This window comes from Haematobia irritans, chromosome 2 (genome assembly GCF_050003625.1).
Source record: "Haematobia irritans isolate KBUSLIRL chromosome 2, ASM5000362v1, whole genome shotgun sequence".
Lineage (NCBI taxonomy): Eukaryota > Metazoa > Arthropoda > Insecta > Diptera > Muscidae > Haematobia > Haematobia irritans.
In genome coordinates, this window is record NC_134398.1 from 200,390,478 (window position 1) to 200,520,954 (window position 130,477).

The 130,477-nt window shown below is 27.7% G+C and overlaps 3 protein-coding genes across 4 annotated transcripts; 2 read left to right on the forward strand and 1 right to left on the reverse strand.

Annotated features, from left to right (window-relative positions):
* The first annotated feature begins 5,653 nt into the window (after nt 1–5,653).
* On the forward strand, nt 5,654–13,598 carry cbt (Kruppel like transcription factor cabut). The gene is made up of 3 exons (XM_075297148.1): nt 5,654–6,172; nt 10,038–11,160; nt 12,090–13,598. Exons 1-3 carry the CDS (start codon nt 6,107–6,109, stop codon nt 12,620–12,622), a joined length of 1,722 nt encoding a protein of 573 aa, XP_075153263.1. The 5' UTR covers nt 5,654–6,106; the 3' UTR covers nt 12,623–13,598.
* Nucleotides 13,599–17,707: 4,109 nt separating this feature from the next.
* On the reverse strand, nt 17,708–20,714 carry MED15 (mediator complex subunit 15). 2 transcript variants are annotated; one of them, XM_075297150.1, is made up of 6 exons: nt 20,492–20,714; nt 20,281–20,423; nt 19,404–20,210; nt 18,497–19,173; nt 18,090–18,426; nt 17,708–18,027 (listed from the first exon to the last, which is right to left on the reverse strand). In XM_075297150.1, exons 1-6 carry the CDS (start codon nt 20,542–20,544, stop codon nt 17,801–17,803), a joined length of 2,244 nt encoding a protein of 747 aa, XP_075153265.1. In that variant the 5' UTR covers nt 20,545–20,714; the 3' UTR covers nt 17,708–17,800. The 2 variants fall into 2 exon arrangements, with proteins under 2 accessions (XP_075153265.1, XP_075153264.1); XM_075297149.1 differs by having other exon boundaries at nt 20,278–20,423.
* A 4,655-nt stretch (nt 20,715–25,369) lies between these two features.
* LOC142226901 (uncharacterized) lies at nt 25,370–111,436 on the forward strand. Its single transcript, XM_075297151.1, has 3 exons — nt 25,370–26,591; nt 64,263–64,293; nt 98,720–111,436. The coding sequence occupies exon 3, from the start codon at nt 98,864–98,866 to the stop codon at nt 111,236–111,238; it is 12,375 nt and encodes a 4,124-aa protein (XP_075153266.1). The 5' UTR covers nt 25,370–26,591; nt 64,263–64,293; nt 98,720–98,863; the 3' UTR covers nt 111,239–111,436.
* Nucleotides 111,437–130,477: the final 19,041 nt, after the last annotated feature.

A 130,477-nucleotide genomic window follows, 5' to 3' on the forward strand; every position in this document is an offset into this window, starting at 1 on the left:
ACCGAAAACATATATTTTGGAGAATAACTGTTTTTTTTTTTGTATTTCTGAAACTGCATATGGAACATGGAGTACTCTATGAAGTTTTGTTCTCGCAACATACTCGACGTGATCACTCTGAGTACACTTCAATAAGAGAGAAAGAGGAATATGTGTTTGTTGGTAGTGAAGACATCAGAGTAGCAACAAGAAGTTACTCGTGGCTTTTGGTGTTTATCAAAATGTGTACCAATTATTTTGCGACTCTCTCAAATAGATGTACTCATGTAGCAAGTACACGTGTACTCTGCATTTACAAATGGAATTGTGCATACCTCTACTATACACAAATGACAACAAAGGCGCTAAATCATTTAACCGAAAACAAATTCCATCACTAATCAGTTTAGCACTCAACTCTCTTCTTAATGAATTGAGCGTTGTTTATGCGAATTTCACTCATAAAATTATTTCGGTTTTACGAGAGAGTAGGAGAGCTTCAATATTTGAATATGCCTAACTCCCTTGAAATAAAATTAAGTCGATATAACATACACTAGCAAAAAACAATTACAGTTCAAACCATATTGAAACATAAAATCAAAACGAATATTAATTCCTTTATAAATAATTTAATTTATATATAATAATAACCTAAATAATTATAAAATATAAATAAATAAATTCATAGGATAAATTCGGATGCAATTTGAATAACACCGTTAAACTGAATAGTCTAAAGCGGACCTTAGACGGTCGGATAAACACTACGACAGAGGTTCGCATATTTGTTGTGTGTTCGTTCAAGTTTTACCCTCACACTGTACGAACAATTATAATAACAACATGAAGAAATAAGAAGAAGCATAAACACAAACAATGAAGATGGACCAAAAGTTAGGTGTAAAGTCATTTTTTAGTAAAAATGGAAGAAACAATAAAAATTCCAAGCCGAATTAGCGATCCCTCATTAATTTCATCCCAGAAATGCTTGTTTTAATTATGAAAATAAATTTGTTTTTGCTAATGTTTGGCGAACATCCCCTTACACGTGAAGATTTGTGCCTCCCAACCGGAAAAAATCAAAGTTGTTTTGATTTTATACCAACACGTCCCCGCAACACGCGAACATGGCCTTATACTACCGGATTTGTCGCCGCAACGTGTTGTGTCGCAGGGTTTATCCGACCGTATAAGGTGCCCTTAAGTGAGCCTGATACATCGGGCTGCCACCTAACCTAACCTAACCTATACCGTTAAACTCAGAGAAAATATTATACCATGATTCCTTTTTTCATTTTAAAAAGGCATAACATTTGTTTAACAAATCCATAAAGAGAAAGTTTTCTATACAAAATGTAAAATAATATTTTTTATTTATTTTATATTGTTTTTTTTTATGAAATATTTACTTAATGTATTTATTATTGACAAAAAAAAAAAAACAAAATAATCTATTTTTCAATTTAATTTTTTAATAATTTTCAATAAAAATTTTAATTTTTCTATGAAAAAATTTAAAACAATATTTTTTATTCATATTTTATTCCTATAAAATAGTTATTAAAAAAAAGTTATTAATCAATTTTATTTATAGGTAATTCAAATAACTGTATAAAAATATAAATAAATTCATAAGTATGCAGATGCCACAATATACAATTTGAATACTACTGATAAGCAAGAAAAAAAAAATATCACCAAAATATTTCCACTTAAAAGGTTGATAGAAGTTAAAAAAATTGTTTCAATTAATAAACTAATTGATACAATTAACTTTTTAATAAAGATAGAAACATTAAGATAATTAAGTCAATGATTTAAAATTTAAAAATTTTAATTAAAAAAATATTTGATACAATTAACTTTTTAATCAAACTCGGAAGATTAAATCAATTAAAAGAGCGAACATTTTTTTATATTTTTAGCTAAAAATTAAATTAAAACAATAAATTTTTAATCAAACTAAAAACACTAACGGCCATTTTCATGTATCTCCGTTAGACTTTAACTCCCAGTTAACAGAAAATAAAATCGAAATATCTTCCCTCCGGTTAAATATAACTGAAAAATTTTCAGTTGTTAAGCTCCTATCTGCAATATGGAATATATAGGCAAGATGACAGATATGTCCATAGCACGGTTTAAAAGTTCGTTAGCTACACACAAAAAAAAATTCACGAACATTTTTCCAATTAAAATTTTAATTGAGTTTTAAAAAATATTCAATTAAAAATTTTATTGATTCAACAAATTTTTTAATTGAAACAAAAATCAATCACAAATATAATAGTATCAATTAATTTTTTAATTGGATCAATTAACTTTTTAATTGACCTTCAATTAATTTTTTAATTGATACTATCATTTCTGTGATTGACCCCATTTAAAATAAAAAATTATTGGATTAATTAATTTCGTGATTGAATCAGAAAAAATTTTTTTAGTGTGTAACGGGACACTAACGGAGCTTCATGAAAATGGGGGTAAGTCAGTTAATAAAGTATTTGAAAATAGTTACGTTTTTAATGAAAATATTAATTGAGTTTTGCAATTAAGATCAATTACATTTTTAACTGAATCAATTAAAAAATTAAATGAAATTTGCTAATGAAATCATTTAATTTTTTGATGAAGTATTTTTTGAATGTCCAATTAAAACTGTGATTGATACTATCATTTTCGTGATTGAAGACATTTCAATTAAAAAATTAATTGGATAACTTAATTTCGTGATTGAATAAGAAAGAATTTGTTTTGTGTGAACTCGGGGAAAATATTATAATATGGTTAATTTTTTTTTAACATTTGTTTGTTAACAAAACCATAAAGATTATATTTATTTATCAAAAATATGTTTTTATTTTTATTTATTTTATTTATTAAATAAATTTTTATTTTTATTTAATTTCCTTTTTTTAATAGTTTTCTACAAAAAGAAAGCAAACCAATATTTTTTATTGTTTTTTGTTTATGAAATTATTATTTTATTTATTTGTTATTGATAAAAAAATTAAATAATCTATTTTAGTTTAATTTTTTTTTTAAATAGTTTTCAATGAAAATTTTAATTTACGAGTTTTAATATTTTTTTTCTCCAATTAATTTTTTTTTAAGTTTTCTAAAAAATTTTAAAACAATATATTTTTATTTTTTTTTTTTTTTTTTTATGAAAAAATTATTTTTTTAATTATTATTGATAAAAGAATATAAAATAGTCTATTTTTTACTATAGTTTTTTAATAGTTTTCTATGAAAAAAATGTGAAATAGTACTATTTTTATATAGTTTTTATTGGTTTTCTATGAAATAATAATTTTATTGATTTGTTATTGATAAAAAAACATAAAAAAATCTATTTTTACTTTAATTTTTTAACAGATTTTTTTATTTATTTTTGATTAAAATAATTTTGTTTAATTATATATTATTATTTTTCAATAAAATTTGTTTAGTAGTTTTCTATGAAATATTTAAAACAATATTTTTTATTCATGTTTTATTGTTTTTTTTTATGAAACAATTATTTTATTTATGTGTTATTGATAAAATATAAAATAATATTATTTTTACTTTATTTTTTTAAATAGTGTTCTACAAAAAATATAAGATAATATTTTATATTTATTTTTGTTTGTTTTTTTATGAACTAATTATTTTATTTATTTGCTATTGATAAAAATAAGATAATCTATTTTTACTTTGATTTTAAAATAGTTTTCAATAAAAAATGTAATACGATATTTTTTATTAAAATCATTTTGTTTAATTATATATTATTAATATTGTCAATAACAATTTTTTTGTAGGTTTCTATGAAAACATTTAAAACAATATTTTTTATTCATGTTTTATTGTTTTTTTTATGAAACAATTATTATTATTTATGTGTTATTGATAAAAAATAAAATAATATTATTTTTACTTTATTTTTTTAAATAGTGTTCTACAAAAAATATAAGATAATATTTTCTATTTATTTTTGTTTGTTTGTTTTTTTTTTTTTATGAAATAATTATTTTATTTATTTGCTATTAATAAAAATAAAATAATTTATTTTTACTTTAATTTTTAAATAGTTTTCAATAAAAAATGTAATACGATATTTTTTATTAAAATCATTTTGTTTAATTATATGTTATTATTATTTTCAATAACAATTTTTTTATAGTTTTCTATGAAAACTACTAAAACATTATTTTTTATTCATGTTTTATTGGATTTGTATGAAATAATTATTTTATTTATTTGTTATTGATAAAAAATAATAAAATTATATTATCTTTACTTTATTTTATTTTTTTAATAGTTCTCAATAAACATTTTAATTTTTTTAATAATTTTCTACAAAAAATGTGAAACAATATTTTCTATTTATAATTTATTGTTTTTTTATTTATTTTTATTTTATATTTTTATTTTATTATTTTATTTATTTGATATTGATAAAAAATTTCAATAAAAAGTAAATACTATATTTTTTATTAATTACTTTATTTATTTAATTAATTTTGTTTAATTATATATTATTATTTTTGTTTTTCTCTCCAATGACAGTTTTGTATAAAAATCTAAAAAGTTCAAAAAGCAATGACTTAAGCGTCCACTATAAAGCGAAAAAGGCAATGAAACTATCAGGGTCATTTTAAAATGAATGAAAATACAACCAACAACAATCTCAATGGATTTAATCTTTTTCTGTAGAACAACCGATTTTTTTATAAACAGATTGTTCCATACTGTATATGCCTAAGCGACAATAAAAAAAGAAAACTATTTAATTATATTATATGACCTATTAAGAAAATAAATAAAACGATCATTAGAAAAATATCATCATTATAGGAATTTATTAAAAACATGTATTTACCTAATACATTTTTAAGGAATGTATATTAATGATAAATTTCAAAAAACAAAAACGAAATGTCTGGAAATTTTCTTTATTCCTAATAATACAACAATGGCTTGGCAAAATGATGTTTGGATGTGAACTACATGTGTGTAGGCCAGTATTAACAGGAAAAACTCATCGCCACCGGGTAAAAGCCTACGCCACCACTATGTTGAGGTAAGCGTGAGTAAGTAACGATGATGATGTCGCTAAGATCTAGCCCGTGGCAACCAGAGACATCGAGAAGATTTTTGTTTTTCAAACACCGTCTTGACCATTCTCGTAAAATTCCCCCAAACATTGGAGAAATATGAATATTATTGTACGCAAGCAACACACCCCAACACAAAGTCCGCAAAATGAAAACAGTTGGTGGTGGCAACACACATATACTCACTGACACACACACACACACAAATTGCTTGTTTGGGGCTAAACAGCAACAATACAGCAACGAGCGAGCCTTCTTTTTCAATGAGACATCATCGCTATAACAAAACCACCTCAACACTACTACCATTACTACTACATACTACTATTCTCAATACTCAAAGCGGCTGACGTCGTTGTTTGTGACTGAATACTACTCCTCTGCATACATGACAGCAAACATACTCTCGTAAATTCATCGCACACAATTCTACTCATATACACACACCCAAGTCTTACACTCCCCTTGCAAAATGAAAAAAAAAAAATAAAATCCCCACCACACAAAAAAAAACAGGGGCAACTTAACTTTTTGAAATGGAATTGTGATATGTTTTCATTCGTTTGTTGATTGTTCAACGGAACGGTTGTGTCTGAGTCAAACGCTGACTATGTACAGACCCTCTGTGTGAATTTTGTGTATTTTTGAAAATTTTAAAATTAGAAAGAAAAGTATTTTGCAATATAATAAAAGCAAAAAAAAAAAATATACCACAGAAGACAAAGAAAGTTTACTTAAGAAAATATTAATAATAAAAACGTATTAAATGGAAATTACTTGACAAAAAGTAAAATATAACCCAACAATAAATGTGAGAAGAGTGTAAGCCAAAAACGTTTAAAATAACTGATCAAAAAACAAGTGAAGTTGAAATATATCAAGAAAAAGTCTTCAAAGATTTGATAAGAAAATTATAAAAAGTGTATAAACTGAAAACAAAGATTTTGAATAGCCCCCTTTTTAAAAAAGGAAATATTGGATATTTTTTATAAAAATTCTTCAATTACCAACATCATAGAAAAATGGATTGTACTTTATTACCCTCACCACCGGCCACACCGCCCTTGTGTGAAAACAAAAATGAAAATGTAAGTAAAACAATTAAGTTTTTTTTTTAAATTAATATGAGGGAAATAAAAAAAACATAACCGGTGAAAATTACCTTGGAGAGGCCAAGAACTTTGGCCCAAGGCTAGAACTTTAAGATAGGCTTTTAATTAGTTTATTTTTTCTAATTGTTAAAGGAAAATTAATGGCTATTTCGTAAAGACAGACAATAAAATATTTTAGTTTTATTCTAAAATACTTTCAAAAATAACATTCCCTTATTTTTAAAAGTATTTGCAATACAAAACAAAAAGAGGTTTTCAAATAATTAAGATTTTCTAGATAAATTATTTTAATTGCTGTTGCAACTGAAACTTTAGATAAAATACAAAAAAAAATTATTTGTATGAAAATTTAATTATACAAATATATGTTTACGATGCCTTATTTAAAAGCCGTAAATTTATTATAAATTTTATATTATATTAAACAGATAAATGAAATAATTAATTTTGAATTATAAATTATATGTATTTAAGGGTTCTTGAACCTAATAAGTATTTTTATTTTTTATAGTTTTTTTTTTTTTTAGTAATTTAGTATTAAATCTACAATTAATTCTTATCAGTTTTTAATTATAGTCATCAAATTGAACTCAAAGCAAATATATATGTATAAAAAATTCAAGTGTTCACGTAATAATCGAAATTTAAATAAAAAATCAGAATTATCAAGTCATCGAAACAAACTATTAAAAATAAAAATATCTGTAATAAGTAAAAAATATTGATAGTGAAATTATTAGAAAAATACTGAAAATATATGATAATAAAAAATATATTTTTATAACAATAATATAAATACATTTTGTAATTTTTTTTAATATTTACATTTAAAATAATTTCAAAAAAAGTGTTACTTTTATTTTTTTTAATAATATTTATATTTAAAATAATTTCAAAAAAAGTGCTACTTTTATTTTTTTAAGAAATTCCTATATTTTTGGATGAAAATATTTTAAATCTATTAAAAACCAACAATTAAAATTTTTGGTTATAGTAAACAAATCTTATATCCACTAAAATTAATATTTTTTAAAATAATTTCAAAAAAAGTGTTACTTTTATTTTTTTAATAAATTCCTATCTTTTTGGATGAAAATATTGGTAAAATCTATTAAAAACCAACAATTGAAATTTTTGGTTATAATAAACAAATTTTATATCCACTAATATTAATATTTTGCAACTATATTGGCATTGACCTATTTTTTTAGTTTGTTGAAAAAATATATATACATTGTCGACATATGGAAAATTTCGCCTTTCCCATGTTCTTAATGTGGGTTTACCCGCTATAAAAATATCTAAAGCCATTAAAATATAAATATATTAATCTATTGCTTTCAAAGATTTATAATAGTATTTTTCATTTTGTACATATAAATTAAAAACATTTTATGAACATATTATCAAAAAAAAAATGTGCAAACTGATAAAAAAAACTTAGTATATAATTTATTATAAAAAAAATGAAAATAAAACCAATTAAAAGATTAAAAAAGCATTTAGACCTAAAACAATAATATATAATTTACATATGCTAATATTTATTATTAAAAAAATTCCCACCAGACACGTTCCAAACACCTATTTATTTGTTATTGTTGTTCTCCCACCAACGAAATAAAAAACAACTCATGACGAATCTCACACAAAAATACATTATAATTCCCATATATATTTAAATAATTTCATGATATGACATTATACTCGAAGTATAAGGTTATATATCAACCAATTTTTTTTTTCGTTGATTTTTTTATTATATTTTATTTCTTAGTATTACACATTAAATTATACCCAATATGTTTGTTGTGTAGCATTACCTATAAATATTTTACTCTTTCTCTGTTGCTCTAAGCAAAAATTTGAAAACAAATGTTTGCTTTCTCTTTCTAACACTTGCCAAGTATTTGATCACGCAGCAATCATTCGTCTATCAGCTGGTGTTCACGTGAACATCGAGTGAATAACCATGAAGTAGATGAGTGATACAATAGCAATAACAACAACACCAACAATGCACACGACACAGCAGACTGAATGTATGGGTGTGTGTGTATAAACATTCATACAAAACAACGACCTAAACCGTTTGTATGTACATTGGACTCTGGGGGAAAAAAAAAGATACAAATGTACGGCATGAACAACAACAATGACCAATATTAGAGTCATTCCAAAGCAAAGAAACAAAACCAGTAACTTAAGTTGGGTTATCGCTCTATTGTGACTGTGTTTGTGGGCATATAAGTTCTATGCTTGTGAATTGGGGGTATGGTTCGTTAGATTGCTCGTTAATATTACGGATGTTACCGAGACTAGGGATTTCAAATAACATTGAGCAAAAATCCCCCACTATATAGTGAGAATGTTAGATTGCTGTAGTATAGCATTAGTTGGTGTGTGTGTATGGGAGTGTTTTTTTTTTCTTGAACAGAATGTTGACGTAGTTAACTTGTTTTTTCTGTTTTTTTTTTTTTTTGCCGACCTCATCAGCTGCTGGGCGCCTGTTATTTTTAAAAAAGAGGGAGTGTTTTGTTGACTTGTTGTTGTTAGGTTTTTGTTTGTGTTTATTTATTATTCTTGTATCATATTTTATATTTATTGTGCCTTTACCAATTTGGCGCGCTGATTTTTTTTCTGCCCACTCAGAGCATAATCTCCTCTCTATCCATAATCTTACAAACCAAGCCCGTCGTTTTTTTTTCTTTCATTGGTTTGGTTGTTGATAAAAATTCCTCTACGCTTATTTGTTGTAAGATGAGGGGGGAGGGAGGTACATGTAAAATATTGGTGGTGAATGGCTAGCTGGCTGTTGCTCTACAAAGTTTAAAAATAAACCTTTCAAGTTGTTTTAGCCACCATGACGTATTAGACCTTTGAACAAACCCGCCACCATTAACATTAAAACGAAATCATGCATTCAACGCGTGCTAGACATTTCTTGTATAAGGTTCGGTTCGTTATACAAAATGTACCTAGGTTTGTATGGAGATGTTCACTGTGTTGTTGTGGTTATCAATGCTGTCATGTTATTGGGTTCAGTGTTTGTGTATAGGTAACAACACTAAATCAACTAAGACGAGGCAAGGCGATAACAAGTGAGTGTATGAGAGAAAGAGCAAGAGTTGCGAGAGAAATTACATTTAATAATTGTGAAAGAGCTTCGCATATAGAAATCAACCATTCTATTCTCTTTTATTCTGAGAGCCTGGTATTACGTGCATTTTGTACGTATTTGTCGTTTTGGCATTTCTAACTATGCCGACAACAAACACCATCATCATTCATCATCATTGCCCTCGTTTGCCGAACGAACTAAATTAGTTTTTAATGCTGTGAATGGTAACGATAGTTTATCAAATCAAAACCCGGCTAAAGCCCAAATAAAATCATTGGCATTGGTCGTCGGTACGAAAAGGAAAAGGAGTTGTGATAATGGCGCTATATGCTTCATTTTTAGCAATACTCGATTATATTATGCACTTTTAAGAAATTTAAAATTAACACCACCCCATAGCTATTGTGAATTGTCTTCTTTGAATGAAAAACAAATATGAGAGAATCAATTCACAAAGCAAAGACAACAACCGAATTTCAAATCAAGTCGAGACTTAAAAAAAATTTGAAGACACTGACAATGTTTAAAAAAAATTAAATGTTTAATTAATATCATATATGAGAAAAAAAATATATTTTAAACGAAATTAAAAAAGCTGTGTATTTGATTAGAAATTAATTGAAATAATTCAGTTTTAATTAAATTTTCATTATTTGTGGCGATTTTTTTGTAATTTTTTTTTTTTAATAAAAATTCTCATTTCTTTCCATCTCATTACAGAATTCCATATCGGTTTCCAATTCATTGGATGACAAACTTTTAAAAGCTAAACTACAATTACAATTGGATCATCAGCAATCCCATGTAAATAAAACTCCTGCAAATGGATCGACTAGCAGCATCATTACCCCTCAACCTTCGGATACAGAAGATGATCCGGAATGCAGTAGCAATAATCCACCAGCCATAAAAAAGCCAAAATTGGATATACCCACACCCGCCACAACTCCTATAAATATGGCTGCCCAACAACATCAGAGAGCCAGTGTTATAATGCATGTCAATAGTTCGGGTATTTGCTCGACCATTGATGAAAGTTCATGTTCCTCCATTATGTCCACAATATCACAAACACCATCGACAGTGTCATCAGTGTTCTCAAACTCCTCGTCGTCCTCCTCCTCATCATCATTGGTCGATGATGCTTGTAGCTCAGAGACAAATGTTTGGCGTATTTTCAAATACAAAATGAATCGTAAACGTACAGCTACTGAAACAACCAGTGAGCTAATGTCCGATTCTGAATCAACACAAGATACTAGAAGTATTGAAGTATTGAAAACAGATGACCAGACAGAGAAATCCTTAAAAGTATTAGAGACCAAAAATCAAGAAGAGAAGCCAGTAGAGGAAGATCCACAGATGATTCACTCGGTGGTTAGCCTAGAACCACAACCATTTGCATTCACTTTACCAAATTCCACTACAGCAGCGGTTATTCCTCAAGGAGAAATCGTCGTTCCCTCTATGCAATATCAGGTGTTGGCCCCAAAAACCAATTATTTGATTGCCGAAGATAACACTACAACTCCCGCCTCTCATCCAGCTTTAATGCCTTCACAATTTTTGCTACTCAATTCCAATGTTGTGTTGCAAAGCTATGGACCCAATGACATCCCCAACACCACCACCACCACTACTACCACCCGCCCTTTTAATGCCAACACTCCTCTTCAGGGTACTCAACAAGCTCCAGTTATAGCGTCTTCACCTGCACCTTCTAATGCTTCAGCAGCTTCTAATGCTGCCACTGAACGTAAACGCATTTATGAATGTAATCATCCAGATTGTGGCAAAAACTATTTCAAATCCAGTCATTTAAAGGCCCATCAACGTGTGCATAGTAAGTATCTACAGAATTAAATATAATCCCAGTAAAAACGGATTCAATATTCGAAATTCGAACTTCGTATACAAACATAGCAAGGAGGGCTTTAGGACCCACAGTTTCCAATCGAGCCAAAAATAATCTACCAAAATTTAGAAAAAATTTTACTAATGAACTACCAAACAAAAATATTATTTTGCTAAATTTTATTTCTATAGAAAATTTTTTCAAAATTTTATTTCTATTGAAAATATTGTCAAAATTTTATTTCTATTGAAAATATTTGCAAAATTTTATGTCTATAGAAAATTTTCTCAACATTTTATTTCTATAGAAAATATTTGCACAATTTTACTTCTATAGAAAATTTTTGCAAAATTTTATTTCTATAGAAAATTTTTGCAAAATTTTATTTCTATTGAAAATATTTGCAAAATTTTATGTCTATAGAAAATTTTCTCAAAATTTTATTTCTATAGAACATATTTGCACAATTTTATTTCTATAGAAAATTTTTGCAAAATTTTATTTCTATAGAAAATTTTTGCAAAATTTTATTTCTATAGAAATTTTTTGCACAATTTTATTTCTATAGAAAATTTTTGCAAAATTTTATTTCTATAAAAAATTTTTGCAAAATTTATTTCTATAGAAAATTTTTGCAAAATTTATTTCTATAGAAAATTTTTGCAAAATTTTATTTCTATAGAAAATTTTTGCAAAATTTTATTTCTATAGAAAATTTGTGCATAATTTTATTTCTATAGAAAATTTTGTCAAAATTTTATTTCTATAGAAAATTTTCTCAACATTTTATTCAAATAGAAAATTTTCTCAAAATTTTATTTCTATAGATAATTTTTTAAAAATTTTATTTATTTTCTATCGAAAAACAAAATCAATGAAATTATTAATGAATATTTTTTCCACTTATTCTTTTTCAGCTGGAGAAAGACCCTTCATTTGCAAATGGGAAAATTGCGATAAACGTTTCTCACGTTCCGATGAGCTATCGCGTCACAAACGTACCCATACAGGAGAGAAGAAATTCGTATGCCATGTTTGCGATAAGAAATTTATGCGTAGTGATCATTTATCCAAACATGTTAAGAGGCATGCCACCAAACGACAACATGAAGGTGGAGCCAGGGCCCTAAACGCTTGCAATTCATTAACTATGACTACGGCCTCTACGGTCCCCATTATGGAATCGGGGTCATCATCACCACCACAAATTATAAAACATTTAAGACCTATCGCACCAGCAACCACTTGCAACACTACCAATAACATACAACAATCATTAGCCAATACCAATACAGTACAAATTGCATCAACACCAACGGCTGCCTTACAGGTTCAAATCTGTAATGCCAGCGATTTATTGAGTTTACAACATCAGGTGGTCAATTTTAGTCAGATGGCTACACCACCACCAATAACAACCACACAGCATCCTGCTATACAACAGGAATAAACAAGCTCATTAATAATCCTTTACGAAAAAATCTCATTTGAATAGAATTTTAAGAAAAGAACTGGCAAAAAGGGTATTTTAAAATTTAAAAAACAAAATAACTTAACTTGAATTATTTAAAAAGTTAAAAATAATTTCCTTTAAAAAAAAAAACTTATTACATGTCATTCCAAAAATATAATAACCTTAAAATTACAAAAAAAAAGATCTTCAAAAAGTAAAATTTAAAAATTAATTGTAAAACATATTTAAAATTTCCTATGCTTCAAAAATATTCTATAACAAAGAAATTGGAACAAACTGGTAATAGCTTTCTTAATATTCTATAACAAACAAAATTGGAACAAATTTTTAATAGATTTCTCCTTAAATTTTGAAATTCAATTTTTGTAAACTTTTTAATAAAACTATGGCTGAGTATTTCCCATACTTTCATTGTTTCCTTTTCACAATTAGCCATTGTATTTTGAAAAAAATATTTTTTTGTATTAAGCTTATCTATAAATGTACATATATTTAAAAAAAATATATATATAAACTGTGATATTTAAGTTTTTTTTGTTTTGAATTTTGTTTATTAAAGGTTTTAAAGTTGTGTTTAATTAAAAGCGAAAAACAAAAACATGAAATATAAGAACACAAATCCATGTATAATGCTTATAGCAATTGTGTAAATATTGTGAAATTTAATTTATTTTATATATCTTTATCTATAATGCAATATATCAATACTTATAAATACACTACAATTTTTTCACCTATATATTGTTAACTATTATTAAAAGAAAATCAGTAAAAACAGAAATGTCTTACTGGAAATTTATATGAAAAGATAAGCATGTAATATTTGAAAAAAAAACAAACAAAAGAAAAAAGAACTATAATCCATAAAAAAAAACATGAACAAAATAATCAAATATTCAAGTTACAATCAATCATTAAATATATATTTTCCAATCTATTCTAAAGCATAAAACTTTACAAGTGTTTTTATTTAAAGTTACAAGAATGCCAGGGCTAAATAAAATTTTGACAAAACTTTCTATGGAAAAAAATGGAAAAATTTTCTATAAAAATAAAATTTTGACAAAATTCCTTCAGAAATAAAATTTAGACAAAATTTTCTATAGAAATAAAATTTTGAAAAAATTTTCTATAGAAATAAAATTTTGACAAAATTTTCTATAGAAATAAAATTTTGCAAAAATTTACTTCGAAATAAAATTGTGGCAAAATTTTCTATACAAATAAAATTTTCTATAGAAATAAAATTTGCAAAAATTTTCTATAGAAATAACATTTTGCAAAAATGTTCTATAGAAATAAAATTGAGGCAAAATTTTTATAGAAATAAAATTTTGACAAAACTTTTTTATTGAAATAAAATTTTGACATAATTTTCTATAAAAATAAAATTTTGACATAATTTTCTATACAAATAAAATTTTGACATTATTTTCTATAGAAAAAAAATTATAAAAAATTTTCTATACAAACATAATTCGACCAAAATAAAATTTTGACAAAATTTTCTATAGAAATAAAATTTTGACAAAATTTTCTATAGAAATAAAATTTTGACAAAATTTCCTATAGAAATAAAATTTTTACCAAATTTTCAATAAAAATAAAATTTTGACAAAATTTTCTATAGAAATAAAATTTTGACAAAATTTTCTATAGAAATAAAATTTTGACAAAATTTTCTATAGAAATAAAATTTTGACAAAATTTTCTATAGAAATAAAATTTTGACAAACTTTTCTATAGAAATAAAATTTTGACAAAATTTTCAATAGAAAAAAATTTTGGAAAAAAAATCTCTATAGAAACAAAATTTGGCAACAATTTTTTATAGAAATAGGTTAGGTGGCAGCCCGATCACTGAGTGCTGCCCGATTCCATGTTAAGCTCAATGACAAAGGACCTCCTTTTTATAGCCGAGTCCGAACGGCGTTCCAGATTGCAGTGAAACCAAAACCATTTAGAGAAGTTTTGAAACCCTCAGAAATGTCACCAGTATTACTGAGGTGGGATACTCCACCGCTGAAAAACTTTTTGGTGTTCGGTCGAAGCAGGAATCGAACCCACGACCTTGTGTATGCAAGGCGGGCATGCTAACCATTGCACTACGGTCGCTCCGATATAAAAAAATACAATCTTGCAAACATTTTCTGTAGAAATAAAATTGTGGCAAAATTTCTATAGAAATAAAATTTTGACAAAATTTTCTATAGCAATAAAATTTTGATAAACATTTTCTATAAAAATAAAATTTATGAAAAAAATTTCTATAAAAATTAAATTTTGACAAAATTTTCTATAGCAATAAAATTTTGATAAACATTTTCTATAGAAATAAAATTTATGAAAAAATTTTCTATAGAAATTACATTTTGACAAAATTTTCTATAGAAATAAAATGTTGACAAAATTTTCTATAGCAATAAAATGTTGAGAAACATTTTCTATAGAAATAAAATTTTGATAAACATTTTCTATAAAAATAAAATTTATAAAAAAATTTTCTATAGAAATTAAATTTTGACAAAATTTTCTATAGAAATAAAATTTTGCAAAAATTGTCTATGGAAATAAAAGTTTGCACCATTTTCTATAGAAATACAATTTTGACAAAATTTTCTATAGAAATAAAATTTTGACAAACTTTCCTATAAAAATAAAATTTGGCAAAAATTTTCTATAGAAATAAAATTTTGACAAAATTTTCTATAGCAATAAAATTTTTATAAACATTTTCTATAAAAATAAAATTTATGAAAAAAATTTCTATAGAAATTAAATTTATGAAAAACATTTCTATAGAAATTAAATTTTGACAAAATTTTCTATAGAAATAAAATTTTGCAAAAATTTTCTATGGAAATAAAATTTTGCAAAATTTTCTATAAAAATAAAATTTTGACAAAATTTTCTATAGAAATACAATTTTGACAAAATTTTCTATAGAAATAAAATTTTGACAAAATTTTCTATAGAAATAAAATTTTGACAAAATTTTCTATAGAAATAAAATTTTGATAAACATTTTCTGTAAAAATAAAATTTATGAAAACATTTTCTATAGAAATTAAATTTTGAGAAAATTTTCTATAGAAATTAAATTTTGACAAAATTTTCTATAGAAATAAAATTTTGACAAAATTTTCTATAGCAATAAAATTTTGATAAACATTTTCTATAGAAATAAAATTTATGAAAAAATTTTCTATAAAAATAAAATTTATGAAAAAAATTTCAATAGAAGTAAAATTTTGACAAAATTGTCTATAGCGATAAAATTTTGATAAACATTTTCTATAAAAATAAAATTTATGAAAAAATTTTTTAAAGTTTTGAGAAAATTTTCTATAGAAATACAATTTTGACAAAATTTTCAATAGAAATAAAATTTTGACAAAATTTCTATAGCAATAAATAGCAAAAAATAAAATTTTGATAAACATTTTCTATAAAAAAAAATATGAAAAAATTTTCTATAGAAATTTAATTTTGACAAAATTTTCTATAGAAATAAAATTTTGCAAAAATTTTCTATAGAAATAAAATTTGCTATAAAAATAAAATGTATAAAAATAAAATTTTGCCAAAATTTTCGATATTTGATTTTGACAAAATTTCCTATAGAAATAAAATTTTGACAAAATTTTCTATAGCAATAAATTTTTTGATAAACATTTTCTATAGAAATAAAATTTTGATAAACATTTTCTATAAAAATAAAATTTATGAAAAAATTTTCTATAGAAATAACATTTTGCAAAATTTTCTATAAAAATAAAAATTTGACAAAATTTTCTATAAAAATAATATTTTTCTATAGAAATAAAATTTTGCAAAAATTTTCTATAGAAATAAAATTTTGCAAAATTTTCTATAAAAATAAAATTTTGACAAAATGTTGTCGATTATCTCAAGAAAGTGCTTCGCCGGGAATGGATCAACATATCGCAGAGCCACTATCGTGAAGCGTGTGAAGGTTTTGGCGGCAGTTATGAAGTCCGAAATTTGTACCAAAATGCAGTTAATTCAAACAAATCTGAACTGATTTTTTTTTGCTTTTGAACATTAAAGTCAAAAAAAAGTTTTGCATTGCATATTAGCCACCCTGTATATGGGAAGACTGATTAGACAATTGCACACCTATAAGGCGGTTACACAAAATCTGGATTTATGGAATTCGATATAAAATTGAGATTTAATATAGTTTTTTTAGAAATAATTTCAACTTTTTTACCACCTAAACAATTACGACCTTTTTTATAATAAATGAGGCTGTTTTGCCACCATTTAGAAATTGTCACTGTAGTAAAATGCGATGCACATTGTCTTTGTATGATATCATGGGCCAATAATTAATTTCAAAATCGTTTTAAAATTTCACTTACCTGTATTTTAAATATATTCGCTCTAAATTGTTTATCTAGAAAATTGCTTATCTTGAATTATTGCTTTGAAATTTCTTAATATTGTATTTGAAAACATTGGAATTTTGATTTTCTTAAAATTATCTGAAAATTAAAAATAAGAAATGTGAAATATAATATTAATACCACAAATATAATTTAGATTATTTAGTAGTGATTTCTTTGCTGGAAAATATTTTTGCCAATAGAAACCCCGAAAAACTCACAATGCGAATGTTGAACATTTCAATATTCACTTAATATGGATTTGTAGTCATTTTTTTTTTTTGTAAATTTTGGAAAAACTACCATACGCCCCCCATGTTCCGATATTCGGTATAAATTTAAATTAAATAAAATTTTTTATAACTAATAAAACCGACTTCAATCCATTTGCAATATTTCATTAAACTTTTCATAAACCTTTTGCGATTCCGAATATCGGAACATGGGGAATAATTTTTGTAATGGTTGATTTTTCGACTTATTTTGAACTTTGAAAAAATCTATTTATGAATTTGGTCGTGGTTTCAAAAAGTTTGAAATGTTGATTGTTCCAAAACTTTAAAGAAATGTCTTATGAAAGCAGATAATATAAGAAACTTAAATTTTATCATTTTCATTTACCTCTTTTGGAAATTTCTTGTAATAATCGTAATTTTGGGAATGATTACATTTCTTGTTTATTACAAATGTTTTTGGGTTATATCTTAAAAATATGTAGGTGTAAAATCTATTTTTCGAACTGCTCCTACATGCCAAAAAGAGCAGTAAATTCACAAACAGGCTTGACAGCATTCGGTGAACAAGCCTGACGCACAGACATTTCCCAAGTATCCAATAAATGGGACAATGAATGTAGCTTCGGTAATTTTGCTATGCGGGCAACCAAAGCATTTTGTACAGCATTGAGAAATGGTGTAGCCGAATAGTCCTGTTCAATAAGAGAACATTCGGGTGAAGACCAAGGATAATCCTCTGAAAGATTATACTTTAGTTATAATTCATCAATGAATTAAGAGTAGAGTTGGTAATAATACCTGGTATATTAATGGTTACCGTGGGTACCCAAGGTAATTTTTCATCATCCAAACGACATATCAGTCTTATAGATTTTGCATTATTCTGTGAGGTGGTATCCAAACTTACTTTGAATTTTTGATCGAGGCGGGCTATTTCGCCTTGCAAGACATGGGGTATATCTAAGTCTCCCGTGCTAGGCTTTTCAGCTGGTTTGGGAATTTTTGCTGGAGGTGCACAAATATCGGTGCCAAATAATAATTCCAGACTAGGTCTAATTGTACGATACAATGTGTGATTAGCCAAGGGACTTTGTAGAGTAGCACTGATGACATCCATCAAGGGATTGGAAGATTTCTGTAATAAAAACAAAATTTATTAATTATTAAATTTATTTATCAACGCTTTCATGCTCCAAAATACCTACCCCAAATGTTTGTCCCGAATAGGAGTTAATGCCCATATTCTCTAGAACCTTTTCACATTTAAGCAATGTTTCCAAGGGTACCCTTTGTGAGGGATTTGTAAGAATTTCCAAAAGTTTATTCATTTTCCTATATCCCTCAGCATTGTTACCATCATTACTGAGTTTGTCCACCATTCTTTTGAGCGGTTCTATGTATTTTGTCAATTGTTTATATTTCTCCCTATACAATTGATCTTCTTGAGGATTGAAAGGACTATTTTGAGCCACCTGACCTGGCGTGTTTAGTGGTGCACTTGGCGATTGACGCATTTGTTGTCGTTGATTGGGATTTTGCATAAGACCCGACATTTGTGGGCTAGATGTGGGAACCAATGCTGGACTTGGTATCATTTGTGGATTGGGCAATGCGCCCTGGGGTCCTACATTTTGATTAGGTTGTTGTTGTTGTTGCATTTGCTGTTGTTGATTATTAACTACTTGTTGTTGCATTTGTTGCTGCTGTTGCACATTGAGATTACCAGCTGGTGAAGCTACCGTACTGGGTGATGGACTTTGTCGGAATTGTTGCTGACCCACAACACCACGATTTACATTAAACATTTGTTGGCCTTGCCCGAGGGCAATGTTGGGATTTTTTTGCATACCCGGAGCCATATTTAGCATTTGATTGAGATTTCCTAAAGGTGGGAGAGAGATATACAGGAATTATTATCAGTCTTAATGTTTAAGAGTTTTTGGATTTTTTAAGGAAAATATAAGAGATTTTAAATGTGGCCATCCTTAAAATCGCCCACATTGGATACCCATTTGGACTAAAAATTAATTACAAACACGTGCATATTTATGCCAATATCTAATTCTAGAACACTGAAGAAAGCAAATTTTATGACACAACCATCACACTTACCCTGAGGTCCTGGAGCATTAGCCATTCCACCTGGTCCCTGGCCTTGCGAAGCATTTCCCGGTCCCATATTGCCCATATGCATAGGACCACCCGTTCCCCCAACTCCAGGTTGATTTTGTTGCATATTCGGTGGCATTCCTTGCATACCTTGGTTGGGTCCTGCATGGCCTGGTACATTCATAGGTCCTCCAGGGCCACCTTGATTCATGCGAGCATTTATCATTTGATTCAATTGTGGATGTTGCATGCTCATCTGCATTTGATTTGGACCACTTGGACCAGTATTGGGACCCATGGGTCCAACATTACCAGGGCCACCCATTTGATTCATTTGTCCAGGCATACCTTGTGGCCCACCAGGACCAATTCCCACACCACCAGGTCCTCCTGCGGGACCACCCATTTGAGCATTTCCAACCATTTGCTGATTGGGACCACCACTTGGACCGCCCATAACATTCATTTGTACTCCCATTGGGCCGCCCATCATTTGTTGTTGACCCGGGCCTATGTTACCCTGTTGTTGGCCCGGTCCCACAGCACCCATAGCCATTTGTGGTCGTATACCTTGCATCTGTTGCATTTGTTGACCGGGGCGTTGTTGATTTAGTGTCTGCAAGAGATTAGAAGCCGGCACCGGTCCTCCTGGTCCAGCACCCTGTTGGGCATTTGGTCCACCAGGTATTGACATCATTTGGGGATTACGATTACCTTGACTGGCTAGATTTTGCAAGGCATTTAAGGGATCCTGCATCATATTCTGTTGAGATATTTCGGCATTTGGTGGTGGGGCCTGTTGTGGTCTTCCTAAAATATAACAAAGGAAAATTTGTATTTTTCAAATGAATTCAATTAACTCCTCTCAACACCCAACTACTTGACATATCCTTGAAATGCATGAACAGTTTTGCCACCAAACCCAAATATTCATCTTTAGTTTTGGATTTCTTAAATATATGATTTTCCATAACACTTGCATTTTTTGATCCATCTTGGCTGGTATTTTGTAGCATTTCATTACTGAAATTGGAAAATTAAAAGGTTTTTTTTTCAGTATGTATTCCAAAATATGGGAAATTTGTGCTTACATTTTGGCAATGACATTTTGTCGAAATTTTTGCGATTGCCAATCCTCTGCCATGTTCTTTTGTATAATTGGAGTCTAATTGTTTATTTAAATATAATTTGGTGTTTGTATTAAATGGCGATGTCCTTCACATCAAAAGCCTCAGATTAAATATAATACAAATAAATTAAATAAAGGGCAAGATTTCTTTTTTACAAAATTGTCTACTTTTTATGCCAACGAGTAACAGCTGTTAAAACAGAGTTACCACATTTGAAAAAATAATTGTTTTACCATATAAATGACCGGCTTTTTGTAATCGGTATTCAATCGTGTACTCGTTCAGTGTTGCCAATACTTGAACAGGGTACAAAAGTGCTACCATTTAGAAAGCAGTAACATTTTACTCCACATATTGAAAATGGGTCCATTTTTGTAAATAACAAATATAAAATGGCTCCCTTTTGCTCAATAGAGTACTCCCCATTTCAAAGGTATTTCTGTGTTTGCATAGTGTTTTTTCTCTTCAAAAATTGCTTATTTTACAAATTCTGCTGGCAAAATTCACACTCTACAATGACCAAATAGTACTGGTATAGACCTGTAAAATGGGTATATGTGGATCTCCTTTTGACTTTTTTTTTTCAATTTTACTTTTAAAAGGTGGGTATTAAGTTCGAGTTAGCCGCTAAAATCGCTAAAGTGAAAACTAAATCAGTAAGAAAAATGCATGGAATTATACGTATTTGTTGCAAATTTTATTATAAAGGGTGATTCTTTTGAGGTTAGGATTTTCATGCATTAGTATTTGACAGATCACGTGGGATTTCAGACATGGTGTCAAAGAGAAAGATGCTCAGTATGCTTTGACATTTCATCATGAATAGACTTACTAACGAGCAACGCTTGCAAATCATTGAATTTTATTACCAAAATCAGTGGCAGAAAATCCGCTTTTTTATCGACAAATTTTGTTCAGCGATGAGGCTCATTTCTGGTTGAATGGCTACGTAAATAAGCAAAATTGCCGCATTTGGAGTGAAGAGCAACCAGAAGCCGTTCAAGAACTGCCCATGCATCCCGAAAAATGCACTGTTTGGTGTGGTTTGTACGCTGGTGGAATCATTGGACCGTATTTTTTCAAAGATGCTGTTGGACGCAACGTTACGGTGAATGGCGATCGCTATCGTTCGATGCTAACAAACTTTTTGTTGCCAAAAATGGAAGAACTGAACTTGGTTGACATGTGGTTTCAACAAGATGGCGCTACATGCCACACAGCTCGCGATTCTATGGCCATTTTGAGGGAAAACTTCGGAGAACAATTCATCTCAAGAAATGGACCGGTAAGTTGGCCACCAAGATCATGCGATTTGACGCCTTTAGACTATTTTTTGTGGGGCTACGTCAAGTCTAAAGTCTACAGAAATAAGCCAGCAACTATTCCAGCTTTGGAAGACAACATTTCCGAAGAAATTCGGGCTATTCCGGCCGAAATGCTCGAAAAAGTTGCCCAAATTTGGACTTTCCGAATGGACCACCTAAGACGCAGCCGCGGTCAACATTTAAATGAAATTATCTTCAAAAAGTAAATGTCATGGACCAATCTAACGTTTCAAATAAAGAACCGATGAGATTTTGCAAATTTTATGCGTTTTTTTTTTTAAAAAAGTTATCAAGCTCTTAACAAATCACCCTTTAACTTTATGGGGAAAAGCCCAAAGCAAATGTTCACAAAGTTTGTATTCCTTAAAATGGATGATTAAAGAAAAGTAATCGTGAAAAAATTACGTTTTTAGCGGCTAAACTCGAACTTAATACCCACCTAAACGCGGTAAAAAGAAAAACATAAGAAAACTAAATTTGAGATACAAATGCATCATATTATAGACACGTCAAGCATGTTGTCAGAGAATTCAGAACAAATATAAAACACGAACCATATCACTTATGGTATTCAGAATGAAGTAGATTTTCCACTTTTTTCAAAATTTGGAAAAGTCGTTTTTTTCATTTCTATAGAAACTTTTGCCAAAATTTTATTTCTATAAACAATTTTGTCAATATTTTATTTCTATGGAAAATTTTGTCAAAATTTTATTTTATAAAAAATTTTGTCAACATTTTATTTCTATCGAAAATTTTGTCAACATTTTATTTCTATAGGTTAGGTTAGGTGGCAGCCCGCTGTATCAGGCTCACTTAGACTATTCAGTCTATTGTGATACCACATTGGTGAACTTCTCTCTTATCACTGAGTGCTGCCCGATTCCATGTTAAGCTCAATGACAAGGGACCTTCTTTTCATAGCCGAGTCCGAACGGCGTTCCACATTGCAGTGACACCACTTAGAGAAGCTTTGAAACTCTCAGAAATGCCACCAGCATTACTGAGGTGGGTTAATCCAGCGCTGAACAACTTTTTGGTGTTCGGTCGAAGTAGGAATCGAACCCACGACCTTGTGTATGCAAGGCGGGCATGCTAACCATTGCACCACGGTGGTTCCCTTTTATTTCTATAGCAAATTTTGTAAAAATTTTATTTCTATAGCAAATTTTGGCAACATTTTATTTCTATAGAAAATTTGGACAAAATTTTATCAATGGGGAAAAATGTAACTAAAATTGTTTTTATGTACATCAATGCGATAGGCCGTATTAGCGAAAGGAAGAATATCCAAAAAAAAAACATTTTATTTCTATAGAAAATTTTGTCAAAATTTTATTTCTATACAAAATGTTGTCAAAAGTTTTTTTCTATAGAAAATATTTGCAAAATTTTCTTTCTATAGAAAATTTTGTCAAAATTTTATTTCTATACATTTTTTTGTCAAAATTTTATTTCTATAAAAAATTTCGTCAAAATTTTATGGCTATTGAAAATTTTGTCAAAATTGTATATCCATAGTAAAAAATTTGTCATAAATTTTATACCCATAGTAGTTTTAGTAAAATTTTTATTTCTATAGAAAATTTTGTCAAAATTGTATTTCCATAGAAAATTTTCTCAAAATTTTATCTCTATAGAAAATATTTGTAAAATTTTCTTTCTATAGAAAACGATTATTTAGTCGTATCGATCCGACACACTGTAAGAAGATTCTTTACAAACACCGACATTCCGTCCGGAATAACTGATAGTCTGTAAAGCGCATGAAGCCGCCGAGTCGCGCCGCCGATTTCAGTCGCCGCCGACCAGTTTTTGCCAGTCGACGCCGCCGCCGAATATGTCGACTCATCTCGACTCAAATTAAGCCGCCAATTAATCAAAAATATCGATTTAAATCAGAAAAATATAATGATAATTGTAGTATTTTTGCCAAAATGTTGAACCTTCCATCCACAATCAATCAATTTCAATCTGCTATAACATTTTTGCAAATATTTAGCTCAGAAAATTTTAACTAAATATAAATTTGATTTTAAGATTGGTTGTACAACTAATCTCATTACCATTCGAATAACTTCAAATCAGAGAATGAAGCCGCCGAGTCGCGCCGCCTTTTTCAGTCGCCGCCGGCCATTTTTTTCCAGTCGACGCCGCCACCGAATATGTCGGCTCATCTCGACTCAAATTTAGACGCCAATTAATCAAAAATATTAGTTTAAATCAAAAAACTTTATTAATAATTGTGGTAATTTTAGTCAAAATTTTGAGCCTTTCACCCCCAATCAATCTATTTCAAAGTGTTATAATAATTTTGCAAAAATTTACCTCAGAAAATTTGAATGAAATGTAAATTTGATTGTAAGATTGGTTGTACAACTAATCTCATTACCATTCGAATACCTTCAAATTGATTTTATAATGGACAATTGTCCGCCGCCGAAGAGACAATCGGCTTAGCCGTCAAGCCGCCGCCGCCGGATGCAAAAATTTAATGTCAGCCGCCGCCGACAAAAATTTGTCGGCTTCATTTTCTGCTTCAAATTGATTTTATAATGGATGATTGTGCCCCGCCGAATGGACAAATTTATATCGGCTTAGCCGTCAAGCCGCCGCCGCCAGAGGTAAAATTTTAGTGTCAACCGCCGCCGACAAAAATGGGTCGGCTTCATTCTCTGGTAGGTTAATGTTTCATTTATCTCATTATATTACATTACATGTTTATTCCAATATCCGAAATATTTATTCATATGGATTGGGGTATTCTTTAGCTTTTTTAAATTGTTTATAACCAATTTTTTCTTTAACATTTTGTAGAATATTCGCGAAACATTTTAAGAAACTTGAACTTCTAATAAAATAAATTTCAATCTTCCCAAGAAGAAATTAATTTTGGAATATATTTTTTATTTATGTATTTTTGTCAAAACCTAGAATAAATTTTGTCCGAATTCCGTAAATAATTGTAAATATTTTTAAAGGTATACAATTTGACTGCAGCTGTACTGTCGATATCTTAATATTCTAATCGTATTCTAATATTTGATATCTGGCAACACTCTAAACAGGATATGAACCGGTATTTCCTGTATTGCATTAGGTGGCGTATTATAAATATGAATGATATAGTTTAAAATTAGTCATATATACAGGCGAGTGAACTACGTACATTTGTATTACCGTTACAAAATCAAATTTTTCTAAACTACTCTTTGCATTGATTAACGGATATTTAAATAAAAATCTCTTTCACTCTATTTCTCTGCTCATACTCTTTTACATATTTGGTGGACTCTTAAACTCTCTTCATTTAAAATTGATATAGTACCCTACTGGTGCTCCCTACTGTGTTTTTCCTTATATTTTTGCTTACCTAGCTTTCTTTACTCTCCCGTTCAAGCAAAGCACAATAAACAAAACCCCCCTAATAGAAAATATATGTATGTGTGTGTAGGTAACATATTATCTGTTATCGCTGAAACAATTTACGCTCATTCGCACAGAAACCGTTGTCTGAAGCGTATCGTACGGTTTTGAAAATAAGCAAATTAAAAAAAAATAAGAAACAGAAAAACACAAACTAAATTTAATAGAAAAGTAAACAAAATAGTAAATAATACAAAAAAAAAACACTTTAATATAGAATAAAAGCAGAAAACATAGAAAATAATAAAAACAAATATACGTACAAGCGCGTGTTTTGTTGTTGGGTGTTGTGTTGTTAAATTTCCGTTACCTTTTGAAGCTATCTTCTACTAAGAGGGGTCTCTTCTTCAGTTCAGTTTCGTGTGTGTTTTTGCTCTACTATTGAAAACAAATTTGTTATTAAAGTTTGATGGGTACGTAAGTGTGTCTGTGTGAGTGCTGCTGTTTTACGTGTATATAAATAAGAAATAAATAAATAAAAAAAGAAAACGAAACGAAAAAAACGCAAAAAACGAAATTTGAAATACGACAACGTCTGTTTTTTCCATACAGATACCCCATAACATACTACGTGTATTGTTATTAAGCTGTTATCGGTGTTTGAAAGAAGATGAAACAAAAAATCCTCACAATTTCAGTTCGATTTGAATAACAACAGAGAAGAAAATATTTATATTAATTTATGTTTCATATACATATATGCATAAATGTATATGTGTATATTAAGATTGCCTATTATAGCCGGGGGAAAAACGAGATCTTGAAATAAATAAAAATTATTAAGAAAATATATAGATTTAAAAATAATTATACGTTAGCTTTTTGAAAAAGAAAAATATTTATTAAAACGATAAGCTTTGGTTTGATATTTTCTGAGTGTCGCGCGTCAAGTGTATCATAATTGAAACGAAAGTGCCCTGTTAGTGGTTTAAGTAAAATTAAAAAAAAAAAACAAAAATAATTGCTGACGTTTTTGAAGAGAATTTCAAAAACTTATAACATTTGAAATGAAAATGGTGAAAACCTCCCCCAACCCCAACAAATTAATATAAGTTTAAAATATATATATACATGTGTACATATAATCTTCATATATGTATAATAAATAAATTGAAAAAGTGTCTTTTTTTAAATGCCTTGGTTTTAAACAAATTTACTGGCATACCAAAACCATACCTACGACGAAAACATATAAGAAATACAATAACAACACTACTACACCACTACCTTCTCCACTCAAGCATTTATCAACCAGCCAGGCATACCAACAATCTACCGACCCCGCCGCCATCAATAAAATCCCATAAAATGTAAGTATGCAAGCTTTGTATTTTGAAACATCGCTGTTATTTACCACATCACACTTCAACACTCACTTACTCGCTCTCTCTCTCTCCCTTTTACTGTCATTTCAAAACAAAAAAAGGTGTAAAAAACCCCCCCAAAAAAAAAAAACACAGAAAGTAGGTGCAAACATATTTTTATACAGAGATACTACACACATGCAAATGTATTGTCAACGACTATCTCTAAATAATATATATATGGTATGGAGATATATAATATACAAACAATTTCAAAATACTAAATACACATACATATTCACTCTCCAGCAAAAATAAAAATAAAAACAAAATCAATGTAATGTCAAAACAAAATATACAATGCATTTTACCTTGAAGAAAAGTGTTCTAAAGAAACAAAACACAGATCATAACAAAGCCCCACTCTCTTGCTTTTACTCTCTTATCAATTATTGCCCTGCAATCATAGACTATAGACTTTAGATAGATGATCCACTATTCTCTTTAAAAACAATGTGTCACAGTGTTGCCAATTTGGTGCTTTTAGCACCAAATTTAGTGCTTTTTGATTTCTAAATAGCACCAAATTGCCTTTTTGGTGCCTTTTCAAAAAAAGCACCAACTTGGTGCTTTCTGGCATTTTCATTTAGTGCTTTTGGTGCTTTTTTTTATTTTGAACAGTATTAAGTTTAGTTGATACAAAAATTTTATTAGACTTTCAAGAGCCGAAGAAACTCAAATTTATAATTTGATTGTTATGAAGTTGGTATTGATTATTTTTTAATTAATATTGTTATTTAGGGTATTCTGTAGGAAAGTCGAGCGATGAGTGTCGAATTTTTGAAGTTGGTAAAGATGTAATTAAAAACGTTTGTATTAAATTCACAAAAGCACGCACAACTGAAATAAGCAATAGACTCCTTCCATGTATTAATATTTTGAAAGTTGAAAAACATCACTGATCAAAATGAAATGGACGAAATCATTAAGACTGATCAAAGTGTATACTTGAATAGCGGTTCATAATGGTGAGTACTAAGTTCGAGTTTTGCCGCTAAAGTGAAAACTATATCAGTGAAAAAGGCATAAAATTATGCATAATTATGCAAATTTTATTATAACTTGATCTTAATACCCACCTTAACTTCTTAAAAGTTCTATAATACATCTTCGGAAGCTTTTTTTTGTTTTTTTTTTAGTAGAGCATTTAATTTTCGATTTTGTGGTGGAAGGTGGTAGGTTAGAATTTATAATATATTTTTGGTGCTTTTTGGCCTTGGGGAGTTGGCAACACTGATGTGTCAGTTCCAAAAATTAATTTTCTGACATTTCGTTTTGATTTTTTCGTAAAGAGTCAGTCCCAAACATTAATTTTCGTGCATTTGCTTTTGTGTTGATCGTAAAGAGCAATGCTGCTCAAAATTAAATTTCGTATTTTCGCTGTTTTGGTCACAATTTTTTGTTCAAATATGAACTTTTAATTTATTAATTTATTTATAAATCCTCTGTTGCATCAAACACGTTCTAATTTTGTGTAAAATTGGCAAACTACAAAAAGGAAAACGAAAGAGATTGCAAGCGTGCTCTTATTTTTCTCGTTTATTCTTAATCTTCGGAATTGTCAAAAATAGTTTGACACTCATGGCTCATCTATCTAAAGTCTATAGTCTATGCCTGCAATAACCATCGTTCAACCCAACCACCCATTTGTTCAAGAGTAACTGTTAACAGTGGAGTAAATCCCCTTTACATTAGCAACGACTACAAAAACAACCCAAAACAGAATAACCTCTTTATTAATCTACTTGTGTTTGGCTATGGCTAAATAAGCTTAATTAGAGCACAAAAATTTGAGAGAATAAAATTCTGATGATTATATTCTGAAATAAACAAAAGAGAGCGAGAACATTGAGAGAACATTTGTCACATACAAAATAAGAGTATAAAGTTCAGTACAAAACGAGCTTATGGGTGAAACCAAATAAATACGTAGGTGAACCTTCGCCCCCTCCTATTAAACTATTCAATTGATGGCATCACTCTGTGAATAGGGAAAGGCATTATTTTAATTGAGAAATTATGAAAACGAAAAACTGTTGTGCGTGTTATTATTTTATTTTAAATAAGCCTGTATTTACAGTGAATGAAATAAAAACTTTTGCCGTTTATTATAAATTCACAAATACAAAACAGATCTTTGATCCTATTTATTAATCGTAATCGATGTCGTTTCAAGTTTATAAAGCATAATCTAGCAAATATAAGCAAACCGGTCTAGATGTCTGAACTACAGGGTTTCAGTGGATACCACATCGGAATATGAATCTATATAAAGGGTAGTTAACACGTTGTGTTACTAAGTTCACACTTGTGTCTTGGTCATGCATGGATACCTGTGAAACCCCCCTGCTCAAGAGTCTATATGTTATGTTATTAAACAGACTAAAGTAATGTAACCCATATCTTCCAACTGTTCTTCTTTGAAATGTTGTTATAAACTACCTTCTGGTTTCCCTAGGAAAAGAAAGGATAAGAGTGTTGACATCACAGCCCATTCGATCTACGATATAACGAAATTTTGAGAACATTTTACCAAGAAACGACCAATAAAAAAACTGCAATTTGCAAAAATTTCAAAATTTTATTTCTATAGAATATTTTCTCAAAATTTTATATCTATAGAAAATTTTGTCAAAATTTTATTTCTATAGAAAATTTTGTCAAAATTTTATTTCTATAGAAAATTTTGTCAAAATTTTATTTCTATAGAAAATTTTGTCAAAATTTTATTTCTATAGAAAATTTTTTCAAAATTTTATTTCTATAGAAATTTTTGTCAAAATTTTATTTCTATAGAAAATTTTGTCACAATTTTGTTTTTGTAGAATATTTTGTCAAATTTTGTTTTTGTCTAGAAAATTTGGTCAACATTTTATTTCTCTAGAAAATGTTCTCAGAATGTTATTTCTCTAGTAAATTTTGTCAAAATTTTATTTCTATAGGAAATTTTGTCAATTTTTATACCCTGCGCCACACTGTGGAACAGGGTATTATAAGTTAGTGCATATGTTTGTAACACCCAGAAGGAGACGAGATAGACACATGGTGTCTTTGGCAATAATGCTCAGGGTGAGTCCCTGAGTCGATATAACCATGTCCGTCCGTCTGTCTGTGAACACATTTTTGTGATCAAAGTCTAGGTCGCAATTTAAGTCCAATCGCCTTCAAATTTGGCACATGTTCCTAATTTGGGTCAGTATAGAACCCTATTGATTTTGGAAGAAATCGGTTCAGATCTAGATATAGCTCTCATATATATCTTTCGCCCGATATGCACTAATATGGACCCAGCAGCCAGAGTTTTATACCGATTTGCTTGAAATTTTGTACAAACATAACACTTAGTCGTATAGTCAAGTGTGCAAAATTTGATTGAAATCGGTTCAGATTTAGATATAGCTCCCATATATATCTTTCGCCCGATATGGACTTATATGGTCCCAGAAGCCAGATTTTTGGCGTACAATTAGTAGTATATTCAAGTGTGCAAAATTTGATTGAAATCGGTTCAGATTTAGATATAGCTCCCATATATATCTTTCGCCCGATTTACACTCATATGACCACAGAGGCCAATTTTTTGCTCCGATGAAATTTTGCACAGGGAGTAGAATTAGCATTGTAGCTATGCGTGCCAAATTTGGTTGAAATCGGTTCAGATTTAGATATAGCTCCCATATATATGTTTTTCTGATTTTGACAAAAATGGTCAAAATACCAACATTTTCCTTGTAAAATCGCCACTGCTTAGTCGAAAAGTTGTAAAAATGACTCTAATTTTCCTAAACTTCTAATACATATATATCGAGCGATAAATCATAAATAAACTTTTGCGAAGTTTCCTTAAAATTGCTTCAGATTTAAATGTTTCCCATATTTTTGACTAACATTGTGTTCCACCCTAGTGCATTAGCCGACTTAAATTTTGAGTCTATGGATTTGGTAGAAGTCTATCAAATTCTGTCCAGATCGAGTGATATGTAAATGTATGTATTTGGAACAAACCTTTATATATAGCCCCCAACACATTTGACGGATGTGATATGGTATCGAAAATTTAGATCTACAAAGTGGTGCAGGTATAATATAGTCGACCCCGCCCGACTTTAAAATGTTGCTAAAATATTATTTCTATAGTAAATTTTGTCAAAATTTTATTTCTATAGAAAACTTTGTTATATAGATAATTTTGTCTATAGAAAATTTGGTCAGTTTTATTTCTATAGAAAATTTTGTCAAAATTTTATTTTTGTAGAACATTTTGTCAAAATTTTATTTCTATGGAAAATTTTTTCAAAATTTTTTTTTCATAGAAGATTTTGTCAAAATTTTATTGCTATAGAAAATTTTGTCAAAATTTTAATTCTGTAGAAAATGTTGTCAACATTTTATTTCTATGGAAAATTTTGTCAAACCGTAAAAAATCTACCTTTTTTGATAGAATTCTACCAAATGTGGCAACCGTGCCTGCGATCATAAAATAGTCCTTATAAACATTAAATGACTGCTGCGATCCAAACTAAACATGTTTTCGTTCTTCTTAGCTATTTATAAACACTCACTTGCTTTGAGTTTGCTTGGTCATGTCATGGTTCACTTGTTTACATGTTGTTTTTTGTGGACATTTTAAATGCCCCTATTTTAAAAGTGATTTCGACTTTGCCCTATGTTTTGATAGTAAATTTTCAACATTTACACAATTGTTTTTGATATTTCGTAATTACATAGCTGCTGACAGGTAGATATGGCATACAGCCTAGGTTAAGTAGGTAGCATTAAGATTCTATTAAGTATTTTTCAAGACCAACGACCTAATGATATGAGGTTAACCTACTTAAGTCTATAAAAACAAAACAAGCGGGAAATAAGTAAGAACAACTTAAACACTTTAAGATAACGCATTTAAAACAAACACAATGGGGGTAAGAAACAAAATAAAACATTGTTAACTTTGTCCGTAAAACAAAAACAAGAGCAAGGTGCATTCCCAGAGTGTCAATCCAAAACGCATACATTAACACTTATATCGAATCGCATGCTAAATTGCATGCCCTACTCATACATGGTCATATATAGTTTATGCTGGTGTATGTACATATATGTGAGGTAAATTGACAATTCTCTTAAGAGATAAAAATAAGCAAACACAAAACGCGAAGCCCCAACTTTGTAGCATGCAATAATCATATCTGTGAGTGAGTAACACCGCAGTAATTTGTGACTGACATTTTTATACGGGGGCGAGTGGAGATAAGTGTTGAATTAACTATGCCCGTTACCTACACCCCCACCAATTTTGTTGGGTGGTATGAGGTGGATATTTTCACACATGCTACTGTCTGTCTGACTTCATGCATATTAATAAATTGCTTGATATGTAAATCCATATGTATGTATGTGTGTGTGTTTCAGCGCATATGCATAGTCATTTCCATGTTGTTTTCATATGTAGATTAATGTAATTTGGAAATAAAAAAACTTTCTCTTTCTCTCTTACTTGTTTTATCTCTTGCACTATCGCTAACATGATTATCATTTTGATAAATCATAATTTTGTTTTATAAAACCGCTCTCTCTCTCTTTCTCTTCACCCACTCCCCACAAACCATTTAATAATAACATTAGAAAAACGATTCAAACCACCATAAATAGGATTGACAGCTATAAACATCGGTGGTGTATAGGGAGGGAAAGAAATTTCGCTTGAATGTTGGGATATTGGTGAGTTTACCTTCGCTTTAAATTGAGTGTCAATCATTTTTTTTTATAACTACGTATGTATGTCTGTGTTCTCAAAGGGTTATTTTCATTATGTGGGTTTAATGGGGATTTTCATTCGATATATTTCATAAGGGGGCTACTATAATTTCATTTGAAAGAATTTAATAAGCATGATTACATAATTATAACAAAAATTTACTATTTAAATTAACTATTTATGAATAACAAAATTAAAATTTTTACATACTTTAATACAAAATTTATTCCATTTAAATTTTTAATCAAATTAAATTAAATCTAAAATTGACAGAATAAACTGTTTTTATTGATCGTCAGATTAAAAAAAAGAACCAGCATCTTTGGATCGGAATTTATACTAAAAACCTTTAAGGAAGGTCAAAATCTTTAAATCCAAATAAACGTTTTTTAATTTAATACTTTATTTTCAATTTTGATAAATTTTAATGAATTTTACAGTTTGTATAAATTGAAATATATTTGTATCTATTATACCATTTTGTATGCCAACTTTTTTGTTGTCAAATGTTACCCCATGCATGGAATGATACCTGATGTATACCCATAGAGAATATTAAATACCGATTTAATTACTTGTTTATGATAATTTAATTAAAAATATTGTGAAGCTAAATTAATAAATAATCCTTAATAATTATCTTTATTACTATTAATGTACATGTGAATGTATGTATGTACAAATATGGATAATATGAATCGTCATCTACCATCTCTCATCAAAAATTCCAATATAAAAATAAATACGTTTTATATTTGGTTACGGTGGCTGGTCATGCCTGAGGCTATTTGTCATTATAATATTAATATTATTCATAATTGTAATGCCGATTGATGTACGAGTGCCTTAACCACATTGACCAATAGAAGTTTTTTTTTATTTTCTTTATCATAGATGAGTCAATTAAATGGCAATATGGAATGGAAAAGAACGGATTTTTAGAGATAAAATAAAACACAAGTTAACCAAAATGTTTTTTTTTTATTAAAAAAAAAATGTTATGTCTTTTCTAAATCATAGAACATAGCGATGGTCACGGTAACATGTACATAAATTATAAACACATATATAAATACATGTATGTTATTTTATTCACCTAATGTTTCTCAACATATTGAGATTTTTCATGTTCATGACATTAAGGCTGTTATTAACATTTTCAAGTACAATTGTGATTTATAATATATTGTTATTGTTGTAATACTAGTTATGTTACGTGTGACCCATTGTACACATCTGACCCAGAGTAGATAATAAAACAGCACTCTTTATTATTATCGATAGTCTCTATATTTTGTATGAATGAATTAACTCTTGCTTGTTAACATACATACGTATGATCGAGAGGGAGGGGGAGGGGGTGGAGACTAATGCAATTCACTTCACTGCTCATATCATCCTCGATTGCGTGTCGTGTGCGTTTTATTGACTTGGTTTTGGGTTATTTTAATTTCGTATTATTTGTTGTTGCTGTTGTTTGAAAACACACAGAATGTATTTGTATGTCTGGCTACCTTTGATGTTGTTGTTGTTTTGCTTTTGTTATCACTTATTGTCAATTTGTCTTTTTATTGTTGACGTTTTTTCTTTGTCATTACATTTCATTACAAATGTATGTGTTTTTTTTTTGTTGTGTATATAAAGTACACATACACTGTACTTTAGTACGAATATAATTAATAATTATATTTAATATTAAGTATACAGTGGTCGCTCATTTCGTTTATACAAAACAACCAACAACCTTTGTATAATTTTTAAAAGATATTAAAATAAAGTAACTTTTGTTTAACCACTCCCCTATTCCACTCCATTCCATCGAGTTATTGCCACAATTACAACAGATTAATATTATTAAGCATACATTAGACATCCGATTCTCGTTGTAGATCGGAATTTTATTTCGAAAGAAAATTTTGTTAAAATTTTATTTTATAGCTAATTTTATCCAAATTTTATTTCCATAGAAAATTTTACCAAATTTTATTTCTATAGAAGATTTTGTCAAAATTTTATTGCTATAGAAAATTTTGTCAAACTCTATTTCTATAGAAAATTTTGTCAAAATTTTATTTCTATAGATAATTTTATCTATAGAACATTTTGTCAAAATTTTATTTCTGTAGAAAATTTTGTTAAAATTTTATTTCTGTAGAAAATTTTGTTAAAATTTTATTTTTATAGCTAATTTTATCAAAATTTTATTTCTACAGCTATTTTTATAAAAATTTTATTTCTATAGAAAATTTTGTCAAAATTTTATTGCTTTCGAAAATTTTGTCAAAATTTTATTTCTTTAGAAAATTTTGTCAAAATTTTTTTTATAGAACATTTTGCCAAGATTTTATTTCTATGTAAAACTTGTCAAAATTTTATTTTTCTAGAAAATTTATCAAAATTTTCTTGCTATAGAAAATTTTGTCAAAAATGTTATTAATTTTCTTTCTATGAAAAATTTTTCAAAAATTTTTTTTTTATAGAATATTTATAAAAATTTTCTTGCTATAGAAAATTTTGTTAAAATTTTATTTCTATAGAAAATTTATCAAAATTTTAGTTTTATAGGAAATTTTATTTATAGAAAATTTTACCAAATTTTATTTCTATAGAAGATTTTGTCAAAATTTTATTGCTATAGAAAATTTTGTCAAACTTTATTTCTATAGAAAATTTTTCAAAATTTTATTTCTATAGATAATTTTATCTATAAATATTTTGTCAAAATTTTATTTCTATAGAAAATTTTGTTAAAATTTTATTTTTATAACTAATTTTATCAAAATGTTATTTCTATCGCTATTTTTATTAAAATTTTATTTCTATAGAACATTTTGTCAAAATTTTATTGCTTTCGAAAATTTTGTCAAAATTTTATTTATAGAACATTTTGCCAAGATTTTATTTCTATGCAAAATTTGTCAAAATTTTATTTGTCTAGAAAATTTATCAAAATTTTAGTTTTATAGAAAATTTTGTTAAAATTTTACTTATATAGAAAATTTTATTTATAGAACATTTATAGCCAAAATTTTCTTTCTATGGAAAATTTTTCAAAATTTTATTTTTATAGAAAATTTATCAAAATTTTCTTGCTATAGAAAATTTCGTCAAAAATTCTCGTTGTAAATCGGAATTTTATTTCTAAAGAAAATTTTGTTAAAATTTTATTTTTATAGCTAATTTTATCCAAATTTTATTTCCATAGAAAATTTTACCAAATTTTATTTCTATAGAAGATTTTGTCAAAATTTTATTGCTATAGAAAATTTTGTCAAACTCTATTTCTATAGAAAATTTTGTCAAAATTTTATTTCTATAGATAATTTTATCTATAGAAAATTTTGTCAAAATTTTATTTCAGTAGAAAATTTTGTTAAAATTTTATTTTTATAGCTAATTTTATCAAAATTTTATTTCTATAGCTATTTTTATCAAAATTTTATTTCTATAGAAAATTTTGTCAACATTTTATTGCTTTCGAAAATTTTGTCAAAATTTTATTTATAGAACATTTTGCCAAGATTTTTTTTCTATGCAAAACTTGTCAAAATTTTATTTTTCTAGAAAATTTATCAAAATTTTCTTGCTATAGAAAATTTTGTCAAAAATGTTATTAATTTTCTTTCTATGGAAAATTTTTCAAAATTTTATTTTTATAGAAAATTTATCAAAATGTTCTTGCTATAGAAAATTTTGTTAAAGTTTTATTTCTATAGAAAATTTATCAAAATTTTATTTTTATAGGAAATTTTATTTATAGAAAATTTTACCAAATTTTATTTCTATAGAAGATTTTGTCAAAATTTTATTGCTATAGAAAATTTTGTCAAACTTTATTTCTATAGAAAATTTTATCTATAGAAAATTTTGTTAAAATTTTATTTCTGTAGAAAATTTTGTTAAAATTTTATTTTTATAGCTAATTTTATCAAAATTTTATTTCTATAGCTATTTTTATAAAAATTTTATTTCTATAGAAAATTTTGTCAAAATTTTATTGCTTTCGAAAATTTTGTCAAAATTTTATTTCTTTAGAAAATTTTGTCAAAATTTTTTTTATAGAACATTTTGCCAAGATTTTATTTCTATGTAAAACTTGTCAAAATTTTATTTTTCTAGAAAATTTATCAAAATTTTCTTGCTATAGAAAATTTTGTCAAAAATGTTATTAATTTTCTTTCTATGGAAAATTTTTCAAAAATTTTTTTTTTATAGAATATTTATAAAAATTTTCTTGCTATAGAAAATTTTGTTAAAATTTTATTTCTATAGAAAATTTATCAAAATTTTAGTTTTATAGGAAATTTTATTTATAGAAAATTTTACCAAATTTTATTTCTATAGAAGATTTTGTCAAAATTTTATTGCTATAGAAAATTTTGTCAAACTTTATTTCTATAGAAAATTTTTCAAAATTTTATTTCTATAGATAATTTTATCTATAAATATTTTGTCAAAATTTTATTTCTATAGAAAATTTTGTCAAAATTTTATTTCTATAGGAAATTTTGTTAAAATTTTATTTTTATAACTAATTTTATCAAAATGTTATTTCTATAGCTATTTTTATTAAAATTTTATTTCTATAGAACATTTTGTCAAAATTTTATTGCTTTCGAAAATTTTGTCAAAATTTTATTTATAGAACATTTTGCCAAGATTTTATTTCTATGCAAAATTTGTCAAAATTTTATTTGTCTAGAAAATTTATCAAAATTTTAGTTTTATAGAAAATTTTGTTAAAATTTTACTTATATAGAAAATTTTATTTATAGAACATTTATAGCCAAAATTTTCTTTCTATGGAAAATTTTTCAAAATTTTATTTTTATAGAAAATTTATCAAAATTTTCTTGCTATAGAAAATTTCGTCAAAAATTCTCGTTGTAAATCGGAATTTTATTTCTAAAGAAAATTTTGTTAAAATTTTATTTTTATAGCTAATTTTATCCAAATTTTATTTCCATAGAAAATTTTACCAAATTTTATTTCTATAGAAGATTTTGTCAAAATTTTATTGCTATAGAAAATTTTGTCAAACTCTATTTCTATAGAAAATTTTGTCAAAATTTTATTTCTATAGATAATTTTATCTATAGAAAATTTTGTCAAAATTTTATTTCAGTAGATAATTTTGTTAAAATTTTATTTTTATAGCTAATTTTATCAAAATTTTATTTCTATAGCTATTTTTATCAAAATTTTATTTCTATAGAAAATTTTGTCAACATTTTATTGCTTTCGAAAATTTTGTCAAAATTTTATTTATAGAACATTTTGCCAAGATTTTATTTCTATGCAAAACTTGTCAAAATTTTATTTTTCTAGAAAATTTATCAAAATTTTCTTGCTATAGAAAATTTTGTCAAAAATGTTATTAATTTTCTTTCTATGGAAAATTTTTCAAAATTTTATTTTTATAGAAAATTTATCAAAATGTTCTTGCTATAGAAAATTTTGTTAAAGTTTTATTTCTATAGAAAATTTATCAAAATTTTATTTTTATAGGAAATTTTATTTATAGAAAATTTTACCAAATTTTATTTCTATAGAAGATTTTGTCAAAATTTTATTGCTATAGAAAATTTTGTCAAACTTTATTTCTATAGAAAATTTTTCAAAATTTTATTTCTATAGATAATTTTATCTATAGAACATTTTGTCAAAATTTTATTTTTATAACTAATTTTATCAAAATGTTATTTCTATAGCTATTTTGATTAAAATTTTATTTCTATAGACCATTTTGTCAAAATTTTATTGCTTTCGAAAATTTTGTCAAAATTTTATTTCTATGGAAAATTTTGTCAAAATTTTGTTTATAGAACAGTTTGCCAAGATTTTATTTCTATGCAAAATTTGTCAAAATTTTATTTTTCTAGAAAATTTATCAAAATTTTCTTTTTATAGAAAATTTTGTCAAAAATGTTATTTTTATAGAATATTGTATCAAAATTTTAGTTTTATAGAAAATTTTGTCAAAATTTTACTTATACAGAAAATTTTATTTATGGAACATTTATAGCCAAAATTTTCTTTCTATGGAAAATTTTTCAAAAATTTTATTTTTATAGAAAATTTAACAAAATTTTCTTGCTATAGAAAATTTTGTTCAAATTTTATTTCTATAGAAAATTTATCAAAATTTTATTTTCATAGAAAATTTTATTTATAGAATATTTTGCCAAAATTTTATTTCTATAGAAAATTTTATCAAAATTTTATTTCTATAGAAAATTTGTCAAAGATTTATTTGTAAAGAAAATTTTATCAAAATTTCATTTCTACAGAAAATTTTGTCAAAATTTTATTTCTAAGAAAATCTTGTCAAAATTTTATTTATATAGAAAATTTTATATGAAGAACATTTTCTCAAAATTTTATTTCTATATGAATATTTTTCAAAGCTTTATTTCTATAGAAAATTATGTCAAAATTTTATTTCTAAAGAAAATTTTATCAAAATTTTATTTCTATAAAAAATTTTGTCAAAAATTTCATTTCTATAGAACATTTTATCAAAATTTTATTTCTATAGAAAATGTTATCAAGTTTTTATTTCTATAGAAAATTTTCTCAATTTTTTTTTCTTTGTTAGGTAACTCTTAATTGGAGAGGAATATTTTGCGAAATTTAACAAAACATCAAGAATTCTACCAATCTACCAACTACCAACTGTGGCTACCGTGAAATTAATCCACTGCGCATGGTTCGACAAAGCATTGATAAACCATCAATTCAATTTTACTGAATACACTTCTCCATGGGAAAACCTTAATTCGGTCTGGCTGAGTCGAGTTTCTATAGGATAACGTTAATTAAGCCTGGCTGAATAGAGATTTCTATCGGAAAAATTTAATTCAACTAACCGAATAGAATTTTCTATAGGTAAACTTTAATTCAGCCGGGCTGAATAGAGTTTCCCACAGGAAAATTTTAATTCAATCTGGCTAAATAGATCTTACCTGTAGGAAAATTTCAATTCAGCATGGCTGAATAGAGTTTTATATAGGAAAACTTTAACTCAGACTGGCTAAATACAGTTTTCTATATGAATACTTTAACTCAGCCTGGCTGAATAGAAATTTCTATAGGAAAACTTTAATTCAGCCTGGCTGAATAGAGGTTTATATAGGAAAACTTTAATTCAGCCTGGCTGAATAGAGTTCTCTATAGGAAAACTTTAATTCAGCCTGGCTGAATAGAGTTTTCTTTAGGAAAACTTTAATTCAGCCTGGCTGAATAGAGTTTTCTATAGGAAAACTTTAAATTATAATGTCTGAATAGAGTTTTCCATAGGAAAATGTTAATTCAGACTGGCTGAATAGAGTTTTATATGGGAAAACGTTAATTTAGCATGCCTTAATAGAGTTATCTATAGGAAAATTTTAATTCAGCCTGGCTGAATAGAATTTTTCATAGGAAAATTTTAATTGAGACAAGCTGAATAAAATTTGCCAATAGGAAAACGTTAATTTTGCCTGGCTGAATAGTGTTTGTTATAGGAAAACTTTAATTCATCCTGGCCGAATAAAATTTTCCGAAGGAATATTTTAATTCAGCCTGGCTGAATAGAGTTTTCTCTATGAAATCTTTAACTTCCATTGGTTCTCTTTATTCGTTGTTCATTTTGATGTTTTGTTTCGGTAAATGGGGCTGTATGTGCGCATATGTATGGTAACTTTTCCTTCATATAAGTAAAACAAATTATCTACATGAAAAACTGTCAACCGGTACTTCACGCTTGGGTTCACTGTTTTGGTAGTTACTGCAATTATAACAATTAACAAAAACAACTACAACTGCGACAAGAAAAGGCATTGATTACTTTCTGCTCCAGTTTGTTTTGTTGTTGCCGTTTGTGTGTTGTTGTTTTTTTTTGTCATATTGCATGGTATTGCTTCTGCTTAGTGTGTGCTTGCTATTGTCATTGCTTACAATTTTTCTTCTTCTTGTTTTTCGCTGTTGCATTTATGGCTTATACCTCCACACGTTGACTGACAGACAGGCTAAACTAACTGACAGAGTGGCTCTTTGACATTTTATTCGATACAGCACTTGCACACGCATTCATTTAACAATTCATCCATTCTCTGTTGTTTTCTTTTTGTCTGTGTGTATTTTGTTCCATTTACCTCAAAATCAAAAACCAAAATCACACTGCACAGTGGGTTGATTGAATAATTGAATCATATGAAAAATTTTCGTTTTGACTTTTAATTTAAAAACGTTTAATTTTTTAATCATTACAAAATGTAACCAAAGACATTGAATACATAACTTCGACCTCTGATTAATATAATCTATCGAGAAAAGTTAATAGCGTTATTGTACATTATTAAAAATTGATTTTGAAAATCTATAAAATCCATATTTTTCTACGTAGGTGGTAGTCTTATGAAGTGTAGATTTTACAATTGTGTGCAATTTCTGTGAATAAACTTAAAGAAATTATACATATATTCGTTTTTTATAATTTATATTTTAACGAAAAAAGCTTAAACCTTTCACATAAATTATTAAAAATTGATTTTGAAAATCTGTAAAAGCCACATTGCCTTACGAAGCTTTTAGTTGTAGGAAATGTATATTTTACAATTGTGTGCAACTTCTTTGGATTAATAATTTTTAAATATTACATATGTATTTATGGAATACCTGTGAATTAATATTATAATCGTTCCAACATAATTTTAAAAATTGATTTTGAAAATCTGTAAAAGCTACATTGCATTACGAAACTTTTAGTTGTATGAAATGTATATTTTACAATTGTGTGCAATTTCTTTAGATTAATAATTTTTAAATATTACATATGTATGGATGGAATATCTGTGAATTAATATTATAATCGTTCCAACATAATTTTAAAAATTGATTTTGAAAATCTGCAAAATCCATATATTTCCGTATACATTTTTGAGTCTTACGAAGTATATCAAAAATTGATCAAAAATGTATATCAAAAATTTCAAAATCCGGTTATAACTGTTATAACATTATTTCTATTCAATTATTCTATTCATATTCTCTTTAATTGGCTATATTTTATTGAAGAAGGTGATTAGTATTGGGATATCTATTCGCTGGGTATTAGCTTCATCATTAATTTTTATACCCACCCATTTTAACCAGTTAGATAAACTGGTTTCTTATTGAGATATTAATTTTAAGAGTTATCTTCATCAGAAACTGGTATATCCTTCCACGACGATTTGTGGCTCTATAGGAGCCAATATTTGACTTTCATATAAATGGTCTTTTTTCTAAAAACGGCATAAACTGATTTTTGATTCTAAAATTGGATGAGGTTTGTTTTTTCTCTAGACCTGGACCTGGTGAAGAATTTTTAGTTTTATCTCAAGTATTATTGCATTTCATTTTTTGGTAAAAATTGTGGCTGATACTATGGCTTTTTGGATTTTGCGACGGATTTCACGACGATGAAAAAGTATTTTTTTTGTTTATATTCCATACTTGATTTTACAAATAGTTAAAAAGTTGAGCTTTTTTACTAACAGTATACCAGTATAACATTTTACCTAATATGAAAATAGAACCCTTATGATTACTTATTTTTAAAATCTTGATTTCTGATTTCTGTTTACGAAAAGGCATAATTGAATATTTACTTTTCTCTAGACCGGAATAATGCGACCGGTATAGAATTATAGGTTCGATATCTAAAAGTATTACAATTTTTTGTCTAATATGTTTTGGTTACTTTGTTTTGTGTGTTTTTTGAATTTACAACCATGAAAAGGTACTTTTTCCTATTATCCATATTTGCTCATATTTCTATAGAAAATTTTGTCAAAATTTTATTTTTATAGAAAATTTTGTCAAAATTTTATTTCTAAAGAAAATTTTGTCAAAATTTTATTTCTATAGAAAATTTTGTCAAAATGTTATTTCTATAGAAAATTTTGACAAAATTTTATTTCTAAAGATAATTTTGTAAAAATTTTAATTCTATAGAAAATTTTGTTAAAATTTTATTTCTATAGAAAATTTTGTCAAAATTTTATTTCTATAGAAAATTTTGTCAAAATTTTATTTCTATAGAAAATTTTGTCAAAATTTTATTTCTATAGAAAATTTTGTCAAAATTTTATTTCTATAGAAAATTTTGTCAAAATTTTATTTCTATAGAAAATTTTGTCAAAATGTTATTTCTATAGAAAATTTTGTCAAAATTTTATTTCTTCCATTTGTTTTGTTTTGTTATTGTTAGTTTTGTTCTTTAAGCATTGTTGTTATTTTTTTTTTATTTCAGCTTAAAACCATACATTGACTAAACTACAAGAGTAGCTTAACCAACAGAGGAAAAGAATGTTTGTCAAATTTATTTGGGCAAAGCCCTATAGACTGCAAGATGGTTGGATGGACGCACGTTTCGGAATTACCACATTCCTCATCAGCATCCTCTACTTGCAGCAAAACTATCAACCAATTATCAGAATAAATTCAGGCAGTTTATTAAACCCAACAAAAACCACACTTGAACCCTCCGAAAAGAGATATGTTTGTTTCGAATTTATTTCGGCATAAGCCGGCTATCAATGTAAAACCTTTTTTCGGAGGGTTCAAGTGTGGTTTTTGTTGGGTTTAATAAACTGCCTGAATTTATTCTGATAATTGGTTGATAGTTTTGCTGCAAGTAGAGGATGCTGATGAGGAATGTGGTAGTTCCGAAACGTGCGTCCATCCAACCATCTTGCAGTCTATAGGGCTTTGCCCAAATAAATTTGACAAACATTCTTTTCCTCTGTTGGTTAAGCTACTCTTGTAGTTTAGTCAATGTATGGTTTTAAGCTGAAATAAAAAAAAAAAAAATAAAATAAAATAACAACAAAATTTTATTTCTGTAGAAAGTTTTGCACAAAATTTTATATCTACAGAAAATTATGTCAAAACTCTATTTCTATAGAAATTTTTGGTCAAAATTTTATTCCTATAGAAAATTTTGTTAAAATTTTATTTCTATAGAAAATTTTGTTACAATTTTATTTCTATAGAAAATTTTGTTAAAATTTTATTTCTATAGAAAATTTTGTCAATATTTTATTTATATGGAAAATTTTGTCAAAATTTTATTACTATAGAAAATTTTGTCAAAATTTTATTTCTATAGAAAATTTTGTTAAATTTTTATTTCTATAGAAAATTTTGTCAAAATTTTATTTCTATAGCAAATTTTGTCAAAATTTTATTTCTAAAGATAATTTTGTCAAAATTTTAATTCTATAGAAAATTTTGTTAAAATTTTATTTCCATAGAAAACTTTGTCAAAATTTTATTTCTATAGAAAATGTTGACAAAATTTTATTTCTATAGAAAATTTTGTTAAAATTTTATTTTTATAGAAAATTTTGTCAAAATTTTATTTCTATAGAAAATTTTGTCAAAATTTTATTTCTATACAAAATTTTGTCAAAATTTTATTTTTATAGAAAATTTTGTCAAAATTTTTTTTTCTATAGAAAATTTTGTCAAAATTTTATTTCTATAGAAAATTTTGTCAAAATTTTATTTCTATAGAAAATTTTGTCAAAATGTTATTTCTATAGAAAATTTTGTCAAAATTTTATTTCTGTAGAAAGTTTTGCCAAAATTTTATATCTATAGAAAATTATGTCAAAACTCTATTTCTATAGAAAATTTTGTTAAAATTTTATTTCTATAGAAAATTTTGTTACAATTTTATTTCTATAGAAAATTTTGTTAAAATTTTATTTCTATAGAAAATTTTGTCAATATTTTATTTATATGGAAAATTTTGTCAAAATTTTATTACCATAGAAAATTTTGTCAAAATTTTATTTCTATAGAAAATTTTGTTAAATTTTTATTTCTATTGAAAATTTTGTCAAAACCACCTTTTCGCACTAGAAAATTTTGGCCAAAATTTTATTTCTGTTTAAAATTTTGTCAAAATTTGATTTGTATAGGAAATTTTGTTAAAAATTATTTTTATAGAACATTTTGTTTAAATTTTATTTGTATAGAAAATTTTGTTAAAATTTTATTTCTAGTGAAAATTTTGTGAAAATCTAATTATATATAGAAAATTTTGTCCAAATTTTATTTGTATAGAAAATTTTGTTAAAATTTTATTTCTATAGAACATTTTGTTAACATTTTATTTCTATAGAAAATGTTTTTAAATTTCTATTTCTATAGAAAATTTTGTTAAAATTTTACTTCTATAGAAGTTTTGTTAAAATTTTATTTCTATAGAAAATTTTGTCAAAACCACCTTTTCGCTATAGAAAAATTTGGCCAAAATTTTATTTCTGTACAAAATTTTGTCAAAATTTGATTTGTATAGGAAATTTTGTTAAAATTTTATTTTTATAGAACATTTTGTTAAAATTTTATTTGTATAGAAAATTTTTTAAAATTTTATTTCTATTGAAAATTTTGTGAAAATCTTATTTATATAGAAAATTTTGTCAAAATTTTATTTGTATAGAAAATTTTGTTAAAATTTTATTTCTATAGAACATTTTGTTAACATTTTATTTCTATAGAAAACGTTTTTAAATTTTTATTTCTATAGAAAATTTTGTTAAAATTTTACTTCTATAGAAATTTTGTTAAAATTTTATTTCTATAGAAAATTTTGTTAAAATTTTATTTCTTAGAAAATTTTGTTAAAATTTTATTTCTATAGAAAATTTTGTCAAAATTTTATTTCCATAGAAAATTTTGTTAAAATGTTATTACTATAGAAAATTTTGTCAAAATTTTATTTCTATAGAAAATTTTGTCAAAATTTTATTTCTATAGAAAATTTTGTCAAAATTTTATTTCTATAGAAAATTTTGTCAAATTTTTATTTCTATAGAAAAATTTGTCAAAATTTTATTTCTATAGAAAATTTTGTCAATATTTTATTTCTATAAAAAATTTTGTCAACATTTTATTTCTATAGAAAATTTTGTCAAATTTTTATTTCTATAGAAAATTTTGTCAAAATTTTATTTCTATTGAAAATTTTGTCAAAATTTTATTTCTATAGAAAATTTTGTCAAAATTTTATTTCTGTAGAAAATTTTGTCAAAATTTTATTTCTATAGAAAATTTTGTCAAAATTTTATTTCTATAGAAAATTTTGTTAAAATTTTACTTCTATAGAAATATTGTAAAAATTTTATTTCTATAGAAAATTTTGTTAAAATTTTATTTTTATAGAAAATTTTGTCAAAATGTTATTTCCATAGAAAATTTTGTTAAAATTTTATTTCTATAGAAAATTTTGCTAAAATTTTATTTCTATAGAAAATTATGCCTTGAAATGGTTTTTCTGTTTTGAAATGGTTTTCTTCATAAATAGCTAATGAATTTCCAAAAACGATTTTTTATGACAAAGACCATTCAGGGGGGAACAGTATTGATAAATTCAAATTGAAAAAAGAAATGAATGCCATGGCACCAACCTAAACCAACAACAAAACAACAGCTGACAAAGGTTAGAAAGCCAAGCTTTTTATTTCTCTCTATATATCATTCGTTTGTTTTTGTTTTCTTTCGCCGCATAAATTACCAGCTCACATGTCAAAGTGTGAGTGAATTTTTATTTGTGATTGGTTTTGATTTAGAAATTTTAAATTGAAATGCAAATATATACTGATCCATATATAGAAAAAATATCACTCATATGCCTACGTGTATGAGTGTGTGTGTGTCTATGTGTTAAGTCATTCATCATAAAAGTTTAATTAACACTTTTTAGCAGCAGTTCTCTATGTTGGTATTGTGTCTTTAGATTTTAGGGTCTTTAACCTTTTAGGCTGAAATCGAAGTGGTCACCACCACCTTCTAATATCGTAATATACTGACTTTGAATGTTTGTTGGCTGAATAGTTAATCCAATGTATTTTTTTTTTTTTTTGAGGAAACAAACAAGAAGAACACGACTAAAACCTCTTCTTTCTGTTAAAATAAACATAGTTAAATTGCTACAGCGATTTGTATTGTGGTGGCAAAGAATTGTCTACACATATATTTAGAGTTGGAAAGCAGTGTATCTTAAGGTAGGTCAAAATCAAGCGACTTACACAGTGTAGTATTCAGATTTTGTAGGGATTGATATTAATTTTATCTATTTTTACAAGCAAAAACACGAAAACAAAACGATATTCCTATAAAGTTTTTATGTTTTGTATACACTTTTTAGAGAATATCGAACTATATTTTCTAGTGACTAAAATCAATTCAAAGTTTTTAGACTTCCTATAGGATTTCTTAAATTTTTGTGCATGTGTGCACTTTCTAGTTAATTTTATTGATTAATTGATTTTTCCCCTAAAAAATTAAATATTGATTTTTAAAATGTAAAAAAATTAGCATAGGGGTAGTCAAAAAATCGAAATTTCGATAACAATCCTCAAAAAATCACAAATGTTATATGAAAAATTTATTTTGATCATATCTACACCCAAAGAAATTTGTTAGTAGGGACAGCAGAAAAGTCTGCTAAAACAGCAGAAAGTCTGCTGAAAAAGGGACAGCTGAAATAGCAAACATTTCCTGCTATTTTTGAAGCTCGATTACACTAAAACGTGTTTTATTTTGACTAAAACAAAAAAAAATGTCAACTTAGGAGCTATCCTAACATAATTAAAACAATATTTTATGAATATCTATAGTATTTGACCAAAAATCTGAATATTTATCGAAGTGAGGCATAACAGCTAACAAAATGTTTGCTGATAGTATTTAGGAGCTTGTAAGTATATAACAGTGCAAAAATATACCAAAACTTCTTTTGGTTCATAAATATGCTTTGGGGAAAAATTTATAACCTAAAAATTTTATAAATTGTTGTTCATTTGGCCCTGAAGTACAAAAATATAACAACAGACATCGACTGCTGTTTTTAGCAGACTTTTTTCTATGAGTGTACTTTAATATGTTTCCGAAAGAGCGGAAAAGACGTTAATTGGTAACTACCTACAAAGAATCAAAATTTCAATGAAATGAAATCTTCAAAAAATCTAAAATTCTATATAAAAAATTTATTAGGCCATGTCACCTTAAATGTACATCATAGAGCGAAAAGGTCGTTAATTTGTAACCATGAAAATCCTCGAAAAATTAATATATTTGTATCCAAAACTTAGTTGACCCTATCTCCTTAAATATGCTTCCCAGAGTGGAATGGACGTCAATTTGGGATCACCGCCAAAAAATGTAGATGAAAATCTTCTAAAAATCGGAAATTTTATTTGAAAAAATTATTTTGGTAATATCTCCAAAAATAGGCTTCACGAAAAATTCGTAACCACTCTCAAAATTTTGATGAAAATCCTCAAAAAATCAAAAATTTAATATGAACAATTTATTTTAACCATATCTCCTTAAATATTCTTTCCTCAAAAAAATTAAAGTTTCGATGAAAATTTTCAAAACATCATATTTTTATTATGAAAAACTTATATTCTTATTTTGACCGTATCTCCTTAAATATGCATCCGAAAGAGCGAAAATAATGATAATTTATAACCACTCAACAAAATCTAAATTTCGATGAAAATTCTCAAAAAATCAAAAATTTTTAGGAAAAGAATTATTTTGACCATTTCTCCAAAAATATGATTCACGAAAAATTCAAAATCTTGATGAAAATCCCCAAAAAATCAAAAAATGAACAATATATTTTAATCATATCTCCTTAAATTAGCTTCCCTCAAAAAATCAAAACTTCGATGAAAATCCTCAAAAAATCAAATTTTTAATATGAAAAGCTTATTTTGACGATATCTCCTTAAATATGCGCCCTAGAGCGAAAAGGTGGTTAATTCGTGACCACCCCCAACAAATCAAAATTTTAATTAAAATCCTCAAAAATCAAACATGTGTATATGAAAAAATTAATTTTGGCCATATCTCCTTAAATATGCCCTCTAGAGCGAAAAGGTGGTTAATTCGTAACCACCCCCAAAAAATCAAAACTTCCATGAAAATCCTCAAAAAATCAAATTTTTAATATGAAAAACTTATTTTGACGATATCTCCTTAAATATGCGTCCTAGAGCGAAAAGGTGGTTAATTCGTGACCACCCCAACAAATCAAAATTTTAATGGAAATCCTCAAAAATCAAAAATGTGTATATGAAAAAAACTAATTTTGGCCATATTTCCTTAAATATGCCCCCTAGAGCGAAAAGGTGGTTAATTCGTAACCACCCCCAAAAATCGAAATTTTGAATTTTTGTTAGAATAAAACGAACTACGTCACAATTTCTATTCAATGCAAACCCTACTTTTCGATTATGTTGTACAATTTATGAAATTAAAAAAAATAAATTCTTTCAATTATTTTATGTGATTGGTTTCTTAATTTATAGCTTAACAGAATCAATTAAAGTGTGGAGGGCAATTTTTGCTGGTATTTTTCCCGTGTAGCCGTTTAGAATCTTGGGTATTGCAATGGAAACAATAGGTGCATGTTTCTCTATATTTTCATAATTTATTAAAGTAAAATTAGATTATCCCTTTAAACCCGGTAACTGGCATAATTTGTTTTAAGAAACACCGTTCGGCGATTTTAAAAAATAGTCTAGTTACACGTAAATTGCACTTAAATATACGTTGCCTTGCTCTCTCATAAGCTCTTTGCTAGAACAGAGCCCTGTTAGCTGTCAAGAGAACTATGTTATCTCTTACAAGAAGCTCTAACAGAGTTATGTTAATGAAATGACTTTATACATCTCCATTAACTCTGCTAAATAAACCGGAAGCCATTGTGGTGTAATATTCGTTGATTTGCTCTCTCATAGACTCTTTGCTAGAATAGAGCCATGTTAGCTCTCTAGATAACTCTGTTATCTCTTACAAGAAGCTCTAACAATGTTATGTTAATGAAATGCTATTATACATCTCCATTAACTGTGCTAAATAAACGGAGATTTTGTGTTACCCATTGTGGTGTAATGGTTAGCATGTTGGCTTTCTATACAAGAGGTTAATGGTTCAATCCCAGATTCGACTAAATACGAACATGTTTTATGCTGGTGACATTTTTGAGGTGTTTAAATTTTCTCTTAATAATTTTACTGTAATGTGAAACGCCTCAAAAATAAATGGGTTTCCCTATGACCCCTTCTAATGTACATCCGAATATTCTTATATAAATGTTAATGAAATAGATAAATATCATAGATGGTATACCGGTATAACATGCTAAATCATCGATATTATGACTTTGAGGACCATGGTAACCTAGAATAGTAACGCAAAAGCCATGTCTTACCTTTGAAATGCCAACAATGAATTTTTTTAAAGCATTCATTCACACTGATAAGAAGTCGCAATTTGACCATACCAACTTACCTAGTGGCTTAAGTCAAGACTAAGAATATTTTTAACATTTGTGTTTATTTATTAGAATATATGACGCAGTTTTGGGGGAGCTGCAATCGGAAAGTAACAAAACAATCAAAAAGTTTTTTGTATTCATGTGATGTATGAATATTTGTCTATAGGTAGTAAGTAATATGGATAATAAGTCATATATCTTTTTTTAATTAAGTCAAATACAAAATGCATGCAATTATCAAATTTTGGAAATGCAAAAAATACTCATGGAAATTGACAAAAAAACACAATGGCGCCTGGAACATGTTTGAAATTAATATTAATATACAACCTGTTTGGAATACTTTGAGTTAAACTTCTATAAACATACAAGTATTATGGGTTTTTTGAGAACCAAAAAAAAAAAAATATATTTGTTAAGCAATAAAGGGAGATGTGGAGTGGACGAGAAAAAATTTCGAAAATTCTACAGCCCGTCTACATTGACCCAGACATTACGAGCTGATGTCGTTATAAGAATTTTTTTGCGGGTGACGTTGTAGGGTTTTGGCCCTGTTGAATTTACTTGTTTTATTGTTTTCGTTTTTTTTTACCACAACAAAATTTTATTTTTCGATTTCAATTTAAAACTGGAGATAGCGAACAGGTTTCTAATGGGTTCAATAAATACATAGTCAGAAAATAATTAGGTTATAAAGTAATCGACGCTAAATTACCTCGTTTAACATCTCTTTATTGTTGGATAATTATCTACGCGAGACATTTTTTATGTTCGCCGAATTGCCAAAACGAAGTAAATAAAAATATATGTTTAAATACTTGAGGTATTAAAAAGAAAGGTGTAAAAATTTTATTTCTATAGAAAATGTTGTCAATATTTTATTTCTATAGAAAATTTAGTCAAAATTTTATTTCTATAGAAAATTTTCTCAAAATTTTATTTCTATAGAAAATCTTGTCAAAATTTTATTTCCATAGAAAATTTTGTAAAAATTTTATTTCTATAGAAAATTTTGTCAAAATTTTATTTCTATAGAAAATTTTGTTAAAATTTTATTTCTATAAAAAGTTTTGTTAAAATTTTATTTCTATAGAAAATTTTGTCAAAATTTTATTTCTATAGAAAATTTTGTCAAAATTTTAATTCTTTAGAAATTTTGTCAAAATTTTATTTCTATAGAAAATTTTGTCAAAATTTTATTTCTATAGAAATATTTGTCCAAATTTGATTTCTATAGAACATTGTGTCATCATTTTATTTCTATAGAAAATTTTGTTAAAATTTTATTTCTTTAGAAAATTTTGTGAAAATTTTAGTTTCTATAGAAAATTTTGTCCAAATTTTATTTCTATAGAAAATTTTGTCAAAATTTTATTTCTATAAAAAATTTTGTTAAAATTTTATTTCTATAGAAAATTTTGTTAAAATTTTATTTATATAGAAAATTTTGCTAAAATTTAATTTTTATAGAAAATTTTGTCAAAATTTTATTTCTATAGAAAATTTTGTCAAAATTTTATTTCTATAGAAAATTTTGTCAAAATTTTATTTCTATAGAAAATTTTGTCAAAATTTTATTTCTATAGAAAATTTTGTCAAAATTTTATTTCTATAGAAAATTTTGTCAAAATTTTATTTCTATAGAAAATTTTGTCAAAATTTTATTTCTATAGAAAATTTTGTCAAAATTTTATTTCTATAGAAATTTTGTCAAAATTGTATTTCTATAGAAAATTTTGTCAAAATTTTATGTCTATAGAAAATTTTGTCAAAATTTTAATTTCTATAGAAAATTTTGTCAAAATTTAATTCCTATAGAAAATTTTGTCAAAATTTAATTTTTATAGAAAATTTTGTCAACATTTTATTTCTATAGAAAATTTTGTCAAAATTTTATTTCTATAGAAAATATTGTCAAATTTTTAATTCTATAGAAATTTTATCAAATTGTATTTCTATAGAAAATTTTGTCAAAATTTTATGTCTATAGAAATTTTTGTTCAAATTTTATTTCTATAGAAAATTTTGTCAAAATTTTATTTCTATAGAAAATTTTGTCAAAATTGTATTTCTATTGAAAATTTTGTCAAAATTTTATTTCTATACAAAATTTTGTCAAAATTTTATTTCTATAGAAAATTTTGTCAAAATTTTATTTCTATAGAAAATTTTGTCAAAATTTTATTTCTATAGAAAATTTTGTCAAAATTTTATTTCTATAGAAAATTTTGTCAAAATGTTATGTCTATAGAAAATTTTGTCAAAATTTTATTTCTATAGAAAATTTTCTCAAAATTTTATTTCTATAGGAAATTTTGTTAAAATTTTATTTCTATAGAAAATCTTGTCAAAATTTTATTTCTATAACTAAAAAATTTTGTAAAAATTTTATTTCAACAGAAATTTTTGGTAAAATTTTATTTTTATAGAAAATTTTGTTAAAATGTTATTTCTATAGAAAATTTTGTCAAAATTTTATTTCTATAGAAAATTTTTCCAAATTTTTAATTCTATAGAAATTTTGTCAAAATTGTATTTCTATAGAAAATTTTGTCAAAATTTTATGTCTATAGAAATTTATGTCCAAATGTTATTTCTATAGAAAATTTGGCAAAATTTTATTTCTATAGAACATTTTGTTAAAATTTTATTTCTATAGAAAATTTTGTCAAAATTTTAATATCTATAGGACGTTTTGTCAAAATTTTATTTCTATAGAAAATTTTCTTAAAATTTTAATTTCTATAAAAAATTTTGTCAACATTTAATTTTTATAGAAAATTTTGTCAAAATTTTATTTCAATAGACAATTTTGTCAAAATTTTATTTCTATAGAAAATTTTCTCAAAATTTCATTTCTGTAGGAAATTTTGTCAAAATTTCATTTCTATAGAAACTATTGTGAATATTTTATTTCTATAGAAAATTTTGTCACCATTTTATTTCTATAGAAAAATTTGTTAAAATTTTATTTCTATAGAAAATTTTCTTAAAATGTTAATTTCTATAGATTAGAAATAATATCAAAATATTATTTCTGTAGAAAATTTTGTGAATATTTTATTTCCATAAAGTATTTTATCAAAATTTTATTTCTCTACAACATTTTGTCAAAAATTGTATTTCTATAGAAAATTTTGTCAACATTTTATTTCTATAGAAAATTTTGTCAAAAATTGTATTTTTATAGAAAAGTTTGTCAAAATTTTATTTCTATAGAAAAGTTTGTCAAAATCTTATTTCTATAGAAAATTTGATGTATATACTTAATATAAATTCATAAAGGCATAATATTATTCATGCGTATATAATGCTAACGTGTAAAGTCATAGCGATTGAGTACGTCTGTCTGACCTTTTTTCCTTATAAAACTTTATATTAGCGAAAAACCTCCAAAAAGGTGTTATAACCCCAGAAAAAATACAACGATTTTTGTTATAACCGATTCGACTTTATTTTAGTTCAGGAAAATTAGTTGATTTTAGGTCATTTTTGCCTAAAGTAAAAAAAGAGTTTCTTTTTTAATTTTTTTAAATTATTTTTTGCTTACTTTGATACCGTTAACTAAAAAAAGTTTTATACAAATTAAGTATACAATTTTACTAAATATGAAAATAGTTCATATTTTCATAAAATAGCTGAAGTTTGCTGAAATTGATTTCATAAGTTTTTTAAATTAGTAAATTTTACTTAAAATTCATATAGCGCTAAATTTTTTCTTCCAAAATATGAAGTTCTATTAAACAACAGAAAAACATTTTTTTTATTTTTAATAAATTTTCTTCAATTCGACAAAAATTATTAACTTATTTGTATCATATTCAAATTACTAAAATAGTTTAGTTAACATTTTCTAATATAAATCTGGATTTTGTTTCATGGTAGGTTCACTTGTTTCTGGGTGTTTTATTTCATATTACGTTTCTATTTCCACTGCTTCCTTAACTTGAAAGTTTGAATGATTTTTTTTTCAATTTTAAATTCTCAGAAAATATCGTCCTCAACTGGCATAAGCTTCATATAAGCCATTTAAAATTTAGAGTTTCTTGTTTGAACAAAACGTCTTGATTTGTTTCCTGTGTTTGGATAGAATAACGTGATAACAGTCAATATTTAGTTAGACGTTCTATGACATACTCCACTTGGAAGTAATTTTAAAATAGTTTTTGCAATTAATATTTGATTTTTATTACAAATATTATCTCTCACAATATCTCAAGCATGTGTAACTCTTTAAATTTTTCGAAAAAAAAATTCAATTTTATCTAAGTACTTAAGCACGTTTAATATTTCGCGACATGTTGTCTTTTTCTTGTCATTATTAGAATTCAAAATATTGCACCCTATTAATTCTGAAAATAACTCTTCCATCTTCATGCTTCACAGACTTATTAAATTCCAAGTGACTTGGCATATTTTTCTAGACAACACCTGATTATTACTTGAAGATGATGAGAGATGTTGTTGGCCCTCTTCAAATGTCTAACTGAATAAATTTAACACCTTAGAAAATGCTTAGATAAACAAGTACATTCATTCACTTCGATGTGAGTTGCATACATTCAGATTTTCGTCCGTCCGTATATTTACATTTTTTTGTAAATATTGTTGTATGTTAATGTATAATGGCATAATGTAATAAATCGACTTGGGATATTATAGGAATAATTAAGTTTCATTCAATTAAAATATTACAATATATTTTAAAATTAAAACATAAAATTAGAATACAGGCTTTGTATAATAATCTTTGTTTTTTTTGTAATTTCGACAATTTTTAGCATTTATTTGTTTCGAATAAAAATTATATCCAGAGATGTATATATTATTAACATAATATTAATATCCAAAGACTAACAATGTTATGATGAGCATTAATAGTCATTTTTACCATTGGATGTTAAGAAAAATTATTACAGTGAGAATATAGCTTTAAAATGAGATATCTCTTTCGATTGAGATGCATGAAATTATCATTGTGTTTGTGAGATAACAATGATAGTCATTTTAAGATATTGCATCTTATCTTATGTTAACATTGGAAATAACATAAAGACATAACAGTTAATGAAAATCGTACATGGGTAATACAAAGCATGATTATGAAGTTGGTGATTATGACTTTCATTAGCACTGTTACAAATTATTTAAAATTAAATTTTGAATACGAATTAAAATTAATTGAAAAGCTTGAAATAAATGTGTAAATTTAAATTAATATTTAAATTCAAATTGAAGTCACAGCATACAATGAGATGTCTCTCAATGTGAGAGTAAAAATGAGATTCGTGCATCTCATTGTGTTTGTGAGATAACAATTGAGCATGGAAAACTATGAAAGTAATGTATCTTATCTTATGTTAACATTGGAAATAACATAAATACATAACAGTTAATGAAAATCGTGCATGTTTAATATAAAGCATGATAACGAATTTGACGAGTACGGCATTCATTCATTTTCGTAGACAAATTGAATTTATTTGTACTTTCATAGAAAGTTTGAATTTATATGAATTTTCGGAGAAAATTTTAATTTATTCCATATTTCTAACAGATTTTAATTTATTCGAATTTTCATGGACAATTTCAATTTATTCGAATTTTATAAAAAATTTGTATAGAAAATTTTAATTTATTCGAATTTTCGCAGAAATTTTGAATTTATTCGAATTTGCATAGAAAATTTGAATTTATTCTAATTTTCATAGAAAATTTGAATTTATTCTAATTTTCATAGAAAATTTGAATTTATTCTAATTTTCATAGAAAATTTGATTTTTTTCTAATTTTCATAGAAAAAAATTTGAATTTATTCGAATTTTCATAGAAAAAATTTTAAATTTATTCGAATTTTCATAGAAAATTTGAATTTGTTCGAATCTTCATAGAAAATTTGAATTTATTCGAATTTTCATAGAAAATTTGAATTTATTCTAATTTTCATAGAAAATTTGAATTTATTCTAATTTTCATAGAAAATTTGAATCTATGTGAATACGAATAAATTAAATAGCTAAAGAAAGTCATTCTCATCAAATTAATGATCATGCTTTCATAGAAAATTTTATTTTTTATACCCTGCGCCACACTGTGGAACAGGGTATTATAAGTTAGTGCATATGTTTGCAACATCCAGAAGGAGACGAGATAGACACATGGTGTCTTTGGCAAAAATGCTCAAGGTGGGCTCCAGAGTCGATATAGCCATGTCCGTCTGTCCGTGAATACATTTTTGTAATCAAAGTCTAGGTCGCAGTTTTAGTCCAATCGACTTCAAATTTGGCACAAGTATGTATTTTGGCTCAGAATAGAACCCTATTAATTTTGGAAGAAATCGGTTCATATTTATATATAGCTCCCATATATAAATATTTCGGACGATACGGACTTATATGGCCCCAGAAGCCAGAGTTTTACCCTAATTTGCCTAAAATTTTGCACAACAAGAACTATTAGTACTATAGTCAAGTGTGGCAAATTTTATTGAAATCGGTTCAGATTTAGATATAGCTCCCATATATATCTTTCGCCCGATATGGACTAATACGGTCCCAGAAGCCTGAGTTTTACCCCAATTTGGTTGAAATTTTGCACTAGGAGTAAAATTAGTAGTGTAGTCAAGCATGCCAAATTTTATTAAAATCGGTTCAGATTTAGATATATCTCCCATATATATCGTTCGCCCGATTTACACTCATATGACCACAGTGGCCAATCTTTTACCCCGATTAATTGAAATTTTGCACAGGGAGTATAATTAGCATTGTAGCTATGCGTGCCGACTTAAATTTTAGTCTATAGACTTTGTAGAAGTCTATCAAATTCTGTCCAGATCGAGTGACATTTAAATGTATGTATTTGGGACAAACCTTTATATATAGGCCCCAACACATTTGACGGATGTGATAAAGGGTGATACGGTCAAAATTTGGTCAATATAAACTTGACGTATTTCTTTCAATTTTGCATTTAAAAAACCTGAACACCCCTCATTTTGAAGGTGTGTGTGTAGAATGTTGCTCCTATTTTGATTTTGGAATTTACTCTTCAGTTGTCAAAATGCCGTCCAAGCAAGAAGAGCAGCGTATCAAAATTTTGCTCGCGCAAAATCCGAGCTACTCGCACGCAAAGCTGGCAAAATCGCTAAAAGTTGCCAAATCAACCGTTACAAATGTAATTAAAGTGTTTGGGGAACGTTTGTCGACAGCCAGGAAGTCTGGATCGGGGGGAAATCCAAAACCGGAAGCCGCTGAGACGACAAAGAGAGTTGCCGGTGGTTTCAAGCAAAACCCTAACCTCTCTCTCCGAGATGTCGCAAATAAGCTGGGTGTATCGTCTACAACCGTGCATCGAGCCAAAAAACGAGCCGGACTATCGACTTACAAGAAGGTAGTGACTCCAAATCGCGATGATAAACAAAATACGACGGCCAAAGCGCGATCCCGGAGGCTGTACACGACGATGCTGACGAAGTTTGACTGCGTGGTAATGGACGACGAAACCTACGTCAAAGCCGACTAGAAGCAGCTTCCGGGACAGGAGTTTTATACGGCAAAAGGAAGGGGAAAGGTAGCAGATATTTTCAAGCACATAAAACTGTCAAAGTTCGCAAAGAAATATCTGGTTTGGCAAGCCATCTGTACCTGTGGCTTGAAAAGCAGCATTTCCATAGCTTCCGGGACTGTCAACCAAGAAATTTACGTGAAAGAGTGTTTGAATAAACGTCTGCTGCCTTTCCTGAAGAAACACGGTTGTTCCGTACTGTTTTGGCCGGATTTGGCATCTTGCCATTACGGTAAAAAGACCATGGAGTGGTACGCCGCCAACAACGTGCAGGTGGTTCCCAAGGACAAGGACCCTCCCAACACGCCAGAGCTCCGTCCAATTGAGAAATACTGGGCTATTGTCAAGCGGAACCTAAAGAAGACCAAAAAACTGCTAAGCACGAGCAGCAATTCAAGGCAAACTGGCTTTCTGCGGCGAAGAAGGTGGACAAGGTGGCTGTACAAAATCTGATGGCAGGTGTCAAGCGTGAGGCCCGGCAATTCGGATTTGGAAAAGCGAAAGCCTAACTGAATATTTTTCCTGAATTTTATACTAATTGAACTTGAAAATGAAATTTAATTTGATTTTTTAAATAAACGATTTCACCGATTAACACGCGTTTTCCCTTGACCAAATTTTGACCGTATCACCCTTTATGGTATCGAAAATTTAGATCTACAAAGTGGTGCAGGGTATAATATAGTCGGGGCCGACCGACTTTAGACTTTCCTTACTTGTTTTTTTTTTATAGAAAATTTTAATTTATTCGAATTTTCATGGAAATTTGATAGAAAATTAAAATTCAAAAGCATTATAGACATATTTTAACGTATGCTTTCCCGGTTTGATTTTGAATAATTTCGTTAAAATATATTTAATGGGTATTATCGACTTAGGTTACTACTGTTGGTTTGCTCGTTCTTGGTAATCACTCTCATGTGTTTGTGCTTCCTTCTTTTTGTATACATTATAGTCAGATAGTCAGACAGACAAAACAAGAATTATTTTTTACTCTTGTTTCTGGTTGAATGATAAAATGTCACTGCAAAAAAAGTGTAAATATTGAAATAATAAAAAATAAAATTTATAATAACAATAACAATAGATGTAAATACAATCTATAGAACAATGACAAAATTGATATTTTTAAAACAAAAACAAAGTATATGTATGCATCTGTTTATATCCCTTTGAACTATAGGTTGGTTTTGATATAAGACAATATAAAGTAACTGGTTCTTATAAAGTAAGTAATACTTTCCTTTTTTAAATATTACTTTAAATACGTAATACTCTTCTTCTTTTCTCAGTGTATAAAACTAATGTTTTGTGTTTCCAATCTAATATTTTATGGGCAACATTGTAACCTTCAATTTTGACCAATTTAAAAAAAAAACCCTACTCTCATTAAAAAAATCTATTCCAAGAGATTAGAAATCAAGATATCAACAATTTTAATTGCCTACGAGTTGAGTAAAGTATTAATATTTAAAAGCAATTAAAATATGTTATCTCTACTACTGATTAGATTTGAATCTCAATTAATTTTCTCCAAATCGGTTGTATGTCAAGCTCTTCGTAATTCTTTATTCAAAAAAGAATCCCTATTACTAGTAAATAAATTGACCTAGGTCTGGTTTTGTGTGTGTTTTGAATTGGAAACTTTTTTTTTTGTTTATAATTACGATGTGATGGTGGTGATGATGGGCGATAATCATTAAAAACAATAAGCAAAGCAAACAAGACAGACATAATACTGTTTATTGCCATAATGAAAGTGAAAATCAAATATAAACAAATTGGTAAATGCAGAAATTCCATATTTATTCATTACACTTGGGTTTTTATTTCTGTGAGAAGTAATGTCGTTAAGTTTTTTTTTCTTTCGATGGGGATGTAGCCCCCAAAACAAATACAAATATACAGAGAGAGAGAGAGACCACAGTGACAATATAACAGTTATTCGTTTCGTACAGCAAACAGCAAACAAAAACAATAACCTAGAAACATACTTAATTCCATGTGATAATAGGCTGTATGTAATGCAAGTAAAAACAAAGAGCAAGAGATGATGAGTGCGAGAGAGAAATGGAGAGGGGAAAGACAAAATGTATTTTCCATTATTTTGGTGGGGACTTTCTGATCCACTTTATTATTGCTCATAGCCATCACTGCTAATCAACCATCATTACTATTATCAACGTCGTCAACGACTTTGACGTTAGTTGGATTTTGTTAGGTTTCTTTTAGTGCATTTCTGTTAGTCTTTTTATGCCCCCCATACCATGTGAGGGGTGTGTAAGTTGTCATTATTTTTGTAAACCAACGAAATATTGGTTTGAGACCAGTGTTGCCAATTATGACAGATAAATAAAGCAATTTATTGGAAAAATAATGGATTTCCTATCACTACACCGAATATGAATATGCCGGTATGGATGCGTTGATGAAAGCTATTACACGTGAATGGGCCAAAATACTGGCAGCTTACATTCATGTACGTTTCACCTGGCTCTCAAACAAAGTAAACCAGGACTTAAAAAAAGAATTAATTTTAAGTAAACTTTATCACAACCGCCGTTAAAAAAAATAAGAAATATTTTTGGCATATTCTAGAAAATTTTATTTGGCATAATTAATTTTTTTTTTACTTAAAGAAAATTTCGTAGTTTGAAAGAAAACATCATACGAAATTCAAGCTAATCCATTATGCTAAAATTTTCAGATTTTTGAAAACTCTAAACTATTTTTAGGCGGAGATGTGGATTTAGTAAATCTAAAATTTGTTTATAAGTTTCTTTCCATCTTGTTTAGTTCATTTAACATAAACAATTATTAAGGTCAAGGAAACTTTCTCATATTGGAAAAATATTAACTAGAACCTAATCATTTCCATTGGAGGGTAAGGAAACAGTATTTTTATGTTATGTGGAAGGAAACAGTATTTTTATGTTATTGAAAAGAAAATACCAATCAAAGACAATAAACTGTAGGAAGATAGGAAATTGGCTTGCGTCATAACAAATGTTGCATTTACCATGTTAGTTCCATACATGTTTGTATTTTTCTCTTATTTGTTTTTCGTTTTTATTTTTTAAATGAAAAACTTAATTTTCTTAATGAAACAATGTTAAATTTTAGGCAAGAACAAAAAAAATTACATTTTCCCCTTTATGAAAATTTATTTCGTGCACTTAATTTCTTTTTATTGGCATTTTAATGCTATGTCAATACTTGTCGTATACGCGTTTGGTTCGAGTATGAAACTAACACGGTAAATGGTTTGATCTCCTCAGTAGCCAATTTCCTATCTTCCTAAAGTTTATTGTCTTTGATACCAATATTCACAAGCTTAGCTATACATGGTTTATTGCCGGCTAGAGCGAATTTCCTCAGCCATCAGTATAGATCTGGCGGATTTTGAAATTCATATTGATTTTTTTTATCATTTCAATCAATAAAATATATTTTTACGCAAACGCGAATTTAGATAAAAAATTAGCTTTTATTCGAATTTTCAAAGAAAAATTTCATAGAAAATTGTAATTTATTTTAATTTTCATACATATTTTTATTTTATTCGAATTTTTATAGAAAATTTAAATTTATTCGAATTTTCATAGAAAATTGTAGTTTATTTGAATTTTCATAGAAAATTTGAATTTATTAGAATTTTCATAGAAGATTTTAATTTATTCGAATTTTTCATAGAAAATTATGAAAAAAAAATAATTTATTCGAATTTTCATAGATAACTTTAATTAATAGAAAATTTTAGTAATTCGAATTTTCACAGAATATTTTAGTTTCTACGAATTTTCATAGATAACTTTAATTTATTCGAATTTTCATAGAAAATTTTAATTTATTGGAAGTTTTCATAGAAAATTTGAATTTATTGGAACTTTCATACAAAACTTAATTTATTCGAATTTTCATAGGGAATTTTAATTTATTCAAATTTTCTTAGGAAATTTTAATTTATTAGAATTTTCAAAGAAAATTTAAATTTATTCGAATTTTACATAGAAAATTATTCTCGAATTTTCACAGAGAATTTTTCTTTATTCGATTTTTTATAGACAATTTTAATTTATACGAATTTTCATAAAATATTTAAATTTTTTCGAAAGTACATGGAAAATTTTAAATTAATCAAATTTTCATAGACAATTTTAATGTGTTTCAATTTATTAAAATATTCGAATTTTCAAAGAAAAATTTGGAAAATTCGAATTTCATTGGAATTTTCATAAAAAATTTAATTTTATATGATTCGAATAAAATTAAATTTTCTATGAAAATTCCAATGAAATTCGAAAATTTGATTTCATTTATTCCAATTCTCATAGAAAATTTTAGTTTATTACAATCTTTATAGAAAATGTGTCAGTCTTAAATGAACAAGTTCATTGTTTTTTTACTTCTAAATTAATTTCCTTGAGGATGAACATCGGATATGTCACAAAATATTGGATATTTGTAAATAAAATTACGACTCACAAAAAGCAACGTCTGTTTTGTCATTCCCATGACCACGTGCCACACTAAACAAACATAATAGAGAATGTAAATTTATTCGAATTTTCATAAAGTATTTGAATTTATTCGAATTTTCATAGAAAGTTTTATTTTCATCGAATTTTTTTTTCGAATTTTCCAAAAGAATTTTATAGGTTAGGTTAGGTTATGTGGCAGCCCAATGTATCAGGCTCACTTAGACTATTCAGTCCATTGTGATACCACATTGGTGAACTTCTCTCTTATCATTGAGTGCTGCCCGATTCCATGTTAAGCTCAATGACAAGGGACCTCCTTTTTATGGCCCAGTCCAAACGGCGTTCCACATTGCAGTGAAACCACTTAGAGAAGCTTTGAAACCCTAAGAAATGTCACCAGCATTACTGAGGTGGGATAATCCACCGCTGAAAAATTTTTGGTGTTCGGTCGAAGCAGGAATCGAACCCACAACCTTGTGTATGAAAGGCGGGCATGCTAACCATTGCACCACGGTGGCTCCCAAAAGAATTTTATAATATTTGAATTTCCAAAAGAAAAATTTATAATATACGAATTTTCATTGAAAGTTTGATTTTATTTGAATTTTCACAACAAATGTTTGAATTTATTAGAATTTTCATAGAAAATTTGAATTTTTTCTAATTTTCATAGAAAATTTTTATTTATTCCATTTTTCATAGAAAATTTTAATCAATTCGGATTCGGAAAATTTGATTTCATTCTATTTTAATTCATAGAAAATTTGAGTTTATTCGAATATTCATAGAAAATTTGAATTTATTCAAATTTTTATGGAAAATTTAAATGTATTCGAATATTCATAACAAATTTGTCTTTAATCGAATTTTCATGAAAAATATGAATTTATTCAAATTTTCATGCAAAATATGAATTTATTCGAATTTTCAGAGAATTTTTTTGAATATTCATCGAAAATTTTAATTTATTTGGTGTTTTATAAGAAACCTCCTTTTTATAGCCGAGTCCGAACGGCGTTCCACATTGCAGTGAAACCATTTAGAGAAGCTTTGAAACCCTAAGAAATGTCACCAGCATTACTGAGGTGGGATAATCCACCGCTGAAAAATTTTTGGTGTTCGGTCGAAGCAGGAATCGAACCCACAACCTTGTGTATGAAAGGCGGGCATGCTAACCATTGCACCACGGTGGCTCCCAAAAGAATTTTATAATACTTGAATTTCCAAAAGAAAAATTTATAATATACGAATTTTCATTGAAAGTTTGATTTTATTTGAATTTTCACAACAAATGTTTGAATTTATTAGAATTTTCATAAAAAATTTAATTTTTTCGACTTTTCATAGAAAATTTGAATTTTTTCTAATTTTCATAGAAAATTTTTATTTATTCCATTTTTCATAGAAAATTTTAATCAATTCGGATTCGGAAAATTTGATTTCATTCTATTTTAATTCATAGAAAATTTGAGTTTATTCGAATATTCATAGAAAATTTGAATTTATTCAAATTTTTATGGAAAATTTAAATGTATTCGAATATTCATAACAAATTTGTCTTTAATCGAATTTTCATGAAAAATATGAATTTATTCAAATTTTCATGCAAAATATGAATTTATTCGAATTTTCAGAGAATTTTTTTGAATATTCATCGAAAATTTTAATTTATTTGGTGTTTTATAAGAAATTTGACAATATTCAAATTTTCATAGAAAATTTTAATTTGTTCGAATCGAATTTTCATGAAAAATATGAATTTATTCAAATTTTCATGCAAAATATGAATTTATTCGAATTTTCAGAGAATTTTTTTGAATATTCATCGAAAATTTTAATTTATTTGGTGTTTTATAAGAAATTTGACAATATTCAAATTTTCATAGAAAATTTTAATTTGTTCGAATCTTTATAGAATTTTTTTTAGTTTTTCATAGAAAATTTGATTTGATCGAATTTTCATAGAAAGTTAGAATTTATGCGATTTTTGAATTGATAGAACTTCGTGTTCATAACGCTGTACATATAATGCAAAGCATTGTGAGTTATTATAAAATTTTTGTACTTCATAGAAAATTTTAAATTATTCGAATTTTAAATACAACATTTTGTGTCATTAGAATTTTCATAGAGAATTTGAATTTATTCGAATTCTCATAGAAAATTTTATTACATTAGAATTTTCATAGATAATTTAAATAATAAATTTATTTTTTTTAGAAACTATATTCTAAATTTCAGACAATTTAAATTTATTTAAATATTGAATTGATAAAACTTAGTGTCACTTACAGTACGGTCGCACTAGGCAAATAATTCCAAACACTGTATCCAGATATTTGGAAAATGCTTCTGGGAAAAAGTTTGACATTCATTTTGATCAAATATTTGCCTAGTGTGACCATCGCCTTACGCTTTAGATATAATGCAAATTATTACTTTAATAACTTCATAATAAACTATAGAATGTTCTCTTATCATTTCAGGTTTTAATATATCAAATATTTTTTCTACAATGTAAGTATAACTATCTTATATGACAAATTCTCAAAGATATTTTGTCATTCGATTCAAAAGTCAATTTCACAATGTTCAAGAGGCCAACACCGATTTAATATATTCCTCTAATAAGTCCATATTCTTATAGCTTAGGATTTCAATATTTTGCAAATAATGGAGAATATTTAAAAAAAGATAAATTGTCCGTATTCGATAATTATTTCCACATTTTTCCATAGTTTTGCCACACTGCCAATGGAAAACAAACTACACATATATTTATTTGTTTTAATGACGAATAAAATTTTGCAAATTACTCTTCAACGAAATTACTCAATTATTTTTCAACACGTTTATTTTCAAAAACAAATTAAAATTACAACCTTGGTTTAAAATTATTATTTAGAATTTAGTTTCAATGCTGCTTAATATACAAAACAGCATGTCTCGAAGATGATACGCTTTGCTTCTTAAAATAAATCTTTTAAAATATTTGCAACTCTATGCAAATAGTTTCATACGCTAAAACTTAAATCTACAGTTTATTGTAATTAAAAAAAATGCTTAAATAAGATCTCATTCATATGTGTTGATATCCGAAACTCATTAAATGTAGCGATAAAATTGCCAATGAAGCAGATTTTCTTGGTTTCCAAGACCAAAAACATTGCTCTCATAATACTCGTCGTCTTAATACTAGAGACAATAAGAAGAAGACGAAAACAGACAGAGAGACCAACAGACAGACGATATATACATGTATGTATGTATTTATGTATGATTAGCTCAAAGCAATTTACAAAAGCGAGAGTATCTAGCTACATATGCAATGTTGCTATAAATAGCCTTCTGGTTACTCTAGAAAAAGAAAGGATAAAAGTGGTGGCATACGCAGATGATGTGGCTCTGGCAGTCAGGGGAAAATTCTCATCCACAATCAGAGATATTATTCAGAGGGCCCTCCGGATGACTGAGAAATGGGCGAAAGACAATGGTCTTGGGGTAAATCCTGCAAAGACAGAATTAGTCATGTACTGCAACGATCGCAAAACTCCCACGGTTAGGCCTATTTCCTTAGGGGGTATTGAAATTCCCTTTGGTGAATGTGCAAAATACCTTGGCGTTATTTTGGACAGGAAGCTGAACTTTAAGCTTAATATTGAAGAAAGGGCGAGAAAGGCAACTGTAGCTTTGTACTCGTGCAAAAAGGCAATAGGAAAAAAGTGGGGACTGAAACCAAAAATTGTGCATTGGCTATACACGGCAGTGGTTAGACCTATAATGCTATATGGTGTTGTAGTCTGGTGGCCGGCACTTCAGAAACCGACTTGTTTAGATAAAGTTCAGCGTATGGCGAGTTTGTGTATTTCAGGCGCATTCAGCAAGACAGGAACAAATTCCCTTAATGTCGTGCTGCATCTATTGCCTTTAGACATTTTGGCCAAACAGTCAGCTGCAACAACGGCTGTGCGGTTGCGCGAACTATCGCTGTGGTCGGAAAAAAGTTACGGTCACAGTTCTGTCCTCAAAACAATGCCAGATGTGCCTAACGTAGTGGATTACACTTTGGCGAGTCCACTTTTCGACAAAAAGTTTGAGACTCTAATCCCCAACAGTGAGGCGTGGTGCACACAGACCCCGGGGAATAAAGAATATATAGATTTCTACACTGATGGCTCCAAATTGGATGGACAAGTGGGGTTCGGAGTATATTCTAATGATCTGGAACTTCGAATAGCGAAAAGATTACCTAATCACTGTAGTGTTTTTCAGGCTGAAATATTAGCAATAAGAGAGGTGGCGAATTGGCTGAGAAGTAATGTTCCAAAAAATGTGGGCATTAATATATACTCAGACAGTCAACCTGCAATAAAATCCTTGGACTCTGTGTTCCTCAACTCGAAAACGGCCATCGACTGCCGCAAATCTCTCAATGAGATGGCTGAGCAGTACAATATTCACCTAATATGGGTGCCTGGCCATAGGAACATACCGGGGAACTGCGAAGCGGATGAGTTGGCAAGGCTAGGGACTACCTTACATATTCCAGGGGAACTAGAATTTGTTGGTATGCCCCTAGCTACCTGCAAGCTCATGCTGCGTGAGAAGGCTGTTATGATGGCAAATGTTCGATGGGAGAATTGCAAGGGTTGTAACGACACCAAGCAAATATGGCCCCATTTCAACTTAAACCGCACACTAGATATGCTAATGTTCTCGAGACGTCAGATATCACTCCTGATATCTGCTATAACGGGTCGCTGCCTGATAGGCGATTTTGCAAAAACTATTGGCGCGAAGTATAATGACTATTGTATGAGCTGTCATGATGCGGAGGAAAAAGAATCAATTAAACACCTCTTGTGTGAGTGTCCTGCATTTTGTGTAAAGCGCAAGCAACTTTTAGGAGCATATAGCTTCAGATTACTGGCGGATCTGGAAAACGTTAACTTAAGCAGTCTGCTACTGTTTTTGGAACAATCTGGTTGGTTCAACAAAGAAAAATAATCAAGAAGGTTCAGCGGTTAAAACTAGAAGTGCCCATATGTAATAGGTACTTTTAGTTAATGTGGTATCACAATGGACTGAATAGTCTAAGTGAGCCTGAATCTTAATCGGGCTGCCACTTTAACCTAACCTAACCTAACCTAACCTACATATGCACGTGAGTATAATAGGATCATATCATCAATGTGTTTTGTTTACGAGAAAAGGGTCAGAGTATCGAAAGGGGAACTACAAAAGTAGCGGCTAACACGAGTATAGATTCGATTGGGATTTTAGTTGTAGACTGGGTCGCCGTATATTTTTTGTTTCTTCGTGCTGTATAAGCGCGTGCTTTTGTTTTTTCATTTGGTTTGTTTTTTTTTATTCGTATAGGTGGTATTCGATATTTTGTCAGTTTTGTTGTTGCTTGTCTATGATGACATTACCAAATGTTATTATGATGTTATTATTTGCTTTGTGCGTGTATTAGTGATGGTTACGGAGGTGGCGGATAGTGTTTGGGGAATTTTACTACGAATGTAAGTACGAATGTGTGTTATTTATTTACCTTTGATTCGGGTTTCTGTTAAGCACAGTGTCACAAACTTTCAAAAAAAAAAACAAAACAAGTATATACGGCCGTAAGTTCGGCCAGGCCGAATCTTATGTACCCTCCACCATGGATAGCGTAGAAACTTCTACGAAAGACTGTCATCCACAATCGAATTACTTGGGTTGTGGTATCTTAAAACTCCTTAACATCGTTTTCAAAATTGTGAGTTAGTACATACGTGGTATATGTTAGACAAAAAAGGTATGTGTAGGTAAATCTACAAATAATTACGAATCGATATGGACTTTTGCACGGTACTTAGGGAGCCAGAATTGAAATATGGGGGTCGCTTATATGGGGGCTATATACAATTATGAACTTGATATGGACCGATTTTTGTGCGATTGGGGATCGATTTATCTGAGGGCTATATATAACTATAGACCGATATGGACCTAGTTAGGAATGGTTGTTAACGGCCATATACTAGCAGAATGTACCAAGAGGCTCCAAAACCAAATCTCGGGATCGGTTTCTATGGGGGCTACATATAATTATGGACTGATATGGACCACTTTTGGCATGGTTGTTAAATATCATATACTAGCACCACGTACCAAATTTCAACTAGATCGGATGAATTTTGCTTCTCCAAAAGGCACCGGAGGTCAAATCTGGGGATCGGTTTATATGGGGGTTATATATAATTATGGACTGATATGAACCAATTCCTGCAGGGTTGTTGGATACCATATACTAACATCACGCACCAAATTTGAACCGAATCAGATGAATTTTGCTCTTCCAAGGGGCTCCGGAGGTCAAATCTGGGGATCGGTTTATATGGGGGCTATATATAATTATGGACCGATTTCGACCAATTTTTGCATGGGTGTTTGAGGCCATATATTAACACCACGTACCAAATATCAACTGAATCAGATGCATTTTGGTCTTCCAAGAGGCTCCGGAGGTCAAATCTGGTGATCGGTTTATATGGGGGCTTTATATAATTATGGACCGATGTGGACCAATTGTTGCATGGTTGTTAAAGACCATATACTAACACCATGTACCAAATTTCAGCCGGATCGGATGAAATTTGCTTCTCTAAGAGGCTCCGAAAGCCAAATCGAGGGATCGGTGTATATGGGGGCTATATATATTTATGGATCAATGTGGACCAATTTTTGCATGCTTGTTAGAGACCATATACTAACACCATGTACCAAATTTCAGCCGGATCGGATGAAATTTGCTCCTTTTAGAGGGTCTGCAAGCCTAATTTGGGGGTCAGTTTATATGGGGCTATACGTAAAAGTGGACCGATATGTCCCATTTGCAATAGCATCTGACCTACATCAATAACAACTACTTGTGCCAAGTTTCAAGTCGATATCTTGTTTCGTTCGGAAGTTAGCGTGATTTCAACAGTCGGACGGACATGCTCAGATCGACTCAGAATTTCACCACGTCTCAGAATATATACACTTTATGGGGTCTTAGAGCAATAATTCGATGTGTTACAAACGGAATGACAAAGTTAATATACCCTCATCCTGTGGTGGAGGGTATAAAAACATCTTACTAAAATAATTAATAATTAAATGAATGAGTTAAAGTTTTCTTATAGAAAACCCTATTCAGCAAGGCTGAATTAATGGTCCCCTATAGTAAACTCTATTCAGCCAGGCTGAATTAAAGTTTTCCTATAGAAAACTCTATTCGGCTATGATGAATTAAAGTTTTCCTGTAGAAAATTCTATTCAGTCTGGCTGTATTAATGGTTTCCTATAGAAAACTCTATTCAGCCATGCCGAATTAATGGTTTCCTATAAAAAATCTATTCAGCCTGGATGAATTAAAGTTTTCCTATAGAAAAATCGATTCAGCCTGGCTGAATAAAAGTTTTCCTTTGGAAAACTCTATTCAGCCAGGCTGAATTAAAGTTTTCCTATAGAAAACTCTATTCAGCCAGGCTGAATTAATGGTCCCCTATAGTAAACTCTATTCAGGCTGGCTGAATTACAGTTTCCCTATGGAAAACTCTATTCAGCCTGGCTGAATTAAAGTTTTCCTACAGAAAACTCTATTCAGCCTGGCTGAATTAAAGTTTTCCTATAGAAAACTCTATTCGGCTAGGATGAATTAAAGCTTTCCTGTAGAAAACCCTATTATATTCTAAAAAAAATAATATAGGAAACCATTAATTAAGCCAGACAGAATAGAGTTTTCTATAGGAAAACTTTTATTCAGCCTGGCTGAATTAAAGTTTTCCTATAGAAAACTCTATTCAGTCTGGCTGAATTAAAGTTTTCCTATAAAAAAGTCTATTCAGCCTGGCTGAATTAAAGTCTTCCTATGGAAAACTCTATTCAGTCAGGCTTAATAGAGTTTTTTTCAATAAATTTTCAAACAAATATACATTTTCTATGAATTTTCAAACAAATATAAATTTTCAATGGAAATTCGAATAAATTAAAATTTTCTATGATTTTCTATGAATGAAATTAGAACGGAATCAAAGTTTCTATCAAAATTCGAATTAATTAAAAAATTACATTTTCTATGAAAATTCTAAACTTTGTGAAAATTCGAATAAAATGAAATTTTCTATAAAAATTCGAATGTTTTTAAATTTTCTTTGAAAGTTCGATTATCATTAAATTTTATCAATAGATTACCAACATATTAGCATAGGAGGAATATATTTCTCACCGTATAGGATTTAAATTCTAGAGAGTGATGTTTGTGTTCTATGAAAATTCTAAAATTCAGAACTTTGTGAAAATTCGATTAAAATAAAATTTTGTATGGAGATTCGAATAAATCCAAATTTTCTATGAATGAAATCTCTATCCAGCCAGGCTGAGTTAACGGGTTTCTATTGAAAACTTTATTAAGCCAGTTTGACTTAAAGTTTTCCTAAAGAAAACTGCATTCAGCCAGGCTGAATTAAAGTTTTCCTATAGAAAACTCTAATCCGTCAGGCCGAATTAAAGTTTTCTTATTGAAAACTCTATTCAGCCAAACTGAATTCATGGTTTCCTATAGAAAACTCTATTCAACCAGGCTGAATTCAAGTTTTCGTTTTGGGACCTATAGGGTTCGGGCAATTAATTGATATTTATCCTATTAGATATTCTTATTAAATTAGGCTAAACGTTATGTTCAGCCTAATTGAACTCTATAAGAAAATCTTCTTTAGGACCACTGTTTAGTATTACTTTCGTTTCAAACGTACGGTATTACCTAATATACAAACATTCGTATGTACATACAGCTATCTGTTTATTTAAAGCTACTTATTTATGCATCTGTATTGCGGTGCTCTCTACTCCGTATGTTTGTCTCCCATTCATTTGTATAACCAAAAAAAAATCGAGTTCAATACAAGCAACAAAATTAATGATTTTTAATACATACATATTTATTTGCTTATTTTGCATATGACATGTCTAAATCGTCTTTCCTGTTGATTTCGTCGTCATCAGAGTCGTTTTTGTTTCTTTCTTTCTTTCGCTTATCGCCTTTAGACATTTGTTTCGAAGCCCATGTTAAAATTTCCAATTGTTTCTTTTTTTTATGGAAATTTTTTGTTTAGGTCTTAAAGTTAAAAACTGTGTTTTTGTTTACCGGTGGCCTGGGCCTTTTCTTCTATTTTTGTATTTCAATTTTCTTTGGGACTGAATATCGTTTGTTTTTTTATTTTGATTTACATATGTATGTCATGTGTAAACCCTACATGCGAGTTTTTGTCTGTGTAGGTAATTGGAAAATAGACTCGTCTTTTGCATTACCGATATCTCACTAAAATGGTTGGTTGTCATTGTCAGCGTTTATGATGTGCTCTTATTCTTATTACATCTCTTGTCGATTGACTCTTCTATTGTCAGCTTTTCTTGCTTTGATTTTAGACAACCATCATAGGTTGCTCAATATAGCGGCAAGTATTGTTCATATTGTTATTCTTTTGCCATTACAAAATCCATGCATACATGTGTAGCTCTCAATTACACCCAGTGGTGTAAATTGAGGAAAGCATGTAATTTATTGCTATGTCGAAAGCCAGTCAAAGTCCAGGAAAATGTAAGAGTACAAGAAAAACAACGTAGTTGTATTTAGAACAAGCTCGCTTAATGTTACCAACAGATTAGCATAGGGGAAATATATTTCTCGCCATATAGGATTTAAATTGTAGAGAGTGATGTAAAATATTGCTGTGTTTTGTAAACATGAAGATGCCTGGACAGTGTTGCCAACTCCCCAAGGCCAAAAAGCACCAAAAATATATTATAAATACTAACATACCACCTTCCACCACACTTCCGAAGATGTATTAGGAATTGAATTTTAAGAAGTTAAGGTGGGTATTACGATCGAGTTTAGCTGCTAAAAGAGTCATTTTTTCACAATTACTTTTCTTTAATAATTCATTTTAAGGAATACAAACTTTGTGAAAATTTCCTTTGGGCTATTCCCCATTATAATAAAATTTGCAGCAAATATGCATAATTTTATACCGTTTTTACTGATACAGTTTTCACTTTTGCGGCAAAACTCGAACTTAGTACTCACCATTATGAACCGCTATTTAAGTATACACTTTGATCAGTCATGTTTTTCAACTTTAAAAATATTAATATATGGAAGAAGTCTATTGCTTATTCCAATTCTGCGTGCTTTTGTGAATTTAATACAACGTTTTTAATGACATCTTTACCAAATTCAAAAATTCGGCACTCATCGTTCGACTTTCCTACAGATTACCCTAAATAACAATATTAATTAAAAAATAATCAATACCAACTTCATAAAAATCAAATTCTATATTTGGCAATAAATTTTAGTTTCTTCGGCTCTTGAAAGTCTAATCAAAATGTTTGTATCAATTAAACTTAATACTGTTCAAAATAAAAAAAGCACCAAAAGCACTAAATGAAAATGCCAGAAAGCACCAAGTTGGTGCTTTTTTTGAAAAGGCACCAAAAAGGCAATTTGGTGCTTTTTAGAAATCAAAAAGCACTAAATTTGGTGCTAAAAGCACCAAATTGGCAACACTGTGCCTGGAGATTATAGCTGTAGGAAAGCAGTAACTCTCTCTCTCTCCCTCCATGATCATCACTCAGCCTCATGGCATTAGTGGGGAATCATGTTGGGTGTAGTTGGGAGTATTTGTACACACGAGTAGTAGTGTACTCTGACTACTCTCTCATTAGCGATAGGGAGTTTAATAGAAAGATTAAGAGAAAAAGAGATTATAGGTGCTATTGTAAAATAGTACTGAAATAGTAACAGTAGTTGCTCTGCTTGTTTTTTATTTGAATAATAGTCGAACAAGACTCTAACGAACTTGCAGTGAGTGGAATTTTTAGATCATTATATTCGTAGTTGATTATAAAAATAAAGTAAAATTATGATATATTTTGTTACTTGGAACAAAGTTATTTTAGTATCATAAAAATAATCCCAAATTTTACATCTACTCTCCAATTTCCATGACAATAATAATGTATACACGCACAGAAAAACCATGTTTGGATATGGTTGCCGCATTCATTTAATGCTTATCTAGAGCATGTAATTGCCGCGAAAACCATATATTTTGTCTTTGTAAAAATAGTTTTCGAGCGGAGAAAAATGTATGGTGGCAATAAGCATTTAAATGGTTCTCAAATGCCGCAAACATGTTCTATTATTTAAATGATAGAATTTGAGACCATTACATGGTCAGGAAAATCATGTACCTGACCATTGAATTGTTTTACTTTTTTACATGGAAAAAAGTATTTTTATAGGTTACGTATAGACAAGTCTAGAACCATTACATGGCCATAAAGACCATGTACATTGTTTTCGTGACCATGTACTTTTTTTGTCTTTTTTGCAGCGAAAAGAATTTTATACAACCATTGAACAGGTACCCACGATTTTCATTTTGCGCGTCAGTCGTGTGTTGATTGTTTCTTGGAATGGACGGAGAACACGGACTGTGTTTTGTGTTAATTTATTTATTCCGAAGTGACACGTGTTTTTATGTGAACACATAAAAGGAAAGTGTAATTAAAAAAATGTACCTGGTTTTTGTTCTGCATTTTGATATATGGTATAATTTATTTTTATTTGCAGTTACATGATGTCTGCGTTTGTACATTTGATGGGCATATGGAATAATTACTTATTGTTGAAATTGAAATAAAATAGAGTGTGTAAAAATATATGATGTTTGCGTGAACGAAATTATAAATACAAACAAACAATGAATTAGTTTATAAATAAATAAAAACAAATAAATATAGTTAATTTTGTGTTTTCTTTTCACAAGTGGCGTCCTTTTTTCGACGATGACAAAAGTTTTTTCATAAAGATCAAAACATTTTAGGTTGTGACCATGTTCTTTTAACTTGAAGAAAAACATTTTTAATTAATACCATAACATTTTAAATCGTGGCCATTGTCTTTTCATTCAAACAAAATTCTTTTTATCAATATAATAACATTTTAGATGAGGACAATTATATTTTTCTTAGAACCATGTTCACTGAGCCAACATGGTTGCAGGTTAAAATGTTACATGGTCGCCGCAAAAATAGCTCCTATCATATTAGTTTGCTCTTCGAATATGATTGTGACAATCATGTTTCTTCTCTGCGTGTTCTTGTAGTGTGACATTGGATGAACATTTCTTATATATTTGCTGTTGATCTGAGTTTCGTTTTAATAAGGGAGATGCACCAATTTCGAAAAACAGTCAAGAGGTTTTGGACGTTGCGACGATATTATACAGAGAGCGATGACTATTGCCTTTAATCGTGTGTGAGAAGCCTGTTATGATGGCGAATGCCCGATGAGAAAATTGCAAGGGTTAAAACGACGCCAAACAAATATGGCCCCATCTAAACTTAAACCGCACACTAGATATGCTAGGGATGAACCGCCTCTGAAAAGAGTTTTTGTGCCTACCAAAAAAGGCCTCATAAATGGCCTCTAACTTCCTCAAATTATACCACTAGATGGAAGATTCATTGTGTCTGCTAATTCAGGCCTTAGAAAAGGCCTACATATCTACCCCAGCGTCTGAGTACTTTATATATTCAACATATTGTGTTTCGCTGGTTCCCCATTTGTTTTCTTTCCGTCAATATGATAACAAATATGTAGATTTTTTTTAACGCGCCAAAGAATCACCGATACATGGACAAAAATTGAAATATATATACTAGTATGTGTATCGAAATCATAGATACGTATTTTTATGACTTTTATCTGTTTTTGCCATTTCTGTTTTTACCATCGTTTTTGTTTCGAAATGTCTTTATATGTATGAGTATATAAGTGTTTTTTTTTTAATTCTTTTTCATAGGCTTGTTTTGCTTCAATTGCCGCAAAATAAATATGGGTAAATACCAAAATTGACAATATAGTATATTTAAAGTAAAATCTATTATCACATACATTCGAATATCAAACCAAGCTTTCTAAGAAAGACTAGAGAAATATAGCAATCGCTATCGGGAATTGTTGAATAATGGGGCGATTTTCCCACTGGTTTACCCAACCCATTTTATATCTATTGAAAATTTTATCAAAATTTTATTTCTAAAGAAAATTGTGTCAAAATTTTATTTCTATAGAAACTGTTGTCAAAATTTTATTTCTATAGGAAATTTTGACAAAATTTTATTTCAATAGAAAATTTTTTCAAAATGTTATTTCTATAGAAAATTTTGTCAAAATTTTATTTCTATAGAAAATTTTGTCAAACTTTTATTTCTATAGGAAATTTTGTCAAAATTTTATTTCAATAGAAAATTTTGCCAAAATTTTATTTCTATAGAAATTTTTATTTCTATAAAAAAATTTTGTCAAAATTTCATGTCAACAGAAAATTGTTTCAAAATTTTATTTCTATAGAAAATTTTGTCAAAATTTTATTTCTACAGAAAATGTCAAAATTTTATATTTATTGAAAATTTTGTCAAAATTTTATTTCTATAGAAAATTTTGTCAAAATTTTATTTCTATAGATAATTTTGTCAAAATTTTATTTCTATAGATAATTTTGTCAAAATTGTATTTGTAGAGAAATTTTTTTTACAAAATTTTATTTCTATAGATAATTTTGTCAAAATATTATTTCTACAGTAAATTTTTTCAAAATTTTATTTCTATAGAAAATTTAGTTAAAAAATTTGAAAATTTGTAATAAAACTAATTTGCCTTAGTTTTATTACTATTATTACTTTATTCATATTAAGTGCCCACAAAATTATATCGTTTCACCAACAATTGACGCTATTACTCACCAGCCTATGACACGTCGTTGTCACCACCATCTCCACGACATCTAAGCTAGAAATTTTTTATGAGGAAGGAAAAATGATTTGTTGACACTATTTAATATTAACCCCCATAAATCAGTTTAAATTTAATCTTCAAGCTCGCATCTTAATTAACGTGGAACTTTTTTCTTCACCCCAAAATATTTGAGATGGGTATACTTCTCCAATTATATTCGACAGTAACGTTGTTGTTATTTTCTCCAATTATATTCGACAGTAACGTTGTTGTTATTGTTTCAAATTTTATATGTTGAGTAAATTACTCTCTTAACATTTTAGCATAATTCTCTTTCGCTCATAAATTAATTTCGAATGCATAACAGATATGTGTGTGTTGTGTGTGAGTTAGCGGTTGGTCTGTTTAGAATGTTAAAGGAAACGGAAGTAGTTTTATTCCACTCATTTGATAAGGATGGTGAAACCCCTTTTATGTTGAAATTAATTTCGATTATCTGGGTATTATTTGAATATACAATACATAGATTTATTTGGATTCAGAGATTCTTGTTAATTGAGTTGCGTATTTCTTTTATAATTTATGTAAATTATTTTGGTAATATATTCAAGATATTGGGATGAAAATTTTGGGAATATTTATTTCGGAAAAAAACTCTGTTAGAAAAAGTTTAGTTCTATTTTTAGGAACAAAAAAAAAATACATTGAAAAACTGTTCATAATGTATAATAATCTGTTTCTAAACATTGCACAAAATTTTAATTGAAATATATTACAATTTCAGTTTCATACTACACTAGTTGGAAAAATCTGCAAACAAAAAACAGCTTGCTGTTCATTTTTTGTAATTCTTGGTCTGGGCTAAAACAACATGTACATGTTTAAATTAAAAAAAAAAAATAAAATTTTCTATAGAAATAAAATTTTGACGAAATTTTCTGTAGAAATAAAATTTTAACAATATAGAAAAAAATTTAACAATATTTTCTATAGAAATAAAATTTTGACAAGATTTTCCATAGAAATGAAACTTTGATATTTTTTTTTTGGAATAAAATAGTGACCAAATTTTCTATAGAAATAAAATGTTGAAACAATTTGCTATGGAAATAAAATTTTGACAAAATTTTTCTATAGAAATAAAATTTTGACAAAATTTTCTATAGAAATAAAAATTTGACAATATTTTGTATAGAAATAAAATTTTGACAAAATTTTCTATAGAAGTAACATTTTTACAACATTTTGTATACAAATAAAATTTGGACAACATTTTCTATAGAAATAACATTTGGGCAAAATTTTTATAGAAACAAAGTTTTGACAAATTTTTCTATAGAAATAACAGTTGGAAAAAAATTTCTGTAGAAATTAAATTTAGACAACATTTTCTATAGAAATACAATTTTGACAAAATTTTCTATAGAATTAAAATTTTGACAAAATTTTTTATGGAAACAACATTTTGTAAACAAGATTATTATGTTTGGTAGTTTTTTGGTAAAATTTTCTATAGTTCAAAAATGTTGACAAAATTTACTATAGAATTAAAATTATGACAAAATTTTCTATGGAAACAAAATTTTGTAAATAAAATTTTTTTGTTTGGTAGATTTTTGCTAAAATTTCCTTCCAATTTTGGTAGATTATCCACTTTAGCTAGATTTCAACTGTCATTTGCCATATAAATAAGAGATTTCAATTCCATTTTTAATAGATTTCGAGTCTAATGTGTATGAGCTATTAGTGTATTTACTTTTTTCTCTTTAAATATCGCTGACTAATCTCTCTTAGAATTATTTTCTCTTTTTATAAGGGCACAAAATGGAAACTTAACTACTTCCTCTGGGTGGGGGTGGGGATTACGATTACACCACACTATGATAGCTCCTGTGGTGAGAGCAAATTTACTCCTTTTGTCACCATACATAAACACAACAATTCACTTAAATGCACCATCTCTTGCCACAAAAATACAACACAGTGACACAATAACACCCATCCACCCACTAGCATTGCCCCGGCAACCACTTGTTTTCGTAAAACAAACAACATGCTTTGGGCATGGTTCATTTTTCTTTTTGTTTGTGTTTTGTTGTTGTTGTTGTTTTTTTGCTTTTACTTTTTTGTTTTGGGCGCCTCATACTGTGCTTGCTAGTGTTGTTATTATTTTTGGTGGGGTGGTGTTGTGTATCCATCTCAATGTTGTTTATCAGCGGGTGAGTGTATGTGTACACGGATGTATGTGCGTATACGTTATACATGTGCTTTTTTATTCATAGTTGTACATTTTTAGTCCTTTTTTTCACCCCATTTACAGACGACTACTAATGTAAACGCGAGAACGACTAAAGCATATTGTATCACTCAAGTCAATCATTGCGTCCCCCCATGTATCCATAGTATGAGCCAGTGAATTTTTATATGGTAGAACGGAAGGATGGAAGTATGAAAGGAAGAACCCTTCGTTGTTTTGTTTTGGTGTCAAACAGTACTGACGTCCTTCTACACATAGATAAACACATTGTTGCTTGTATAGTGAATTTCATTTAGTGTGAGTGTGTATTTATGTATGATTGCGCGGCGTTACACAGTGGATATCGTATTTTTATTCATTCACTATAGGTCTGCTAGTAGATAAATTTGGATTAATATATTCCAATATATAGATTTAATTTAATATAATATTAAATTAAATCTATATATATTTTTGTAACGTAAACTAAAAAAACTAAAAAGATTTACACCACCAGTGTTGCCAGTATTTTTCTGGTTCTTGTCCTCAAATTATGATGTTTTCATACTCAAAAATCCCCAATTTAAATTTAAATTCATCACAAAAATTCCCAATAAATTTTTGAATTTTTTTGTTTTTTGAAAAAAATAAATAAATAAATAAAATAAATAAAGCAAAAGACTCTGCTGTAGCAAATCACCAATAATTTAGAAATTAAAATTTAGTCAAATCCACCAAGTTGCAATAACATCAAGATTTCGAACCACAACACCAAGAGACTGGTGATCGTCTTCCAAATGCTGTAGATATGAAAATGGGAGTTCGGAGTTCCTTTTATTTATGAACGAAAATTTACTTCTAAATATTCAAGTAGTTGAGAAAATTTTCTATATAGAAATAAACTTTTGACACAATTTTCTATACAAATAACATTTTGGGAAAAATTTTCTTCAGAAATAAAATTTTCTATAGAAATAAAATTTTCAAAAATGTTCTATAAAAATAAAATGTTGAGAAAAATTTTCTATACAAATAACAATTGGATAAAATTTTCTATAGAAATAACATATTGACAAAATTTTCTAAAGAAATAGAATTTTGAAAAAGGGTTTTAGAGAAATAACGTTTGGACAAAATTTTCTATAGAAATAAAATTTTGACGAAGATTTTCTATAGAAATAAAATTTTGTATAGAAATAAAGTTTGGAAAAATTTTCTATAGAAATAAAATTTTGACAAAATTTTCTATGAAATTAAAACTCTGACAAAATTTTCTATAGAAATAAAAATTTGAGAAAATTTTCTTTAGAAATAGAATATTGATAAAATTTTCTATAGAACTGAATTTTTGACAAAATTTCCTATAGAAATAAAATTTTGATAATATTTTCTATAGCAATAAAATTTTGACAATATTTTCTATATAGAAATATAATTTTGACAAAGTTTTGTATAGAAATAAAAATTTGACAAAATTTTCTATAGAAAATAAAATTTTGAGAAAAATTTTCTATAGAATTAAAATTTTCTAAAGAAATAAAATTTTGGCAAAATTTTTTATAGAAATAAAATTTTGACAACATTTTTTGTAGAAATAAAATGTTGACAAAATTTTCTATAGAAATAAAATTTTGAGAAAATTTTTCTATAGAAATAAAGTTTTGAGAAAATGTTCTATAGAAATAAAATTTTGACAAAATTTTCTATTTTGACAAAATTTTCTATAGAAATAAAAAATTAAGAAAATTTTCTTTAGAAATAAAATGTTGAGAAAATTTTCTTTAGAAATAGAATATTGATAAAATTTTCTATAGAACTGAATTTTTGACAAAATTTTCTATAGAAATAAAATTTTAAGAAAAATGTTCTATAGAAATAAAATTTTGTTAAAATTTGCTACAGAAATAAAATTTTAACAAAATTTTCTACAGAAATAACATTTTGACAATATTTTCTATATAGAAATACAATTTTTACAAAGTTGTGTATAGAAATAAAATTTTGACAAAATTTTCTATAGAAATAAAATTTTGACAATAATTTCTAAAGAAATAAAGTTTGAACAAAATTTTCTATAGAAATAAAATTTTAGCAAAATTTTCTATATAGAAATAACATTTTTTACAAAATTTTTTATATAGAAATAAAATTTTGACAAAATTTTCTATAAAAATAAAATTCTGACATAATTTTCTATAGAAATTAAATTTTGACAACATTTTCTATAGAAATACAATTTTGACAAAATTTTCTATAGAAATAAAATTTTGATAAAATTTTCTATAGAAATAAAATTTTAACAAAATTTTCTATAAAAATAAAATGTTGACAACATTTTCTGTAGAATTAAAACTTTCTAAAGAAATAAAATTTTGACAACATTTTTTATAGAAATAAAATTTTGACAACATTTTTTATAGAAATAAAATTTTGACAAAATTTTCTATAGAAATAAAATTTTGAGAAAAAATTTTCTGAGAAATAAAATTTTGATAAAATTTTCTATAGAAATAAATTTTTGACAAAATTTTCTATAGAAGTAAAATTGTTAAAAAATTTTCCACGGAAATAAAATTTTGCAAAAATTTTCTATAGAAATAAATTTTTTACAAAATTTTCTACATAAATAAAATTTTGACAAAAATTGTTCATAGAAATAAAATTTGGACAGAAAAATAACATTTGGAAAAAATTTTCTATAGAAATAAAATATGGACAATAATTTCTAAAGAAATAAAGTTTGAACAAAATTTTCTATAGAAATAAAATTTTAACAAAATTTTCTATATAGAAATAACATTTTTTACAAATTTTTTTAAATAAATTTTAACAACATTTTCTATAGAAATAAAATTTTGATATATATATATATATATATATATATATATATATATATATATATATATATATATATATATATATATATATATATATATATATATATATATATATATATATATATATATATATATATATATATATATATATATATATTCTATAGAAATAAAATTTTGTTAATATAGAAATAAAAATTTGATAAATTTTCTATAGTAGTAAAATTTCTACAAAATTTTCTATAGAAATAAAATTTTTACAAAATTTTCTATAGAAATAAAATTTTGACAAAATTTTCTATAGAAATAAAATTTGGACAACATTTTCTATAGAAATAAAATTTGGACTAAATTTTCTATATAGAAATAAAATTTTGACAACATTTTCTATAGAAATTAAATGTTGACAAAATTTTCTATAGAAATAAAATTTTGTAAAAATTTTCTATAGAAATAAAATTTTGTAAAAATTTTCTATAGAAATAAAATTTTGTAAAAATTTTCTATAGAAATAAAATTTTGTAAAAATTTTCTATAGAAATAAAATTTTGCAAAAATTTTCTATAGAAATAAAATTTTGCAAAAATTTTCTATAGAAGTAAAATTTGGGGAAAATCCCCAATACAGGCACAGTACACCACAGATGTGTTCTTATAAAATCCATTATCCTTGCAATACACCCACTGTGTGGCCCCATTCTCTTCGCTTGGTGCTCACTGTCAATATGTTCGAATATTGTTATGACTCTTGTTACAGTAGTAGTAGTAGTAGCACACATGTATGTGTGTTGTTGACAATCGACGAGAAGAGTTTGAAATAACCTAGAAGAAGAAAATTTGTGACATTTCTTTACAAAGTAACTTTAGACGTCTAAGACCATAGTAGTGGCGTGGCGCACCATACACATCAGAATTATAAGAAGAAAAAAAGTTACGACAAAGCGTAAACTTAACACAAACGAAAGAAAAAAGAAAAACAAAAATAAAATGGAAAATAAAATAAAATTTAAAGAACATTAACTTTTGGCCCATAGACTACAAAAGTTTACGGTTTAACTTAAAGACGAGCTCTGCTATACACAAATCAAAGTGAATACATATGTATATAAGGTAGTGTTGACAAACGTATATATTCTTACCTACCACCTACCCCCACCCCTAATGGTGGTCATTACATATATTTCGAATTCAGGTGTATTCATTCGTTGGGCTTGAAATTTGTTTGTTTGTTTTTTTTTATTTCTTGTGGTTTTATCCGTGAGTGCAAGTGAAAGTGTTTGTGCTATAGTCCAGTTTTTTTTGTAATCTTGTAATAAAACAAAATAAAGATGAAACATGACAAGGAAAAAACCCACCAACAACAATTATAATTACATTTGTAAGCAATTTTGTTGGAAAAATTACAAAAACCAATTTAACGCTTTAAATTTGAAAATTACTTTTGTAACGGCCAATTGGAATGTCTTAGATTAGATTTATGGTGGCATATAGCTTGTTTTCTTGGCATATGACTTTAAAATTGGAATTGGAATAAAAAGCCCCATTTCATACTAACATATGGCCATTATAATCTCTTAATATTCTAGACATGCTGGGGCTTGTGATAGTTTTATTATGGTGCTTAATTATTGAACAGAGATTATCATTGATTTTTATGGCCACTTATTATAAAACACTGACATGAAATTCAAAATAAAAATCGAACATAAATACAATGTGTTAAAAAAAATTGTTTTATATACTTTTGTGTGATTTACGATATCATTGGGATCATAATATTATATGGCTGATATAGTAGTCGTAGGCATAAACAGTTTTAAGTGTAAACATTAAATAAAAATAATAACTTGTTTGTTTTTTATGGAATTTTAATAGAAACAATGTGGGCTTTCCCATGGAAACAAGTAAGTAAGCTATGTTTTTTTTTTATGAAAATGATATGAAAATATCCCTCATTGGATATCCTTTCAAGGATATTTCAGGTTTATGAAGTGTATACTTGTGTTTTTTTTTTGTTTCTTCCTTTCTTTTTGTAGCTGAGCGAGGGTGTTCTCCACCCTTAATGAATTTTTACCATATGGTCGGAAATATTCAACTTGTAAACAACAAAATAAGCACCTACTTGTAGAGTCATTAACAATTGTTTAAGCATTTATCAAATTTAAGGCACTCCCTTCGCTCTAGGAACTTGACACTAAATCTTTTGGGTATATAATAATAAAATAAAAACATTTTTTTGTTGTAACATACAAGTACAAGCACTTGATGATAGGGATACAGAAAATTTAATGTGAGGCAAATGACTTTTCTCAGAATCGGTAAAAAGTTAATAAGAAAGAAAGTATTGATAGTTATTTCGAAGAAAAATGAAAAAAATTATTGTTTTCAATCAGGAAATTAAGTGATCCAATTAATTTGTAACTCAATTTTTTTTATCTCAATTCAAACACAAAAATTATAGTATCAAAATTGAATTTAAAAAAAAAAAAACAAAAAACAAAAATTGATACAATTACTTTTTGTAATAGATTTTTTCAATTTTTTCAATTTAAAAAATTTTTGGAGCCAATGAAATGTTTAATAAAATATTTTTTTTTTTAAATTTCAATTAAGAAATTAAGTGATCCAATTAATTTTTAAATCATTTTTTTATCTCAATTCAATCACAAAAATTATAGTATCAAAATAAAACAAAAAAAAAACAAAAACAAAAATGTATACAATTGTAATAGATTTTTTTTAATTTAAAATTTTTTTGAACCAATTAAATGTTTAATAAAATATTTTTTTTAATTCACTTTTTGTTGTTTTTTTTTTGTTGTATCAAATATAATTAAAATTTATTTTATCGATTCGATTTATTGCAACATAATGCAATAATTTAAAAGTATAAAAATTTTAAGTGATTTCCATAAAACTTAAGAATTTAAATTTTATTTAGGTTAATTCTTCATGTTTTATTAAATTTAAATATTATAAATTTTAATTTAGTTTAATTAGACATATTTGATTTTAATTGAAATTTACTAAATTTAAATTAAATCGATTTAATCTAAAATATGTAAAGTAATGTGAATTTTTAATGTAAATTGACTTAATTTAAAATAAAGTAATTTTGAGTGATCTCCTTAAAACATAAGAGTTTAAATCTAATGTTTAAATTAAACATTAGATTAAATGTTTGATAAAATATTTTTTTTTTTTAAATTTCAATCGGGAAATTAAGTGATCTAATTAATTTTTAACTCAAGTTTTTTATCTCAATTCAATCCCAAAAATTATAGTATCAAAATTGAATTAAAAAAAATATACAATTGTAATAGATTTTTGTAATAGATTTTTTAATTTAAAAATTTTTTGAACCAATTAAATGTTTAATAAAATATTTTTGTTTTTAATTCAATTGTTGTTGTTTTTTTTTTTTTGTTGTATCAAATATAATTAAAATGTATTTTATAGATTCGAATTATTACAACATAATGCAATAATTTAAAACTATAAAAATTTTAAGTGATTTCCATAAAACTTAAGAATTTAAATTTTATTTAGGTTAATTATTCATGTTTTATTATATTTAAATATTATAAATTTTAATTCAGTTTAATCAGACATATTTGATTTTAATTGAAATTTACTAAATTTAAATTAAATCGATTAAATCTAAAATATGTAAAGTATGTTAATGTGAATTTTTAATGTAAATTGACTTAATTTAAAATAAAGTAATTTTGAGTGATCTCATTAAAACATAAGACTTTAAATCTAATGTAGCATAATTTTTTACTAAATTTAATTTAAAATTCAGTTCAGTTTAATTTTATTATTTTTATCGAAATTTTCCACAGCTTAATGAAATCTTACTTTTTTAAGTATGTCTCAAAAATTTTATGAACTAAACGTGAGTATAAAGTTCAATGACCGTACACATAAGTTCAATATGAACTAAAACAAATGAAAATTGTCGTACGATTCCCAAAAATAGTAAGAATGAACTACCGTATGGTTAAAATGGTCATGATTTGGCGCCAATGATTTTCTTCTTAATTTTAGTTAATTTCTTCTTCTATGAGATGATGTAATTTCGTGAACTGCAGTTAAAAGGTATTGAAATTTTGAGTGATTTTCTTAAACCATAAGAATTTAAATCTAATCAAAAGTCAATTAAAAAATAATTGATACAATTACTTTTTGTGATTGATTTTTTTAATTAAACATTTTTTTTTGAACCAATTAAATGTTTTATAGAATATCTTTTTAAAATTCAACTAAAATTTTTTTGGAATTTTTTAAGGCAATTTAAAAGTATACACCTACAATTAAAGAATTTTAATCTTATTTAAATTAATTTAAATAAACTTTTTAATAAGAATTTTTTTTGTTGTTTTTAATGTATGAAGTGATATCAAAACAAAAAACTTATTTGTATAGACAATTTTTTCAAACTTTTATTTCTATAGAAAATTTTGTTAATATTTTATTTCTATAGATTTTTTTTCAAATTTTTTTATTGAACACAGTCCGTGACAACATTTTTTATAGAAATAAAATTTTGACTAAATTTTTTATAGCAATAAAATTTTAACACAATTTTCTATAGAAATAAAATCTTGACAAAATTTTGTATAGCAATAAAATTTTGACAAAATTTTCTATAGAAATAAAATTTTGACAAAATTTTCTATAGTAATAAAATTTTGACAAAATTTTCTATAGTAATAAAATTTTGACAAAATTTTCTATAGAAATAAAATCTTGACAAAATTTTGTATAGTAATAAAATTTTGACAAAATTTTCTATAGAAATAAAATTTTGGTAGATAATTTTTCGGCTATATATAACTATAGACCCATATGGACCAATTTTGGCATGGTTGTTAGCGGCCATATACTAGCGCAATGTACCAAATTTCAACCGCATCGGATGAATTTTGCTCATCCATGAGGCTCCGGAGGTCAAATCTGGGGATCGGTTTATATGAGGGCAATATATAATTATGTACCGATGTGAACCAATTTTTGCATGGTTGGTAGAGACCATATACTAACACCATGTACCAAATTTCAGCCGGATCGAATGAAATTTGCTTCTCTTAGAGGCTCCGCAAGCCAAATCGGGGAATCGGTTTATATGGGGGCTCTATATAATTATGGACCGATGTGTACCAATTTTTGCATAGTTGTTAGGGACCATATACTAACACCATGTACCAAATTTCAGTCGGATCGGTTTATATGGGGGCTCTATATAATTATGGACCGATGTGTACCAATTTTTGTATAGTTGTTAGGGACCATATACTAACACCATGTATCAAATTTCAGCCGGATCGAATGAAATTTGCTTCTCTTAGAGGCTCCGCAAGCCAAATCGGGGGATCGGTTTATATGGGGGCTCTATATAATTATGGACCGATGTGTACCAATGTTTGTATAATTGTTAGGGACCATATACTAACACCATGTACAAAATTTCAGCCGGATAGGATGAAATTTGCTTCTCTTAGAGGCTCCGCAAGCCAAATCGGGAGATCGGTTTATATGGTGGCTATATATAACTATGGATCGATTTGGATCAACTTTTGCATGGTTGTGAGAGACCATATACTAACACCATGTACCAAATTTCAACCGGATCGGATGAATTTTGCTCCTCCAAGAGGCTCCGCAAGCCAAATCTGAGCGTCGGTTTATATGGGGGCTATACGTAAAAGTGGTCCGATATGGCCCATTTGCAATACCATCCGACCTACATCAATAAGAGGGAGCTACCGTGGTGCAATGGTTAGCATGCCCGCCTTGCATACACAAGGTCACGGGTTCGATTCCTGCTTCGACCGAACACCAAAAAGTTTTTCAGCGGTAATGCTGGTGACAATGTGTTATCACAATGGACTGAATAGTCTAAGTGAGCCTGATACATCGGGCTGCCACCTAACGTAAGCTAACCTACATCAATAAGAACTACTTGTGCCAAGTTTCAAGTCGATAGCTTGTTTCGTTCGGAAGTTAGCATGATTTCAACAGCTTAGATCGACTCAGAATTTTACCACGACCCATAATATATATACTTTATGGGGTCTTAGAGCAATATTTCGATGTGTTACAAACGGAATGGCAAAAATTAAAATATACCCCCCATCCTATGGTGGAGGGTATAAAAAAATGGAAAATTTTATCAAAATTTTATTTCTATAGAAAATTTTGGTCACAATTTTATTTTTATAGAAAATGTTGTCAAAATTTTATTTCTATAGAAAATTTTGTCAAAATCTTATTTCTATAGAAAAATTTATCATAATTTCATTTCTATAGAAAATTTTGTCAAAATCTTATTTGACAAAATTTTATTTTTATAGAAAATTTTGTTTCTATAAAAAAAATTACAAAATTTTATTTCTATAAAAAATTTTGTCAAAAATTTTATTTCCGTAGAAAATTTTGTCAAAATTTTATTTCATTAAAAAAATGTTGTCAAAATTTTATTTCACTAAAAAAAGTTTTCAAAACAGAATCCAAACCAAAATACATAAAGTTTTGACAGAGGATGAACTTCAAGAATTCTACACTTGTGAAAGAACGCTGGGAAAAACAAAATCCAAACCAAAATTTTTTTTCTTTAAAAAATTTTTTCAAAATTTTATTTCAACAAAAATTTTGTCAAAGTTTTATTTCAGTAAAAAAATTGTCAAAATTTTATTTCTATGGAAATTTTTTTTCAAAATTTTGTTTCTATGGAAAATTTTATCAAAATTTAAATTTCAAGTGATCAAAAGCTAAACCTACTGAATTAGCGGCATTTGGAGAAGTGTTACGAAAATATATTATGATTTTAGTTTTGAGAAATTTTATTATTTATTGAAGAAATTATTGACATTTATGAGAAATCAGACACCCAAATATATGAATGTATGATTGCGAAAAATTTCGTTTTGCATGGTGCACATTCGAAACTTCAAAAAATTCAATATGCCGAATAATACATACAATAACTGTAATAAACATATGCACTAACTTATAATACCCTGTTCCACAGTGTGGAGCAGGGTATAAAAATTAAAATATTTAATGACAATTTTTTATACCCTGCGCCACACTGTGGAACAGGGTATTATAAGTTAGTGCATATGTTTGCAACACCTAGAAGGAGACGAGATAGACACATGGTGTCTTTGGCAAAAATGCTCAGGGTGGGCTCCTGAGTCGATATAGCAATGTCCGTCTGTCCGTGAACATATTTTTGTAATCAAAGTCTAGGTTGCAGTTTTAGTCAAATCGACGTCAAATTTGGCACAAGTATGTGCTTTGGCTCAGAATAGATCCCTATTGATTTTGGAATAAATCGGTTCAGATTTAGATATAGCTCCCATACATATCTTCCGCCCGATATGGACTAATACGGTCCCAGAAGCCATAGTTTTATCCAAATTCGGTTGAAATTTTGCACTAGGAGTACAATTAGTAGTGTAGTCATGTGTGCCAAATTTTATTGAAATCGGTTCGGATTTAGATATAGCTCCCATATATATCTTTCGCCCGATATGGACTAATACGGTCCCAGAAGCCACAGTTTTACCCCAATTTGGTTGAAATTTTACACTAGGAGTACAATTAGTAGTGTAGTCATGTGTGCCAAATTTTAATCGGTTCAGATTTAGATATAGCTCCCATATATACCGTTCGCCCGATTTACACTCATATCACCACAGTGGCCAATCTTTTACTCCGATTTAATTGAAATTTTGCACAGGGTGTAGAATTAGCATTGTAGCTATGCGTGCCAAATTTGGTAGAAATCGGTTCAGATTTAGATATATCTCCCATATATAGCTTTCGCCCAATTTACACTCATATGACCACAGAGGCCAATTTTTAACTCCGATTTAGTTGAAATTTTGCACAGGGAGTAGATTTAGCATTGTAGCTATGTGTGGCAAATTTGGTTGAAATCGGTTCAGATTTAGATATAGTTCCCATATATAGCTTTTGCCCGATTTACACTCACATGACCACAGAGGCCAATTTTTAACTCCCATTTAGTTGAAATTTTGCACAGGGAGTAGAATTAGCATTGTAGCTATGCGTGCCAAATTTGGTTGAAATCGGTTCAGATTTAGATTCTGATTTCGAAAAAAATTGTCAAAATACCAACATTTTCCTTGTAAAATCGCCACTGCTTAGTCGAAAAGTTGTAAAAATGACTCTAATTTTTCTAAACTTCTAATACATATATATCGAGCGATAAATCATAAATAAACTTTTCCAAAGTTTCCTTAAAATTGCTTCAGATTTAAATGTTTCCCATATTTTTTTACTAACATTGTGTTCCACCCTAGTGCATTAGCCGACTTAAATTTTGAGTCTATAGATTTTGTAGAAGTCTATCAAATTCTGCCCAGATCGAGTGATATTTAAATGTATGTATTTGGGACAAACCTTTATATATAGCCCCAACACATTTGACGGATGTGATATGGTATCGAAAATTTAGATCTACAAAGTGGTGCAGGGTATAATATAGTCGGCCCCGCCCGACTTTAGACTTTCCGTACTTGTTTTTAATTCGATAAGTGCAATAATAAGAGTATTTTAAATTCACTTTTTTATTTGGTTACAAATTTTCAAGAATATTAGTAATTTGAAGAAATATTCTTTTACTTAATTGAAAATTAATTAATTTTTTTTTGTTTTTGACATAGAATTAAAAAAATGCCATATAGTTTGTTTACCTAAAAGTTACTCTTATCACATATATTCATCTCAACCTATTGAAAACACTTAACAAAATTAAATTAATACGTATAAGTAATTATTTCCCCATTACGCTCCCACTTCTAATAGTATTTCCAATTCTCCGTTTGATGGATTTAAATGACGTTCTCTTTATTCGCCTCTTTCAATTACATTAAAAATCTATAGTCAGATAAAACTCAACTGCTATGTCGAATATATCATCAACTCTTTTTTTTTATTATATCAAACTATGGGGGCTTCGATAAATTTCTTGCTTCTGTAACCTCCTTACTTTACCACAGAGTAATTTATCACTGGCAATCATTACAATACCAGCTCGAATGGTGAATGACTAAGTTAATCACAATTATGATGACCGTGAAATTTGCTATGTTCGAATAGTAATGGTGGCAATTGTTAAAAGTGCAAGTGAATGAATTATTATTCTAATTCATTTTTTTCCATTTATTTACATGTGAAAATGTAATTTATTTTAAAATACCAACAAATGAATAGCAATTTGTATATCTACACCTAAATGAGATATATCAATGCAATAATAATTGGAAAAAATACGAAACCTTCGGAGTGTTTCCGAGGAAATATTAGCCTTTTGAATTTTTCTACAGAAGAATTTTCCAATATTTATGCAAATAAATTTGTAACACATATACACACACACATTCATAAATGATTTTAACCACATGTAATTACGTTTCCGGCACAAACTTCTTAAATCATCAGGCTAAAGAATACAGAAATGGGTTTGTCTGTCACTCAAAAGCTATTGTGGTTAAACGTTGATGACAATTTTGTTGTAGTTGTCTTATTTTTCCTTTCATTTCTACTGTTCAAATGTCCAGCCGCTAACCAATTTATAATGTCAATAGTATTGACTGAAGACCGATTATGGTAGATATATGATGAAAAGTATTTCAAAGAATTTAGTTTAATTTTATTTAATCTAATTTCATATGATTAAATTTATTTTCATTTTAATTTCTTTATTAATTAATTTGTAATAATTATTACTAAACGCAGAGAAGGAATATGGTTACCTCAAATATGTTTCAAAAGCAAAATGTTATATTTTTGCAACAAAAATATTGTTTTCCCGCCAAGCATATGCTTAGTTTTTTTGTCAACATTTTACTTCTATAAAAAAATTTTTGGCAAAATTGTATTACTATAGAACATTTTTCCAAAATTGTAATCCTATAGAAAGTTTTTATTTCTACAGAAAATTTTATAAATTTTTTCTATAGAAAATTTTGTCAACATTTTATTTCTATAAAAAAAATTGACAAAATCTTATTTCTATAAAAAAAAATTTTGACAAAATCGTATTTCTATAAAAAACTTTGTGCTTGAAAATTGTTTCAAAATTTTATTTCCATAGAAAATTTATCAAAAATTTTATTTCTATAGAAAATTTTGTCATAATTTTATTTGTATAGAAAATTTATCAAAATTTCGTTCCTATAGAAAATTTTGTCAAAATTTTATTTCTATAGAAAATTTTGTCAAAATTGTATTACTATAGCAAATTTTGTCAAACATTTATTTCCATAGAAAATTTTGTCAAAATTTTATGTCCATAGAAAATTTTGGCAAAATTTTATTTCTATAGAAATTTTTGGTCAAAATTTTATTTGTATAGAAAATTTTGTCAAAAATTTATTTCCATAGAAAATTTTGTCAAAATTTTATTTCTATAGAAAATTTTGTCAAAATTTTATTTCTATGGAAACATTTGTCGAAATTGTATTTATATAGCAAATTTTGTCAAACATTTATTTCCATAGAAAATTTTGTCAAAATTTTATGTCCATAGAAAATTTTGGCAAAATTTTATTTGCATAGAAATTTTTGGTCAAAATTTTATTTCTATAGAAAATTTTGTCAAAATTTTATTTCTATAGAAAATTATGTCAAAATTTTATTTCTATAGAAAATTTTGTCAAACATTTATTTCTATAGAAAATTATGTCAAAATTTTATTTCTATAGAAAATTTTTTCAAAACTTTATTTCTATAAAAAATGTTGTAAAAGTTGTATGTTTATGGAAAATTTTGCCACAATTTTATTTCTATAGAAAATTTTGTCAAAATTTTATTTCTATAGAAAATTTATCAAAATTTCATTCCTATAGAAAATTTTGTCAAAATTTTATTTCTATAGAAGATTTGTTCAAAATTTTATTACTATAGAAAATTATGTCAAAATTTTATTTCTATAGAAAATTTTGTCAAAATTTTATTTCTATAGAAAATTATGTCAAAATTTTATTTCTATAGAAAATTTTTTCAAAACTTTATTTCTATAGCAAATTTTGTCAAACATTTATTTTCGTAGAAAATTTTGACAAAATTTTATGTCCATAGAAAATTTTGGCAAAATTTTATGTCCATAGAAAATTTTGGCAAGATTTTATTTCTATAGAAATTTATGGTCAAAATTTTATTTCTATAGAAATTTTTGTCAAAATTTTATTTCTATAGACAATTTTGTCAAAATTTTGTTTCTTTAGAAAATTTTGTCAAAATTTTATTTCTATAGAAAATTTTGTCAAAATTTCATTCCTATAGAAAATTTATCAAAAATTCATTCCTATAGAAAATTTTGTCAAAATTTTATTTATATAGAAAATTTGTTCAAAATTTTTTTTACTATAAAAAATGTCAAAATTTTATTTCTATAGAAACATTTGTCAAAATTTTATTTCTATAGCAAATTTTGTCAAACATTTATTTTCGTAGAAAGTTTTTCTATGGACATAAAATTGTGGCAAAATTTTATTTCTATAGAAATGTTTGGTCAAAATTTTATTTTTATAGAAAAGTTTGTCGAAATTTTATTTCTATAGAAAATTTTGTCAAAATTTTATTTCTATAGAAAATTTATCAAAATTTCATTCCTATAGAAAATTTGTTAAAAATTTTATTACTATAGAAAATTTTGTCAACATTTTATTTCTATAGAAACATTTGTCAAAATTTTATTTCTATAGCAAATTTTGTCAAACATTTATTTCCTTAGAAAGTTTTGTCAACATTTTATGACCATAGAAAATTTTTGCAAAATTTTATTTCTATAGAAATTGTTGGTCAAAATTTTATTTCTATAGAAAATTTTGTCAAAATGTTATTTCTATAGAAAATTTTGTAAACATTTTATTTATATAAATATGTTGTCAACATATTATTTCTATAGAAAATTTTGTCAAATATTTATTTCCATAGAAAATTTTGTCAAAATTTTATTTCTATAAAAATTTTTATTTTTATGGAAAATTTTGTAAAAATTTTATTTGTAAAGAAAATTGTACCAAGTTTTATTTTTATGAAAAATTTTGTCAAAATTTTATTTCTATAGAAAATTTTGTCAAATTAATTATAATTACACGCAGAGAAGGAATATGGTCACTTCAAACATGTTTGAAAAGCAAAATGTTATTTTTAGACGGGGAACATGGGTCATTTTTGTCGCAAAAATATCGTTTTCTCGCCAAACATTTATTACCGTTGAAAATTTTACAAAAGTGACACAAAAGGTGCCCATTGTAATAAAAAGTGGCACGTCTTGAGATTATCGCCATTTCGGAAATTTTGCCAAGCTTACTCTCCAAAATGCACCAGGCGCAAAAGTCCAACAGATTGAGATTCGGAGATTTTGGTGGTCCTTGTGCGGTAGAACTGAAGCGAGAAACCTCTTGCTTGATGCGTGCTGAGCACGGTTTCGACTCGAACCAAAAATAACCTAATCAAACTGTGGAGAAAATTTTACAAAAAAAAAAAATACCAAAAAAAGAATCTAATTTTTCAAAAATTTATTTCTATAAAAAATTTTGTCAAATTTTTATACCCGTAGAAAATTTTTAAAAATTTTATTTCCATAGAAAATTTTGCCAAAATTTTATTTCCATAGAACATTTTGCCAAAATTTTATTTGTATAGAAAATTTTTTAAAATTTGATTTTATACATTTTTTTTTTTTAATTTTATTTTATATAAAAAAATTTGGTCAAAATTTTATTTGCATAGAAAATTTTTTCAAAATTTCATGTCAGTAAACAATTTTTTCAAAATTTTTTTTCTATAGAAAATTTTGTAAAAATTTATTTCTATAGAAAATTTTATTTCTTTTAAAAATTTCGTCAAATTTGTATTTCTTTAAAAAATTTCGTCAACATTTTATTTCTATGGAAAATGTATGAAGTACCTCTTAGTTGGAGAAGAGTATTTTGCTAAATCTACTAAAACATCAAGAATTCTACCAATCTACCAACATTTTTGGTAGAATTCTAAAATTAAAAAATTCCCCATTTCCCAGTATTCTATTTCCAAGAAATGCGCCCCAGTTTTACTGTACGTCTGACACACACATACATACGTCCCCAAAAATGTTTACATCAATGAGAATATGTATTACTGGACTAGCGACCGCAATTCCAAGGTTTTGAGTGTATTCACTGTGAATCTATGTGGTGCTCTATTGCACCTTGCTAACCATAGCCTGACCACTCTCTACATGTCTCTCTCTCTCACTCTTTGAAGACCATAGGATACCAAATGACACTTAATTATTAATATTTAATGAAGATTTTTCAGTAATTGAAGTTTCTGACAGACATGTGAGTGGTATGTATGAACTTGTAGTAATTTTCTACTACCACCACCATCACTTGCTCGTTGTTGTTGTTTTTTCGGGCCTGTATAATGAGTAGTGAAATTGCAGTTGATTGTCACTAATGATTGAGGTAGCTTAGTGGAATGGATATGAAACCATAGTATCTTTTTGTTACCGTACATGGTGTACCTACTAACACAAATGCTTGTTTGTAATTATCCTAGTCTTGTTTTTTTCCTGACTCACCCGAGGGCTTTTCCATAAATTCACTTTTAGTTTTTTTTTTCAAGTGAAAGTTTGTTCTATCAATAGTTTTTGTTTTATTTTTTTTTTCAGAACTAGACCACATGGCTGTTATTATTATTGCCATTAAGTCTGTAACGGTTATTTGTTTAAAACAATTTTAATGTACAGGACGAATTCGAATAAAATAAAGCGCATTTCCCTTCAACTTGTTTTTCCATAAATCAGTGAGAATTATATAAATGTTTGCGTGTGTATGGAATTTATATATAGAATTATTACAGAGTGAGAAGATATAATGGCTTTTGTAAAAAATTAATTAGGTCCTCTAAAAAATTATAAATTTTTTAAATGAAAATTCATATTTGTTGAAACCCAAATGACGTCATACCATTAAATTGTATATCATAGTTTAAAAACTAAAAAAATATAATAAAATAAAATAAAAAAGGCGTAACATGAATTTTCTATAAAAGAGTAAGGATAGGGTAAGTGCAGCAAATGTGGTATAGGCTGGTAATGTGGTATAGTAGCTTTTTTCTCTATCTAACAACATACGAAGAACTAAACCAAGCTGAATAGATTGTGGCTATCAGAAAATGAAGCTATCAAAGATCAATTTGATTTTTGCAACTCTTTCTTTGTGCCAGTTGAAAGAATTCATATTTACCCGTGCTCGAAGGTTTTTTTTGTGGTTCTTAATCATTTCGTTTTGTGTGAAGATATATTTTAAATTTATTAATTTTCGGATGTAAATAACTGAAGAGTACTAAATAAGCATAAAATGTATGCAATTGCAATACACGTATTGAATTTATTTTTTTTATAAAAATATCTACATTATGGTGTACCACATTACCTGCACATTTTATGAATCCGTGCTTAATGTGTTTTTTAATAAATTCGCAAATATATCCGAAATTATGGGTTTCTAATTTTTCGCTCATAGTTGCGTGGATGGGTAACACTAGTAAAATGAATGTGGTAAAATCTTAGCCTCGTCGAAGAAAAACAAAAAATTTGGCTTTCGAAAAACAAATGGGTATACCACATTTGCTGCACTTACCCTACTAATAACGGTTGCCACAGTTGGTAGAATTCTACCCAAAATGGTACCTTTTTTACTGTTTGGTAGATTGGGAGCATTCTTCATGTTTTGGTAGATCTGTTTTGTTTTTAAGATATAAAATTTTGCCCAAATTTCCTATAGAAATACAATTTGGCAAAATCTTCTATAGAAATACAATTTGGTAAAATCTTCTATAAAAATCAAATTTAGCGAAAATTTTCTATGGAACAAAAATTTAGCGAAAATTTTCTATAGAAATAAAATTTAGACAAAATTTAATATAGAAATAAAATTTAGACAAAATGTTTTATAGACATAAAATTTTGCAAAATATTTCTATAGACATAAAATTTTGCAAAATATTTCTATAGAAATAAAATTTAAACAAAATATTCTATAGAAATAAAATTAAAAAAAAAAATTCTGTAGAAATAAACGTTTGCCAAAATTTTCTAAAGAATTGAAATTTGCTAAAATTTTCTACAGAATTTTTTTTTTCGAAATTTACTATAGAAATAATATTTCGACAAAAGTTTCTAAAGAAATAAAATTTTGAAAAAATTTCTGTAGAAATAAATTTTGCCAAAATTTTCTAAAGAAATTAAAGTTTGCTAAATTATTCTATAGAAAAAAATTTGTCAAAATTTACTATAGATACAATATTTCGACAAATAAAAATTTGCTTTTGAAAAAATTTTCTATAGAAATAAAACTTTGACAAAATCTTCTATAAAAATAAAATTTAGACAAAATATTCTATAGAAATAAAATTTAGACAAAATGTTCTATAGACATAAAATTTTGCAAAATATTTCTATAGACATACAATTTTGCAAAATATTCTATAGAAATAAAATTAAAAAAAAAAAATCTGTAGAAAAAAATGTTTGCCAAAATTTTCTAAAGAAATTCAAATTTGCTAAAATTTTCTACAGAATTTTTTTTTCGACAAAAGTTTCTAAAGAAATAAAATTTTGAAAAAATTTCTGTAGAAATAAACTTTTGCCAAAATTTCTAAAGAAATTAAAATTTGCTAAAATTTTCTATAGAAAAATTTTTTGTCAAAATTTACTATAGAAACAATATTTCAACAAAAGTTTCTAAAAAATAAAAATTTACTAAAAAAAATTGCCAAAATTTTCTACAAAACAAAATTAGGGAAAATTTTCAATAGAAATACAATTTTGAAGAGACTTTCTATAGAAATAAAATTTTGTACAAAAATAAGAATTTGCAAAAATTTTCTATAGAAATAAAATGTTGCGAACATTTGTTATAGAAATGAAAGTTTCTATAAAAATAATATTTTGTAAAAATGTTCTATAGAAATAAAATGTTGCCAAATTTTTTTATACAAATAAAATTTTGAAGAGATTTTCTATAGAAATAAATTATTTAAATTTGTTGCGATAGAATAAATTTAAACAAAAATTTAGTCTATATACTGCAAGATGGTTGGATGGAAGATTTAAAATTTTTTATGGAAATAAAATTTTACCTAAATTTCCAATAGAAATAAAATATTGACAAAATTTTCTATAGAAATAAAATGTTGTCATTTTTTCTAATAAATAAAAATATGCAAAAATTTTCTACAGAAAAACTTTTGTCAAAATTTTCCATAGAAATAAAATTTCGACAAAAGTTTCTATAGAAGTTAAATATTGACAAACTTTTCTATAGAAATAAAATGTTATCCAACTTTTCTAAAGAAATAAAAATTTGCTAAAATTTTCTACAGAAAAAAAATTGTCAAATTGTCTATAGATATAAAATTTTTCGAAAATTTTCAATAGAATTTAGTCAAAATAAAAGTTTGACTAAATTTTCTACAGAAATAAGAATTTGCCAAAATTTTCTATACACCGAAAAACCTAACTATTTTATAGGAAGAATAAACTAAGTCGTACGAAAATTGAACTAAATTGTACTCCACATTTTGAATTTTCCACAAAGCGTTGTTAAAACCAAGAAAATTTTTGCCCTTGTGTACTTTTTAACTACAACTCAAGAAATTGCACTCTCTCATAGAAGAAAAAATTAACTAGAAGTAAAGAACAATATCATTGGCGCCAAATCATGACCATTTTAACCATACAGTGTTCATTCCTACTATTTTTGGGAATCGCACGAAAATATTCTTTTGCTTTAGTTCATATTGAACTTATGTGTACGGTCATTGAACTTTATATCCACGTTTAGTTCATAAAATGTTTGAGACATACTTAAACAAAAATTTAATTGGGCTGTGGAAAATTTCGTAAAAAATAATAAAATTTAACTACTAACAAATATTTTTTTTTTGCAAAAAAAAAAAGTTAAATTTAGCCTTAGTTTAACTACGGACATTTTTTTTCTGTGTAGAAAGCAAATGTTGCGTAAATTTTCTAAAGAAATAAAATTGTTTGTAAAAATAAAATTTCGTGAAAATGTTTTATAGAAATAAAATTTTGTAGAAATTTTCTACAAGAAATATTTTTTTTTGCAAAAATTTTCTATAAAATAAAATTTTATAAAATTTTCTACAGAAATAAAAATGTGCCCAATTTTTATATAGAAGTTCTTTTAATTCATTTTTTATAACTCGTTTTTTTTTCTTATTTTTAATGGGTAATTTTAACTTCTTTGTTCCAAATGGGTTAAAAACAGAGTAAGAATTTATAATTATAATAAATAATAATTGCCGGAAAAAATGCTAAATACAATCCGGATGCCAATTTTTGAAAATATTTGTGGTCAAACATTTTAGAAAAGTGTTAGAATGCATTAAAAATCATTAAAAAAAAATTATAAAAATTATTTATTTGGCAGAATAAGACAAGGTTTTTTTTTACTTTACATCCGAAACACCATAGTCGGATCACACCTTAAAATGTTATGCAAAGTCAGTGCAACGGCTGTTAAAATGGTGGACATCCGTTCTATTACAAGGTCATGTTAAGTTTATCGCTTCTGCGCCAATTTTACACTACTTCCGCATCCAAAAAGAACATTTTTACTACTTTTTTGGCGCCGCTTTTTTTGCTGGGACATTGTTCAACATATTGACATCGCGAATGTTGATTCGATTTTTAAAATTTCTCTGAAGACGACCTCTATCTGACTTTTGTGTAGTTCAATTGTTTTGCTGTTCACATCACAATATCTCGATAAGAGAAAATTGGTAAATTGGTGTATAGGATATATAATAGATCTTTACCATTGAAGCGTTCCACTATTCCGGTTCATTTGAAAAATACGACCCAATGGCCTTGTACGTAGATATGAAAAATATAGCAAAAATCCATCATACAGCCATTATGAAAATAATACCACAAAATTACAAAAATTTTTAAATAATTTCTTTCTGTAATCTTTAATTTCAGATCTGAATATTAAACGCCCAAAAAAAATGCCCAACAATTCCCGATGTGCGGTCAACTAAAACAAACAATAAAAACAAATACCAACTACAATATAAGCAGTAGCAACAAAAACAACAACAGCATCATATAAATAACAGACTAATAATGGATACGGTTGGCGGCGCAGTGACGACAGTCCCCTCAATTGCAGCTGCGGCTGCAGCAATCAATAACCATCACCTTCAGAACCAGCGAACATCCTCATCTGCTACAGTTATCAGCAATAGCAATCAGAATTCGAGCAATACGAGTATCCAACCAAACGATCATCACCATTCTCATCACACAAGCACTCTAATACATGGCTCGGCCACACACAGCACTCTAATACACAATAATAGCAATAGCAGTAGTACGAGCAGTAGTGGTTATGACAGTACTTCAGCAACACCCACTGGCAGCACTAGCAGCAGCAGTTATGACACACATACATCTTCAACGACACCCGTCATTATAGCAGAGACGACGCCTCAGATACCGATTGTGACAGTGGCCCCGGTATCGCCTTTCTATAGTGAGGCTATAAACACTCAAGCCCTTAACGAAACGCAACATTATTCGTCTCTGGGCTCGCAACATACGAGCAACTTGCTCACGCACCATCACCACCTGACAATACACAACCAACAGCAGCAGCAACAACAACAGCAACAGAATCCAACAACAATCCAGCCTTTCCAGCAACAAGTACAGAGGCAAACGCAACAACAATATTCGTATTCGAATTCGTATGATTCGTATGTCCCGCAACAGGAGCAACAGCTATTGCAGCAGCAGCAATCGCCCCTGCATGATCAACAGCAGCAATTGAATTCCTATTTAGAACCCAATGGCGGTCCGGCATTCGAGGCCTCCAACAGCACATCTGCCCTAAATACCAGCGGATCTAATATTACAGGATCTTATCAACAAACTATGGGTCATCCCTATAAAAATAGTGTCGTAGCAGCGACCCTTCCCTATGATAGACATTCAGGTAGTCGCTCTGGTACAACTCGAAGTGGAATATTGGGGGCCACGTATCACGAGTTAACTCCGATAAACAAATCCAGTAGTCATTCCCATCACAGCCAGCAATATTTAGGACATCCCAATACTTTACCACCTACATCGTCCTCCTCCTCCTCCAGCTCCAAGTCCAGATCTTCATCCTCCTCTCTATTGGGTTCATCCCTTACGGCTACATCCTCGACGGCATCGTCAAAACCTCAGGCTGCTGCTACGCCATTCTATGCTCAACCCTTATCTCAACCTCCCCACTCCAATAACTCAACATCATTCTATGACCAGTTCAAACATAAAGTGCCCCTGGATTACCAGGACAACTATGGCGGTTATCAAGCGCCATATCATCAACAGCAGAAGTACTATGCCGCCGCAAAATCTCAATTAAAAGAAGCGGCAAATTATGGTGCCTCGTCTCAGACCGCAGCAGCCTTGGCAGGAAAGTCTTTGTATCACAATAGTAGTGGTTATTATGGATCAGGACCCACACCGGCTCAGCATGCGACGGCGGGTAGTGGTTTGCCACCGTCGGGGGCGGGATATGACAAGTACATATATCCTGGGTCATATCCTGCATTGAGTTATGAGGGTAGTCCAGCGGAAAGTGCTTATCGAAAAGTGAGTGCAGGTTCTCTCAGTTCCTCGTCATGGCCTTGGGGCCTAGATTATGCCTCCGGAAATAGTCGTACTATTCCTCCACCGCCATCAGGTACCACTTCAACCGGTCACTTACCCACCGCCACTGTGGCTCCAACACATGCCAGCTATTTGGCAGCTAATACATCTCATTTAGCACGGGAGCCTTATTACATGACGCATGATAAATATGGGGTGAAATATGACAAGTACGCTTCGCCATATCAGCAAACATCAGCCTATGTAAGCCCCCCCTCAGCCCGACATCATCTGTGGCCGCCCACACATACCAGTCACCTTAATGAAAGACTTAACGCAGCTGCCGCACCACCACCTCCACCCCATGGACCACACCCTATACATGCGGGTGCTCCTTATTTCCCTGCCACTAATACCGCCCCACCTGCTCCACCAACCGCCATCAATGCCCGACAAAGTTGTTGTACCCAACCATATGCTCCACAGAATTGTTATTATCCACCCCCGCCTCCTGGTCGCATAACGCATGGTCAACCCGTAGCACCCATGGGTGGTCAGGGGGCATCTGCATATATGAGTTCTTCATCTGGATCCGGCCATCATCATCAGCAGCCTCATCTTGGAGCTCTTAGTTCCAATTGCAAATATGACTATACAACTGGTAATAAACTAAAAACTCCCAATGATCTCTATCATAGTTCCCACTATGAGTCAGGTAACCCTCCACCTTCACACCACTTGGGTCATGGCCATCACCCAACAAGCTATCAATATGCTAGTAGCGCCAACACCCAACTATATAATACCAATCAAATGATGGTCCACGGACATGCCCAACAACCGGCGGGACCTATGATAGCCAACGATGGATTGGCCCCATCCTCTACTTATGCAAATGATCTCAGTTTGCCCTCAACAGCAAACGCTTATGATGCCTACCTCCATGACCCAAATGTCCAAGCGATGGTTGGTGGATCAAATTATGGACCAACGTCTGCTAAACGTGCCTTATTGGATTATCGCAAACCCATTCAACCACAACCACCACCTGTTCAAGTTGCCCAAATGCAAGAGGACTGTTATAGACATCCATCCGAATCAGAAGTCAGAGGTCAATCTGTAGAACTTCTAAATACCCCCGAAAACACTGCTAGTGCTTTCAATGACTATGCACCGGAAGCTTCCACTTATGGATCTGAGGAAAATGCAACACTGGATCACAGAAAATCCACAGAAGATAGTAATAAAACTGTAACCCTACGGGATTTCATTGCCAATTGGAATGATGACGAAGAGGAATTTGCCGCAGCCAATGAGGTAATGACATTCGAAGATGAATCCTCCCAGGTTATAAATGAAGTCATACAATGTTCGAGCCTCGAAAATCCTGCTAATATAGAAGCTTCAACGCCACCAACTGCCTCAATGGTAGAGAAAACACCACCACCTGTTATTTCCAAGGTATCGGAGGAAGTGCAGAAAAACTTTTCCAATTCTCCAGTTCCTGATCCTAGTACTCTCAGTGAGACCGATGCCAGCCAATATGTCAATCTGCCTGATATTGTCATTGATATAGAAAAGTCGAATGTAAATAGTTCTATTGCCACACCACCAGAACCTCTAGCAGAAGCTGGATCTTTGAGTCTCGATGATTTTGATGTGGAAAAAGAATTGGACCAATTACAACAAATGAAGAAGTCCGAAGTTGATTCGGTTATAGTAAAGCCTAATAATGCTGATGACAAAAACTCCTCTGGAACGAGGAAAGTCAAAAGTAAATCTCCGGAAAATGTTCGCCCACCAAAAGAAATTCGAAGTCTGCCAACGCAACTCAGCTTTGATGATCTAAATTTGGAATCCAATTCTACAAAGAGCGTCCTACCCCAGGCGACAACAAACACCGATATTGAAGGGGGTTACGATAGTGGCAGTAGCCGCCATTCTAATGAGTCCTCATTATTCGAAAAGGAATATGAAACTTTCATTAATAAATTCTCTTCGAATAATGAGGCTGTCTCCAAAACTGACAAGGAATTTGAGCAAAAGGTGCAAGATTTTTCGAAATTCCACAAACGTAAACGAAAACTAAAAGTTGAAGAAACCAATACAGCCGTAGCCGCTGCCTCCTTCGAAGAGCAACATACAAAGAAACTTAAATCCGTAGATGCGAAAGATTTGGACGATTCAAATTTTCCACGGGTTTACACGCGAAAGTCGCGCATTAGAAGATCTCGGAAGTTGGCCCTAAAACGTTTAAAGCTAAATATGCTGCGCAGAAGAAAACCGTCCACATTCTATTGCAAGTTAATGTATTCATTATGGCGTTATCGTCTCAATCGTGATAAACGACTCCTTGACAATATAACAGAAGTGAGAGAGAAACATTTGCCTCTCATCAAGAGAAGGTCGATAAAAAACTATCCTTTGGTTTCATTGAAAAACTCAACGAATCTCTTCAATCCCTTGCCTTTGAAGAACCTTGTTTTGAAGCTTATAAATACCGATGAATTCCGTGGGGAATTTATGGTTACCACACTGGAGCAAGTGGAATCTGTCCCCGTCTCGGAAGAGAAACACATATGCGTTGATCCTTCATGTGATACATGTGAGGTTATACGAAGTCTAATGGAATCAGATCAAGCCAATGAGGAAACTCCTGAGCCTTGTAATGATATAGTTCAACTATCAACACTAGCCTCAAATGAAACAGGTCAGATATCCATTGAATCTAATAGTGAATTGGCTACAGGCACCACACAAATAATTCTAACCCAAGGTGAAAATTGTGAAATTTTAGATGGAAGTCAAATTGTTGTAAGCGAAGAAGATGTACCCGAAGTGATAGCAGCACTGAGAATAGAAGAAGCAATATTAGAAGTATCACATAGGCAACAAGAAAATCTAACAGAAGATCTGTCAGGAAAATGTCCGAAATCTTCACCGGTAAGGGTTATCATCAAGGCTGATAAGGGAGAAATGCAGCCAGGCAATATGCAAGAACTTCAAGAACTCTCAACTGTAGTACCAACTTCAGTGGATCTGAATGTAATCACCAAGAAATTTCAGCCTGAAGAGGAATCCCCAGTGGCAATCCAAGTTGAATCACCTAGAACAACAAGTGTTATACGGAAACATGAATCAATTTCCAATGAAAAAGATGCAGAAGTTGAACCAAAGAGAAGACGTACTGGTTACTCTAATGAAAAAGAAGTGACAATACCTAGTGAGACCAAAGAAAATGCTTTAGACCAAAACTCGTCTGGGGAGACCGTAATGAAGACAACAGTTATTTGTAAAATTGAAAGTAAATCTAAGGATATTGAGCGAAATATAGCATGTGTTGAAACAAAAGCATCAACGACTGCAGAGAATGTCAAGTCTCCACTTCCTCTTCAGTGTTTAGAAAAGAAAGACAAAGTAGAGATTGAATCATTGGAAGCAGTTGCCGTAGCGAATTCATCAATCAAAGATATATGCAGTCCAAATGCTGTAGCCACAACCGTTATCAAGAAACTCAAAAGCCAAGGCAAAGATGTTCCAAAGAATACAGCTGAAGAAGCTAACTCTTCAAAGGAATCCGAATTGATCAACTCTACAAATTCCAAAGTTGATGATAATTCGGATTCAAGTGAATCGGAAAGTTGTAGTTCATGCTCATCTTCTGAAAGTTCCGATGATGAGGAAGAAAAATCCAAAGCAGAATATGAAGAAAGTTCTGATTCCAGTGAATCTGAAACAGATTCCAATTCCGATTCGGAATCTAATGAGAACGAAACTCTTAAGACTTTAATAAAAGTAGTTGAAAAATGTGAAAAACTTTCTAAAAATCCCAAGAATTTGGGGAATCGTTTGATTATTCTCAAAAGGGCTAAAAGTCGACCTTCTAGGGAAGTCAAAGAAATATCTAGAAGTCCTATAGGAGAAAACAAGAAACGTGGCAAAAGTTTTAACGCCCAAAAAGAAGAAGAATCATCCATCAGCCACACATTAGATGTTGAAGCTGAATCTCATACTCGGAATGAGGGTAAGCAACCATTGAAAGTGACCTCAGATCAAGATTTAGAAAAATCCATTACGGTCACAGCAAAGTGTAAACAAAGCTCGGCAATACAACAACGAAAAATTGCATCAAAAAACTTCAATACAATGGAAAATCTCAAATTATCAAAGTCCCGTGAACTAAGTCATGGTCAATCAAATGATTCTTCTGAGCATACTAATGATAATGAAAGATTTTCCAATGAAACAGACAACAGTGAAATTGGAGATAAAGCAGCAAGTTTAGAATGTCATGAAGAAGCTCCCAGTGACTCAGGAAATGTAAAAACCAAAGAAAGTTCCAAAATCTCTAACCCATATCGTGAAAGTTCAACAGAAAGACAAGACAATAACAAAAAGGAGATCGTCCAAAGCCATCAACCAAATATAAATTCACCTAAAACTGCCTTTGCTAAAAAGTTATCTCAGAAAAGTTTTTCCCTGAAAGATTCCGATGATAAAAAGGAGGAAACATCTTCAATATTTACCACTTTATCGCTGCCCGCATCCGATGAAGTTGAATTGGAAAAACTTTCGAATACTTCAAATACTGAATTCAAAGAGAAGTTTGATCATCGTACGTCTCCAAAAACATTACGCAATATTGTAGAGGATATTCCGGGCGGCCCATCATCTAATATCAAAATTGATCAAGCAATTGAGCCCAGAAAACAATTCAGTCCAAATAACCAATCATCATCAGATACTACAATCGAAACACCCAATAAACAAAAGAAAGATGAAGTCATTGATCTTTCGGAAGAAACATCATCCTCTGAAGACTCGGAATCAGATGAGTCTACAAATGAATTCACAGAGGAACCAGAGAAGACATCAGCATCGAGAAAACACACATCTGTAGTGGATATAACTGAAGATACCACATCTGAAGAAGACGATCAATCAGATACTGATACTGAACATTCCAAGGCGGATAATGTGAAAAGCCGAAAGGGAAGTATAAGTGAGAATTCAATAACGTCCGAGGATTCTAATAGTATGGACTCGGAAAGTAAACCACCCAGGATGCCTGTTGCTTTGAAATCTATTGAAGAAATGTCAAATACCAATATCTCGGGAGAAGAAAACATCGTTGAGGAACCTTCTGTAACTGAATCGAATGCTGTTGAATATCTTAAACCATCATCTGTAATAAAATCTCTTGAAGATCTTCAAAGAGAAGATGAAAGTCGACAAAGCACTAACTCCCAAAACTCAACACCGCCACATTCATGGAATAGTGGAAATTCAAAAGCATGTGATGCTTTGGCAGATCGTTCTCCATTGTTGAATCAAGACGGCCTTATGAAAGATTCTTCTAAATCTCTTTCGGTCATCAGAAATACTAAAACTCTATATATTGAAGAAGCACGCAATTCACCTGGAAGCCAATCTCCTTTCGCACAGTTTGAACCAGAGTTAGATAATTCGTTGTGTTCAATAGCATCTAAACCAAATACTCCTTCCTCGGAGAACCGCAAGGATCCCTTTAGTGATCCCTCGTCTTCGCTTTCAAAACCAAAGTTCGAGACACCCAACTCTCAACGCTATTTAAATGATACATTTGAGCCAAAAAGAAGGAATAAATTCTCGGAATTATGGGAAGAATCAAGAACTTCAGAGGATTCTCAATCAAATGCATTTTTTGAGTCTCATATGTCAGAAGATCGAATATTTGAAGAATTTAGAAGAACCTCAACTGACTCAAATCCGAATCAGATTTCATTTCCATTAAATTCGAATCATGATGTTAACACTCCAAGTGATAGAAAATTTTCGAATGATGTCCTTGATTTATCAAAGGACTCCAACGTAGCCCACGAAACTTTGATGAACTCAACTTCACCAACAACTCAAGAGGCTTCAAACCTTACATCACCACTTAGACCCAGTGTTTTGGAAAATTTAAACGAATCTCTTAGTAATCACTCATTTGAATCACATCCAAGCGCAGAAAGCAATTCTACTAATATTTCAAATCTCAATTCGGAATCCTTGGAGGGGACATTTCGTCCATCACCTAAAATTGAAGAGTTATCATATGAAAGAGATTCGATGCAAAAGAAACCAATCTTACCCGGTTTATTTGAAGAAAATGCTGAGCAATTGTGCTCTACCCAAGGACACTCAACTTCTTCTGTTGATATATCTCTAAATCCAGCAGTGAAAAGCCCAAGTGACTCGAACAACGCAAAAGCCATAGCTCCAAAGAGTTCCTCTCTTGTAGCTTCGGAAAACAATGATCAATCCATTGAACAATGCATAGATATGTCCTCGGATTTTAATACTACTTCTCCCAATATTCACTACGAAAATGCTCCAGAATTATTGCGGGATGGAGATGATAACAATTCAGTTGGAAATGTGGAGTCACAAGAAATTCCTACAACAGAATCTTCGGAACATCGATCACCCGTTCCTTTATCCGCGTTGAGTAATTATTGTCCAGAGGAAGATTCTTCAAAATGTCTCCATAGGCGCACCCCACTTTCTAGCAAGGAAACGGTTGAAGATACACTCCATAAAACCGACGTAAATGACCATTCGAATGAAAATGAAGAATCTCCCTTAGAGGATGGATGCAATGGAGATGAAATTTCCGCTGGACTTTCAAAGAATTATGACACTTCCGAAAGTAATCTCGTGGAAGTAGGAAAAATGCCAGAGTCGCATTTGTCTGGGAAACCCATTACCCATTATTTGCCAGAAGCTGACACGGTTGAAGAATCTATTGAAGAGAAAATATCTGTGCCATCTCCTACACATTCTAAGATATCTGAAAATAATCTCCAGAAGAGAGAAGAAATGTTCACACAATCATGTTTGTCTGAGGAATTTATTTCACCATCCACAGAAAAACCCATGAGAAAATCAAATGAAAATGAAGTTCTCTCTGCCAAGGAAAATCTTTGCAAAAATCATACATGCGACGTAGCACAAACCTCATTCATACAAAGAATTAGTGAAGTTGACCTCAACCCGACCAGAGATGAAATATTAGAAAACGTTGCCAGGTGCTCTCAACCTACTAACTCTGATCAGCAATCACAAGGAAGTATTTCTCCAAGGAACTCTCCATGTAATCTTACCGAAGAACAATCTTCTTCGGAACCTTCCCCAGGATCCTCAAAAATTGAGGAAGATAGTTACAACATTCCCAAAGAAACTAAAATTGACATTGCAGTAGATAGTTATTCTGAATCTTCCTCAAATTTCTCGAAACCCGAAGACAATATTTCGAAAGTTCCTGGGGAAGTTGAAGAAACTACAGCTGCTTCTGAATCCAATTTAGATGTTCCATGCAAAGAAGATGTTCTCCAAAATAATAGCAAAGAGGTGTGTTTTACAGCTCTACCGACAGAAGAGCAGAATTCTAACGATAATATTTCTCGATCGTATACCCCCGAAATATCAGCTAATCATGAAGAAGAGACAAAAGTTGTATTATATCACTCTTTTGAAACTTCCCCAACATCCATGAAATTCGAAGAAGATACTCCGTTTGTTCCTGAAAAATGTAAAGTAAATTTTCCTGTTTCAAGTTCAAATGTAGATTTGAAAAGCAAAGATAATGATCTCGGGAAGAATAAGAGAGAAGTTTTTATCACAGATCTCCCGATAGAAGATCATAGTTCCAACGATAATGTCTCACGCACTTATTCCTCTGAAATATCCACAAATATTGAGGAAGGTATTACCAAGACACCCGAAGGAACTAAAATGCATGATGTATCGTATGAATCGTCTGAACCTTCTCCAATATCTTCAAAATCCGAAAAAGATATTTCGAATACTCCTGCATTGGACCATTCTCCTGAACCTCACCCAAATTCCTCAAAATCTGAAGAAGATATGGCGAATGTTCATGTATTGGACCATTCTTCTGAACCTCACCCACATTCCTCGAAATCTGAAGAAGATATTATGAACGTTCGTGTATTAGAGAATTCTACCGTAACTTCCCCAAATTGCGAAGAAGATATTACAAATGTTCTTGAAGAAGGTGAATCAAGCAACTACAAAGAGGATGTGCCGCAGGGCAATAATGAAAAACCGAGATTCACAGATATTCCTTTGGAAGATCAGGACTTCAACGATACTGCTTCACGATCATATACCCCTGAACAGCTTACAGACACCCTGCTCTCATCTGAACCTATCATTAGCAGTTCAATATCTAATGAAAATAATTCAACTATTCCACGCGATGGAGGTGAAGACGGTCCACGCTGCTCACTTGTATCTGAAGTTTTACCTAAAGACCATTCTTCTTATCAGAGTGGTGATGAATATGATATAAAACTTAAAGCTTCGGAATCATTTTCAGATGAGCAGAATAATAGAGATTCTGTTTGCTTCCCAAAAGAAGTTATTGCCAATAAAATCAACTCTGAGGTGTGCGAAAATGCTATAGAAACACACACAGATCCCCATGTTTCCCAGAAAATTCCAAATGTGCCCAATGAAGCAGTCATAGAAGAGATAACTTCTAAACCCTCACCACCTTCGGATGCTAACACTGTTGATGCTGATATTGTTAATCCATTGGTAACTGATGTTGAAGACCTCCCGGCACCTGTTGCCGTGTTATCAAATCCTGCAATAATAGCTTCTTCCAAATCCTGCCTAGTAGAAGCAATTGATGATGAACCTGCTGAAAACTTTGAAGAGGAATTTAACTCTGAAATAACCCAGAATGATGGAGATACTGACGCCACATCAACAACTGAGGAAAAGGAACCTCTAACTTCTATTACAAACGAAAGTCCAGAATGTATACTCATAAAATCTCCTTCTGGAACAACAAATCATAACGAAGCGATAGATCGTAGCCCCGTTAATGAAAGCAAGGATACAGCTCACCATATCATCACATCTGAAGGTCTTACAACAGATCGAGAACCATCTCCAAATAAAGCTGAAGCAGCCATTTCATCAGAAGTTAAGGATACCACAAGTGAAACAGATATTAGTGAACCCTTGTATTCTCCTAACTCCAAAGCTTCTAACTTGGAACATTCACAAACATCACCTCGCCTACCTCGGTCAAGAGAACCAAGTCCCGAAATGAATTTCTGGAATACCAAAGGCAAATATAAAGCTTTAAGAACATATCAATCTGATGCTTCGAAATCTCCCATAAATATACGATGTAATGAATCTCGTGGTAACACCCCAGAAGCTAACAGTCCTACATTGGAAAAAGGACAAAATTCTACAGAGAGTCCTAGAGAAACTTTGAAGGATATATCCACCGAATCGAACGAAAATTTGTCAACGTTGGAGAATTCCAATATGATTCCAGCCCAAGATGAATCCAAACTGTCAGACATTACCAATGAAACTTTGGATAATACTAAAAGCGAAATTGATTTCTTGGGATTCAAAATTCAATCTAGCTTCGATGAAGGCTCCGATTTCAATGGTTTCGAAGATCAACAAGAAGAGGAACGTATACGCCGAGAAATTGAAAATCTTCAAGAAGATTCTGCAGCCAATGATGCTTTCCTCTATGCCAGCCGAAGAGTATCACCTGGAAAAACTGCCTCGCCTGCAAGTAAATCATCGTCGGACTTGGATGAATTAGAAGCTTTAGAGAAAGAGATTTCTCAACATTGTTTGGCCAAGAATATGGAGGATAATACAAAGCAAGAATCCATTGAGGTGACAAATAATTCAGAGACTGAATCATCTATGGTAAGCGTATCGAATGTAGTCATATCAACCAATGATATAGAACATATCAAAAAGATGTTAGAGAGTGATGAAGAACAACCCAGCGATGAAATGCTAGAAGATAAGAGGACAGATATCTTAGATATAGCCGAGCATGAAGTGGACGGATTAGAGGGAGACAAACTTTCCAAGAATATTAGCTCAACTAATACTATATATGCGATACCAAAGTTAAGTGACCTTTGTAGGGCTGCCTTAAATAGTTCCTTGAATGTTAGACAAATAACAATTGTACAAACAAACGATTTTGTAGATAAAACCCACCAAAATCCCTCCTCTCCCTCTCATTTCTCCCATACCTCCCCAATAATTGAACGTGAATTAAGTGTTGAAGAAGCTTTGGCTGAAATGTATCGTCAGGCAGGAGTTCTCTTATCAGATCCTGAGGATAATGATAATGGACAAACTTCACCAACAATCTTAAGCTCCAATGCTAATGTATCTTCATCAGACTCAGTAGCAGAGAGAGTCACCTCCAAGACTACTAGCAATGAAGCTCAAGATGTCCTATTAATAAATTTACATGAAATTCTAAATAGTGATAATGATGTATATGTTTTACAATGTGATATGAATGTTAACAATGATAACGTTGAAGATGGTGATGATGATGAAGCCAATTCCGATATCAATAATGGTGATAGTAAAAATGGACCAAAGGAGAGAGTAAATACTGCCACCACCACAACTCTCCAATTAATAGGTATAGTTAATAGGGATAATGATAGTTCTGAAATCCATATCATTAGTTCTGATTCGGAAAGCGAGGTAATTATTTTAAGTGATTGTGATACAGATGTTGAATTTCAAGCCCCTCCACCACCATCTCCGCCACCTGCGGCGCACCGTGAATATATTCCATTTATCACTGATTACGAAGATACCGAAGATGATAGTATGTCCGATCTATCGACCATACATCATGAGGAAATCGTACCTGAAAATTTAAATAAATTTTTACAAGAAGAATTTTATAAATATTTACATGAGAAATATGCCCAAAAGAAACTCTCCAAATATTATCATGCCAATCGAATATTAAGAAAATATAAAAAGAATAGAATAGGCAACAAATTTCGATCGTAAGGCCATAAGGAGGGGCAAAAAATTCAAGGTGAAATGGCAAGAAAGTGATATAATTGAAAACTGGAATATGTTTTCGTAGGTCGTAGGGAAGAGGGATTTTTAAAGAGATCTCTATAGCACAATAAAATTGTCTATCTTTTGTATGATTTAAATTGTTTCATGTTAATGCAATAAAATAATATTCTAAAGAATTCCAAACTTTTAATTAATTTTATTGGTGATTATGAACTTGTTTTGTATTCTGCAAGTGTCCTAAAATGTCCTATTTTTTCTGCTTCTTACAGCAGCAACACAAAGAACTTTTTTCTTCTTCGAGTGTTGGGCATAAAATGTTACATATCCGTTCAGTATGGTAACACTGTCCAAATAATAAATAAATAAATCACCCTGGACACTGTTTTCTCATTGTCTTATTATTATTTCTCATATCGATAAAAAATGATGATTGCATATAAAAATATTATTAACCGGTGGTTTACCCTACTGTTAAGTACTAACCGGAGGATAAGAAATGGCTTATAAAAGGGAAGCCTTCACATTTCAGTGCTTAAAATGAGGAGATTGAAGTAATTGATATATCTGGTTGTTTAAAAATATTCACAATAAACTGTTAGCGTGAATGGGAGTATGTCACAATATCAGTTTCTAAAAGAAAACATACCTGTTATTGGAAAACTCTGTACTTAATACATATGAGATTGGTAATCATATGTATCGAAATCAATTTGGTTATATTTTTTGGTACAGAACATGTACAAAAATAAACAACTCTGGCATCAGCTGTTTAAATACAACAGCAGAAAATAAGTGGAATCGAATCCTATGTTTTTAATATATAAACTATTGAAATAGTACAAAATATTCGCTTGTCTTTCAAATTCATGTTATTAAAGAATATAATAAATATCTATTGTGAATGTAAGAAAAATCACATTAGGGCTGTTTTCTTTTAGCACTGGATGCAACATGTATGAGCTATCCAGAACATTGTTGCACTGGTGTTCTATCCAGAACATCTCATCAGTGCAAGTCGCGCCGATGTTGCCAGATTGTATTTGGATAAAGAGACGCTTCTTCGAATCACAATAACAATTTATTGTGACTATTTTATCGAAAAACATGAAATTCAAAGTGATACATTGTCATAAATAATCGCAGCAGTAAATATTTATTACTAATTGGAGCATTTCATACATTAAAAATGCAAGATTTCACTTCTTTTCTGTGATAGTTTCTAAACAGCTGATGACAGTGTTGCATATTTTTGGAGATGTCCTGGATAAACCAGTGCTCTGTTTTCTTTTAGTCCTTAACGGCTTAGCATATCCAGTGCTAAAAGAAAACAGCCCTATTATTAAAATGCAATCTGTCAATGGTATTGGATACTCTAAGCCGTGACGGACTTAAAAAACTGTGTACTTGTTTATCTCCACAAATATGCAACACTGGCATAAGCTGTTTCTTGTTTCATATTATTCGACAAATTAGTCGCAATAAGTTGCTATTGTGAATCAAAAACAACGTCATTTTATCACAATGAAGTCTGGCAACACCGATGCGATGTTCATTTTCATATTATTGAAGAAAACAATCACAATAAATAACTATTGTGAATTAAAAAAGTCACATTATTAAAATACAATCTGTCAATATTATTGGGATTTATTTTCATATTTTTAATGGGGAATTTTATCTTACTTCATTTCAAATAGGTTAAAAATAGTGTAAGAATTAATAAAACAAAGTATAAATTATTTAAATTTTGTCGCAAAAGAATGTTAAATCCATTCTAGAAAAAATTTAGATTTTTTTAAAATATTTGATGTCAAAAATTTCAGACAAGCGTTAGAATTTATGAAAAATCATAAAAACTGATCAAAATTATTTATTTGGCAAAATATCACAAAATTTTTTAATTCACATTCAAAACATTAAATTCTGATCACATCTTAATAAGTGATGCTAATTCTGTGCAACGGCTGTTGAAATTGTGGATATACGTCATGGGCTATGATAAGCCCATGTTTAATTCATTGCTTGTGCCCCAATTTTGCACCACTTCCGCATTCAGAACATTTTCACTACTGAGAAGGCATTCAATTTTGGAAATATTTGATTTTGATGTTTTTATTGTACACAGAAAAAAATATCACCAATATTGAATATGAAATTTTTTTCAATTAATAAATTAATTGATACAATTAACTTTTTAATCAGACTCGAAAGTCTAAGGCATTTAAAAACGTAATGGAATTTTTTTTAATTAAAAATTTATTTCAACAATCAATTTTTTAATCAAACTAAAATCGCTAAGTCTGTTAAGAAAGTAATTGAAAATAGTTACGTTTTTAATTAAAACAATCAATTGAGTTTTGCAATTAACATCAATTAAATTTTTAATTGAATCAATTAAAAAATTAATTGAAATTTGCTAATAAATTACATTTTTGAATGAAGTATTTTTTTTAGCCCAATTAAAACTGTGATTGATACTATGATTGACGATATTTCCATTAATTTCGTGATTGAATCAGAAAATATTTTTTTTTTGTGTGCAGGTGGTGGATATCGGACAATTTTTGTCGATGGGTGCCCTACACACCAAACTCAAGATTTTATATGGACAAGTTTTATTTCATTTGATTGTAATTTAGTCAGTACTTGCAAGATATGAACAACCCAGCAAAAAAAAATGGAAGTTCTTCTCAAGGCACAACTTTAAAAGAACTTGCAAAAATGCTCTCCCAAAGATGTTCTTTATTTTAAAGGTACAGGAAGTTCATTTGAGTAAACTTTTGTATAATCCGTTTTTTTCAAATTTTTAATGGGAAAATTATTTTTATTTGTTTCAAATAGATTAAAAACATATTAAAAATTAATAAAATGGTACAAATTATTTAAATTTAGCCAAAAAAAAATTTAAATCCTTTCTACAAAAATTGCGAATTTTTGAAAATATTTGATGACAAATGTTCCAGACAAGCGCTATCATAAAAAATTTTAAAAATTATTTATTTGTCAAAATATCACAAAAACTCTTAATTCACATCCAAAACACTGAATTCACCTCACACCTTAAGAAGTAATGCAAATTCACTGCAGCGTCTGTTGAAATGGTGGACATCCGTCCTATGACAAGCCCATGTTAAATTCATCGCTTCTGCGTCAATTTGACACCACTTCCGGATCCAAAAATAACATTTTCACTACTTTTTTCGCGACGCTTTTTTTGCTGGGAAGATAATTTATATGGGATAAAAATATTATTATTATTATTATAAATTGGCGCTGGGGACTTTTTTTAGCATTTTTGAAGGCGAACTGAATATTTCAAATTATACCAAATAGGTCATTATAGTACAATTTTACTTTTAGAATGTGGGATGTACCAAATTTAGGGCAAACTTCTATATGTCTATTTTATATGTCTGTTTTAAAAATGTCTTAATTCTATTAAAAATTTCTTTGTGTGTATGGAATTATACATATAATTTACCTTTGCACTGAACTTTGTATCTTTGTTTATGGTACATTAATTTTACATGTATTTTTTTTCAAAGCTTTTAGAGATCATTACAATTCTGACCAATTTATTTAATACACGTACGGTTAGTAATCAAATGGGTCATTTTTTGTTTGTTTTCCTCAATAATAATGAGTATAGTCAATAGATTCTGCAGACCTATTTGCAGATAAATTTATATTTAATGTTTTTTTAAATATTTTGTTTTTAATTCATTGAACTCTAAGGTTAAAAACAAATTATACATAGTAGATAAAAATCAATTTTGAGCAAGGTAATTTAAAAAAAATTAAATTACCAAAAAAAATTATCCATTCCACATCATAAAATTATCGTAATGAGAGATATAATGACTATTAAAAAAACAACATTGCAAACTCCTCCATAAAAATTAAAAAAAAAATAAACCCCTCTTACAAAAAAAAAAAAAAACTGCAAACCTCCATATAAATTAAAAAATAAAATAAACCTTTTACAAAAAAAGATGAAATAAACTTTAAAGCTACTTTTCCCATATAAATAAACTTTCAATATATATATTTTTTATATATAGACATACGAATAAATAATTAAGGCAATACAGGTCCTCTGAATTGGATTGCATGTTTTTGGAAAATAGTGATTTTTGACGTTATTTACCCTCTCCATCGTTATCTTGTTGGCATTTAATATTAATTATTTTTGTAAAACATGACATTTATTGATATTTGTTTTTTTTTTTTTTATTTAACATGATCATATGTAAATTGTTTATAATTATTTTTGTTTTTCTCCTATGAATATAGGTTTTACCAAATGTTCTTGTTTTTATTGTAAATGGTTTCCGAACATGAAAGCTAATATTTTGTGTTGAATATATTATTCTTGTTTTTATATTAATAAGTGGAGCAGAAATTCATGTTTTTGATAAAAAAAAACACAGTTTTTGGGTATATTTTATAGCAACATCTTTCTATCAATTTAGTAACTGAGTAGTCGTTGTTCTTTGTCATATTAAAAAATATTTATTACGTCAAATTTGTCTTAGAATAATTTAAAATTTTAAAGTGTAAAATATATTTAATGTTTAGATTAAACTAAACACCATCAGTGCATTACGAAATATTATATATATATATATATGTGTATGTGTAGATGTAGTAAAAATAATATGGATAAATGTATTTTTATAAAATAAATTTTTTTTATATATATGTATATACAAATATTTTGGAATTAAGCATTTAAAAATAACAACAAAAAAACAAACAATATATTTTTCTCAAAATAAAAATTTTAAATTTTTGGGTTTTTTTTTAACTGAAAAAAATTTTAAAAATTTTGATTTATATAACTTGGTTTTTCCCTGTTTTCTCAAATAGAAATCTTTTCAAATAGATTTTTTATAATTCTTCTGGAAAAAAAATTCTTTTCTATTTAATAAATTTTTGATTTTAGCATTGATGGATTTTCATATTTAAAAAAAAAATTCATACAACCTCAGATATGTATTTGCATTATAAGATTCTCCAGCAGAAAGTCTTAAATATTCCAAAATTTGGATTATAGCATATTTCAGTTTTTAGTTCTAATATAGAGCGACGAAACGATCTTGAAAACTATTTTTGGACCCAAAAAGTTGTATTTATAACACATCCCAGACAAAAAGTGCTTGCAAAAAAGCAATTTGGTTTCCCAACTTGTAATCTGGAAGTGATATAAATTTGACTCATCTCCAACGAATTTTACATGCGATTGCCATAGGATGGAAGCACTTCGTTTTAGGATGCTTTTTGTAACACATCCCAGCAAAAAAAAAAAGAGTTAAATTTGGATCTCCAACTTGTGATTCGGCAGTGTAATAAATTTGGGTAATTTCCAACTAATTTTATATGGGATTATCAAAGGATGGATCAGGGATGATAAATTGTGTTGACGAAAAACTACTAAAAATGTATTAAAATATACTTTCGAATCAAAAAGGTGCTAAAAGTACATAATATCAAATTTAAAGACTAGTGTAGAAGTATACGTATAATTAAATTTAGACCGATTTTGACATTTTTCTTTAGGTTTTTCTAAAAAAAAATATTTTACAAAATTTTATTTCTATACACAATTTTGTCAAAATTTTATGTATGCAGAAAATTTTGTAAAAATGTTATTATTATAGAAAATTTTATCAAATTTTTATTTCTATAGGAAATCTTATACAAATTTTATTTCTGTAGAAAAATTTGTCAAAATTTTATTTCCATAGAAGATTTTGTCAAAATAGAAAATTTTAACAAAATTTTATTTCTATAGAAAATTTTGTCCAAATATTATTTCTATAGAAAATTGTAATAAAATTTTATTCCTATAGAAAATTTTAACAAAATTTTATTTCCATAGAAAATTTTGTCAAAATTTTATTTCTATAGACACTTTTGTCAAAATATTATTTCTATCGAAAATTTTGCCAAAATATTATTACTATCGGAAATTTTTTCAAAATTTATTTCTATAGGAAATTTTGTCAAAATTTTATTTCTAGCAAAATTTTGTCAAAATATTATTTCTAAGAAAATTTTGTAAAAATATTATTTCTATCGCAAATTTTGTCAACATTTTATTTCTATAGGAAATTTTGTCAAAATGTTATTTCTATAGGAAATTTTGTCAAAATTGTATTTCTATAGAAAATGTTGTATACATTTTATTTCTATAGAAAATTTGGTAAAAATTTCATTTCCAAGAAAATTTTGTCAACATTTTATTTCTGCAGAAAATTTTGTCAATTTTTCTGCAGAAAATTTTGTCAAAATTTTATTTCCATAGAAGATTTTGTCAAAATAGTAAATTTTAACAAAATTTTATTTCTATAGAAAATTTTGTCAAAATATTATTTCTATAGAAAATTTTAATAAAATTTTATTCCTATAGGAAATTTTAAAAAAATGTTATTTCTATAGAAAATTTTGTTAAAATTTTATTTCTATAGACAATTTTGTCAAAATATTATTTCTATAGAAAATTTTGCCAACATATTATTTCTATCGGAAATTTTTTCAAAATTTATTTCTATAGGAAATTTTGTCAAAATTTTATTTCTAGGAAAATTTTGTCAAAATATTATTTCTAGGAAAATTTTGTAAAAATATTATTTCTATAGCAAATTTTGTCAAAATTTTATTTCTATAGGAAATTTGTCAAAATTTTATTTCTATAGAATATTTGGTAAAAATTTTATTTCTATTGATAATTTGGTAAAAATTTTATTTCTATAGGAAATTTTGTCAATATTTCATTTCCAAGAAAATTTTGTCAACATTTTATTTCTGCAGAAAATTTTGTCAATTTTTCTGCAGAAAATTTTGTAAAAATTTTATTTGCATAGAAGATTTTGTCAAAATTATATTTCAATAGGAAAATTAAAAAAAAAAAATTATTTCTGTAGCAAATGTTGTCAAAATTTTATTTCCATAGAAGATTTTGTGAAAATATTATTTCTATTTTCTATAAAAATAAAATTTTGTCAAAATAATATTTCTATAGGAAATTTTAACAAAATTTTATTTCTATAGGAAATTTTGTCAATATATTATTTCTATAGGAAATTTTAACAAAATTTTATTTCTATAGAAAATTTTGTCAAAATATTATTTCTATAGGAAATTTTGTCAAAATTTTATTTCTATAGAAAATTGTGTCAAAATTTTATTTCTATAGAAAATTTTGTCAAAATTTTATTTCTATAGAAAATTGTGTCAAAATTTTATTTCTATAGAAAATTTTGTCAAAATGTTATTTCTATAGAAAATTTTGTCAAAAGTTTATTTCTATAGAGAATTTTGCGAAAAGTGTATTTCAATAGAAAATGTATTAAGAAGTACCTCTTTGCAAAATCTTCCAAACGAATGTGGTCTAGATAATATTCCTCTCAAAAATGTTGAGATCCTGTAATAAAACCTAAAATATCGTTATTTGGGAATATGTATATTTCATCAATGTCCGCTTTTTATAATTTTTAGAGTTGAGTTGATATCTGAGAAACGTTCACATTTAGGGCAGAATAACTCTATATAGAGTAATTGTGATGAAAAATAACCAAATGGCTCGCGGTCGTGCCACGGTGCTGGTGGACGAAACTATGAACATTCCGCTTTGAATTCCGTTTTATTTTGTTACCATCCGTTCACGATTTTGGAACGTAAAAAAGTTTATATAACTGTAAATAAAAAAGATTGGAGATACTCGTTGAATTGCTTATCATAAATTGGAATTTATTTGCTCTTAAAGAAAATATTTTATAAGAAAGTTGGTTTCGTTTCTTTCCGGAGTAAAGTTTTGTTTTTTTTTTTTTTGGTGCAGAAACACTTCTATTAGAATTGCCACATAAAAACAAAAAGATGTTTTTATTTGTTAATTTTACTAGAAGTTTTTTTGAATAACTTTTCAGCAATCAAACACTTGAATATATTCATCAATATTCATTTATTTAAAAATAAAATTGAAATTGAAAAATCATTAACAAAACAAGGAAAATATATTGAAAATAAATCAAAAATCATTTAAATACAGGAATATAACTATTCATATATATATATATATATATATATATATATATATATATATATATATATATATATATATATATATATATATATATATATATATATATATATATATATATATATATATATATATATATATATATATATATATATATATATATATATATATATATATATATATATATATTTGTATATATAAACAAAATATAACAAAAATACATTTACTATAGAAAATATTTTTAGCTCAATTTTATAAATGGAATATACATATATAACAATAAAATTTTTGATAAGAAAATTTAGTAAAAAAAAAACATAAATAGCACATGGAGCTTTTTCTTGTCGTAAAATTGAAAATACTACACATATTTAATAATAAATAATATATTTATAATTTCAATATATTTTAATATAAATCACTATATATTGTAGAGCATTCCAAAGTAAATAAAAGGACCAACAACACTAGTTGAAATTTTAATATAATTTTTTGTTTTTATTTTAATACAATAATAAAAGTTTAGAACCAAGATCTAAATGTTAATATATGTTCTCTTTTAATGTAAACTAAAATACAATTTTTTAAAATACGCTTATCATTTAGTACAAATGAAATCAAAAAATAAAACTATATATGTTTTCTCAGACGAAAATAAAGAAAAATAAAATCAAGAGACTAAACACCGTAGTCATTTAAAATAATTGTTGCAACATTCCCATGTCCCCTCTGGCTCTTTGTCCTACTGCTTTAATATCCTAAGAATTTAAACAACATTTTGTTATAGAATGATATCAAAAAACAAACAAAAAAAACTAAATCCAATTTAAACTAAATAATGCCTTTGGTTGTCTTATAGTAGTAATAATTTTCGAATTATTTGACTGATATTAAAAAAAATATATATATGGGGTTATACAATAAAAAATATTTTTTTTAAGGTTAAGGTGTTGTTGTTTTTTTTTTAATTTTAAATTGATTATTGTAATATTACAATTTATTTCTGTTACAAATACACGTTGAAGTGTTTTAATATTTATTAGAAAATTTTAAGTATAGTCCTAAAAGCAAAAATATAAAACCTAAAACCTAATGTTAATTTTAATCAAAATATTTTGTAGGAATAAGCCATTATATTTTAAAAAAATATTTTAGCAAATTTCATTTTAAAATCCATTTCAATGCCTTTAATATTTATAGTTAATAATGCAAAATATTTTTATAGATCACTATATTGGATTTTATATGGAAATTTTGAAATAAGAAATTTTGAAAACAAATGTTTAAGAAACTTAATAAAATCTAAAAAAAAAAGAGCAGAAAACAAAGAATTAAACATTAAACTAATATTTATGAAGAAAAGTAACATATATACGTACATATTTACATATACCAAAACATTAATTTTAGAATTTTTGCAAAACTAAACAAAGTAAAAAAAAAATTATATGTCTGTTTAAAAGTGCATTTTTTTGTGTCAAACAATGTTTGTTTGTTCTGTTTTATTTTTTTTTACATAATGCAATTCAATGGTAATTCGTCGTTTTGTTTATTTTTATAAAAAAAAAACCAACTGAGATAAAATTAATAAATGTGTCAATGTTAAAAAAAAACGTTGTGTTTATTTTCCTATATACATATATAATTTGGAAAAGTAAGTATAAATTATAATAGAAGTATGTATGGTACTGCTAGTTGTATAAAAACAATATCCAACTACATTGCAAACAGAATTTACAAGAATGAATACCAGAATTTTTTAACAGAGGTTTGAAAATGGGCCCAAATATGAATATGAGTCCCATGAAAATGAGTCCCAACAAACTATAATCGAAGCATGAAAATCGACCCCAAAATAAAATTACAGCCCATTTTCACTTTTTAATTAAAGACCCGTGTGAAAATAAACCCTAACTGATGGGAAAAAATGTGAAGTTTTAAGAAAAAAATAAAAATGTCTTATTGAGCTGGGAGCCACCGTGGTGCAATGGTTAGCATGCCCGCCTTGCATACACAAGGTCGTGGGTTCGATTCCTGCTTCGACCGAACACCAAAAAGTTTTTCAGCGGTGGATTATCCCACCTCAGTAATGCTGGTGACATTTCTGAGGGTTTCAAAACTTCTCTAAGTGGTTTCACTGCAATGTGGAACGCCGTTCGGATTCGGCTATAAAAAGGAGGTCCCTTGTCATTGAGCTTAACATGGAATCGGGCAGCACTCAGTGATAAGAGAGAAGTTCACCAATGTGGTATCACAATGGACTGAATAGTCTAAGTGAGCCTGATACATCGGGCTGCCATCTAACCTAACCTAACCTTATTGAGTTCAAATGGTTTGGGAATCGCACTAGCCCACTTTGGACTCTGTCCATAGAAGAAAATCTTAAAACCCTACAACGATCCCCCTTCATGGTCTTATCTCCTCTGACCTTGACTACCTATTGACCCCGGCCGTGCTCAGTCTTGGGGAGGTTCTTGGTCAGAGAATATAATTTTGGATACATTAACATAAACTAAAAGTATAAAATAGGTATCCTTTTGGTGAAAAGGAAAATTAATATAGTGTTCGTGTAGATAAACTAATAGAATGACCATACCATTTTTGGATTAAAACCACTGTGCCCATGACACATTTGAATTCTTAAAATTGTTCTCAGTTCCTATAATTTCTAATTCTCCAAAGTAGAACTCTTTATCGCTCGTGAACCACAATTTTTCTTACAACCCGAAAAATTAAATCTGATGCTATACATCAGATTTAGATTTGCCACCATTCTCAACTCAAAGAACGCGAAAAAGGCGCCACTTGAAAACGAAATACAATGACGTTTGCCACAGTTTGTAGAATTCTATCAACAACCCAGCAAAAAAAGCGTCGCCAAAAAGTAATGAAACTGTTCTTTTTGGATCCGGAAGTGGTGCAAATTTGACGCAGAAGCGATGAATTCAACATGGGCTTGTCATTGGACGGAAGTTCTCCATTTCAACAGCCGTTGCACTGAATTTGCATCACTTCTTTAGGTATGATCCGAATTCAATGTTTTGGGTGTAAATTAATAAAATCTGTGATATTTTGTCAAATAAATAATTTTTAAAATTTTTTTATAATTTTTATCGGATTCTAACGCTTTTCGGAAACGTTTGACCTCAAATATTTTCAAAAATTCACAATTTTTTCACATTGGATTTAGCATTTTTTTCGACCAATTTTAAATGAATTGTACCATTTTATGAATTATTACTCTGTTTTTAACCTATTTGAAACAATAAAGTTAAAATTACCCATTAAAAGTATGAAAAAATCAAGTTATAAAAAATTTAATAAAAAGAACTTCCTGGGTAGTTAAAATAAAGAACATCATCGGGAGTGCATCTTCTGGAAGTGCTTTTAAAGTTGTGCCTTTGGAAGAACTACCGAATTTTTTTCTGCTGGGAATGGTAGTTTTTTTACTGTTTGGTAGATTGGTAAAAATCTTATATTTTAATAGATTTTGCAAAATATTCATTTCCGCTTCACAAATTATTATAGAAATAATTTTTTATAGAAATAAAATTTTGGCATAATTTTCTATAGAAATAAAATTAGGACAAAATTTTCTATAGAAATAAAATTTTGAAAAAAACTTCTATAGAAATCAAATTCTAAAAAAATTTAAAATTTGGGCAAAATTTTCATTTTGTTGTTTTTCCTCTTCTTTTTCCATTCGTTTTGTTTTGTTATTGTTGGTTTATTCTTCAATCATTTAGTTGTTTTTGATTTCAGCTTAAAACCATATTTATTTTTATAGAAATAAAATTTTTAAACAATATTCTATAAAAAAGCTTTGGCCAAAAGTTTCTATAGAAATAAAATTTTGAAAAAAATGTCTATAGAAATAAAATTTTGAATAAAATTTCTATAGAAACAAAATTTGTGCAAGATTTTCTATAGAAATAAAATTAAAAAAAATCTATAGATATAAAATTTTGACGAAATTTTCTATAGAAATAAAATTTTTACAAAATTTTTTCTAGAAATAAAATTCTGATAAATTTTTTAAAATTTTGACTAAATTTCCAATCGAAATAAAATTGTGAAAAATTCTCTATAGAAATAAAATTTTCACAAAATTTTCTATAAAAATAACATTCTGATATTTTTTTAAATTTTGACTAAATTTCCAATAGGAATACAATTTTTAAACAAATTCTGCACAGAAATAAAATTTTGACAAAATTTTCTATAAAAATAAAATTGTGGCAAAATTTTCTTTAGAAATAAATTTTTGACAAAATTTTCTATAGAAATTAAATTTTGACAAATTTTTCTATAAAAATAAAATTTTGACAAAATTTTCTATAGAAATAAAATTTTAACAAAATTTTCTATAGAAATAAAATTTTGACAAAATTTTCTATAGATATAAACTCTTGACAAAATTTTCTATAGAAATAAAATTTTGGCAAACATTTTTATAGAAATAAAATCTTGACGAAATTTTCTTAAGAAATAAAATTTTGACGACATTTTTATAAAAATAAAATTTTGACAATTTTTTTTTGTAGACAACAATTGCTATATAAATAATTTCTTTTGCAAATTTTCTATAGAATTAAAATTTTGACAAATTTTTCTGCAGAAATAAAATTTTGGTAATTTTTTTTTAATTTCCTATTGAAATAAAATTTTGACAAAATATTCTTTAGAAACAAAATTTGGACAAAAATTTCTATTAAAATAAAACAAACAAAAGTTTTCTATAAAAATAAAAATTTTACAAAATTTTCTATAAAAATAAAATTTTGACAAAATTTTCTATATAATTAAGATTAAGAATTATGATTTTGAAAACAGTTTCTATAGAAATAAAATTTTGAAAAAAATTTTTATAGAAATAAAATTTTGACAAAATATTCTTTAGAAAAAAAAATTTGGACAAAAATTTCCATTGAAATAAAACAAACAAAAGTTTTCTATAGACATAAAATTTTTTCAAAATTTTCTATAAAAATAAAATTTTGACAAAATTTTCTATATAATTACGAATAAGAATTAAGATTTTGAAAACAGTTTCTATAGAAATAAAATTTTGAAAAAATTTTTATAGAAATAAAATTTTGACAAACTTTTCTATAGAAATAAAATTAAAAAAAAAAAACTTTATATAGAAATAAAATTTTTACAAAATTTTCTATAAAAATAAAATTTTGACAAAATTTTCTATATAATTAAGATTAAGAATTATGATTTTGAAAACAGTTTCTATAGAAACAAAATTTTGAAAAAAATTTTTATAGAAATAAAATTTTGACAAAATATTCTTTAGAAAAAAAAAATTTGGACAAAAATTTCCATTGAAATAAAACAAACAAAAGTTTTCTATAGACATAAAATTTTTTCAAAATTTTCTATAAAAATAAAATTTTGACAAAATTTTCTATATAATTACGAATAAGAATTAAGATTTTGAAAACAGTTTCTATAGAAATAAAATTTTGAAAAAATTTTTATAGAAATAAAATTTTGACAAACTTTTCTATAGAAATAAAATTTAAAAAAAAAAAAATTTATATAGAAATAAAATGTTAACAAAACTTTTTACAGAAATTTTGGAAAAGTTTTGTTAGAGAAATAAAATTTTGACAAAATTTTCTATAGAAACAAAATATTGATAAAACTTTCTATAGAAATGAAATTTTGACATTTTCTATAGAAATACAATTTTGACAAAATTTTCTATAGAAACAAAATTTTGATAAAACTTTCTATAGAAATGTAAATTTTGACATTTTCTATAGAAATCAAATTTTGAAAAAATTTTCTATAGAAATAAAATTTTGACAAAAAACTTTAATTTTAAGTGTTGATTTTACTATGTTCTTGAACATTTAGACCCCACTGCAATCTTCATTAGATTTGAACATAGTATTTTAATGTTATTTTAGATCCATGAAATATATCATCATATATTATTTATATCGATGTATATTTTACTATAGGCCCATCTTTCGAGTTATGTGGCATCCATCAAGACTTGAATAGTTTTGGATGGATGGGGACGAAATTTTTGAGTTGGGTACAAATGAAATTGGTGGGAAATTTTTACTAATTAAAAAGGTGTTATTGTTTAAAATTTTATGATCCCGATAAATATGATTGTTTCGTCGACAACTGCAGAAATTTTACTCGATTTTTTGTGTTGTATAGAACCAGGGAGTTCTATACAACAGAACCGTTGGTTGTTTCTATTTTCGCTGTAATAAGTAAGTACATAGCCCACATATTCTTTTGTAGTAAGTACTTACCCACAATAAGAGTGAAAAATTATTTTTATCAAAAATTCAATCTGGCAATACTGGCTAAATGGTTTGGATTGGATTATCAATGCAGTCTTGTTTTAGATATCTCATATAAAGTACTATCCAGTAATGAAAACACTTTCTTATTATTTTCTCAAGCAATAAAACAATTCAGTTTTTTATTGAAATTGTAAGAAATTCAAATTCTTTATTTCATTATTACAAATATTCCTAAATAAAAATATTAAAATGAAAATTGTATATTTTTAATGTTAAATATATATATTTTTTTAATTTTTTTGGGGGAAATAAGCGCATTTTGAACAAAAAACAATATACATATTTTTTTCTTTTGCTAACTATAACATTTGTAAAAAAGTAAAGCAAAATGATAACAATTTCTTATTTTAGATATAATATTATGCAATTTAAAAAGAAATTAGAAATACATAACCATAAGATAATTGACTAAAACTTACAACATATTTATATAGTGTATATGTAAATAGAGTTACTTAAAAATACTTATGAAGAATAATAGAATTAATGGTAATGGTCTCAGTTTGTCTGTATATTTTGTAATGTCATGAGGCACGAGGATTTGTTTCCCCGCAATAATAAATACAATAATTAATGATAATCTTTGGTATTATGTTCATTTCATGCGAGTGTGCTGATTATTATTTTTTGTATTAGTTTTGTTTTTCTTGTTCTTAAGGGGACGTTCACACTAAATGGCAAATCGAGAAATGTTTAAGGTCCCTTGGTATCAAAAGCTAGAGAAAATTTAAAAGATCGATTATAAATATTTACAAGCAAGCAGATGTAAATATTGAAATATTTTAAGAAATACGAGTCGCTTACGAAATACGAGTCAAACATTATACAGTAATCCCTCGATTTACGTCGTGATTGGTTCCGGAATTTGACGACGTTAATCGAAACGACGTAAACCGAATTAAAAATTGCTCATACTTACTCCTAAACCCATTTAACATATGTTGTATGTGCATAATAAAAAACTTCAAAAAATAAAGGTAATTCAGTAATTTCGGAAAGAATTTCAGAAAATAAAATGTTACGATGTCATCATCTTTGATACTAATTTTACTTATGAAAGGCGTTTCTGATAAAGTGGGCAAAAAAATCGACGACGTAAATCGAATGGCGACGTCAATCGAAGTTCGATGGATCAAACATTTTTACGATGTAAATCGAAACAACGTAAACCGAGGCGACGTAAATCGAGGGATTACTGTAGTTGTGATCAATTTTCGCTTTGTGACTCTTATGCTTGCAATGGAAGCAAATAGATAAGCCGAGCTGATCTCCTGAATATTGAATTTCAAATATGGAATTCCAATAAAATTTAGAAAAAAAATATTTCAGGTTACTGATATAAATAAAATTTTTGACAAAATTTTCCATAGAAATAAAATTTTGACACAATTTTTCATAGAAATTATAATTTGGCAAATTTTTCTATAGAAATAATATTTTTACAAAATTTTCTATAGAAATAAATTTTTAACAAAATTTTCTATAGAAATAAAATTTTGACAAAAGTTCATAGAGAAATAAAATTTTAACAAAAGTTTCTATAGAAATAAAATTTTAACAAAAGTTTCTATAGAAATAAAATTTTGACAAAATTTTCTATAAAATAAAATTTTGACAAAATTTTATATAGAAATAAAATTTTTACAAAATTTTCTATAGAAATAAAATTTTTACAAAATTTTCTATAGAAATAAAATTTTGACAAAAGTTTCTATAGAAATAAAATTTTAACAAAAGTTTCTATAGAAATAAAATATTGACAAAATTTTCTATAGAAATAAAATGTTGACAATATTTTCTATAGAAATAAAACATTGATAACAAATTCTATAGAAATAAAATTTTGACTAAATTATCTATAGAAATAAAATCTTAACAAAATTTTCTATAGAAATAAAGTTTTGAAAAAATTTGGATAACATTTTCTATAGAAAAAATTTTCTATAGAAATACTATTTTGACAAAATTTTCTATAGAAATACTATTTTGACAAAATTTTCTATAGAAATAAAATTTTGACAAAATTTTCTATAGAAATAAGATTTTGACAAAATTTTCTATAGATATAAAATTTTGATAAAATTATCTATAGAAATAAAATTTTGGCAAAATTATCTATAGAAATAAAATTTTAGCAAAATTTTCTATAGAACTAAAATTTTGACACAATTTTCTATAGAAATAACATTGTGACAAAATTTGGATAACATTTTCTATAGAAATAATATTTTTACGCATTTTTCTATAGAAATAAAATTTTGACAAAAGAGTCTATAGAAATAAAATTTTGACAAAAGAGTCTATAGAAATAAAATTTTGACAAAAGAGTCTATAGAAATAAAATTTTGACAAAATGTTCTATAAAAATAAAATTTGGACAAAATTTTCTGTAGAACTATAATTTTGACAAAATTTTTTTATTGGCATAAAATATTGACAACATTTTTTATATAAATAACATTTTGACAAAATTTTCTATAGAAATAAAATTTTGACAAATTTTTCTATAGAAATAAAATTTTGACAAAATTTTCTATAGAAATAAAATTTTGACAAATTTTTCTATAGAAATAAAATTTTGACAAAATTTTATATAGAAATAAAATTTGACAAAATTTTCTATAGAAAGAAAATTTTGACAAATTTTTCTATAGAAATTAAATTTTGACAAAAATTGTATATAGAAATAAAATTTTTACAAAATTTTCTATAGAAATAAAATTTTGACAAAATTCTCTATAGAAATAAAATATTGACATATAGAAATAAAATTTTGACAAAAGTTTCTATAGAAATAAAATTTTGACAAAAGTGTCTATAGAAATAAAATTTTGACAAAATGTTCTATACAAATAAAATTTGGACAAAATTTTCTGTAGAAATAAAATTTTGACAAAATTTTTTATTGGAATAAAATATTGACAAAATTTTTTATAGAAATAAAATTTTGACAAAATTTTCGATAGAAATAAAATTTTGACAAATTTTTCTATAAAAATAAAATTTTGACAAGTTTTTATATAGAAATGAAATTTTGACAAAATTTTATATAGAAATAAAATTTTGACAAAATTTTCTATAGAAAGAAAATTTTGACAAAAATTGTATATAGAAATAAAATTTTGACAAAAATTTTATATAGAAATAAAATTTTTACAAAATAATAACAACATAAAATTCTGACAAAAGTTTTTATAGAAATAAAATTTTAACAAAAGTTTCTATAAAAATAAAATATTGACAAAATTTTCTATAGAAATAAAATGTGGACTAAATTTTCTATAGAAATAAAATTTTGACTAAATTATCTATAGAAATAAAATCTTTACAACATTTTCTATAGAAATAAATTTTTGACAAAATGTGCTATAGAAATAAAATTTGGACAAAATTTTCTGTAGAAATAAAATTTTGACAAAATTTTTTATTGCAATGAAATATTGACAAAATTTTTTATAGAAATAAAAATTTTACAAAATTTTTTATAGAAATAAAATTTTGACAAAATTTTTTATTGGAAGAAAATATTGACAAAATTTTTTATAGAAATAAAATTTTGACAAAATTTTCGATAGAAATAAAATTTTGACAAAATTTTATATAGAAAAAAAATTTGGCAAAATTTTATATAGAAATAAAAATTTGACAAAATTTTCTATAGAAAGAAAATTTTGACAAATTTTTCTATAGAAATAAAATTTTGACAAAAATTGTATATAGAAATAAAATTTTGACAAAATTTTATATAGAAATAAAATTTTTACAAAATAATACTAAAATAAAATTTTGACAAAAGTTTTTATAGAAATAAAATTTTAACAAAAGTTTCTATAAAAATAAAATATTAACAAAATTTTCTATAGAAATAAAATGTGGACAAAATTTTCTAAAGAAATATAACATTGATAAAAAATTCTATAGAAATAAAATTTGGCTAAATTATCTATAGAAATAAAATCTTTACAACATTTTCTATAGAAATAAAATTTTGACAAAATGTTCTATAGAAATAAAATTTGGACAAAATTTTCTGTAGAAATAAAATTTTGACAAAATTTTTTATAGAAATAAAATTATATAGAAATAAAATTTTTACAAAATAATAATAAAATAAAATTTTGACAAAAGTTTTTATATAAATAAAATTTTAACAAAAGTTTCTATAGAAATAAAATATTGACAAAATTTTCTATAGAAATAAAATGTTGACAAAATTTTTTATAGAAATAAAACATTGATAAAAAATTCTGTAGAAATAAAATTTTGACTAAATTATCTATAGAAATAAAATCTTTACAACATTTTCCATAGAAATTAAATTTTGACACAATTTGCTATAGAAATAAAATTTTAACAACATTTTCTATAGAAATACTATTTTGACAAAATTTTCTATAGAAATAAAATTTTGACAAAATTTTCGATAGAAATAAAATTTTGACAAAATTTTCTATAGAAATAAAATTTTTATAAAATTATCTATAGAAATAACATTTTAGCAAAATTATCTATAGAAATAAAATTTTAGCAAAATTTTCTATAGAAATAAAATTTTGACACAATTTTCTATAGAAATAATATTTTTACACATTTTTCTATAGAAATAAAATTTTGACAAAAGTTTCTATAGAAATAAAATTTTGACAAAAGTTTCTATAGAAATAAAATTTTGACAAAATGTTCTATAGAAATAAAATTTTGACAAAATTTTCTATAGAAATAAAATTTTGACAAAATTTTTTATTGAAATAAAATTTTGACAACATTTTTTATAGAAATAAAATTTTGAAAAAATTTTCTATAGGAAGAAAATTTTGGCAACATTTTTTATATAAATAGAATGTT

Excerpts from the sequence above, each read along its gene's own strand:
- cbt (XM_075297148.1), top strand. The coding sequence starts at position 6,107 with ATGGATTGTACTTTATTACCCTCACCACCGGCCACACCGCCCTTGTGT. Across the intron at positions 6,173-10,037 it reads GTGAAAACAAAAATGAAAAT|AATTCCATATCGGTTTCCAA; the intron begins GTAAGTAAAACA and ends ATCTCATTACAG. Across the intron at positions 11,161-12,089 it reads GGCCCATCAACGTGTGCATA|CTGGAGAAAGACCCTTCATT; the intron begins GTAAGTATCTAC and ends ATTCTTTTTCAG.
- MED15 (XM_075297149.1), bottom strand. The coding sequence starts at position 20,544 with ATGGCAGAGGATTGGCAATCGCAAAAATTTCGACAAAATGTCATTGCC. Across the intron at positions 20,424-20,491 it reads CAAAATGTCATTGCCAAAAT|TAATGAAATGCTACAAAATA; the intron begins GTAAGCACAAAT and ends TTCCAATTTCAG. Across the intron at positions 20,211-20,277 it reads TTTCAAGGATATGTCAAGTA|GAAGACCACAACAGGCCCCA; the intron begins GTTGGGTGTTGA and ends GTTATATTTTAG.
- LOC142226901 (XM_075297151.1), top strand. The coding sequence starts at position 98,864 with ATGGATACGGTTGGCGGCGCAGTGACGACAGTCCCCTCAATTGCAGCT.